A 116349-nucleotide genomic window follows, 5' to 3' on the forward strand; every position below is an offset into this window, starting at 1 on the left:
GTCTCCAGATCGCACTGTATATGGGGTCCACAGATCGCACTGTATATGGGGTCCACAGATCGCACTGTATATGGGGTCTCCAGATTGCACTGTGTATGGGGTCTCTAGATCGCACTGTATATGAGGTCTCCAGATCGCACTGTATATGAGGTCTCCAGATCGTACTGTATATGGGGTCCACAGATCGCACTGTATATGGGGTCTCCAGATCGCACTGTGTATGGGGTCTCCAGATCGCACTGTATATGGGGTCTCCAGATCGCACTGTGTATGGGGTCTCCAGATCGCACTGTGTATGGGGTCTCCAGATCGCACTGTGTTGTGAATTCTGTGGCAGAGCTCCCTCCTGTGGTCACAAGTGGTACTTCGGCTGATTCTCTCTGTGAGCTTCTGTTGGTGGAGGGAAGTGGTACTGCGGCTTCTGAGTTTCCTCCCTCAGGTGATCTGGTGAGGTCGTTAGGTGCTTCTCTACTTAACTCCACCTAATGCTTTGATCCTGGCTTCCTGTCAATGTTCCAGTGTTGGACTTGCTTTTCCCTGGATCATTCCTGTGGCCTGCTGCTCTGCATAGCTAAGTTCTTCTTTGCTATTTGTTTGCTATTTTTTCTGTCCAGCTTGTCTAATTTGTTGCTGGAAGCTCTGGGACGCAAAGGGTGTACCTCCGTGCCGTTAGTTCGGTACGGAGGGTCTTTTTGCCCCCTTTGCGTGGTTTTCTTTAGGGTTTTGTGTAGACCGCAAAGTTGCCTTTTCTATCCTCGCTCTGTTAAGAAAGTCGGGCCTCACTTTGCTGAATCTATTTCATCTCTACGTTTGTCTTTTCATCTTAACTCACAGTCATTATATGTGGGGGGCTGCCTTTTCCTTTGGGGTATTTCTCTGAGGCAAGGTAGGCTTATTTTCTATCTTCAGGCTAGTTAGTTTCTCAGGCTGTGCCGAGTTGCATAGGCAGAGTTAGGCGCAATCCACGGCTGCCTCTAGTGTTGTTTGGAGAGGATTAGGGATTGCGGTCTGCAGAGTTCCCACGTCTCAGAGCTCGTTCTATGATTTTGGGTTATTGTCAGATCACTGTATGTGCTCTGACCGCTATGTCCATTGTGGTACTGAATTGCCTTTCATAACAGTACAGGAAGCCAAAAGTACTAATGATTCTCAATAGAGGGAAAGGAGAAGTTCTGAGACCATTTTTTTTTCTTTGCACTGTGTTTTGCCTTTTTTTTCCCCTAGACATTTGGGTGGTTCAGTACACAGGTGTAGCGATGGACATTAGAAGTCTGTCTTCATTTGTGGATCAGCTCTCGGCAAGAGTACAAAAGATTCAAGACACTATTGATCAGAAAGCTATGTTGGAACCAAGAATTCCTATTCCTGATTTGTTTTTTGGAGATAGAACTAAGTTTTTGAGTTTCAAAAATAATTGTAAATTATTTCTGGCCTTGAGACCTCGCTCCTCTGGTGATCCAGTTCAACATGTTTTGATTGTTATTTCTTTTTTGCGCGGCGATCCTCAGGACTGGGCATTTTCTCTTGCGCCAGGAGATCCTGCATTGAGTAATATCGATGCGTTTTTCCTGGCGTTCGGATTGCTGTACGATGAACCTAATTCAGTGGATCAGGCAGAGAAAAATTTGCTGGCTCTTTGTCAGGGTCAGGATGAGATAGAGGTATATTGTCAGAAATTTAGAAAGTGGTCCGTGCTCACTCTATGGAATGAATCTGCGCTGGCAGCTATGTTCAGAAAGGGTCTCTCTGAAGCCCTTAAGGATGTCATGGTGGGATTTCCTATGCCTGCTGGTTTGAATGAGTCTATGTCTTTGGCCATTCAGATCGGTCGACGCTTGCGTGAGCGTAAATCTGTGCACCATTTGGCGGTATTACCTAAGCTTAAACCTGAGCCTATGCAGTGCGATAGGACTTTGACCAGAGTTGAACGGCAAGAACACAGACGTCTGAATGGGCTGTGTTTCTACTGTGGTGATTCCACTCATGCTATCTCTGATTGTCCTAAGCGCACTAAGCGGTTCGCTAGCTCTGCCACCATTGGTACGGTACAGTCAAAATTTCTTCTGTCCGTTACCTTGATCTGTTCTTTGTCATCGTATTCTGTCATGGCATTTGTGGATTCAGGCGCTGCCCTGAATTTGATGGACTTGGATTATGCTAAGCGTTGTGGGTTTTTCTTGGAGCCCTTGCAGTGTCCTATTCCATTGAGAGGAATTGATGCTACGCCTTTGGCCAAGAATAAGCCTCAATACTGGACCCAGCTGACCATGTGCATGGCTCCTGCACATCAGGAGGTTATTCGCTTTCTGGTGTTGCATAATCTGCATGATGTGGTCGTGTTGGGGTTGCCATGGCTACAAGCCCACAATCCAGTATTAGATTGGAAATCCATGTCGGTGTCCAGCTGGGGTTGTCAGGGGGTACATGGTGATGTTCCATTTCTGTCAATTTCGTCATCCACCCCTTCTGAGGTTCCAGAGTTCTTGTCTGATTACCGGGATGTATTTGATGAGCCCAAGTCCGATGCCCTACCTCCGCACAGGGATTGTGATTGTGCTATCAATTTGATTCCTGGTAGTAAATTCCCAAAAGGTCGACTGTTTAATTTATCCGTGCCTGAGCACGCCGCTATGCGCAGTTATGTGAAGGAATCCCTGGAGAAGGGACATATTCGCCCGTCATCGTCACCATTAGGAGCAGGGTTCTTTTTTGTAGCCAAGAAGGATGGTTCGCTGAGACCTTGTATAGATTACCGCCTTCTAAATAAGATCACGGTTAAATTTCAGTACCCCTTGCCATTGTTATCTGATTTGTTTGCTCGGATTAAGGGGGCTAGTTGGTTCACCAAGATAGATCTTCGTGGTGCGTATAATCTGGTGCGAATCAGGCGAGGAGATGAATGGAAAACTGCATTTAATACGCCCGATGGTCATTTTGAGTATCTAGTGATGCCATTCGGACTTGCCAATGCTCCATCAGTGTTTCAGTCCTTTATGCATGACATCTTCCGAGAGTACCTGGATAAATTCCTGATTGTGTACTTGGATGACATTTTGGTCTTCTCGGATGATTGGGAGTCTCATGTGAAGCAGGTCAGAACAGTTTTTCAGGTCCTGCGTGCTAATTCTTTGTTTGTGAAGGGATCAAAGTGTCTCTTTGGTGTGCAGAAGGTTTCATTTTTGGGGTTCATCTTTTCCCCTTCTACTATCGAGATGGATCCTGTTAAGGTCCAAGCCATCCATGATTGGACTCAGCCGACATCTCTGAAAAGTCTGCAAAAGTTCCTGGGCTTTGCTAATTTTTATCGTCGCTTCATCTGCAATTTTTCTAGTATTGCCAAACCATTGACCGATTTGACCAAGAAGGGTGCTGATTTGGTCAATTGGTCTTCTGCTGCTGTGGAAGCTTTTCAAGAGTTGAAGCGTCGTTTTTCTTCTGCCCCTGTGTTGTGTCAACCAGATGTTTCGCTTCTGTTCCAGGTCGAGGTTGATGCTTCTGAGATTGGAGCAGGGGCTGTTTTGTCGCAGAGAGGTTCTGATTGCTCAGTGATGAAACCATGCGCTTTTTTTTCCAGGAAGTTTTCGCCTGCTGAGCAAAATTATGATGTGGGCAACCGAGAGTTGCTGGCCATGAAGTGGGCATTCGAGGAGTGGCGTCATTGGCTTAAAGGAGCTAAGCATCGCGTGGTGGTATTGACTGATCATAAAAACTTGACTTATCTTGAGTCTGCTAAGCGGTTGAATCCTAGACAGGCTCGTTAGTCGCTGTTTTTTGCCCGTTTTGACTTTGTGATTTCGTACCTTCCGGGCTCTAAAAATGTGAAGGCGGATGCTCTGTCTAGGAGTTTTGTGCCCGACTCTCCGGATTTGTCTGAGACGGCGGGTATCCTCAAGGAAGGAGTAATTGTGTCTGCCATCTCCCCTGATTTGCGGCGGGTGCTGCAAAAATTTCAGGCTAATAAACCTGATCGTTGTCCAGCGGAGAGACTGTTTGTCCCTGATAGGTGGACGAATAAAGTTATCTCTGAGGTTCATTGTTCGGTGTTGGCTGGTCATCCTGGAATCTTTGGTACCAGAGAGTTAGTGGCTAGATCCTTTTGGTGGCCGTCTCTGTCGCGGGATGTGCGTGCTTTTGTGCAGTCCTGTGGGATTTGTGCTCGGGCTAAGCCCTGCTGTTCTCGTGCCAGTGGGTTGCTTTTGCCCTTGCCGGTCCCGAAGAGGCCTTGGACACATATCTCTATGGATTTTATTTCTGATCTTCCCGTTTCTCAAAAGATGTCAGTCATTTGAGTGGTCTGTGATCGCTTTTCTAAGATGGTCCATCTGGTACCCTTGTCTAAATTGCCTTCCTCCTCTGATTTGGTGCCATTGTTCTTCCAGCATGTGGTTCGTTTACATGGCATTCTAGAGAATATCGTTTCTGACAGAGGTTCCCAGTTTGTTTCAAGGTTTTGGCGAGCCTTTTGTGGTAGGATGGGCATTGACTTGTCTTTTTCCTCGGCTTTCCATCCTCAGACTAATGGCCAGACCGAACGAACCAATCAGACCTTGGAAACATATCTGAGATGCTTTGTTTCTGCCGATCAGGATGACTGGGTGTCCTTTTTGCCTTTGGCTGAGTTCGCCCTTAATAATCGGGCCAGCTCGGCTACCTTGGTTTCGCCATTTTTCTGCAATTCTGGGTTCCATCCTCGTTTCTCTTCAGGACAGGTTGAGTCTTCGGACTGTCCTGGTGTGGATACTGTGGTGGACAGGTTGCAGCAGATTTGGACTCATGTAGTGGACAATTTGACCTTGTCCCAGGAGAAGGCTCAACGTTTCGCTAATCGCAGACGCCGTAAGGGTCCCCGACTTCGTGTTGGGGATCTGGTTTGGTTATCTTCTCGTCATATTCCTATGAAGGTTTCCTCTCCTAAGTTTAAACCTTGTTTCATTGGTCCGTATAGGATTTCTGAGGTTCTTAATCCTGTGTCTTTTCGTCTGACCCTTCCAGATTTTTTTTCCATGCATAACGTATTCCATAGGTCATTGTTGCGGAGATACGTGGCACCTATGGTTCCATCTGTTGATCCTCCTGCCCCGGTTTTGGTGGAGGGGGAATTGGAGTATATTGTGGAGAAGATTTTGGATTCTCGTGTTTCTAGACGGAAACTCCAGTATCTGGTTAAATGGAAGGGTTAATGTGAATTCTGTGGCTGAATTCACTCCTGTGGTCACAAGTGGTACTGCAGCTTCTGAGCTTCCTCCCTCAGGTGTTCTGGTGAGCTCGTTGGCTGCTTTGTTATTTAACTCCGCCTGATTCTGTCTTCCTTGCTCCTTGTCAATGTTCCAGTGTTGGATCTGAGCTTCTGGATCTTTCCTGTGGCCTGCTGCTCTGCTTAGATAAGTGTTTTTTTGCTTTTGTTGCTACTTTTTCTGTCCAGCTTGTCTATTCGTTTTGCTGGAAGCTCTGAGACGCAAAGGGTGTACCGCCGTGCCGTTAGTTCGGCACGGTGGGTCTTTTTGCCCCCTTTGCGTGGTTTTTTGCTTTAGGGTTTTTTGTAGACTGCAAAGTTCTCTTTGCTATCCTCGCTCTATCTAGAATATCGGGCCTCACTTTGCTGAATCTATTTCATCCCTACGTTTGTCTTTTCTTCTTGCTAACAGTCATTATATGTGGGGGGCTGCCTTTTCCTTTGGGGTATTTCTCTGAGGCAAGTCAGGCTTGTTTTTCTACCTTCAGGCTAGTCAGCTCCTCAGGCTGTGCCGAGTTGCATAGGTAGTGTCAGGCGCAATCCACAGCTGCCTTTAGTTGTGCTTAGGATAGGTTCAGGTATTGCGGTCTACAGAGATTCCACGTCTCAGAGCTCGTTCTATTGTTTTTGGGTTATTGTCAGATCACTGTATGTGCTCTGATTGCTGGCACACTGTGTCACTGGGTTGCCTACATAACAGTACAAGGAGCCAACCTAATGATTCTCAATAGAGGGAAAAAAGAAGTTCTGACATCATTTATTTTTCTCAGCTCTGTGTTCAGTCTTTTTTTTCCCCTAGACATTTGGGTGTTTCAGGACACAGGTGTGGACATGTATATTCAGGGTCTGTGCTCTTCAATGGATAATCTCGTTACAAATGTACAAAGGATTCAAGATACTATTGATCAGAAATCTATGTTAGAACCAAGAATTCCTATTCCTGATTTGTTTTTTGGTGATAGAACTAAGTTTCTTAATTTCAAAAATAATTGTAAGCTATTTCTGGCCTTGAAACCTCATTCTTCTGGTAATCCTATTCAACAGGTTTTGATTATTATTTCTTTTTTGCGCGGCGACCCTCAGGACTGGGCATTTTCTCTTGCGCCAGGAGACCCTGCATTGAGTAATGTCAATGCGTTTTTCCTGGCGCTCGGATTACTTTACGATGAGCCTAATTCAGTGGATCAGGCTGAGAAAAATTTGCTGGCTTTGTGCCAGGGTCAGGATGATATAGAAGTATATTGTCAGAAATTTAGGAAGTGGTCAGTACTCACTCTGTGGAATTAATCTGCGCTGGCAGCTTTGTTCAGAAAGGGTCTCTCTGAGGCTCTTAAGGATGTCATGGTGGGTTTTCCTATGCCTGCTGGTTTGAATGAGTCTATGTCTTTGGCCATTCAGATCGGTCGACGCTTGCGCGAGCGTAAATCTGTGCACCATTTGGCGGTATTGTCTAAGATTAAACCTGAGCCTATGCAGTGCGATAGGACTATGACCAGAGTTGAACGGCAAGAACACAGACGTCTGAATGGTCTGTTTCTACTGTGGTGATTCCACTCATGCTATTTCTGATTGTCCTAAGCGCACTAAGTGGTTCGATAGGTCTGCCGTCATTGGTACTGTACAATCCAAATTCCTTCTGTCCATTACCTTGATATGCTCTTTGTCATCGTATTCTGTCATGGCGTTTGTGGATTCAGGCGCTGCCCTGAATCTGATGGATTTGGATTATGCTAAACGTTGTGGGTTTTTCTTGGAGCCTTTGCGGTGTCCTATTCCGTTGAGAGGAATTGATGCTACACCTTTGGCCAAGAATAAACCTCAGTACTGGACCCAGCTGACCATGTGCATGACTCCTGCACATCAGGAAGTTATTCGCTTTCTGGTGCTACATAATCTGCATGATGTGGTCGTGTTGGGGTTGCCATGGCTGCAAACCCATAATCCAGTATTGGATTGGAACTCTATGTCGGTATCCAGCTGGGGTTGTCAGGGGGTACATGGTGATGTTCCATTTTTGTCTATTTCGTCATCCACTCCTTCTGAGGTCCCAGAGTTCTTGTCTGATTATCAGGATGTATTTGAAGAGCCCAAGTCCGATGCCCTACCTCCGCATAGGGATTGTGATTGTGCTATCAATTTGATTCCTGGTAGTAAATTCCCTAAAGGTCGACTGTTTAATTTATCCGTGCCTGAACACGCCGCTATGCGCAGTTATGTGAAGGAATCCCTGGAGAAGGGACATATTCGCCCATCGTCATCACCACTGGGAGCAGGGTTCTTTTTTGTAGCCAAGAAGGATGGTTCGCTGAGACCGTGTATTGATTACCGCCTTCTTAATAAGATCACGGTTAAATTTCAGTATCCCTTGCCATTGTTATCTGACTTGTTTGCTCGGATTAAGGGGGCTAGTTGGTTCACTAAGATAGATCTTCGTGGTGCGTATAATCTGGTGAGAATCAGGCAAGGAGATGAATGGAAAACTGCATTTAATACGCCCGAGGGTCATTTTGAGTATCTAGTGATGCCGTTCGGACTTGCCAATGCTCCATCTGTGTTTCAGTCTTTTATGCATGACATCTTCCGTGAGTATCTGGACAAATTCCTGATTGTTTACTTGGATGACATTTTGATCTTCTCAGATGATTGGGACTCTCATGTGAAGCAGGTCAGAATGGTTTTCCAGGTCCTGCGTGCTAATTCTTTGTTTGTGAAGGGATCAAAGTGTCTCTTCGGTGTGCAGAAAGTTTCATTTTTGGGGTTCATCTTTTCCCCTTCTACTATCGAGATGGATCCGGTTAAGGTCCAAGCCATCCAGGATTGGACTCAGCCGACATCTCTGAAAAGTCTGCAAAAATTCCTGGGCTTTGCTAATTTTTATCGTCGCTTCATCTGTAATTTTTCTAGCATTGCCAAACCCTTGACCGATTTGACCAAGAAGGGTGCTGATTTGGTTAATTGGTCTTCTGCTGCTGTGGAAGCTTTTCAGGAGTTGAAGCATCGTTTTTGTTCTGCCCCTGTGTTGTGTCAACCTGATGTTTCTCTTCCGTTCCAGGTCGAGGTTGATGCTTCTGAGATTGGAGCAGGGGCGGCTTTGTCACAGAGAGGTTCTGGTTGCTCAGTGTTGAAACCATGTGCTTTCTTTTCCAGGAAGTTTTCGGCTGCTGAGCGTAATTATGATGTGGGCAACCGAGAGTTGCTGGCCATGAAGTGGGCATTCGAGGAATGGCGTCATTGGCTTGAAGGAGCTAAGCATCGCGTGGTGGTATTGACTGATCATAAGAACCTTACTTATCTCGAGTCTGCCAAGCGCTTGAATCCTAGACAGGCCCGTTGGTCGTTATTTTTTGCCCGCTTCGATTTTGTGATTTCGTACCTTCCGGGCTCTAAAAATGTGAAGGCGGATGCTCTGTCTAGGAGTTTTGTGCCCGACTCTCCGGGTTCATCTGAGCCGGCGAGTATCCTCAAGGAAGGAGTCATTGTGTCTGCCATCTCCCCTGATTTGCGGCGAGTGTTGCAAAAATTTCAGGCGAATAAACCTGATCGTTGTCCGGCGGAGAAACTGTTCGTCCCTGATAGGTGGACTAGTAAAGTTATCTCTGAACTTCATTGTTCGGTGTTGGCTGGTCATCCTGGAATCTTTGGTACCAGAGAGTTAGTGGCTAGATCCTTCTGGTGGCCATCTCTGTCACGGGATGTACGTACTTTTGTGCAGTCCTGTGGGATTTGTGCTAGGGCTAAGCCCTGCTGTTCACGTGCCAGTGGGTTGCTTTTGCCCTTGCCGGTCCCAAAGAGGCCTTGGACACATATTTCGATGGATTTCATTTCTGACCTTCCCGTTTCTCAAAAGATGTCAGTCATTTGGGTGGTCTGTGATCGCTTTTCTAAAATGGTCCATCTGGTGCCCTTGGTTAAATTGCCTTCCTCCTCTGATTTGGTGCCTTTGTTCTTCCAGCATGTGGTTCGTTTGCATGGCATTCCTGAGAATATTGTTTCTGACAGAGGTTCCCAGTTTGTTTCAAGGTTTGGCGAGCCTTTTGTGGTAGGATGGGCATTGACCTATCTTTTTCCTCGGCTTTCCATCCTCAGACTAATGGCCAGACCGAACGAACCAATCAGACCTTGGAAACATATCTGAGATGTTTTGTTTCTGCAGACCAGGATGATTGGGTGTCCTTTTTGCCGTTGGCTGAGTTCGCCCTTAATAATCGGGCCAGCTCGGCTACCTTGGTCTCTCCATTTTTCTGCAATTCTGGGTTCCATCCTCGTTTCTCTTCAGGACAGGTTGAGTCTTCGGACTGTCCTGGTGTGGATTCTGTGGTGGACAGGTTGCAGCAGATCTGGACTCAGGTAGTGGACAATTTGACCTTGTCCCAGGAGAAGGCTCAGCTTTTCGCTAATCGCAGACGCCGTGTGGGTCCCCGACTTCGTGTTGGGGATCTGGTTTGGTTATCTTCTCGTCATATTCCTATGAAGGTTTCCTCTCCTAAATTTAAACCTCGTTTTATTGGTCCGTATAGGATTTCTGAGATTCTCAATCCTGTGTCTTTTCGTCTGACTCTCCCAGACTCCTTTTCCATACATAATGTATTCCATAGGTCGTTGTTGCGGAGATACGTGGCACCTATGGTTCCATCTGTTGAGCCTCCTGCCCCGGTTTTGGTGGAGGGGGAATTGGAGTATATTGTGGAGAAAATTTTGGATTCTCGTGTTTCTAGACGGAAACTCCAGTATCTGGTTAAATGGAAGGGTTATGCTCAGGAAGATAATTCCTGGGTTTTTGCCTCTGATGTCCATGCTCCAGATCTTGTTCGTGCCTTTCATGTGGCTCATCCTGGTCGGCCTGGGGGCTCTGGTGAGGGTTCGGTGACCCCTCCTCAAGGGGTGGATACTGTTGTGAATTCTGTGGCTGAATTCACTCCTGTGGTCACAAGTGGTACTGCAGCTTCTGAGCTTCCTCCCTCAGGTGTTCTGGTGAGCTCGTTGGCTGCTTTGTTATTTAACTCCGCCTGATTCTGTCTTCCTTGCTCCTTGTCAATGTTCCAGTGTTGGATCTGAGCTTCTGGATCTTTCCTGTGGCCTGCTGCTCTGCTTAGATAAGTGTTTTTTTGCTTTTGTTGCTACTTTTTCTGTCCAGCTTGTCTATTCGTTTTGCTGGAAGCTCTGAGACGCAAAGGGTGTACCGCCGTGCCGTTAGTTCGGCACGGTGGGTCTTTTTGCCCCCTTTGCGTGGTTTTTTGCTTTAGGGTTTTTTGTAGACTGCAAAGTTCTCTTTGCTATCCTCGCTCTATCTAGAATATCGGGCCTCACTTTGCTGAATCTATTTCATCCCTACGTTTGTCTTTTCTTCTTGCTAACAGTCATTATATGTGGGGGGCTGCCTTTTCCTTTGGGGTATTTCTCTGAGGCAAGTCAGGCTTGTTTTTCTACCTTCAGGCTAGTCAGCTCCTCAGGCTGTGCCGAGTTGCATAGGTAGTGTCAGGTGCAATCCACAGCTGCCTTTAGTTGTGCTTAGGATAGGTTCAGGTATTGCGGTCTACAGAGATTCCACGTCTCAGAGCTCGTTCTATTGTTTTTGGGTTATTGTCAGATCACTGTATGTGCTCTGATTGCTGGCACACTGTGTCACTGGATTGCCTACATAACAGGTTATGCTCAGGAGGATAATTCCTGGGTTTTTGCCTCTGATGTCCATGCTCCCGATCTTGTTCGTGCCTTTCATGTGGCTCATCCTGGTCGGCCTGGGGGCTCTGGTGAGGGTTCATGACCCCTCCTCAAGGGGGGGGTACTGTTGTGAATTCTGTGGCAGAGCTCCCTCCTGTGGTCACAAGTGGTACTTCGGCTGATTCTCTCTGTGAGCTTCTGTTGGTGGAGGGAAGTGGTACTGCGGCTTCTGAGTTTCCTCCCTCAGGTGATCTGGTGAGGTCGTTAGGTGCTTCTCTACTTAACTCCACCTAATGCTTTGATCCTGGCGTCCTGTCAATGTTCCAGTGTTGGACTTGCTTTTCCCTGGATCATTCCTGTGGCCTGCTGCTCTGCATAGCTAAGTTCTTCTTTGCTATTTGTTTGCTATTTTTTCTGTCCAGCTTGTCTAATTTGTTGCTGGAAGCTCTGGGACGCAAAGGGTGTACCTCCGTGCCGTTAGTTCGGTACGGAGGGTCTTTTTGCCCCCTTTGCGTGGTTTTCTTTAGGGTTTTGTGTAGACCGCAAAGTTGCCTTTTCTATCCTCGCTCTGTTAAGAAAGTCGGGCCTCACTTTGCTGAATCTATTTCATCTCTACGTTTGTCTTTTCATCTTAACTCACAGTCATTATATGTGGGGGGCTGCCTTTTCCTTTGGGGTATTTCTCTGAGGCAAGGTAGGCTTATTTTCTATCTTCAGGCTAGTTAGTTTCTCAGGCTGTGCCGAGTTGCATAAGCAGAGTTAGGCGCAATCCACGGCTGCCTCTAGTGTTGTTTGGAGAGGATTAGGGATTGCGGTCTGCAGAGTTCCCACGTCTCAGAGCTCGTTCTATGATTTTGGGTTATTGTCAGATCACTGTATGTGCTCTGACCGCTATGTCCATTATGGTACTGAATTGCCTTTCATAACAGCACTGTATATGAGGTCTCCAGATCGTACTGTATATGAGGTCTCCAGATCGCACTGTATATGAGGTCTCCAGATCGCACTGTATATGGGGTCTCCAGATCGCACTGTATATGGGGTCTCCAGGTCGTACTGTATATGAGGTCTCCAGATCGCACTGTATATGGGGTCTCCAGATCGCACTGTATATGGGGTCTCCAGATCGCACTGTATATGGGGTCTCCAGATCGCACTGTATATGGGGTCTCCAGATCGCACTGTATATGTTGTCTCCAGATCGCACTGTATATGGGGTCTCCAGATCGCACTGTATATGGGGTCTCCAGATCGCACTGTATATGGGGTCTCCAGATCGTACTGTATATGGGGTCTCCAGATCGCACTGTATATGGGGTCTCCAGATCGCACTGTATATTAGGGTCCACAGATCGCACTGTATATGGGGTCTCCAGATCGCACTGTATATGGGGTCTCCAGATCGCACTGTATATGGGGTCTCCAGGTCGCACTGTATATGGGGTCTCCAGGTCGCACTGTATATGGGGTCTCCAGATTGCACTGTATATGGGGTCTCCAGGTCGCACTGTATATGGGGTCTCCAGATCGCACTGTGTGTGGTGTCTCCAGTCTGTATTACGCTGTAGTGTGACCCCGACCTTAGGGTGTGATGAATTCGGCAGATAGACTGCGCTCGGCAGCACAACCCCACAGGATCATTTGAAGATTATGTCTCCTATAGATGTGAATAAGCTGCCATCGTTCCGTACCGCTCCTCTCCATCATGATCCTCCATGGGAGGTGAAGTTATGTACAAAGTGAGATAGCAAGAAAAATCTTTACTGTAGCCAAAAGTGTAGACAATATTATGTACAATGGTTTATTGAAGATTCATTCAGCAGCTTTATTGCAAATTAATTCTTGCGCCTTTTTCTCTTATCATCAAAGCTTCTCTCGATACCTTTCCTATTACACAAGGCCTGCGGATCTTCTCTGTGAAGCATCCAGCAGTGGTCTCCCATGTTCACGTTACATGTACCTAGATATCGTCGTTCCATCTCCTTGATATCCTGATGAGATCTTTCTCCTTGCTCTTCGCTACCAGCGCCAGGGTTTTCAGGAAAGTAGTCCAAATTGGAATGTCAAAAATCTATCTTCAAATTCATCTGACAACTCAAGGCTTTGAAACGTTTCTGCATTCTATACACCCCATTTTTGAATTGCAAATATTTAATTCATTTATAGGTGTACCACATACACCTTAATTCTTGATCAATAGAGGTACGTTCTAGTATTGACCAGTGAGACTTTTATTTCTACTTTAACTTCCACTTTCCCCAACTCTTTCTACACAAGACACTATAAACATGAACCTTAAAATCATGACATACAATATTAAAGGACTCAACAGTCCTAGGAAAAGATTTTCCCTATGGAGAGAACTTGAAAACTCTAAAACAGACATAATATGTGTCCAAGAGACCAAATTTAAAAATGAAGACCGCCCAAAATTTGAACACAAAAATTTCCCACATATATACCAATCTAACAATTCAAAAAAGAAAGCAGGGGTAATGACAATAATAAAAAACTCGATCCCATTTGAATTTATTGAAGAAGTCAAGGACAATAACGGCAGATACCACATCTTAATTTGCCGTATTAACAACATAACCTGTACAATCGCCAACATCTATGCTCCTAATAAAAAACAAAAAACATTTCTAAATAAATTCATTAAAAAATTCGACCAAGGGATGCCCCCTGTCCCCCCTGCTATTTAATTTGGCATTAGACCCGCTATTGAAAACATTGCAGAATGAAGTGGTTTTTGAAGGGGTTAAGGTGGGAACAAATTTTGTTAAACTCTCAGCATTTGCAGACGACATTCTTTTATTCATCGCCAATCCAGCCCAAGCAGTTCCGGCCATTATGAGAATTTTGAGTGATTTTGGCTCGTGCTCGGGCTTTAAAGTTAACTATAGTAAATCAGAGGCCCTGGCAATTTTTAGAACTGGAAGGTTACATGATCCAATGTTCCCATTTCACTGGAGTCAAGGGTCAATTAAATACTTGGGGATTTGGCTGACAGCAGATATATCTAATTTGTATACAGTTAATTATAAACCACTGATAGCTTCAATAACTAGTCTCCTACACTCATGGAAACACTTCACATTATCATTCACAGGCAGGTGCCACTTGATCAAAATGATAATTTTCCCTAAACTTCTCTATGCCTTTCAGACCCTGCCCCTTTTGCTGTCTAGGACGGATCTTAATTTGCTTAACTCTAGGTTTCGAAAATTTATTTGGGGCATGGGGGGCAGGACGCGTATCGGCCTTACTAAATTACAAGCGATAAAGAAAGACGGAGGTGTAAATTTCCCGGACATAGGCAGGTACAACCTAGCTGCTAACTTCAGATTCGCCATGGATTGGATAAGGGGTATCTCTCATTTTGCTAACGTGAGTCTAGAACAACAGATGTGCCCATATATCTCGCTGGCGGCACTGATACATTTGAGAGGGGAGGAGATCCCGGCGGAATTACAAGAATACCCAACACTCTGGCAGACAGTGCTGACTTGGAGACGATGTAGGAGACTTTGCGGGTTGAGTGCTGGGATTTCCCCTTTTCAGCCCTTCCTTAAGAACCCAGGTTTTTTGGGGGGTAAAGCTCCGCCATTTTATACTCAGTTGGCGACTCAGGGGTGCAGACAGGCAATAGATATGCTAGATCTTAACTTTTCTATATCTTCTTTTGAATCAGCCTCGCTCCGTTTTCCATTGTTTGATAACAAACCCTTTCTGTTTCTTCAGGCGCGTAGTCTGGTTCAGAAATGCCTTCCTGCAGGGGGGGTGGAGGGTGGGAAGACTAATCTGGATTGTTTTATTAAAAATACGAGGTCCCAACCGTCATCAATAAGTTCTATTTACTCAGTAATAAGAAGGAAATGGTCGTGGGATGGTCAGACTACAGGGGCCGCAAAATGGTCTGGAGATCTTACAGGTTACCAAGCAGGAGATTTTCTTGAAGCAACTATGATACAGAGAAAATTTATTACATACAGCAGCTATACTGACATGGCTCTTCTGATTTTACATAGAGCCTACGTCACTCCATACTTACAAGCTAGAATGACTCCCTCAAACGTGTACTTGTGCTCAAAGTGTAAGCTGCGTAACACTGACATTTTTCATCATCTGTGGGGTTGCTCAAAGATTCGAGATCTATGGGCCAATGTGCATTCTGAGCTACAGAGGTTGTGCGGGATTAGCTTTACACTCACGCCGCAATGGGCCATTTTTAACATTATAGACGATACAAATCAGAAATGGCCTAAACACATTAAGGCAACTTTAGTGATCTGGGCCTCGGCCACTAGAAAAAGCATATTACAGCATTGGCTGAACCCGGTGGCCCCACCGCTTTCTCTTATATACACAAAAATCAATTTCTTGTTTAAAATGGAGTGGTTAGAGGCTCAGTCTAACAAAGAGAGGTTATCGGGTAAGTTTCTGAGTACATGGTCTCTTTTTATTCCCTCACTTCCTCCGGAAACCAAGGAGAAACTCCGTACTCAATTTGAAAACACGCAATGGTACCTACTACAACGGATTGGTGGTCGTTCACCAATTACATAATTTTGTTGTAAAAGATGTGCACACAAAAGTTTAAAAGTTTAAAGGGTGGGCTAAGGGTGGGTTCACAGGGAAAGAAATATGGTTGTATTTAATATTACTGTTTTGATTGTCTTATACTATGTTGAAAAACTCAATAAACAGATTTATAAAAAAAAAAAAAAAAAAAAAAAAAAAAAAATTCGACCAAAACAAAAAAGGTATACCCATTATACTGGGAGACTTTAACTCCACCCCAGACCACCTCCTTGACTCTTCTTCCAAAAAGAGACCACAAACAGGAGATCCCAACCCTTGGCTGTTCCAGAATGAGCTCTACGATACATTTCGATGTATCAACGCCTCTTCCATTGAATACTCCTAATTCTCAGAGACTCATCAATCAGCGTCCAGAATAGACCTAATCATCACCGACGTCTTTACTTTGGCGAGGTTTACAAATATTTATATAAAAGACAGAACAATTTCAGATCATTCCCCGGTGGTTGGAGAGCTCGTTCTGGGACCCCCAATAAACAACAAAACTCTGTGGAAATGTAACTCTAATATAATCAACAACACCATACATAAATCCTCAATAGAATCCTCGATTAAACTGTACTTTAAAGAAAATTGTTCTGACTCCACTAACCCCATCATTAGATGGTGTGCCCACAAGGCAGTGATTAGAGGTTTGCTGATCCAGATTTCTTCCACAAAAAAGAAAGAAAAAAGAGCGGAAACAGAAAGAATCCAAACTCTTCTAAAAAATAAAATTAATGAACAAATTGCACTCCCCTCCCCTTCTTCTACGTTACAGTCTGAAATATCGAAATTGACACAAGACCTCAAATTACTATTATTCTCCCCTTATGAAGCAGCAGTCAAAAACTCTAAATATAAACTGTATACATCTTTAAACAAGCCCACTAAATTTATGTGCAATCGCAATAAAAAAAGAAGGCTCCATAACAGAATTGACAAAATAAAAACTTCAAAAGGAACAACACTATCCCACCCCCAAGACATAGTAAATGAATTTGCAAAATTTTACGAGAAGCTATATAACATCAACCCCCCCAAAAAAACCTCCCAACTCCACCAAGATGCCATAACCTCATTCCTTTCTTCAATCAACCTCCCAAAAATAACAACCGAAGACAAGTCAATCCTATCAGCTCCCTTTGATTTAGAGGAGATAGAGGATTGTATTAAGCAACTAAAGCCATCAAAATCCCCAGGTCCCGATGGCTTTGGCAACGATTATTATAGAACTTTCTACAAAACTCTCTCCCCCATCTCTTGCAATCATTTAACATGGCCTCATCCTTGGGCACCTTCCCGACTGAAATGCTCGAAGCTTCTATTGTTTTAATTCCCAAGCTCAAAGATAACCCTGAAGACATTGCCAATTTTAGACCCATTTCCTTAATCAATTGCGACATCAAAATATATGCCAAAATTCTAGCTAATAGGCTTAATCTGATACTTCCCACCTTAATAAATAATGACCAGATCGGGTTTGTCGTGGGTCGCCACGCTTCAGACGGTACCAGGAGAATCATCAACGCCATCAAAATAGCTAATCAAACAAAACAAAGCACCCTGATTGTCTCTCTAGACGCAGAAAAAGCTTTTGACCATCTGGAGTGGGGCTTCCTACGACAGACCCTGATCAAATTTGGGTTTGATAATTCCTTTATTACTACAATTATGGCACTCTACTCCAACCCTAGAGCAAAAATCGTTGCTAACAATCATGTATCTCCCTCCTTCGCTATAACAAATGGTACAAGGCAGGGATGTCCCTTATCCCCACTCCTTTTTATCTTAGCCATGGAGCCCCTTGCACAAATGGTCAGACAAAATAATAACCTCAAGGGATTGGAAACCCCCTCTCGCCAATACAAACTAAGTATGTTTGCTGATGACATCATTCTCACCCTAACAGACCCTATCAACTCCATGTCAGAACTTCACAAGATATTGGATTCTTTCTCAAATGTCTCCCATTTCAAAATTAACGCAACAAAATCAAAAATCCTACCCTTAAATGTAGATGAAGAGCAAATTAAAAAGATTAAAGCTTTTCCCCCCATTACCTGGGCTAATAAAGAACTTACCTATTTAGGGATTAAGATCACTAAAAATCTAAACAACATAGTAACAAATAATATTAATTACTTAATTAAAACTATCAATAATGACACTACCACCTTTGGGCATAAATTCATCTCCTGGTGGGGCAAAGTCCTCACAATAAAAATCTTTATGCTACCTAAGATTCTATACATTCTGAGCGCCATTCCTCTTCCCATTTCGGTATCATACCTTACATCTCTCCAAACCATCATTAATAAATTTATTTGGAATAATAAAAAACCCAGGACACCCTCAAGTATCACTTACAAAAAAAGAGCATACGGGGGCTTGGGGATTCCCAATATAGCTGCCCATTATTATACATCCTTGATAAAACAAAGCAGATTCTGGCTAACAGTATCAAAACCCCCAGCGTGGTTAGATATGGAGACCCTTCTAAATAAAAACAACCACCCCAAAGATTTAATTATAAAAACACTAACTGGTCATCAACTCAACTCAGTGACTCACCCAATATTCCAGGCCACCATACATGCTTGGGAAAAATTGTCCAGATCAAGAAAGGGAACATCCAACAAATCTATCTTGGTTAAAATTCCTCTCTCCACTATTTCTACATGTAACAATATTACACTTCCAACTCTATGGGAAGAAAGGGGAATTGCGAGATTGACGGTAGCTCTTTCATAAAATTTAGCAACCTAAAAGAGAAGTTTAGACTCCCGTCATCGACGTTTTTACAATTTGTAATGTTAAAAGAACAAGTCATAAAGTTTCTCCAGAAGGGTCCTAAATTCTCCGAAGCATCCTTAAACTTAGTAAGTAACACGGAACACGGAGTCTTTTGGAGTCACAAATATATTTCTGACTGGTTTAATCATGATTGGGAAATGCCTAAACACCCCTATATACGCAAGTGGGAAAGGGAACTGCAGTCTACCTTTACCAGAGAAGATTGGGAGGACGCTCTGTCTTCCACATATGATTCCACGTTATCTATGTCTCTTCAAGAATGTCATTTCAAAGTAAATACCCGCTGGTACTATACTCCAGCAAGATTATAGAAAAAACGCAATAGCACTCACCAATCAGTGGCAATTCAAACGTCCTTTATTAGAACATGCAGCAAATCATCTTCACGGTTCAATAGTTTTCATCCTCACCACACCAAGGGTTCTTTGCCATATAGCCAGCTGTTGAGAACACGGCGAGTAAATAACACGCAAGAAGGCTATGAACGCCAGTCTAAGGAACTTTGTGGGAGGTTTCGTGACAGAGGTTACCCAGAGGAGCTATTGAGGTCCGCAGTAAAACGGGTTGAGATGTTATCACCGGATAGTAAGGGGAGGCGACCTGATGCTTCCGGACAACGGTTTACTTTCTGCTTTCAATACGGCCCATTAGATAGGGAAATAAGAGCGTCTATTCGCAGACATTGGCACGTACTGGAGAGAGATAGGGATCTTACAGGGAGGACCATAGGGGGCCCTTTAGTATCTAATAGACGAAGTGCACGTATTAGAGATTCGCTAGTACATAATCGGATCACGAAAGAAAGATCTACATGGCTGGAACGTGCCGCACCTTTGGGTAACTACCGCTGTGGCCACTGTCGGTTCTGCCAGTTTCATATGCAGGGTCCAACGGTACATATTGGCCCCATTATGCATCAAGTGCGGCACTTCATCTCATGCAAAACGCAGCATGTGGTTTATGTGGTCTTCTGTCCCTGCAGGAGGTTCTACATTGGTAAGACGATCCGCTGCCTATATGTACGCTTCCGTGAACATTTTAAATCTATTGAAACCGGGAAAGGTGTCCCGAGATTAATTGAGCATACAAGAGAAGAACACCAGGGTAACCCAGAGGTGTTAATGTTTGCGGGCCTTGAAAGAGTTAATCTACCGGCGCAGGGTGGTGATCTGCACAAAATCTTACTGAGGCAAGAAACTAAATGGATCATACCGACAGGAGCCACTGGCTCAGCAGGTCTCAATGATCGTGTTGACATGTCTGTTTTTTTATAGAACGCTAACGTTGTTTTTGCGTATATTTGTTCTATATTGATCGTCATCCTAGATTGATCCCCATCTTGTACTCTTGTGGTTGTAAGTAATTATTCTGTTTTGTACAGGTTTATTCAGTAAGTATTTGTAAGCCGTATACATATTTCTCTGCTTTTTTTTTTTTTTTCTCTGAGTCAGGTGAATTCAGGTGTGGATTCCTTTGTATGTCTTGGAATAGAGGACATAATTAGTATTCTGGATAGATTGGTCTATTATAATTGGCTACCGTTCTTATTCTATATTGCTGTGTGTCTTATCTAGGCGTCACTTCCTCCTGGACACAGACCCGTGGAAGCGCTTGGTATTAGCGCGAAACGATCGTCGTCGTCTTGCCTGTCGCACTCCTACTTTCTCTCCCTCCCTTGAACCGTGAAGATGATTTGCTGCATGTTCTAATAAAGGACGTTTGAATTGCCACTGATTGGTGAGTGCTATTGCGTTTTTTCTATTTTTTTATTTACATGGACACTTTGTTTCACGCAAGCACCGCCTTTCACCTGATCGGACTACCTTTTGTTGGGAAACTCTCCACATTGAGTTTATAATCTCTGCAAAGTCGAGCTGTGCCGCTCACTTTTTTTCTTTTTTTTTTTTTTTTTTTTTTTTTTCTTTTTCTGGTCCAGCAAGATTAGCTCATATTAACCAAGATGGATCTGCCTCCTGTTGGAGAAAATGTGGCATTAAAGGGGACCTCCTTCACATGTTTTGGCATTGCCCAAAACTAAAACCTCTCTGGACACAAATATCTACCCTTATTGACAAAATTTATGGCAAACCACTAAATTTAACTCCCCATATAGCTTTGCTTTCCCTGGGCCTCGAGGACCTTAGTCTAGATAAAAGGAATATGATTGTACAAATACTACTGGTAGTAAAAAACAGCATAGCTTTTAACTGGAAACATCATCTCCCTCCTTCATTTTCAGACATAATAGAACAACTGTCTCTCCATAGGACATATGAATTATCCTTCGCCCTAGCGAATAACCAACTGGTGAAATATACAAATAAGTGGTCTCACTGGGACAATATATATCCATAACATCTATTCTCATAGATATATATCTAATATACGTACCTTAAAAATTGTTGTATAAAGTTTACTTTATTTTTGTACATTTTAGTTTATTTTTACTGTATATCTATAAAGTGATATAAAGCGTTTATAATATCCAAAATTGATATTGAAGCAAAATAAAGCTTTATAGAGAATGATTAAATATAAAAATATTATATGGTATGTTATGTTACATATCGGCAAAAATGCCTATAAAAATGAGTCATGTTTTGTTACGAAAACGAAAATATTGGAATGTACTTTTTCTGTACTTTTTCTATATCTTTAAAACGATATGAAGCGTTTGATACGCCTAAAATTGTTAATGAAACAATACAAAGTCTTATAGACACCCATTATATGTCAAATGTCTATTATAATATGGAATATTATATGTTATATGTTACCTAATGACAAACAATGCCTTCAAACTTGAATCTTGTTATGTTGCTAAAATGAAAATAAAAACATTGGGAAAAGAAACGTTTCTGCATGTTCTCCACGATGGACCTAAATTTTGGATCTTTGTTGTTACCTAGAAATTTCTTCATGACTTCTTTAAAAGAATCCCAAGCCTTTTTTCAACAGTTTTCATTTTTGTTTCAAACACTGTGTCCTTCATGAGCTTCCCAATATCCGGACCCACAAAAATGCCTTCCTTCAGTTTTGCTTCAGAAAGTCACTGGAACTTGGTACACAGGTACCTAAAAGTCTCTCCTTGTTTCGGTAGAGCTTTCACAAACTGCTTCATCAGTCCAAGCATAATGTGGAGTGGTGGCTGGAGAGCTTTATTGGAACCAACTAAGCTTTCCATAATTATATTTTTGAGATGTTCTCGTTGGCCAACTTTTTTGGCTCCATTGATGAGTCCTCTCCCGGCTGTCCCAGTCACACAAAAAGCATGGGTACTTTGTGTATCCTCCTTGCTGAGAGAGAACTTTCAGATCACCACATATTGACCATCCTTGATCTCTTGGTAGTTAAGTTTCTTGAGACTAAAGCCTAAATTCTCTTAGCTTTCCTTCAGGCGCACAGATAGCCCTACAGGCACTGACACAGGCTTGCTGCCATTGTGCAGTAGCACAGCTTTCAGACTTTTTTTGGAGGAATCACTAAAGAGTCTCCACTTGCTTACACTTACACTTTTATTGAGAAATATATCAAATTAACATAAAGACTCAATATTTCCAGCACTGACCCTTAAGGTACCTTCACACTCAGCGATGCTGCAGTGATACCGACAACGATGTCGATCGCTGCAGCGTTGCTGTTTGGTCGCTGGAGATCTGTCACACAGACCGCTCTCCAGCGACCAACGATGCCGGTAACCAGGGTAAACATCGGGTAACTAAGCGCAGGGCCGCGCTTAGTAATCCGATGTTTACCCTGGTTACCAGCGTATAAGTAAAAAAAACAAACACTACATACTTACCTACCGCTGTCTGTCCCCGTCGCTGTGCTTTCCTGCACTGACTGAGCACAGCGGCCGTAAAGCAGAGTGGTGACGTCACCGCTCTGCTTTCCGGCTGGCCGGCACTCACAGCGAGTGCAGAGAAGCAAAGCGCCGGGGACAGACAGCGGTAGGTAAGTATGTAGTGTTTGTTTTCTTTACTTTTACGCTGGTAACCAGGGTAAACATCGGATTACTAAGCGCGGCCCTGCGCTTAGTAACCCGATGTTTACCCTGGTTACCAGTGAAGACATCGCTGAATCGGCGTCACACACGCCGATTCAGCGATGTCTGCGGGGAGTCCAGCGACGAAATAAAGTTCTGGACTTTCTGCTCCGACCAACGATGGCACAGCAGGGGCCTGATCGCTGCTGCGTGTCAAACTGAACGATATCGCTAGCCAGGACGCTGCAACGTCACGGATCGCTATCATTATCGTTCAGTGTGAAGGTACCTTTACTTTTCAAGACTTCTTCCCTTCACCCTGGCAGCTGTATATCAGCCTCTGACTCAGATCCATTCCTGACTAGTGGCAACTCTTGACTGGTGACAGATCAGTCCTTGGAGTTTATATCAATTTCTGAGGTGTTGTTCCTCCACCTGCTTTCTGAGGATTGTCCGCAGGTTCTCTATCTGATCGAGATCTGGGGATCCTGGTCTTGGACCCAACACTTCAATGTTTTGTTCACTGAGTCACTTGGTTATCACTTTTGCCTTATGAAATCTGGAAAATGCACGCATATTGGAGCACTGTAAATACTGAGTCTTCACATAAACTTAACCCCTTCCCGACCTATGACGCCACGTAGGCGTCATGAAAGTCGGTGCCAATCCGACCCATGACGCCTATGTGGCGTCATGGAAAGATCGCGTCCCTGCAGATCCGGTGAAAGGGTTAACTCCCATTTCACCCGATCTGCAGGGACAGGGGGAGTGGTAGTTTAGCCCGGGGGGGGGGTGGCTTCACCCCCTCGTGGCTACAATTGCTCTGATTGGCTGTTGAAAGTGAAACTGCCAATCAGAGCAATTTGTAATATTTCACCTACTATAACTGGTGAAATATTACAATCCAGCCATGGCTGATGCTGCAATATCATCGGCCATGGCTGGAAATACTAATGTGCCCCCACCCCACCGATCGCCTTCCCAGCCCCCCGATCTGGCCGGTACACTGCTCCGGCTCCCCTCCGTGCTCTTGTCCGCTCACCCCCGTGCTCCAATCACCCCCCCGTGCTCCAATCACCCCCCCTGCACTCCGATCCACCCCCCGTGCTCCGTTCCACCCCCCCGTGCTCCATTCCAGCCCCCCTGTGCTCCGTTCCACGCCCCCCGTGCTCCGTTCCACACCTGCCGCGCTCCGATTCCCCCCCCATGCTCCGATCCCCCCCCCCCGTGCTCCCCCCCACCCCATCATACTTACCGATCCTGCCGGGCTCCGTCCGTCTTCTCCCTGGACGCCGCCATCTTCCAAAATGGCGGGCGCATGCGCAGTGCGCCCGCCGAATCTGCCGGCCGGCAGATTCGCTCCAAAGTGCATTTTGATCACTGAGATAGATTATATCTCAGTGATCAAAATAAAAAAAATAATAAATGACCCCCCCCCCCTTTGTCACCCCCATAGGTAGGGACAATAAAAAAATATAGAAATTTTTAATTTTCCACTAATGTTAGAATAGGGTTAGGGGTAGGGTTAGGGGTAGGGGTGTTGTGATAGGCAATTCAGTATCACAATGGACATAGCGGTCAGAGCACATACAGTGATCTGACAATAACCCAAAGTAATAGAACGAGCTCTGAGACGTGGGAACTCTGCAGACCGCAATCCCTAATCCTCTCCAAACAACACTAGAGGCAGCCGTGGATTGCGCCTAACTCTACCTATGCAACTCGGCACAGCCTGAGAAACTAACTAGCCTGAAGATAGAAAATAAGCCTACCTTGCCTCAGAGAAATACCCCAAAGGAAAAGGCAGCCCCCCACATATAATGACTGTGAGTTAAGATGAAAAGACAAACGTAGGGATGAAACAGATTCAGCAAAGTGAGGCCCGACTTTCTTAACAGAGCGAGGATAGGAAAGATAACTTTGCGGTCTACACAAAACCCTAAAGAAAACCACGCAAAGGGGGCAAAAAGACCCTCCGTACCGAACTAACGGCACGGAGGTACACCCTTTGCGTCCCAGAGCTTCCAGCAAAACAATTAGACAAGCTGGACAGAAAAAATAGCAAACAAATAGCAAAGAAGAACTTAGCTATGCAGAGCAGCAGGCCACAGGAATGATCCAGGGAAAAACAAGTCCAACACTGGAACATTGACAGGAAGCATGGATCAAAGCATTAGGTGGAGTTAAGTAGAGAAGCACCTAACGACCTCACCAGATCACCTGAGGGAGGAAACTCAGAAGCCGCAGTACCACTTTCCTCCACAAACGGAAGCTCCCAGAGAGAATCAGCCGAAGTACCACTCGTGACCACAGGAGGGAGCTCTGCTACAGAATTCACAACATAGGGGTAGGGTTAGGGCTAGGGTTAGGGCTAGGGTTAGGGTTTCGGTATGTGCACACGTATTCTGTTCCTCTGTGGATTTTTCCGCTGCGGATTTGATAAATCCGCAGTGCTAAACTGCTGCGGATTTATGGCGGATTTACCGCGTTTTTTTCTGCGCATTTCACTGCGGTTTTACAATTGTGATTTTCTATTGGAGCAGTTGTAAAACCGCTGCGAAATCCGCACAAAGAAGTGACATGCTGCGGAATGTAAACCGCTGCGTTTCCGTGCAGTTTTTCCGCAGCACGTGTACAGCGATTTTTGTTTCCCGTAGGTTTACATTGAACTGTAAACTCATGAGAAACTGCTGCGGATCCGCAGCGTTTTCCGCAGCGTGTGCACATACCTTTAGAATTAGGCTATGTGCACACGGTGCGGATTTGGCTGCGGATCCGCAGCAGTGTTCCATCAGGTTTACAGTACCATGTAAACATATGAAAAACCAAATCCGCTGTGCCCATGGTGCGGAAAATACCACGCGGAAACGCTGCGTTGTACTTTCCGCAGCATGTCAATTCTTTGTGCGGATTCCGCAGCGTTTTACACCTGTTCCTCAATAGGAATCTGCAGGTGAAATCCGCACAAAAAACACTGGAAATCCGCGGAAAATTCGCAGGTAAAACGCAGTGCCTTTTACCCGCGGATTTTTCAAAAATGATGCTGAAAAATCTCACACGAATCCGCAACGTGGGCACATAGCCTTAGGGTTAGGGTTGGAATTAGGGTTGTGGTTAGGGGTGTGATTAGGGTTATGGCTACAGTTGGGATTAGGGTTAGGGGTGTGGGGGGGTTAGGGTTGGAATTAGGGTTGTGGTTAGGGTTGTGATTAGGGTTATAGCTACAGTTGGGATTCGGGTTAGGGGTGTGGGGGGGTTAGTGTTGGAGTTAGAATTGAGGGGTTACCACTGTTTAGGCACATCAGGGGTCTCCAAACGCAACATGGCGCCACCATTGATTGCAGCCAATCTCGTATTCAAAAAGTCAAATGGTACTCCCTCACTTCCGAGCCCTGACGTGTGCCCAAACAGTGGTTTACCCCCACATATGGGGTACCAGCATACTCAGGATAAACTGCGCAACAATTACTGGGGTCCAATTTCTCCTGTTACCCTTGTGAATCTAAAAAAATGCTTGCTAAAACATCATTTTTTAGGAAAGAAAAATGATTTTTTATTTTCACGGCTCTGCGTTGTAAACGTCTGTGAAGCACTTGGGGGTTCAAAGTGCTCACCACATATCTAGATAAGTTCCTTGGGGGGTCTAGTTTCTAAAATGGGGTCACTTGTGGGGGGTTTCTACTGTTTAGGCACACCAGGGGCTCTGCAAACGCAACGTGACGGCCGCAGACCATTCCATCAAAGTCTGCATTTCAAAAGTCACTACTTCCCTTCTGAGCCCCGACGTGTGCCCAAACAGTGGTTTACCCCCACACATGGGGTATCCGCGTACTCAGGAGAAACTGGACAACAACTTTTGGGGTCCAATTTCTCCTGTAACCCTTGGGAAAATAAAAAATTCTGGGCTAAATAATTATTTTTGAGGAAAGAAAACGTATTTATTATTTTCACGGCTCTGCATTATAAACTTCTATGAAGCACTTGGGGGTTCAAAGTGCTCACCACACATCTAGATAAGTTCCTTTCGGGGTCTAGTTTCCAAAATGGGGTCACTTGTGGGGGGTTTCTACTGTTTAGGCACATCAGGGGCTCTGCAAACGCAACGTGACGCCCGCAGAGCATTCCATCAAAGTCTGCATTTCAAAACGTCACTACTTCAATTCCGAGCCCCGGCATGTGCCCAAACAGTAGTTTACCCCCACATATGGGGTATCACCGTACTCAGGAGAAACTGGACAACAAATATTGGGGTCAAATTTCTCCTGTTACCCTTGGGAAAATTAAAAAATTCTGGGCTAAATAATTATTTTTGAGGAAAGAAAACGTATTTATTATTTTCACGGCTCTGCATTATAAACTTCTATGAAGCACTTGGGGGTTCAAAGTGCTCACCACACATCTAGATAAGTTCCTTTCGGGGTCTAGTTTCAAAAATGGGGTCACTTGTGGGGGGTTTCTACTGTTAAAGGGAACCTGTCACCTGAATTTGGCGGGACTGGTTTTGGGTCATATGGGCGGAGTTTTCGGGTGTTTGATTCACCCTTTGCTTACCCGCTGGCTGCATGATGGCTGCAATATTGGATTGAAGTTCATTCTACGTCCTCCATAGTACACGCTTGCGCAAGGCAAGATTGCCTTGTGCAGGCATGTACTACGGAGGACAGAGAATGAACTTCAATCCAATATTGCGGCCAGCATGCAGCCAGCGGGTAAGGAAAAGGTGAATCAAACACCCGAAAACTCCACCCATATGACCCAAAACCAGTCCCGCCAAATTCAGGTGACAGGTTCCCTTTAAGCCACATCAGGGGCTCTGCAAACGCAACGTGACGCCCACAGAGCTTTCCATCAAAGTCTGCATTTCAAAACGTCACTACTTCACTTCCGAGCCCCGGCATGTGCCCAAACAGTGGTTTTCCCCCACATATGGGGTATCAGCGTACTCAGGAGAAACTGGACAACAACTTTTGGGGTCAAATTTCTCCTGTTACCCTTGGGAAAATAAAAAATTGCAGGCTAAAAGATCATTTTTGAGAAAATAATTTTTATTTTTTATTTTCATGGCTCTGCGTTATAAACTTCTGTGAAGCACTTGGGGGTTCAAAGTCCTCACCACACATCTAGATTAGTTCCTTTGGGGGACTAGTTTCCAAAATGGGGTCATTTCTGGGGGATCTCCAATGTTTAGGCACACAGGGGCTCTCCAAACGTGACATGGTGTCCGCTAATGATTGGAGCTAATTTTCCATTTAAAAAGCCAAATGGCGTGCCATCCCTTCCGAGCCCTGCCGTGCGCCCAAACAGTGGTTTACCCCCACATATGGGGTTTCAGCGTACTCAGGACAAACTGGACAACAATATTTGGGGTCCAATTTCTCCTATTATCCTTGGCAAAATAGGAAATTCCAGGCTAAAAAATCATTTTTGAGGAAAGAAAAATTATTTTTTATTTTCATGGCTCTGCGTTATAAACTTCTGTGAAGCACCTGGGGGTTTAAAGTGCTCAATATGCATCTAGATAAGTTCCTTTGGGGGTGTAGTTTCCAAAATGGGGTCACTTGTGGGGGAGCTCCAATGTTTAGGCACACGGGCTCTCCAAACGCGACATGGTGTCCGCTAACAATTGGAGCTACAGTTAGGGCCAGAAATATTTGGACAGTGACACAAGTTTTGTTATTTTAGCTGTTTACAAAAACATGTTCAGAAATACAATTATATATATAATATGGGCTGAAAGTGCACACTCCCAGCTGCAATATGATAGTTTCCACATCCAAATCGGAGAAAGGGTTTAGGAATCATAGCTCTGTAATGCATAGCGTCCTCTTTTTCAAGGGACCAAAAGTAATTGGACAATGGACTCTAAGGGCTGCAATTAACTCTGAAGGCGTCTCCCTCGTTAACCTGTAATCAATGAAGTAGTTAAAAGGTCAGGGGTGGATTCCAGGTGTGTGGTTTTGCATTTGGAAGCTGTTGCTGTGAGCAGACAACATGCGGTCAAAGGAACTCTCAATTGAGGTGAAGCAGAACATCCTGAGGCTGAAAAAAAAGAAAAAATCCATCAGAGAGATAGCAGACATGCTTGGAGTAGCAAAATCAACAGTTGGGTACATTCTGAGAAAAAAGGAATTGACTGGTGAGCTTGGGAACTCAAAAAGGCCTGGGCGTCCACGGATGACAACAGTGGTGGATGATCGCCGCATACTTAATTTGGTGAAGAAGAACCCGTTCACAACATCAACTGAAGTCCAGAACACTCTCAGTGAAGTAGGTGTATCTGTCTCTAAGTCAACAGTAAAGAGAAGACTCCATGACAGTAAATACAAAGGGTTCACATCTAGATGCAAACCATTCATCAATACCAAAAATAGACAGGCCAGAGTTAAATTTGCAGAAAAACACCTCAAGAAGCCAGCTCAGTTCTGGAAAAGTATTCTATGGACAGATGAGACAAAGATCAACCTGTACCAGAATGATGGGAAGAAAAAAGTTTGGAGAAGAAAGGGAACGGCACATGATCCAAGGCACACCACATCCTCTGTAAAACATGGTGGAGGCAACGTGATGGCATGGGCATGCATGGCTTTCAATGGCACTGGGTCACTTGTGTTTATTGATGACATAAGAGCAGACAAGAGTAGCCGGATGAATTCTGAAGTGTACCGGGATATACTTTCAGCCCAGATTCAGCCAAATGCTGCAAAGTTGATTGGACGGCGCTTCATAGTACAGATGGACAATGACCCCAAGCATACAGCCAAAGCTACCCAGGAGTTCATGAGTGCCAAAAAGTGGAACATTCTGCAATGGCAAAGTCAATCTCCAGATCTAAACCCAATTGAGCATGCATTTCACTTGCTCAAATCCAGACTTAAGACGGAAAGACCCACAAACAAGCAAGACCTGAAGGCTGCGGCTGTAAAGCCCTGGCAAAGCATTAAGAAGGAGGAAACCCAGCGTTTGGTGATGTCCATGGGTTCCAGACTTAAGGCAGTGATTGCCTCCAAAGGATTTGCAACAAAATATTGAAAATAAAAATATTTTGTTTGGGTTATGTTTATTTGTCCAATTACTTTTGACCTCCTAAAATGTGGAGTGTTTGTAAAGAAATGTGTACAATTCCTACATTTTCTATCAGATATTTTTGTTCAACCCTTCAAATTAAACGTTACAATCTGCACTTGAATTCTGTTGTAGAGGTTTCATTTCAAATCCAATGTGGTGGCATGCAGAGCCCAACTCGCGAAAATTGTGTCACTGTCCAAATATTTCTGGCCCTAACTGTAATTTTCCATTCAAAAAGTCAAATGGCGCGCCTTCCCTTCCAAGCCCTGCCGAGTGCCCAAACAGTGGTTTACCCCCACATATGAGGTATCGGCGTACTCGGGAGAAATTGCCCAACAAATTTTATGATCCATTTTATCCTACTGCCCATGTGAAAATGAAAAAATTGAGGCGAAAAGAATTTTTTTGTGAAAAAAAAGTACTTTTTCATTTTTACAGATCAATTTGTGAAGCACCTGAGGGTTTAAAGTGCTCACTAGGCATCTAAATAAGTTCCTTGGGGGGTCTAGTTTCCAAAATGGGGTCACTTGTGGGGGAGCGCCAATGTTTAGGCACACAGGAGCTCTCCAAACGCGACATGGTGTCCGCTAACGATGGAAATAATTTTTCATTCAAAAAGTCAAATGGCGCTCCTTCCCTTCCGAGCCTTACCATGTGCCCAAACAGTGGTTTACCCCCACATGTGAGGTATTGGTGTACTCAGGAGAAATTGCCCAACACATTTTAGGATCCATTTTATCCTGTTGCCCATGTGAAAATGAAAAAATTGAGGCTAAAAGAATTTTTTTGTGAAAAAAAGTACTTTTTCATTTTTACGGATCAATTTGTGAAGCACCTGGGGGTTCAAAGTGCTCACTATGCATCTAGATAAGTTCCTTGGGGCGTCTAGTTTCCAAAATGGGGTCACTTGTGGGGGAGCTTCAATTTTTAGGCACACGGGGGCTCTCCAAACGTGACATGGTGTCCGCTAAAAAGTGGAGCCAATTTTTGATTCAAAAAGTCAAATGGCGCTCCTTCCCTTCCGAGCCCTGCCGTGCGCCCAAACAGTGGTTTACCCCTACATGTGAGGTATCAGCGTACTCAGGACAAATTGGACAACAACTTTCGTGGTTCAGTTTCTCCTTTTACCATTGGGAAAATAAAAAAATTGTTGCTAAAATATAATTTTTGTGACTAAAAAGTTAAATGTTCATTTTTTCCTTCCATGTTGCTTCTGCTGCTGTGAAGCACCTGAAGGGTTAATAAACTTCTTGAATGTGGTTTTGTGCACCTTGAGGGGTGCAGTTTTTAGAATGGTATCACTTTTGGGTATTTTCAGCCATATAGACCCCTCAAACTGACTTCAAATGTGAGGTGGTCCCTAAAAAAAATGGTTTTGTAAATTTCGTTGTAAAAATGACAAATCGCTGGTCAAATTTTAACCCTTATAACTTCCTAACAAAAAAAAATTTTGTTTCCAAAATTGTGCTGATGTAAAGTAAACATGTGGGAAATGTTATTTATTAACTATTTTGTGTCACATATCTCTCTGGTTTAACAGAATAAAAATTCAAAATGTGAAAATTGCAAAATTTTCACCAAATTTCCGTTTTTATCACAAATAAACACAGAATTTATTGACCTAAATTTACCACTAACATGAAGCCCAATATGTCACGAAAAAACAATCTCAGAACCGCTAGGATCCGTTGAAGAGTTCCTGAGTTATTACCTCATAAAGGGACACTGGTCAGAATTGCAAAAAACGGCAAGGTCTTTAAGGTCAAAATAGGCTGGGTCATGAAGGGGTTAAAGGGACACTGTCACCTGAATTTGGAGGGAACAATCTTCAGCCACGGAGGCGGAGTTTTTGGGTGTTTGATTCACCCTTTCCTTACCCGCTGGCTGCAATATTGGATTGAAGTTCATTCTCTGTCCTCCATAGTACACGCCTGCGCAGCCAGCATGCAGCCAGCGGGTAAGGAAAGGGTGAATCAAACACCCAAAAACTCCGCCTCCGTGGCTGAAGATTGTTCCCTCCAAATTCAGGTGACAGTATCCCTTTAATATTATGCATTACTTATATAGTGCTATCATATTCCGCAGCACTTTACAGACATTATCATCGCTGTCTCCAAAAGGGTTTGCAATCTACAGTTCCTATCAGTATGTCTTTGGAATTTGGGAAGAAACCGGAGAACCTGGAAGAAACCCACGCAAACACGGGGAGAACATACAAACTCCTGACAGATGTTGTGCTTGGTGGGATTTGAACCCAGGACCCCAGCGCTGCAAAACAAGTGTGAGGTGATCAGGAATTTGCTGCTGACCGTCACCTACCATTAACCGTTTGCATGTTGCTGACCATCACCTACCATTAACCGTTTGCATGCTGCTGACCATCACCTACCATTAACCGTTTGCATGCTGCTGACCATCACCTACCATTAACCGTTTGCATGTGCTGTCCGTCGCCTACCATTAAGGCCCCTTTCACATATCAGTTTTTTTGCCGTCAGTCACAATCCGTTGGCTCGACGGATCCATCGCAGATTGTGAAAAACTGATGCGACAGATCCATTTTTTGGATGGATCCGACTAGGGGGGGGGGGGCTGGCTAATTAGATCGGAGCATGCTCACTTAAAAAAAACGGAATCTGTCGCCGGATTCTGTCATTTGAAGGATCCAGCGCCATAGGCTCCCATTCTAGCAAACGACGGATGGCGACGGATCCGTCGCTGTACGTTTTTTCGATGTACACAAAAAATGTTACTTTGTCCGTTGTCTCCGGCCGGCGGACAAACAATTTTCGACGGATTTGGACCCGTTTTTTTTTTCAAAATTCGATGGATTGCGACTGATAGCAAAACACTGATGTGTGAAAGGGGCCTAAGCGGTTGCGTGCCGCTGACCGTCACCTGCCATTAACCATTTGCATGCCGCTGATGTCACCTACCATTAACCGTTTGCATGTGCTGACTGTCACCTACCATTAACCATTTACATGCCGCTGTCACCTGCCTTTAACCGTTTGCATGCCGCTGACTGTCGCCTACCGTTAACAGTTTGAATGACGCTGACCGTCCTGTTGTGAGTTCTGTTTTTGGGCTCCCTCTGGTGGTTACTGATGGTACTGGGTGATTTGTGTTCTGCTGTCTCTGGTGTCCACCTGTTCTATTAGGATTTGGGAGTTTCCTATTTAACCGGGCCTTCTTGTCATTTCCTGGCCGGCTATCAAGGTTATCAGAGTGTTTTGTTACCTCAGCTTCTGGCCTCAGTAATCTTCAGGACAAGCTAAGTTTTTGATTTTCTTGTTCCACGTTTGCTTTATTTTTGTCTTGTCCAGCTTGCATTGACGTGTTTCTTTGCTGCTGGTTGCTCTAGCGGGCTGTAATTGCTCCTCATGTTCCATGAGTTGGAACATGAGTTCAAGTAATTACAGGATGGTTTTTTGAAGGGTTTTTTGCTGACCGCACAGTTTACTTTTGTATCCTCTGCTATCTAGTTTTAGCGGGCCTCATTTTGCTGAATCTGTTTTCATACTGTGTATGTGCCTTCCTCTCATTTCACCGTCATTATATGTGGGGGGCTGCTATTTCTGTGGGGAGTTTCTCTGGAGGCAAGAGAGGTCTGTGTTTCTTCTAATAGGGGAAGTTAGATCTTCGGCTGGTGCGAGACGTCTAGGATCAACGTAGGCACGTTCCCCGGCTATTGTTATTTGTGTGTTCAGGTTTAGGGTCGCGGTCAGCTCAGGTTCCATCACCCTAGAGCTCGTTGGTGCTTGTCCTTTTGTGATTCCCTGCCATTGGAATCATGACACCGTCCCCTACCATTAACTGTTTGCATGCCGCTGACTACCACCTACCATTAACCGTTTGCATGTGCTGACCGTCACCTACCCATTTACATGTCACTGACTGTCACCTACCGTTTAGGCTAGGTTCACACTGCCTTATGGTGGTCCGTTAAACGGACTACGTTACACCGCGGTATAACGTAGTTCGTTAACGCCGCCATTGAAAGCAATGTCGGACGCATCGCTAGCACACGCCCACAATGGGCGTGCGCTAGGGATGTGCCGTCATTGAGTGACGGACCCTGAGACGCGGGCTGCAGCGTTTCTGGGTCCGTCACTGCTAGCGCAGATAGAGCTAGCAGATGCTCTATCTGAGGTAGCGCGATGCAAACGTCGGCACTTGCGTTACAGCAGCCCGTTAGCGTATGTGCTGAACGGGCTGCTGCTAACGCAGTGTGAACCTAGCCTAACCGTTTGCAAGCAGCTGACTGTCGCCTACCGTTAACAGTTTGAATGACGCTGACCGTCACTTACCATTAACTTTTTGCATGCTGCTGACGTCACCCACCATTAACCGTTTGCATGCCGCTGACCGTCACCTGCCATTAATCGTTTGCATGTCGCTGACAGTCACCTACCATTAACTGTTTGCATGCCGCTGACCGTCACCTACCATTAACTGTTTGCATGCCGCTGACCGTCACCTACCATTGACCGTTTGCATGCCGCTGACCATCACCTACCATTAACTGTTTGCATGCCGCTGACCGTCACCTACCATTGACCGTTTGCATGCCGCTGACCGTCACCTACCATTAACTGTTTGCATGCCGCTGACCGTCACCTACCATTGACCATTTGCATGCCGCTGACCATCACCTACCATTAACTGTTTGCATGCCGCTGACCGTCACCTACCATTGACCGTTTGCATGCCGCTGACCGTCACCTACCATTGACCGTTTGCATGTCGCTGACCGTCACCTACCATTAACTGCATACCGCTGACCGTCAACTACCATTAACCGTTTGCAGGCCGCTGACCGTCACCTACCATTAACTGCATACCGCTGACCGTCAACTACCATTAACCGTTTGCAGGCCGCTGACCGTCACCTACCATTAACTGCATGCCGCCGACCATCACCTACCATTAACCTTTTGCATGCCGCTGACCATCGCCTACCATTAACCGTTTGCATGCCGCTGACTGTCACCTACCATTAACCGTTTGCAGGCCGCTGACCATCACCTACCATCAACCGATTGCATGTAATTTGCAGCTGCTGTTCTATTATATTAGTGTACAATTGACAGTATTATTGCCTGCAGTACTAATCACCGGCCACAGGAGGCCACTGTTTCCCCTGGAATTGCTTGATGATTAATTAAACTGGTTTGTGCAGGAGACCGTTAATCAGTTCTGTGAGTTGGCAGAGACTGGTGTTATGTTATATGGACTCCATTCTGCTGGTGTGAACTGTACTTCGGACAGATCCCCAGGTCAGGGAGCATTGCGGGCACTTGGGAGCAGGTGCCTGACAGGATGGGGTTGGTTTGGTGGCCATCTTAGGAGAGTGAGGTGAGAGAAGGAAGACGCGTGACATCTCTGTCATGCGCCGTCCGCCGAGCCGAAATCCCCAGGATCTGATAGCTGCGGTACCACGCAACGATTAGAAACTCATCAACCTTTGGTCAAACAGCCGTCATCCAGACGGGCTCATCTCTGCAACGTACTGGTCGGTAAGTCCTGAGCTCAGGCCCACCGCAAGGATTACGGTGAGAGTGTGCACACACATAGTTTGGCGCTAAACTCAGACAAGCAGGTACAGGCACTTGAATGCATCCGTGCCCATCAACGTCAGCTGGCTGAACTACTAGTGACTTACAAAGACTACAGCATTAAAGGGGATCTACCGAAGTACACAGAGGTGATCCGAGCAGCCGCCTACTACGCTCACAAGATCCTTAAAGTGAATACAATTGTGTATAAGGCCAGTCTCACACGTCCAGATAATTCCGGTACCGGAAAAATCGGTACCGGAATTATCCGTGTCCGTGAGCTCACGTAGGCCATCCGTGTGTGGACTGGGTACCACGCCGAGCGTGCAGGAGACAGCGCTAGAGATAAGCGCTGTCCCCTGCATCTGGTGCTGAAGCCGCCATTCATATCTTCTCTCCAGCAGTGTTCGCTGGATAGAAGATATGAAAAATCTTTTTTTTCTTTTTCTTTTTGTGTTTAAAATAAAGATCCCTGTCCCCACCCCCCTCCCACCCACTGTGCGCCCCCACCGCTGTTAATAAAATACTCACCCAGCTCCCTCGCAGCGTCCTGTCCTCGCCGCAGCTTCTCCTGTATGAGCGGTCACGTGGTGCCGCTAATTACAGTAATGAATATGCGGCTCCACCCCTATGGGAGGTGGAACCGCATATTCATCACTGTAATCGGCGGCACCACGTGACCGCTCATACAGGAGAAGCTGCAGCGAGGACAGGACGCTGCGAGGGAGCCGGGTGAGTATTTTATTAACAGCGGGGGGTGGGGACAGGGATCTTTATTTTAAACACACACACAAAAAAAGATTTTTCATATCTTCTATCCAGCGAACGCTGCTGGAAAGAAGATATGAATGGTGGCTTCAGCACCACGTTGGGGGGACAGCGCTTACTGTAGCGCTGCCTCCTGCACGGCACACGGACAGCGTCTGTGTGCGGTACGTGTTTTACACGGACGCATTGACTTTAATGGGTCCGTGTAATCTGTGCGCTCCCACGAACACTGACATGTCTCCGTGCTTTGCACACGGACACACGGTCCATGAAAACACGCTGACGTGCAGAGACACATTGATTTCAATGTGTCTACGTGAGTCAGTGTCTCCGGTACGTGAGGAAACTGTCACCTCACGTACCGGAGACACTGACGTGTGAAACCGGCCTAACTCAGTAGCTGGGGTCTTCCTAGTGGGTTTAGAATCATCTTGTTAAACAGCTTCCTTATGGTCAGTTACTTCCCTTGCCCATACCATCTGCTCCCTCGCAGCATATGCTATGGATTTCATCACTGACCTGCCAGTATCGGCCACCTTCATCTGGGTGGTTGTCAATTAATTCTCCAAAATGGCTCGCTTCAATCTACTACCTGGTCTTCCATCTGCGCCACAGCTGGCAAAATAATTTATTATACATATTTTCTGCCTCAATTCTCTACCGCTCCACATTGTCTCAGAGGCGTCCAGTTTATCTCACGTTTCTGGAGGGCCACCTGTAAGCTACTGAATGTTACTTTGGATTTCTCATTTACCTACCATCCTCAGTCCAATGGCCAGGTGGAGCGGGTCAATCAGATCCTGACTAATTTCCTCCGGAACTTTGTTAATGCCCACCACAGTGACTGGGCCGAAATCTTGCCTTGGGTCGAATTCTCATACAATAACAATGTAAGTGAATCTTCTGCTAAATCTCCGTTTTTCGTGGTCTATGGTCAACATCCCAATACCCCGTTACCTGTGTGTACCACGTCCGATATTCCTCGTCAAGAATTTTTCCGGAATCTGGGAGGACACCAAGCCTTCCTTATTAAAATCCTCCAACTGGATGAAAGACACTTGGACAAGTGACGTCTGGATTCCCCTCTAGGAATAAGGTCTGGCTGTCGCCCAAGTATGTACATCCCAAAGTACTGTCATATAAATTGGGGCCTCGCTTCATTGGTCCCTTTGAGGTGTTGATACAAATTAATACGGTAGCCTACAAACTAAAACTCCTGGCCACCAAGAGGGTAAAAGGAAAAACCATTTTCTTGTGGATTGGAAGGGCTTTGGTCTTGGGAGCCCAGGGAGAACATCCGTGTCCCTCTCCTCCTGAAGACATTTCTTGCGGGCTTGAAAAAGAGAGGGCGTTAAGGCAGGGGAACTTTAGCGCCAGTGTCTGTGCCTTCTGCCACCCTCCCCCTGCAGGGATGCCAGCTTGCTCACCACTGCGGCCCCCATCCCGCACTATCTGCTCCTTCCGAGTCTGCGGCTGCCTTGGGTGCGCTCCCTATGTGCAGATCCCTGGTCACCGTGCGCACTCATTCTCTCTTAGATGGACTGCCTACATCCTCCTAAAGTGTCCTCAGCCAATAGCTGGAGGACACTTGCTGTTTAAGGCACCTCCTCCAGTATGGCGGTGCCTGAGCAATGTTGTTTGTATGTTCTAACACACTTGCCAGATCACAGGTCCCAGTATTTATATTCGGTATACCAGTCCAGTACTACAGTGGTGTCTGACAGCCTGCCTGTCTATCAGCCGTGCCTTCCTGTACTTGCCTACCAGGATATCTGTTTCATTGAAGCAAAATCGACTGGGGGCAATGAAAAAACACAGCAGTGCCAGGGAACACTGTTCAGACTATCAGCTTCCTGACATGACTTCCATCCCACCCTGTGTGCCCCATGCAGATGAGTGGGCTGCACAGGTGGAAGGGAGGGGGGTCCGCTTATCATATAGTCACATTTCTAGGCGGACGACCGACCACTCATTGCACACAGCTCCCTCAAACGCACTTCCTGGCAACAGTCTAGGTGAGATTTTTGGGGTGAAGCCAAACGGAAAGAGTGTGACCATATGTGGGTAGCTTTATGGAGTGCTACTTTACCTGTCAGAAACATTAACCCCTGACCATTATATGACAATGCAGATCATTAAAAGATAAGTTAGTCGATCCCTTTAAAATCCCAAAGTGCTGCTTCACCAGCGAGAAATAAAATCTTGAAGTTGTCTGGAAGTGCACTGGGGCATGACGATGCACTTCCAGCTTCTTAGTCTGCAGTGTTTGTGAACTAACAGCACCCTCCTCTGGCTGCTTGACAGGTCAGTGGTCCATCTACCCGAGGTTATGACCTGTCAATCATCCAGGGGAGAGTGCTGCTCGTTCCGGAATAAAGCAGAGACTAAGGAGCTGTAAGTGCATCGTCATGCCCTAATGCAGCTCAAGAAAATGTGATTTCTCGCTGCTGAAGAAGCACTTTGGAGTCATAAGGGGATCAACTAACTTATCTTTTAAAGGGCGACACAGTCATATTAATTGTTTGGGAGAGTACAATTTTCTGACAGTTCTGGTGAATTGGGTAATATCACTCTGTTCCTCCACTCTGCAAACACAAGTTGTGAAACTGGACTGTTCATTTTATCATTTATTGGAGTTTACTGGTCCTCGACCCCTAGTATAAATACACAGCACCAAACCCTCAGCGAGGCTCAGATCCCAGGAGGAGAAGGACGCAGAAAGACGACGGGCACAAGATGTTACCTCTATTGCTCCTCAGCCAAATAGCACGTAAGTAACGGAGAACTCGGGATAATAAATGGGATTTACAGACGGAGCAGGTTAGAGCAGACGTCCATCGAGTGAGTAGTTCCTGGGTAACAATCCATACTGTATCCAGAAGTATCAGGTGTTATTTATTGATGGACATTTTACAACTGCAGCTCCCCTATAAAGAGGAACGCTCCACCTGCAGATCTCCGAACAGTCAAGTTATAGAAGAATCCACAAAATCCAGCACAGAGATCTTACAGTAACTAAACTTTGCGCTTTCTTGGCAGAAGGTTTTTCTTGACAGGATGGTGATGATGTCTTGTAAAATGTCATCATATGAAATAGACAAATCTGACTAGTGTGAATATAACCGGACAGGTAATCTGTCAGCCCAAACTAACAGGATAATCATTGCACCTTCAGTATTCAGCGGAGCAATGACATACAGTGATGGAGCCGTGCTCTCACTGTCTTACTGCAAACATGGGAATTATCTCTCCGAGCATTATTATTATTTGATTACAATTCAATTTCTGCAGAATGGAGGCAACGATCACTGGTTTAAAACCGGGGGCACACGAGTATATGTTCTCTCATGAGAAACGCTCGGCTCCATTATGCTAATGACACTCTGCTCAATCCGAGTGTGATCCGATTCTCCCGAATCTCAGCATAGGTGCGGAGAAGACAGAAATTAATTTCAGACAGCACTCAGAGCTGCACTCACTATTCTGCTGGTGCAGTGTTGTGAATTCTGTGGCAGAACTCCCTCCTGTGGTCACAAGTGGTACTTCGGCTTATTCTCTCTGTGAGCTTCTGTTGGTGGAGGGAAGTGGTACTGCTGCTTCTGAGTTTCCTCCCTCAGGTGATCTGGTGAGGTCGTTAGGTGCTTCTCTATTTAACTCCACCTAATGCTTTGATCCTGACTTCCTGTCAATGTTCCAGTGTTGGACTTGCTTTTCCCTGGATCATTCCTGTGGCCTGCTGCTCTGCATAGCTAAGTTCTTCTTTGCTATTTGTTTGCTATTTTTTCTGTCCAGCTTGTCTATTTTGTTGCTGGAAGCTCTGGGACGCAAAGGGTGTACCTCCGTGCCGTTAGTTCGGTACGGAGGGTCTTTTTGCCCCCTTTGCGTGGTTTTCTTTAGGGTTTTGTGTAGACCGCAAAGTTATCTTTTCTATCCTCGCTCTGTTAAGAAAGTCGGGCCTCACTTTGCTGAATCTATTTCATCTCTACGTTTGTCTTTTCATCTTAACTCACAGTCATTATATGTGGGGGGCTGCCTTTTCCTTTGGGGTATTTCTCTGAGGCAAGGTAGGCTTATTTTCTATCTTCAGGCTAGTTAGTTTCTCAGGCTGTGCCGAGTTGCATAGGCAGAGTTAGGCGCAATCCACGGCTGCCTCTAGTGTTGTTTGGAGAGGATTAGGGATTGCGGTCTGCAGAGTTCCCACGTCTCAGAGCTTGTTCTATGATTTTGGGTTATTGTCAGATCACTGTATGTGCTCTGACCGCTATGTACATTGTGGTACTGAATTGCCTTTCATAACAGTGCAGTCACTGTGCACATACATTACATTACTGATCCTGAGTTACATCATGTATTATACTCCAGAGCTGCACTCACTATTCTGCTGGTGCAGTCACTGTACACATACATTACTGATCCTGAGTTACATTATGTATTATACCCCAGAGCTGCACTCACTATTCTGCTGGTGCAGTCACTGTGTACATGCAGTACATTACTAATCCTGAGTTACCTCCTATATTATACCCCAGAGCTGCACTCACTATTCTGCTGGTGCAGTCACTGTGTACATACATTACATTACTGATCCTGAATTATATCCAATATTATACTCCAGATCTGCACTCACTATTCTGCTGGTGCAGTCACTGTGTACATACATTACATTACTGATCCTGAGTTACATCCTGTATTATACTCCAGAGCTGCACTCACTATTCTGCTGGTGCAGTCACTGTGTACATACATTACATTACTGATCCTGAATTATATCCAGTATTATACTCCCAGAGCTGCACTCACTATTCTGCTGGTGCAGTCACTGTGTACATACATTACTGATCCTGTGTTACATCCTGTATTATACCCCAGAGCTGCACTCACTATTCTGCTGGTGCAGTCACTGTGTACATACATTACATTACTGTCCCGAGTTACATCCTGTATTATACTCCAGATCTGCACTCACTATTCTGCTGGTGCAGTCACTGTGTACATACATTACATTACTGATCCTGAATTATATCCAGTATTATACTCCCAGAGCTGCACTCACTATTCTGCTGGTGCAGTCACTGTGTACATACATTACATTACTGATCCTGAGTTACATCCTGTATTATACTCCAGAGCTGCACTCACTATTCTGCTGGTGCAGTCACTGTGTACATACATTACATTACTGATCCTGAGTTACATCCTGTATTATACTCCAGAGCTGCACTCACTATTCTGCTGGTGCAGTCACTGTGTACATACATTACATTACTGATCCTGAGTTACATCCTGTATTATACTCCAGAGCTGCACTCACTATTCTGCTGGTGCAGTCACTGTGTACATACATTACATTACTGATCCTGAATTATATCCAGTATTATACTCCCAGAGCTGCACTCACTATTCTGCTGGTGCAGTCACTGTGTACATACATTACATTACTGATCCTGAGTTACATCCTGTATTATACTCCAGAGCTGCACTCACTATTCTGCTGGTGCAGTCACTGTGTACATACATTACATTACTGATCCTGAATTATATCCAGTATTATACCCCAGATCTGCACTCACTATTCTGCTGGTGCAGTCACTGTGTACATACATTACATTACTGATCCGAGTTACATCCTGTATTATACTCCAGAGCTGCACTCACTATTCTGCTGGTGCAGTCACTGTGTACATACATTACATTACTGATCCTGAGTTACATCCTGTATTATTCCCCAGAGCTGCACTCACTATTCTGCTGGTGCAGTCTCTGTGTACATACATTACATTACTGATCCTGTATTGATCCTGCATTTTACTCCAGAGCTGCACTCACTATTCTGCTGGTGCAGTCACTGTGTACATACATTACATTACTGATCCTGAGTTACATCCTGTATTATACCCCAGAGCTGCACTCACTATTCTGCTGGTGCAGTCTCTGTGTACATACATTACATTACTGATCCTGAGTTACATCCTGTATTATTCCCCAGAGCTGCACTCACTATTCTGCTGGTGCAGTCACTGTGTACATACATTACATTACTCATCCTGAGTTACATCCTGTATTATACTCCAGAGCTGCACTCACTATTCTGCTGGTGCAGTCACTGTGTACATACATTACATTACTGATCCTGAGTTACATCCTGTATTATACCCCAGAGCTGCACTCACTATTCTGCTGGTGCAGTCACTGTGCACATACATTACATTACTGATCCTGAGTTACATCCTGTATTATACTCCAGAGCTGCACTCACTATTCTGCTGGTGCAGTCACTGTCTACATACATTACATTACTGATCCTGAGTTATGACATATGCACCACTTCACTTTCTCCACTTATGCTGCACTTACAGTCTTTAAAGTGCCCATGTCTGCAGGATTGTGCCCAGTAACCTACACACAGTGTCAGGTCGGCACCGTTATGCTGATTACAATGATACCAGGTGATGAAATCCGTCTTGTGGTTGTTGTGTAATCTTTATTTTCAGTTAATGATATGCCCGTGCTCTGGGGCAGCCTGTGGGGGGCTGATTAGGTATTCATAATGCAGCCTGCTGACAGGTCACTGATCCCTCACTGACCGCCCCCTAGTTTACATAATGAATAATATATATATAATTAAACCCTTCCTTCATTGTAATCAGTATAACAGCGCCGACCTGACACTGTTTGTAGTTACTGTGCACAATTCTTCTGACAGGGGCACTTTAATGGCTATTAGAAACCGTCAACAAGTTTGTTGTCAGACAGTGCCTTAACGACTGAGGCTATAAAAGGGCTCATGCACTTGACCGTGTTTTTTGTCCAAGTGCGACCCAAGAAAACATCGGATTTCAGTTGAACTAATGTTATTCTATGGGGCCGTGCACATGTCTGATTTTTTTAGTCAGACTGAGTCGTGCCGTCGAAAAGATGGCAGCATGCTCTAGTTTGTTCAGATATTCGGATCGCACACAGTCAGACGGTGGAAACCATCAGACTGCACTCAGATTTCATCTGAATTCCACGGACTGATAGAATGGAGACGATAGAGACATTGTTTTCTCCTCCTTCTCATTCCAGAGAATCTGATCAAAATCTGATCAGTGTCATGGCTCCCGGGTATTATTGCTGCGGGGAGAGCTGCACACAGCAGAAAGGGAGCTGAGCAAAACGTCGGGTTACTAACCAGGTTACAAACAGAACCTGAACCATGTGACAGAGTGGGAGGTGGTTATGGGTGGAGCCAGACGTGGGGGTGCAGAGGAAACGATACACACAGGAGAATAGTCAAACAAGCTAAGACCAGAGCCAGGAGAGCACGAGGTATTAAAGGGGTGAGACGGGTTTGTCAGAAGAGAAGCCAGAGGTCAGAAACCCAAAAGAACGAACAAGCAGAGTAAAGCACGGAGAGCAAGGAACACAATTGCAAACCGAGCAGACACTTCAGGGGGTCATTCACACAGACTAGAATGACGGAAATCCTAGTCTGGAGTGGGTATAAATACCCCTCTCAGATCGAAAAAGGAGGCCAGCAACATTAACCCTGAGAGAACAGGACAATAACCGCATCCTAACCATGACAATCAGAGTGTGATTTGCGTAATGGACCCAATTTTCTCGTAAGAGAAACTGTGCGCTCGTGTGACCCTCGCCTACAACAGTTGTTTTGTTTCTGTGCAGTGACTGTGTAAAGACAACACTTCTGTGGACACATCAAGCTCTGCAGAGACATTGAGACACCTGAGTGAGTGTAGAATGATGAATGCCCGCTCTGAAGTATAATACTGGCTGTGAGACTGCAACAGGTGTTGTCATGTAAATTGTGCAAAACATGGCTTCCCCATAATCTGCTTATACTGTTCTCTCCCAGGTTGTATCTGCTGCGCTCTGAACACATTTTCTGCTTTCACACTGTCACATTTTGCTTTTAGTGTCTATTGCGGCCTCTTCATGTGATCTTGGTAAAATAGCCATTGCTGGAGGTAAATATGATCTGACCGATGGGGCGAATGTTGGCAGTACGGTGGAGTACAGCTGCCCTGGAGGAAGGTACCCGCACCCGTCCCGATCGCGGGATTGCCTCTACACTGGTCGGTGGTCGGATGAGAATGTGAAGGCACAATGTAGAGGTAACTGAGTATAGGCGTCTGCCGAAAACTAACAAGGAAACTGGATGCGGAATTCAGCACCAGCAATCCGAGACTGCACCCATGGATTTCTGCTTGGAATTGTATTTAATCTGAACGTTAATTTATTTTTTATTAAAAAAAAAGCAGGCATGTTTGGCTAAAAATCATGTTCACAACAGGGCTTTATTAACATTTTATGCATCATTTAGCATCTACAGCCTCTATGTACCACTGTACATAGCAGGCTGCAGTATGAGTCTACAGCAAATCTGTCAGTGAGCTGGTTCTGATGGCAAAGTTAATTGAGCTGAACATTGATTTGGTCATAAATCAGCTCATGTAGTTCACCAAAAGAGCGATAAGAGTTACAGGCCCTGCCGACAAGATGAACTAATCGACTCATTCACTGGGAACGCATTCTGCAGCCAGCTATGTACAGTGATGCATAGAGGATGGAGAAGACAAAAACGTGAATGAAACCCAGTTGGAAAAATTCTCTTTTTTTCTTTTGCACTAAAGAATGATCCCCTGGTACCCATATACAGTATATTACTTGTATGTGCTATTTGCTGCTGTTACCCTTACAGACGTGCAGTGCCCCAGACCACTCATCTTTGAAAATGGAGATTTTTATCCATGGAAAGTGAAATACTTGGTGGGAGATGTCCTGCGCTTCGAGTGCTGGGGAGGATATCAAATTTTTGGACATGGAAACAGCACCTGTCAGGCAAATGGAAAATGGAGCGGTGAAAATGCAAAATGTGACAATCAAGGTACAAAAATAAAATGTTAAATATACAATAAATAAAAATAACACTGGACCTACATTATATTCTGACCCACCGAGACGGCGCCAATTCTACTACTGTTATATATATTCTCTGTAGTAATATTATTGTATATCTTTATACTTCCCATTAACTCCAATAATAACATTCTGGCTGCTTGCAGCCACCACTAGGGGGAGCAAACTGCACATGGATGTATGCAGCAAGTATCGATCGCTCTGAGAGCTGTGAGAATGTGCAGGCAGTGGGCTCCCCCTAGTGGTGGCAATGGCTATAGACAAGTCTATAGAAAAAGTGCAAATTGGTAAAAAAAAAAAAATGTAAAAAATAAACCTATATGTAAAAATTAATATTGGGTTGCTTGCTATAAAAAAATTCAAAAGGTTAGCATTTCAACAACCCCTTATGGGTCGCTGGAAACCAGAAACCCAATTAGAAAATTGGCACTAATTAGTGGACATTATATAGAATTTTAAAATTGTGATATATACTGAAACTCAGATGCAAATTCTCCCACAAAAAATGGATTTTTTTTATATTGTTGAGGTTTTTATTGATACTATTTGGTGGTATCTGTAGTTAATTGATTAACTTCTTTCATTTTGAGCAAGGAAATGCAGAAAACACACATGTAAATGTAGGCATTTTTTAATTTATTTTTTGCTGTTTGTAGTGCAGTAGGAAGAGCAAATTAACTTTATTCTATAGCCATAGATTCACATGGCACAACTCAGAATAGATCCCATCGACCACCTCTTAACTGTCAGCAACGCGCGTCGGTGCCCTGTTTTTGAGATAGATGTAGGTCCCATTGGTGGTCCGGCATCTGCTGTACATTTGTGGAATAGCCATGGGATATGCTATAGATCTATAAGGGAATATCCCTTTAATGCATGGCCAGGTAATGGGACTAGTCACTAGTCCTATATTATGTTCCAACACAATTCTTTTTCGTTTCTCTATTTATCTTTTCTTTTGTTTTCCATACTTTTTTCCCTGCACAGAGGGCGACTGTCCAAATCCAGGGGTTCCTATCGGGGGCACAAAAGTAGGGTCTTCCTACAAGATTGGAGACAAAGTGACGTATAAATGCCAGATGGGGCTGCAGATGTTCGGCTCTAAGGAGAGAGTGTGTGTGGAGAACAAGCGCTGGTCCGGAGCAGAACCGTCCTGCAGATGTAAGATCATCAATCTAATTTGTGAGAGTGGTCGGAGATGAGATTTAATGTTACTCCATATATCTAGAGGCGAAGAGAGGTTCAGCTCTGGGGGGGACACATCTGAGTGGCCCCTAACCGGTAACGCTGATAACAACTATGGTGGCGCACTGACATTACCGCCATATAGTGGCAGATACCACTGCAGAACCTACAAGTGATTACAGCACAGTTATAGATGGTGACTTACCGCTGATGTTCCTTCTTATGGAGTCGTTCACTTTTTCCGTTTTTTCCATCCGGCCCAGACCGACATGACGACTTCTCCACCCAGGACTCAGCTGTAGATATTACAACACAGACACATCTGACTTCTCACATTTACAGCACCGTCTCCATCTATCCACAACCTGCACAAACTCCTCATCCTGCTGATACCCCAATACTGAGTTACTGCTGGTGGTACAATGACAGCGCTCCTTACTGCCCCACATAGTAATAATGCCTCCTTTGTGCCCTCTGGATGGTAAAATTGCCCCCTAGAATATATTAATGTCCAGTACAAGGGCCCTAGAAAACAGTGTCCACAGCTCCTCTATACACAGTATGGTGGGCTCACAGCTCCTCTGTACACAGTATGGTGGGCTCACAGCTCCTCTGTACACAGTATGGTGGGCCGACAGCTCCTCTGTACACAGTATGGTGGGCCCACAGCTCCTCTATACAGAGTTTGGTGGGCCCACAGCTCCTCTATACAAATGGTGGAACCACAGCTCCTCTATGCACATTATGATGGGCCCACAGCTCCTCTATACAAATGGTGGGCCCACAGCTCCCCTATGCACAGTATGATGGGCCCACAGCTCCCCTATGCACAGTATGATGGGCCCACAGCTCCTCTGTACACAGTGTGGTGGGCCCACAGCTCCTCTATACAAATGGTGGCCCCACAGCTCCTCTATACACATTATGGTGGGCCCACAGCTCCTCTATACAAATGGTGGGCCCACAGCTCCCCTATGCACAGTATGATGGGCCCACAGCTCCCCTATACACAGTATGATGGGCCCACAGCTTCCCTATACACAGTATGATGGGCCCACAGCTCCTCTGTACACAGTATGATGGGCCCACAGCTTCCCTATACACAGTATGATGGGCCCACAGCTCTTCTATACACAGTATGATGGGCCCACAGCTCCTCTATATACATTATGGTGGGCCCACAGCTCCTCTATACACAGTATGATGGGCCCACAGCTCCTCTATACACAGTATGATGGGCCCACAGCTCCCCTATACACAGTATGATGGGCCCACAGCTTCCCTATACACAGTATGATGGGCCCACAGCTCCTCTGTACACAGTATGATGGGCCCACAGCTTCCCTATACACAGTATGATGGGCCCACAGCTCTTCTATACACAGTATGATGGGCCCACAGCTCCTCTATATACATTATGGTGGGCCCACAGCTCCTCTATACACAGTATGATGGGCCCACAGCTCCTCTGTACACAGTATGATGGGCCCACAGCTCCTCTGTACACAGTATGGTGGGCCCACAGCTCCTCTATACACAGTATTATGGGCCCACAGCTCCTCTATACACAGTATGGTGGGCCCACAGCTCCTCTATACAAATGGTGGGCCCACAGCTCCCCTATGCACAGTATGATGGGCCCACAGCTCCTCTGTACACAGTATGATGGGCCCACAGCTCATCTATACACAGTATGATGGTCCCACAGCTCCTCTGTACACAGTATGGTGGGCCCACAGCTCCTCTATACAAATGGTGGGCCCACAGCTCCCCTATGCACAGTATGATGGGCCCACAGCTCCTCTGTACACAGTATGATGGGCCCACAGCTTCTCTATACACAGTATGATGGGCCCACAGCTCCTCTGTACACAGTATGATGGGCCCACAGCTTCCCTATACACAGTATGATGGGCCCACAGCTCCTCTGTACACAGTATGATGGGCCCACAGCTTCCCTATACACAGTATGATAGGCCCACAGCTCCCTTATACACAGTATTATGGGCCCACAGCTCCTCTATACACAGTATGATGGGCCCGCAGCTCCTCTATACACAGTATGATGGGCCCACAGCTCCCCTATACACAGTATGATGGGCCCTCAGCTCCTCTATACACAGTATGATGTACCCACAGCTCCTCTATACACAGTATGATGGGCCCACAGCTCCTCTATACACAGTATGATGGGCCCACAGCTCCTCTGTACACAGTATGATGGGCCCACAGCTCCTCTGTACACAGTATGATGGGCCCACAGCTTCCCTATACACAGTATGATGGGCCCACAGCTTCCCTATACACAGTATGATGGGCCCACAGCTCCTCTGTACACAGTATGGTGGGCCCACAGCTCCTCTGTACACAGTATGATGGGCCCACAGCTCCTCTGTACACAGTATGATGGGCCCTCAGCTCCTCTGTACACAGTATGATGGGCCCACAGCTCCTCTGTACACAGTATGATGGGCCCACAGCTCCTCTGTACACAGTATGGTGGGCCCACAGCTCCTCTATACAAATGGTGGGCCCACAGCTCCCCTATGCACAGTATGATGGGCCCACAGCTCCTCTGTACACAGTATGATGGGCCCACAGCTTCTCTATACACAGTATGATGGGCCCACAGCTCCTCTGTACACAGTATGATGGGCCCACAGCTTCCCTATACACAGTATGATGGGCCCACAGCTCCTCTGTACACAGTATGATGGGCCCACAGCTTCCCTATACACAGTATGATAGGCCCACAGCTCCCTTATACACAGTATTATGGGCCCACAGCTCCTCTATACACAGTATGATGGGCCCGCAGCTCCTCTATACACAGTATGATGGGCCCACAGCTCCCCTATACACAGTATGATGGGCCCTCAGCTCCTCTATACACAGTATGATGTACCCACAGCTCCTCTATACACAGTATGATGGGCCCACAGCTCCTCTATACACAGTATGATGGGCCCACAGCTCCTCTGTACACAGTATGATGGGCCCACAGCTTCCCTATACACAGTATGATGGGCCCACAGCTCCTCTGTACACAGTATGATGGGCCCACAGCTTCCCTATACACAGTATGATGGGCCCACAGCTTCCCTATACACAGTATGATGGGCCCACAGCTCCTCTGTACACAGTATGGTGGGCCCACAGCTCCTCTATACACAGTATGATGGGCCCACAGCTCCTCTGTACACAGTATGGTGGGCCCACAGCTCCTCTGTACACAGTATGATGGGCCCACAGCTCCTCTGTACACAGTATGATGGGCCCACAGCTCCTCTATACACAGTATGATGGGCCCACAGCTCCCCTATACACAGTATGATGGGCCCACAGCTCCTCTGTACACAGTATGGTGGGCCCACAGCTCCTCTATACACAGTATGATGGGCCCACAGCTCCTCTGTACACAGTATGATGGGCCCACAGCTCCTCTGTACACAGTATGATGGGCCCACAGCTCCTCTGTACACAGTATGATGGGCCCACAGCTCCTCTGTACACAGTATGGTGGGCCCACAGCTCCTCTGTACACAGTATGGTGGGCCCACAGCTCCTCTGTACACAGTATGGTGGGCCCACAGCTCCTCTGTACACAGTATGATGGGCCCACAGCTCCTCTGTACACAGTATGATGGGCCCACAGCTCCTCTGTACACAGTATGGTGGGCCCACAGCTCCTCTGTACACAGTATGATGGCCCACAGCTCCTCTGTACACAGTATGATGGGCCCACAGCTTCCCTATACACAGTATGATGGGCCCACAGCTCCTCTATACACAGTATGATGGGCCCACAGCTCCCCTATACACAGTATGATGGGCCCACAGCTCCCCTATACACAGTATGATGGGCCCACAGCTCCCCTATACACAGTATGATGGGCCCACAGCTCCTCTGTACACAGTATGATGGCCCACAGCTCCTCTGTACACAGTATGATGGGCCCACAGCTTCCCTATACACAGTATGATGGGCCCACAGCTCCTCTGTACACAGTATGATGGGCCCACAGCTCCCCTATACACAGTATGATGGGCCCACAGCTCCTCTGTACACAGTATGATGGGCCCACAGCTCCTCTATACACAGTGCATGGAGACTGTTATAAAGATGAATAACTTCGAAAAAGTTAATACATAATTACATTTCCAAAAAAAATTACTCTATGAAAAAAAAATACCTTTTTTTATTATGATGTATATAATGCTCCTATGCTGACCTGACTACATATAAACCCTGTGTAATGTCATCCTGAGGTCATGTATTACTCCACAACCTATTCCTCCTCACTTCTTGCCTGTAAGGAGTAACACATGACTGCACAAGCTGTGTGGAGTCTGCAATCATGGAGACACGTAGATCTGCTTAGGAGATGCATACACACTGTGGTAGGATCTAAATGAAAATTTGTTGCAAAATTTTCCCTGACTTCTGAGGACTTTTAATATAGAAAATCAAAGATACAGTCATGGCCAAAAGTGTTGACACTCTTGAATTTTTTTTCCAGAAAATGAACTATTTCTCCCAGAACATTATCACAATTCCCCATGTTTTGTTATTGGAACAACACACAAAAAAAAACAGAGAAAGAAATGCAAATTGGACATAATTTGACAATAAACCCCAAAAATGGGCCGTACAAAATTATTGGCACCCTCAACTTAATATTTGGTTGCACCATTTAGAATAAATACTGTAATCAATCGCTTCCTATAACAATCAATACGCTCCTTACACCTCTCAGCTAGAATTTCGCACCACTCTTCTTTTACAAACTGCTCCAGCTCTCTCATATTTGATGGCGCCTTCTCCCAACAACAAAAACTGTAAGATCTCTCCACAGGTGGTCAATGGGATTTAGACCCAAACTCATTACTGGCCACCTCAGAACTCTCCAGGGCTTTGTTTCCATCCATTTCTGAGTGCTCCTTGAAGTATGTTTGGGGTAATTGTCCTGCTGGAAGACCCATGACTTAGGATACAAACCCAGTTTTCCGACACTGTGCATTATGATGCCACCCAAAATCCTTTGGTAATTTTCAGATTTCATGAATCCTTGCACACAGTCAAGGCATCCAGTGCCAGAGGCAGCAAAAACAACTCCAAAACATCTTGGAACCTCCACCATATTTGACTGTAGGTACTGTGTTCTTTTCTTTGTAGGCCTAATTCCATTTTCATTAAACAGGAGAATGATGTGCTTTAACAAAAACCTCTGTCTTGGTCTCATCTGTCTAAACGACGCTGTCCCAGAAGGATTTTGGCTTTATCACGTACATTTTGGCAAACTGTAGTCTATCTTTTTTTATGTCTCTGTGTCAGCAGTAGGGCCCTCCAGAGTCTCCTGCCAAAGCATTTCATTTCATTCAAGTGTCAGAGAGTTTACACTGACACTGATGTGCCCTGAGCCTCCAGGACAGCTTGAATTTCTTTAACAGCCATTTCGTTCCTCATGTGCTTTGATGGGTCCTATGCTACGGAGGAACGGACAGAGAGCTTATACAGGTAACAAAGGATCCTTGATTATGTTGCTTGCACACCGTGGATAAAGGCACATCAAGATCTCTGGAGATGGACTTGAAACCTTCAGAATGTTGATATTTTTCAACAATTTTGGATGTCAAATCCTCAGATAGTTCTCTTCTCCTCTTTCTGTTTTCCATGTATAGTGTGGCACACACAGACACACAATGCAAAGATTAAGTCAACTTCTCCCCTTTTTATCTGGTTTCAGGTGTGATTTTCATATTGCCCACACTTGTTACTTTCCACAGGTGAATTTGAACGAGCATCACATGCTTGAAACAATGTTGTTTACTTTGAATTTTGGAAAGGTCCCAACAATTTTGTCAAGCCCATTTTTGGGGTTGTGTGTGAAAATTATGTCCAATTTTCCTTTGTTTTGTTTTTTTTAGTGTTGTTCCAATACACACAAAGGAAATAAACATGTGTATAACAAAACGTGTAACTGCAATAATTTTCTGGGAGAAATACTTTATTTTCTGGAAAAAATGTCAATGGTGTCAACACTTTCAGCCATGACTGTTTGTGCCTGCTTGCAAAATGTGAAAAGTAGGGAAAGAAAACTGTGGGCAGAATATGGTTTCCTCTGTCCTTAATATTTCAGGTTGATATTCTATATACAGGCTGAATAATAAAAAAGTGTCTTTTTTTCTCAGAAACAGTGCCACGCATGTATAAAGGCTAAGTCCGGTACTACAGTTGATACCCCAATTACCTGAAGCGAGCATTGCTGCAATAGCAAATATAGCTTATAAAAATAAATAGTGCTGTTTATAAGGAAAAAAGGGACCATTATTGTAATCTGATACAAACCCTTTAAGTAAGAGATCCCTGCTTATTGATTAAAAGGAACTAGTCATGTCCTCAAATGCTATTAATCTGCAGATATAGGGTTTAGATGCAGGTAAATAGCGATACAATACAGTCTGGCCGCTTTACTTGAAAGTGCGGCTACTGGGAGAAAATAAACTTTATCCTCCTGGATGCCGCCGGCTTTCAGTTATAGAGGTGTGTATCGCTGCTCAGTACTCAGCAAGTTGCAGCTGTAAGCACATCCAGGTGCTATGATTGACAGCTCGCTCTGCATCTTTTCTATGTAGAGCCAACTGTCAATCAAGGCGTAGTTACAGTCACAACTCGCTGTGTACTGATCGGTGACTGAAACTGCCCCAGGCATGCCTCTATAACTGAAAGCCAGCGGATTCTTGGAGGATAACGTTAATTTTATCAAAGTAGCCGCGCTTTCAGTAAGGTGGCCGGACTCCATGGTATTGCTATTTACCTGCAGATGATTAACCCTATATCTGCAGGTAAATAACGTTTGGGAACGTGATTGGTTCCCTTTAAAGTGACTGATGCGTCTCTTTCCTCCGCAGACTGGTATACATTTGATACCCCTGAGGAAGTGGCGGAGACTTTCTCTTCCTCCCTTTCTGAAACTATCGAATCGTCCGACTTGGATAAAGTAGAAGGTAGGAGAACAGTACGTGACACGAACTGTACAATGCAGGATACCTATGTTATAGCGGGCGGTGGACAAGCATCATAGCTTTATGACTAGGTAGAGCTGACACTTTCTCACCGAGCTTTGAAAACACAGACTGGCGCTAAACCAAAAATTATTTTCCTGTGAAGTTCCGATCATTAACTTGCCCAGTGCTCAGCAATGACATAGACAGTCAGATAAGCAGAGCAAACAGGGCCGGGGGCAGGGTCCAGGATAACCTTGGGGTTGGGCTTCCTAGGAATAGAGTGTTGATATTTGGATAGCGGGCGTTATGGCAGAAGTAGATGAGATTTCCTGACAAGAGCCGATGACTTGGACATAAAACGAAGATTATGTCGCAAATCATCAATTTTTTTTAAGTCACTTTTATTTTTTGCTCTAAATGTTTCAGAATTCACATGAGTGTTTTGTGCAAAATCAAAGCCGTGTTTTTTGTTTTTGTCTTTTACCTTTCTTTGCGCCTTTTTAGAACATAAAACCTTTTAAAATTTCGTGCGTGAGTCTTACAACTGCGCCAAAATAAAATGACACCGGCTTCGTACTCCCCTACAGAACTAACGGACAATGGCACAAAATTTTTCAAAAGTTGGAAATAATAAATTAGATTAAAACTAGTGATGAGCGAATACACTCGTTACTCCAGATTTCCGAGCACGCTCCGGTGACCTCCGAGTATTTTTTAGTGCTCGGAGTTTCAGTTTTCTTCGCCGCAGCTGAATGATTTACAGCTATTAGCCAGCATAAGTACATGTGGGGGTTGCCTGGTTGTTAGGAAATCCCCACATGTAATCAAGCTGGCTAACAGATGTAAATCATTCAGCTGAGGTGAGGAAAACTAAATCTCCGAGCACTAAAAAATACTCGGAGGACCCCTGAGCGTGCTCGAGAAATCTTGAGTTATAAGTTTATTCGCTCATCATTAGTTAAAACATCTGGATAAGGAAAATCACGGTTCTGGTGCCGAACAAATAAAGTGAACTTAAAAAAAAAAAAAGGCACAAAGAATATGGTAAAAACATAAAAGTTAACAATACGACATAAAGGTAATGTATTAAAGGGATTGTCCAAAATCAGAAAAACGGAGCAGTTTTCCATCTTTTGCCATAGGCTGTGTCGGGTACAGTGGCTTAGCTGCACTGACGTGAATGTACAACCTGTGGACAGGTGTGGCGCTGTTTCTGGAAGACAGCAGACGTTTTTTTCTACTTCTCTATGATACTTTCTAAGTATAAATAATTTTTATACTGTATTGTAGACAAAGCTGTACAGATCTGAAAGTACAGGTCAACCCTCCTCCATGAAAAGAACAAAATAACCCCTGCTTGCCCCATCAAAACAGTCCCATAAAGACACTTCCTTAACGAGAACGCCATGGAAATTTGTGAAAATAGACCAGTGTGATAGAAGGGGCTGTTCCTCAACAAACTTTTGTAAATGGAATCTGGAGATATAACCTCTCCTTTCCCAGTTCCAAAAGAACAAGGGGCCTTCTTTTCACCAAGTCTCCAGGAGTTGTTGGAAGAAGCCATGTCGAGGGCATTGATTCTTATTTTCTGGTCTAAATAACGCCAGAAATGACCCATGTAAAGTGGATTGTGGAGGATCGGTCTACTGAGCATGTGTGACCACCGGTACTGGACGCATATAGTGGACTTTCAGAGAGGGAATCACAGAACAGTAGGGCGCGCCATGACACATATGTACCAGTAATACCTCGATTTGCTAGAATCTTGTTTCTTAAAGATGGTTCTAATTAAACAGTTGATGAGGAAGCAATGGGAATGATTAAAAACTTCACAAATCAGGAGCCGTATTCTGTCCTGGCTCTGGGTCCCCCATCCGTCGCTCACATTAGGCTACTTTCACACTAGCGTCGGACGCGGCCTGTCGCAGTGCGTCGGGCCGAGGTTCCGACGCTAGCAGTGAATGCGCCGCACAACGGAGGCAGCGGATGCATTTTTCCTGCGCATCCGCTGCCCCATTGTAAGGTGCGGGGAGGTGGGGGGAGAGTTCCGGCCGCGAATGCGCGGTCGGAAAAAGCGGTCCGTCGGCAGCAAAAAACGTTACATGTAACGTTTTTTGCTCCCGGCGGTCTGCCACAACACGGCGCAACCGTCGCACGACGGTTGCGACGTGTGTCAATGCATTGCAATGCGTCGCTAATGGTAATCTATGGGGCAAAAACGCATCCTGCAAACAACTTTGCAGGATGCGTTTTTTCCCATAAACGACGCATTGCGACGTATTGCAAAAAACGCTAGTGTGAAAGTAGCCTAAGATGGATATACATATCCTAATACCTTTAGTGGTAAATTTTCTCTCCTTCTTCCCATAGGGGAGGCTGATCGGAAAATACGAGTACAAAAAGGAGGCCTCGTGAACATCTTCATTATCTTAGACACCTCTAGAAGTGTCGGACCAAGAAGCTTTGAAACAGCGAAGGAAATCAGTGAAGTGTTCATAGAGAAGGTCCGGAGAATATAAGTAGTAGACAAGCGATGGCCGATCCCTCTTAGGGTGTAGTGCAGGACTCGCCTTATGTTAGACTTTGCTTACTGTCTGTCATAGGCTTTAGATTGTTAAAATATAAAAGAAACAATTAGGGACAGACTCCATAGATGTATATCACATGCCAGGAGGGAGAGTGTGGACCAGGCCCCGGTCTGAGCCTCCGCCATGCAGGGCAGGTGTCGGAATCAGTGAATGATCCAAACACCTTAGATTCTGCCGTTACGGCCGGGGTCACACTAGACCGTAATGCGGCCGAGTGCAATGCGATAAAAAATCGCATTGCACTCGGACCCATGTTACCATATGGGGCCGCTCCCAGCAGCCGACTTTTTGTCGGCCGTTTTCCTCGGTCCGAGACACTCGCAGCATGCTGCGCTGCGATTGTCACAGACCGAGGAAAACTCTCGGCTCACTCGCACCCATATAAGCCTATGGGTGCGAGTGAGACAGCGCACACCACTCCGATATCATCCGAGTGATGTGCGCTATAAGCGGACCCCAGCAATGGAGGAGATGGAGAAATTCATTTCTCCGCCTCCTCCGCAGCTGTGCTCCGATCCTCCCTGTGCGAGAGAATCGGAGCACAGACGCATGACACTCGGCTCCTGCTCTGCTGCAAGCAGGAGCCGAGTATCATTAGCATATTGCATCCAATGCTCTTGCATCGGATGCAATACGCCAGTGTGACCCCGGCCTACTAGTGACAATGTCATCTAAGGCCTCTTTCACACTTCCGTCTTTCTTTTTCCGTCACAATACGTCGTTTTATGAAAAAAATGGATCCAGCAAATTTTTCTGCTGGATCCGTTTTTTTCTCATAGACTTGTATTAGCGACGGATTGTGATGGATGGCCACACGTTTCATCCGTCGTGCACTGGATCCGTCGGAAAATTGCTGTCCGTCGGAAAATTGCTGTCCGTCGGGCGGGGACAACGCACAGAGGAACTTTTTTTCTGTACGTCGGAAAATCGCTCAGCGATCCATCGCTGACTGTCAAAAGCAGGAATCCAGCGACGGATGCCGTCTTTTGAAACTGAGCATCCGCGGAAGAATTTCCAGTCAGGCATATTCTCTCTCATTCGCTCTTTCTCTCTTTTTACTATTGATAAGTTATAATGTTAAAAATAATTAAAAAAAAATAAAAAATCGCAATATTCTTACCTTCCGGCGTCCCACACAGCGTTACCGATGCTCGCGGCAACTGGCGTTCCCATTAATGCATTGCGAAATGACCCGATGACGTTGCGGTCGGTCTCGCGAGACCGCTATGTCATCAGAGGTCATTGTCACGCAAGGCATTACTGGGAACGAGAGCATTGGGAACGCTGTGCGGGACGCCGGAAGGTAAGAATATTGCGATTTTTTTTTTTTTATTATTATTATTTTTAACATGGGTTGTGTTGTGTATGCGTTTTTCGCAGCGGATACACAACAGGTGCACATAGCCTCGACGGATCCGTCAGAAAAACGGGCCCAGTGCACCCGTATTTTTACAATCTGCACAGGATCCGTCTTTGCAACATTTTGATGGATCTTGTGCAGATTGTAAAAAATGGAAGTGTGAAAGAGTCCTAAGCGGGTAGCAAAAAAATTTCCGGCTAAGTCATAGTTTTAGGCTCTCTGTTCTTGGACTCTAGAATTGCCCAACAAATCAATAGGCAGATATATTGACGTGTTATATGATAAAGGGATAGATGTCGGTGTGTGCAGCCTACTCTGTACATCCATCAGGACAGCAATCACAGTTGTAATATACCTGGACATAATGAGTCAGATTACTGTTTGCAGTGCGTTCATTTTTATAGAAGATGTATTTGACCTGTTATGGTTCTGATCTGATGAATAGGGGCAGTATACGTAACTCGTTGTCTCTTACAGATATCCAGCTTTGATTTTACCCCTCGCTATGCTGTCATCTCATATGCTTCCTATGTAAAACCCATTGTGCTGCTGTCTGATGATGACAGTACGGACCCTGACGCCGTCATCGAGAAGATTAAAGCATTTAAGTACGCAGGTAATGGAGATGACGTTGCTTTCCCAATAATTTTACTAACTATATGCAATCACATGGCCAATCACAATTAAGAACTAATAGAATACAATATAGAGGACTATAGGAGGGGTTCTCCATTGTAGAAAACCCATCTCCAAATACCCTAATTTGGAGCAGTGACTTAGTAGAGGATATACCCGTGATTGGGATCCTCCTCTCCCAATCGCAGAGTTAAAAGGAAGCGTCTCACACTTTGGATGACCGGTCCGGTTATGCATTACACACACATCCCGTTATATGGAGGAGTACTGTAACTGTGTAATTCTTACTTTCCCCTGTGGCGGCGCTGCTGAGAAACTGAACATATATTGACAGGTCTCTGCAGTTTGCAGTCGATTGACTCATTCCACTTTGTGGTCAGCTTATTGTGAAGAGACCCATTTAAAAAAAAAGGGGTTGTCCAAAATGGAGAACCAGATTAATAATTCCTCTGGTCATTCTTATAACCCTTCTACTGCTGAAGACACAAAACAGTTAGGAAAGGACATATCACTCTCATATTGAATTAATTGTGACTGAGAGAAACTAATTATAGCTGGGGGAAAGAAAAAATTAATCATAGCTAGGAAGTGAGAAATCGCTGACACTTCCATCTCAATTGAAGTAAGGGCCTCCTGCAGTGACCAGGTAATTACATCAGGGAGATTTGCTTGGAAAAATGACATCAAGTCTGAGATTTGTTTAGGCAGAGGCGGAGAAGTACGCTTCCACACCAAAGACCTTCCTCTGATCTGATGAATCTGTAGACTTTTTGGAGCTAGTGGTCAGTGATGAATATTGGGATTTGCATCAATCCCATATTTAGGGGAAATATATTTTCGGTGTCATAGCGAAAGGATGAATATAATGTTTCACTCACATCACTGTAGAGCAATTCTAACACCTCCAACTTAAGAACGTTTTGATGGATAGTGCTGTCCAGGCCATGTTTAATCTCTATAGACAGATAAAATCATTATAAGAAACATGACAATATCTACCACCTGGGACCTCCAGGGGCTAACATATCCTGTAAGTTGGCGATCTCATGGAATTCTGAAGGACCTAGCAGATCCCACAACCAGTTCTCATGTGAGCTCACCAGGGCGGGGGAGTGGGGAATGTGGGAGTAGCATTGAGCTAGTAAAAATGAAAGTTTGGGTCACTGTCTTTGTCTTTCTGGAAGGCATATTTCGCTATGACTGTGGTCCATTTTCCCAATCACAGTGCTTCACTCCGTAAAGATAAGAGCCATTCCTGTAGCATCAGGTTTAGTCATTCTCTTTCGCTATTCCTTTTCAGAGATGAGCGAATATATTCATAAAACGATCGGCAAACATAAATTCGGCACAAATATGGTACATTTTGATTCATAATCGGTAACACGAGCATTTTTCTTAAAATCGGAAAAAGTCGGTAACATTCGGGAAAAGTGCAGGAAAATAATTGCGTTGCCACTAAAGTATTTTAAAATATCATGGGCTAAATAAAATAGCTCTTTATTCACGGACAGTGGTGTGCTGCTTCCTTTTTTGGACTAGTACATAGATAATAGATAGATAGATTACAATAAAAGCTGGCAATTCATGTGCCACGTACAGTATAATCACAGTGTGACAGGTTAGAATAGAATAGATATATACACATAGAATACATAGATATATAGATGTCAGTGACACACACATATATATGTATTTATATTACATATATAGAGAGATACAAGAAAAGCCAGCAATTCATTTGCCGTGTTCTGTAAAATCACTGCAGGAGCCGGCAGGATAGAAGAGATGGATTACATACAGTAAATACAAATAGAATAGGTAGATATACAGATGTCAGTGACAAATACCATTAGTACGCTGTGTGCAGCTTACTGTACATATATTTAATAAATAAAAGATTATTTTTCTGCAAAAAAATATCTCGGGCTCCCGCGTAATTTTCTTAACCAGCAGAGGGAAAGCCGACCGCTGGGGGTCCATGTTTATAGCTTTGGAAGGGGGTAATACCCATGGAACTTCCCAGGCTATTAATATCAGCTCACAGCTGTGTATTTAGCCTTTACTGGTTATTAAAAAATGATGTGGGGGTCCCCCTATAATTTATAACCAGCAAAGACTATGCAGACAGCTGCAGGCTGATATTAATAGCCTAGGAAGGGGCCATGGATACTGCCATCCCCAGGCTAAGAACCTCATCTCTCAGCCACCCCAGAAATGGCTTTAAGATGTGCCAATTCTGGCACTTAGCCTCACTTTTCCCACTTGCTTTGTAGCGGTGGCAAGTGTTATGATAGTTGGGGGGTTAATGTCACCTTTGTATTGTCAGGTGACATCAAGCCCCGAGGTTGGTAATGGAGAGGCGTCAATAAGACGCCCCCAATACTAACCCCATAGTCATTGTCCATCAGCTGACACCAGTGACTGGAGGTATTATACCTCCGATCACAGCTGAGCGCTCACGCTTTCTTTTGACAGAATGTGAACCGTGGTGTTATGACCTGGTGGTCAGGACAATAATGGACCTGGTGGTTAAGAGCACACGGAATGACCTGATAGTTACTGATAATATAGGACGAGCTCTGGGACGTGGGAACTCTGCTGACCGCAATCCCTAATCCTATCACACACACTAGAAATAGCCGTGGATTGCTCCTAACGCTCCCTATGCAACTCGGCACAGCCTAAGGAACTAGCTAGCCCTGAAGATAGAAAAATAAAGCCTACCTTGCCTCACAGAAATTCCCCAAAGAAAAAGGCAGCCCCCCACATATAATGACTGTGAGTAAAGATGAAAATACAAACACAGAGATGAAATAGATTTAGCAAAGTGAGGCCCGACTTAATGAACAGACTGAGGATAGGAAAGGTAGCTTTGCGGTCAGCACAAAAACCTACAAAAAGACCACGCAGAGGGCGCAAAAAGACCCTCCGCACCGACTCACGGTGCGGAGGCGCTCCCTCTGCGTCCCAGAGCTTCCAGCAAGCAAGACAACAATCAAAATAGCAAGCTGGACAGAAAAACAGCAAACCAAAGAAAAACAAGCAGGAACTTCGCTTCTGCTGGGAAGACAGGTCACAAGAACGATCCAGGAGTGAACTAGACCAATACTGGAACATTGACAGGTGGCATGGAGCAATGATCTAAGTGGAGTTAAATAGAGCAGCCAGCTAACGAATTAACCTCGTCACCTGTGGAAGGAACCTCAGAAGCCGCAGCCCCACTCACAACCACCAGAGGAAGCCCATGGACAGAACCAGCCGAAGTACCATTCATGACCACAGGAGGGAGCTTGACAACAGAATTCACAACACCGTGGCTCTTTGACTGGCGGGGATGATTTCACCGCCGATCATAAGCGCTACGTTGGTGTTTCCCACACTGTCACGTTGTATATGTTTCGACTATATTCATGAGCCGGACTGAATATTGAAATATTCGCTCATCTCTAATCTCTATTCCTTTTTTTGTCATTTTATATACTGTATTGTTTTGATCCCATGTTGTATCATCTTTGTATATTTTTTATAAACACTGCCTACCTTTCTGTATTAAATATATCAAACTTACGGTAATAGTTCTGTTCCTTTTGCTCTGTAAATCGCACCCCAGAAGCCATACGCTACCTGTAATGAGTGTCCAATCGTACTGTATAAATGATTGGTGGTGGCAGATATAAATGGTTCCTTTTTTTGGTATTGTGGAGCTGGCAGTGACTGTACCAGGGTACTTATGTACAGTACAGACCAAAAGTTTGGACGCACCTTCTCATTTAAAGATTTTTCTGTGTTTTCATGACTATGAAAATTGTACATTCACACTGAAGGCATCAAAACTATGAATTAACACATGTGGAATTATATACTTAATTTCAGTTGTTTCACACTTTTTTGTTATGTCTTATATTCTAGGTTCTTCAAAGTAGTAGTATATAATTCCACATGTGTTAATTCATAGTTTTGATGCCTTCAGTGTGAATGTACAATTTTCATAGTCATGAAAATACAGAAAAAATCTTTATATGAGGTGTGTCCAAACTTTTGGTCTGTACTGCATATACAGTTGTGCTCAAAAGTTTACATACACTGGCAGAATTTTTGCTTTCTTGGCCTTTTTTAAGAGAATATGAAAGATAACGCCAAAACTTTTTTTCCACTCATGGTTAGTGTTTGGGTGAAGCTATGTATTGTCAAACTACTGTGGTTTCTCTTTTTAAATCATAATGACAACCCAAAACATCCAAATGACCCTGATCAAAAGTTCACATACCACATTTCTTAAAACCGTGTACTGCCCCCTCCAACATCAACGACAGCTTGAAGTCTTTTGTGGAAGTTATGCATGAGGTTCTTTATTTTCTCAGATGGTAAACCTGCACATTCTTCTTGTTAAAAAGCCTCCAGTTCCTGTAAATTCCTGGGCTGTCTAGCATGAACTGGGAGCTTGAGATCTCCCCAGAGAGGCTCAATGATATTGAGGTCAGGAGACTGAGATGGCCACTCCAGAACCTTCACTTTGTTCTGCTGTAGCCAATGACAGGTCGACTTGGCCTTGTGTTTTGGATCGTTGTCATGTTGGAACATCCAAGTACGTCCCATGCGCAGATTATGGTCTGATGATTCCAAATTTGCCTGCAGTATTTGCTGATAACGTGCTGCATTCATCTTTCCTTCAACTTTGACCAAGTTTCCTGTGCCTTTGCAGCTCACACATCCCCAAAGCATCAGCGATCCACCTCCATGCTTTACAGTAGGAATGGTGCTTCTTTCATCATAGGCCTTGTTGACCTCTCTTCAAAAGTAGCGTATATGGTTGTGGCCAAAAAGTTCAATTTTGGTCTCATCACTCCAAATTACCTTGTTCCGGAAGTTTTGAGGCTTGTCTCTGTGCTGTTTTGCATATTGTAGGCGGGATACTTTGTGGCATTTGCGCAGTAATGGCTTTCTTCTGGCGACTCGACCATGCAGCCATGCATTTTTCTTCCAGTACCTCTGCAGCGCCCCAGAGACCTGGTCGTTGCAGTATGACATTCTGCCACTAAGGGGAGTGATGGTACATCTGATGGCACTGAAGGAATTCTCCTGACCAGGTATCACCAGCACACATTACACTTCACACTCCGGCCACTAGGGGGAGCAAAAGGCTTTATTTACTGGGCCCCTCCTCACACTGGTAAAACTAGGGGTTGGATAGAAAGTTAGTTAGAAGCTGACTGGGTTGGATTCAGGCAACACCCCGTGGCAGGGGGTGTTGCAGGGAGAAGGCACAGGGGGGTCCCTGTCAGGCGTGGGAACCTGGCAGGTGCCTAGCGAACAGAACAGAACGTAACGGAGCCGCGCCTGCACACCCTGTGGCGGTATCCAGGAGAGAGACACGAAGGGAAGAATATTGTGGAACCGTGTAAACGAGATCAAGCACAAAGGAGAGCCAGTAGGAGTCGTGCCGTGAGACAGAGGCAACATCTTACTGAGGCGCGTAGCCGGTGGCCGGAACACCGCGGGAGTAACTGACTTCAGGCCTTACTTCGAACTCCGCAGGACAGTTAATTTTAGGTTGGCTGTCTACCTTACTACACCTACGAAGACATAGGGGGCAACACGTGGAGAGGGGCGTCTCTAGGGTCCCGGAAGAGCTCCGAGCCTTCCCGTCATACGGGTGGCGTCCTAGCCATAATATACCTGGGTGACGTTAGAAACTAGTAACATCTGGAACCAAAGAACGAGAGAGAGAGAGAGAAAGCTGTAGAGAACGAACGAACGAGAACAGCAGTTGTGAGAACTATTCCGAATGCTCAGCAGAGTAGGACTACAACACACAGGCGCTAGTGGTAGGCACTGATTTCCACCTGCAAAGGGAACTCTGGATGTGCCTTCGGACCGGCCGGTCTCAGACAGCCCTGTTGACAGTGCCCTGGATTGAGGATCCTGAAACCTTCAGTAAAAGGTAAAGAAACTGCAGCCCTGTGTCTTCGTTATTCCTCGCGCTACGCACCATCACCATTTTATTGGACACCCCTTAGCAGGGTCACGGACCGGGTCTAGCCACCGTGACAACCCCGGACCGGGTAACCCGTGGCCCTGTGTCTGGGGGCGCTCCACTTCCTTATTGTGTATCTTGAAACAATCACACCACTAGTTTTCAGAGAGTCCTGTATTTCAGCTGATGTTATTTGTGGGTTTTTCTTTGCATCCGAACAATTATCCTGGCGGTTGTGGACGACATTTTTGTTGGTCTACCTGACCGTGGTTTTGCTTTTACAGAGTCCCTGATTTTCCATTTGTTAATCACAGTTTGAACGCTGCTGATTGGCATTATCAATTCCTTGGATATCTTTTTGTATCCCTTTCCTGTTTTATATAGTTCAACTACCTTTTATTGTAGATCCATTGACAATTCTTTTCCTTTCCCCGTGACTCACAATCCAGAAACGTCAGTGGCTGGATGAAAGATGCAAGAGTCTGTCTGGATCCCAGAAACTCACTTTGCTATTATGCACACACTGATTACAAGCAAACATGTCACAGGTGAGGATATTACCTTTAGTAGCGATTCAAACCCATTTTTGTCAATTTCTGTGCATGTAATCAGGCCACAATCACCAGGGCATATTAACTTTTGATCAGGGTCATTTGGATGTTTTGGGTTGTCATTATGATTTAGAAAGAGAAAGCACAGTACTTTGACAATAAGTGGCTTCACCCAACCACTAACCATGAGTGGAGAAAAAGTTTTGGTGTTGTCATTCATATTCTCTAAAAAAAAGGCCAAGAAAGCAAAAAACTATGCCCGGGTATGTAAACTTTTGAGCACAACTGTATATATTCCATGCTTTTGGAATGGAGGTATATATACCATACATTTACTGTGATCTCCCCGATAACTGGCCTAGTAGTGGAAGCAGCCACGGCTTTGTCCATCACTCATCAGTCAATTGCGTAATTGTCCTTACGATTTGAGGCTGCGGCGTTTCGTTCCCCTGACAAGTGGTGGCAGCGGTGGGTTCAGTGTGATCTCTCCGGTCATCTGTGGAAAAGTGGTAACAGTGGAGGGATCTGTGTCGCCCCGCTGCTGATATCCTCGACACTGATCATCTAACTTATTTATTTTATAGCTCATGGAGCGCACACAGGAACAAATACTCGCGGTGGTCTAAAAGAAGCTTTCCAAATGTTGTCTCTGGATTATATGACAGATCCTAAAAAGTTCCAGGAAACAAGAAATGTAATCCTGCTGATGACAGATGGCAAGTATCAGTCACAGATATTTTGGTTATTCCTCAAAACCTTAGCCAGTTCTTAATTCTTGTCCTCTTCAACTGCATCTTCTTCCTCCGTCAGTTCATCATCCTCCCCACCATATCCTGTGATCAATGCTCACCCCCCACAGACCGCTTTAACCTCTCACCCCCATAGCTGGTGCTTCACACTCACCCCCACAGTTGGTGCTTCACACTCACCTCCACAGCTGGTGCTTCACACTCACCCCCACAGCTGGTGCTTCACACTCACCCCCACAGCTGGTGCTTCACACTCACCCCCACAGCTGGGGCTTCACACTCACCCCCACAGCTGGTGCTTCACACTCACCCCCACAGCTGGTGCTTCACACTCACCTCCACAGCTGGGGCTTCACACTCACCCCCACAGCTGGTGCTTCACACTCACCCCCACAGCTGGGGCTTCACACTCACCCCCACAGCTGGTGCTTCACACTCACCCCCACAGCTGGTGCTTCACACTCGCCCCCACAGCTGGTGCTTCCCACTCACCCCCACAGCTGGTGCTTCACACTCACCTCCACAGCTGGTGCTTCACACTCACCCCCACAGCTGGTGCTTCCCACTCACCTCCACAGCTGGGGCTTCCCACTCACCTCCACAGCTGGTGCTTCACACTCACCCCCACAGCTGGGGCTTCACACTCACCCCCACAGCTGGTGCTTCCCACTCACCCCCACAGCTGGGGCTTCACACTCACCCCCACAGCTGGGGCTTCACACTCACCTCCACAGCTGGGGCTTCACACTCACCTCCACAGCTGGTGCTTCACACTCACCCCCACAGCTGGGGCTTCACACTCACCCCCACAGCTGGGGCTACACACTCACCTCCACAGCTGGGGCTTCACACTCACCCCCACAGCTGGTGCTTCCCACTCACCTCCACAGCTGGTGCTTCACATTCACCCCACAGCTGGGGCTTCACACTCACCCCCACAGCTGGGGCTTCACACTCACCCCCACAGCTGGTGCTTCACACTCACCCCCACAGCTGGTGCTTCACACTCACCCCCACAGCTGGGGCTTCACACTCACCCCCACAGCTGGGGCTTCACACTCACCCCCACAGCTGAGGCTTCACACTCACCTCCACAGCTGGTGCTTCACACTCACCCCCACAGCTGGGGCTTCACACTCACCCCCACAGCTGGTGCTTCACACTCACCCCCACAGCTGGTGCTTCACACTCACCCCCACAGTTGGTGCTTCACACTCACCTCCACAGCTGGGGCTTCACACTCACCCCCACAGCTGGGGCTTCCCACTCACCCCCACAGTTGGTGCTTCACACTCACCCCCACAGCTGGTGTTTCACACTCACCCCCACAGAGCGCCTTAACCTCTCACCCCCACAGCTGGTGCTTCCCACTCACCCCCACAGCTGGTGCTTCACACTCACCCCCACAGCTGGTGCTTCACACTCACCCCCACAGCTGGGGCTTCCCACTCACCCCCACAGCTGGTGCTTCACACTCACCCCCACAGCTGGTGCTTCACACTCACCCCCACAGTTGGTGCTTCACACTCACCTCCACAGCTGGTGCTTCACACTCACCCCCACAGTTGGGGCTTCACACTCACCCCCACAGCTGGGGCTTCACACTCACCCCCACAGCTGGGGCTTCACACTCACCCCCACAGCTGGGGCTTCCCACTCACCCCCACAGCTGGTGCTTCACACTCACCCCCACAGCTGGTGCTTCACACTCACCCCCACAGTTGGTGCTTCACACTCACCTCCACAGCTGGGGCTTCACACTCACCTCCACAGCTGGTGCTTCACACTCACCCCCACAGCTGGGGCTTCCCACTCACCCCCACAGCTGGGGCTTCACACTCACCCCCACAGCTGGTGCTTCACACTCACCCCCACAGCTGGTGCTTCACACTCACCCCCACAGCTGGGGCTTCACACTCACCCCCACAGCTGGTGCTTCCCACTCACCCCCACAGCTGGTGCTTCACACTCACCTCCACAGCTGGTGCTTCACACTCACCCCCACAGCTGGTGCTTCCCACTCACCTCCACAGCTGGGGCTTCCCACTCACCTCCACAGCTGGGGCTTCACACTCACCCCCACAGCTGGTGCTTCCCACTCACCTCCACAGCTGGGGTTTCACACTCACCCCCACAGCTGGTGCTTCACACTCACCCCCACAGCTGGTGCTTCCCACTCACCTCCACAGCTGGGGTTTCACACTCACCCCCACAGCTGGTGCTTCACACTCACCCCCACAGCTGGTGCTTCACACTCACCCCCACAGCTGGTGCTTCACACTCACCCCCACAGCTGGTGCTTCCCACTCACCTCCACAGCTGGTGCTTCACACTCACCCCACAGCTGGGGTTTCACACTCACCCCCACAGCTGGTGCTTCACACTCACCCCCACAGCTGGGGCTTCACACTCACCTCCACAGCTGGGGCTTCACACTCACCCCCACAGCTGGTGCTTCCCACTCACCTCCACAGCTGGTGCTTCACACTCACCCCCACAGCTGGTGCTTCCCACTCACCTCCACAGCTGGTGCTTCACACTCACCCCCACAGCTGGTGCTTCCCACTGACCCCCACAGCTGGGGCTTCACACTCACCCCCACAGTTGGTGCTTCACACTCACCTCCACAGCTGGTGCTTCACACTCACCCCACAGCTGGTGCTTCACACTCACCTCCACAGCTGGTGCTTCACACTCACCTCCACAGCTGGTGCTTCACACTCACCTCCACAGCTGGTGCTTCACACTCACCCCCACAGCTGGTGCTTCACACTCACCCCCACAGCTGGTGCTTCACACTCACCCCCACAGCTGGTGCTTCACACTCACCCCCACAGCTGGTGCTTCACACTCACCCCCACAGCTGGTGCTTCACACTCACCCCCACAGCTGGGGCTTCACACTCACCCCCACAGCTGGGGCTTCACACTCACCTCCACAGCTGGTGCTTCACACTCACCCCCACAGCTGGGGCTTCACACTCACCCCCACAGCTGGGGCTTCACACTCACCCCCACAGCTGGTGCTTCACACTCACCCCCACAGTTGGTGCTTCACACTCACCTCCACAGCTGGGGCTTCACACTCACCCCCACAGCTGGGGCTTCCCACTCACCCCCACAGTTGGTGCTTCACACTCACCCCCACAGCTGGTGCTTCACACTCACCCCCACAGAGCGCCTTAACCTCTCACCCCCACAGCTGGGGCTTCCCACTCACCCCCACAGCTGGTGCTTCACACTCACCCCCACAGCTGGTGCTTCACACTCACCCCCACAGTTGGTGCTTCACACTCACCTCCACAGCTGGTGCTTCACACTCACCCCCACAGCTGGTGCTTCACACTCACCCCCCACAGCTGGTGCTTCACACTCACCCCCACAGCTGGGGCTTCACACTCACCCCCACAGTTGGTGCTTCACACTCACCTCCACAGCTGGTGCTTCACACTCACCCCACAGCTGGTGCTTCACACTCACCTCCACAGCTGGTGCTTCACACTCACCCCCACAGCTGGTGCTTCACACTCACCTCCACAGCTGGTGCTTCACACTCACCCCCACAGCTGGTGCTTCACACTCACCCCCACAGCTGGTGCTTCACACTCACCCCCACAGCTGGTGCTTCACACTCACCCCCACAGCTGGTGCTTCACACTCACCCCCACAGCTGGTGCTTCACACTCACCCCCACAGCTGGTGCTTCACACTCACCCCCACAGCTGGGGCTTCACACTCACCCCCACAGCTGGGGCTTCACACTCACCTCCACAGCTGGTGCTTCACACTCACCCCCACAGCTGGTGCTTCACACTCACCCCCACAGTTGGTGCTTCACACTCACCTCCACAGCTGGGGCTTCACACTCACCCCCACAGCTGGGGCTTCCCACTCACCCCCACAGTTGGTGCTTCACACTCACCCCCACAGCTGGTGCTTCACACTCACCCCCACAGAGCGCCTTAACCTCTCACCCCCACAGCTGGGGCTTCCCACTCACCCCCACAGCTGGTGCTTCACACTCACCCCCACAGCTGGTGCTTCACACTCACCCCCACAGTTGGTGCTTCACACTCACCTCCACAGCTGGTGCTTCACACTCACCCCCACAGCTGGTGCTTCACACTCACCCCCCACAGCTGGTGCTTCACACTCACCCCCACAGCTGGGGCTTCACACTCACCCCCACAGCTGGGGCTTCACACTCACCCCCACAGCTGGTGCTTCACACTCACCCCCACAGCTGGTGCTTCACACTCACCCCCACAGCTGGTGCTTCACACTCACCCCCACAGCTGGTGCTTCACACTCACCCCCACAGCTGGTGCTTCACACTCACCCCACAGCTGGTGCTTCCCACTCACCCCCACAGCTGGGGCTTCCCACTCACCCCCACAGCTGGTGCTTCACACTCACCCCCACAGCTGGTGCTTCACACTCACCCCCACAGTTGGTGCTTCACACTCACCTCCACAGCTGGTGCTTCACACTCACCCCCACAGCTGGTGCTTCACACTCACCCCCCACAGCTGGTGCTTCCCACTCACCCCCACAGCTGGGGCTTCACACTCACCTCCACAGCTGGGGCTTCACACTCACCTCCACAGCTGGTGCTTCACACTCACCCCCACAGTTGGTGCTTCACACTCACCCCCACAGTTGGTGCTTCACACTCACCCCCACAGCTGGGGCTTCACACTCACCCCCACAGCTGGGGCTTCACACTCACCCCCACAGCTGGGGCTTCACACTCACCCCCACAGCTGGTGCTTCACACTCACCCCCACAGTTGGTGCTTCACACTCACCCCCACAGCTGGTGCTTCACACTCACCCCCACAGCTGGTGCTTCACACTCACCCCCACAGTTGGTGCTTCACACTCACCTCCACAGCTGGTGCTTCACACTCACCCCCACAGCTGGTGCTTCACACTCACCCCCACAGCTGGTGCTTCACACTCACCCCCACAGCTGGTGCTTCACACTCACCCCCACAGTTGGTGCTTCACACTCACCCCCACAGTTGGTGCTTCACACTCACCCCCACAGCTGGGGCTTCACACTCACCCCCACAGCTGGGGCTTCACACTCACCCCCACAGCTGGGGCTTCACACTCACCCCCACAGCTGGGGCTTCACACTCACCCCCACAGCTGGGGCTTCACACTCACCCCCACAGCTGGGGCTTCACACTCACCAGAGAAAAGAAAAAAAAAAAAGTTGAATTCCAGCTCCTTAAAACATGACGTTTATTGTATCCAAATAAAAAATCCAAATGTCCATGGTGTGCAACCTCCCACCGGTAAGTGCCTGGGATGACAGAGATAAACGGCTACGCGTTTCGATCGGAGTGATCTTTATCAAAGCCATACCTGGATCAGGCAGCTTCTCCTACTTATAAGGAGGCTCACCCAACCAGATCATTCATTTGAGTCACATGGCAATTTGACAGGTCCTTTCATCTAAAATCATTGTTCTATATGTAACAACATAACAAAAATAAAGGATTAAAATCACATTCAGCAATAATGTAACATAACTTCATGTCTTTTATTCAATCCTGTTGGGACACAGGTGTTCAATTGGAAAATCCAATATGCTTCTCGTGTGAGAAGCCGGCGTCTAATGTCACCACCCCGACTAGGGGTATTAACCCGTTCTATGCCCTGAACCTGAAGAGTGACAGTGCTGCGTGCATGGTGCCTAACAAAATGTTTGGATGCTGCTGATATATTCCTGTCATTATTCTGAGTGTTACCTATGTCATATAAGTGTTCCCTAATGCGTGTTTTCAATTTTCTGGACGTACAGCCCACATACGACAGGTTACACTCTATACATTTGATTTTGTATACCACATTGCAAGAATTACAATTGATGTACTGCTTTATATCAAATTTGATAGTTTCATCCGCATTATAAAATGTCTTTTCAATACTGGCGAATTTACATGTGCTACAATTTCGTGTGCCACACCTGAAAAATCCTGGATAATTTAACCAGGTTCTGATGGATTTATTTTTGGAGCAGAACAAGCTAGGGGCTATTTTATTACCAATGGTCGGGGCTCTTCTCGACACCACATTAATGCCAGAGTTTAGTATGTTATACAGCTGCGGATCTTCATATAAAATAGGTAAATATCTGTTGACAATATCTCTAATTCTAGCGAACTGCGGGCTATATTGAAAGCATATGTATGGCTTTTGTTCCATTTGTAAATTTCTATGCTTTTGTGCTGTAACTAGTTCTTTACGATCTTTTCCTGCTACTATTTTTTTGGCCCGATTAATTGTCCATTGAGGGTATTGTCGATATGTTAATTTATTTGCTATTTGCTCGATTTCACCCTTGAGATCTTTTTCTGAGCTGCAATTCCTTTTAATCCTGGTGAACTCACCCACCGGAATTGATTTAATTGTATGCCTGCTATGGCTGCTTTTGAGAAAAATACCCACAACCGTATACTCAGCAGAATTCTTGGAGGAGTGGAATTCTATTCTAAGCAAATGTTCGAAGGATTTGATGAATCTTATTATTAAACACGAGGAGGACAAATTGAAAAATATACAGCAGGAAATAGATGAAGTAAATCTTCTTTTGAATGATTATAAAACAGGTGCACAGTTTGATGCACTTATGACACAAACCAAAGAAAAAATAATGGGTTTGGAGGAACAAATCATGGATCGGAAAAAAAGAAAATTTACTAGAGACTCTGACGATTATGCGACTAATAAAGTGTATGATTGGGGTAACTGGACTAATATAAATAAAACCCCGAAATCGATACTGAAGTATAGTCAATCTCGCCATAAACGAAAAAACGCTAAGAGCAAAGAAAAATCGCATGTATATTTCACTTCGTCAGACCCTGACTCATCAGACAATCAGGCCAGTGCGTCAGACATTTCCCTGAATGAAAACAGAGTATACACCCCAAGAAATAACTACCGCCAGCCAAAAAACGCAGCAGGCGGGGGGGGAGAAAACACAAACGACGGGGGAATGACTACACGCAACAAGAAACTGCACAAAAGATAAATGAATATACGAATGTACTTAACCTGTCATCCAGAAGTTTATCATCAGAACAGGTCCAAGTTTTATCCTTGGGATTAAATTTTGTTCCTGACCAGGATTTTGACCTATTTGCAACAATTATGGACACTAATAAATTTATCCGCAACCTGACCATCAGAAAACATTTTTATCAGGAGCAAAATACTGAAGAGGAATTAAGTCAGGAAGGATCTGTAGCACCACCTATGGTGGATAATGAGTACTCACAGATGGACTTCAAAGAACAAGTAGCACTAATTGCGCTACAAGATCTCAGCTCAGATACATTGCTGGATAGTGATCGGGTGCATGTTTCCAAGAATTTTACTACAAAAAATCCCTACTATTATCCAATCCAGGCCAGATCTGAGTGTATGGACAAATTTCAAGAAAACATAGAAAGGGAACTCAGACAATTAAACAAGGAAATAAAAACTAATAATAAATACAACCCTAAGAATATATCTATAAAAAAACGTAACGCTATAAGAGAGCTACAAAATATGCCAGATCTTACAATTAAAATGTCAGATAAGGGAGGGGTGGTAGTGGTATTGGACACAGTGGACTATCAGAAAAAAATGCTGGAACTATTATCTGATCAAATCACGTATAAGAAACTAACAAATAATCCCTCACAAGAAATTATTAAAAAGAGAGATGTCATTATCAAGGAGGGATTCGATCTGGGGGTATTAACTAAAACACAAATGGAATATCTAATAGTTGAATGTCCAGTCACTCCTATAATATATGGGGTCCCTAAAATACACAAAAAAGAGGGGATTCCCCCAATGCGACCCATAGTATCTGGAATCGGGTCCTGCAATGAAAGACTCTGTCAATGGGTAGACTCTCTCCTCCAGCCACTTGTAAAACGTTCCCCTGGATATATAAAAGACTCTAAGGAGGTATTACGTATTTTTGATGGTAAGATATGGCAAAAAAATTATTCCTGGCTCTGCTGCGACGTTATATCTTTATATACATGCATCCCGCACGATCTAGCAATAAGAGCGATCCAATATCACCTTGTCAAATTCAGTCAGTATTCTGAGGATTTGATTGAATATCTGCTGATGGTAATACATTTTTTGCTCACTAGTAACTTTTTTGCATTTGATAATCAATTTTATATGCAGCAAGCTGGAGTGGCCATGGGTGCGAAATACTCTCCCTCCCTTGCTAATTTGGTTATGTCCTTTTGGGAGATGGAGTGCGTTTTTTCCGTGAACAATCCGTATTTGGAATATGTGGCGTGGTATGGCAGATACATTGATGATACGCTCATGATATGGGAGGGTGATGTGTCTGCCATACCGCGCTTCATGGAGTACCTGAATCAGAATGAGTACAATATTAGATTTACGCATAGGGCAGATAGCAAAAGTATATCATTTCTAGATCTGGAGCTCACGGGGCAAATAGATTCAAATATCGTCACCAGAACACATCACAAGCCAGTGAGGGGTAACACAATACTGCATGCCAAAAGCAGCCATAGCAGGCATACAATTAAATCAATTCCGGTGGGTGAGTTCACCAGGATTAAAAGGAATTGCAGCTCAGAAAAAGATCTCAAGGGTGAAATCGAGCAAATAGCAAATAAATTAACATATCGACAATACCCTCAATGGACAATTAATCGGGCCAAAAAAATAGTAGCAGGAAAAGATCGTAAAGAACTAGTTACAGCACAAAAGCATAGAAATTTACAAATGGAACAAAAGCCATACATATGCTTTCAATATAGCCCGCAGTTCGCTAGAATTAGAGATATTGTCAACAGATATTTACCTATTTTATATGAAGATCCGCAGCTGTATAACATACTAAACTCTGGCATTAATGTGGTGTCGAGAAGAGCCCCGACCATTGGTAATAAAATAGCCCCTAGCTTGTTCTGCTCCAAAAATAAATCCATCAGAACCTGGTTAAATTATCCAGGATTTTTCAGGTGTGGCACACGAAATTGTAGCACATGTAAATTCGCCAGTATTGAAAAGACATTTTATAATGCGGATGAAACTATCAAATTTGATATAAAGCAGTACATCAATTGTAATTCTTGCAATGTGGTATACAAAATCAAATGTATAGAGTGTAACCTGTCGTATGTGGGCTGTACATCCAGAAAATTGAAAACACGCATTAGGGAACACTTATATGACATAGGTAACACTCAGAATAATGACAGGAATATATCAGCAGCATCCAAACATTTTGTTAGGCACCATGCACGCAGCACTGTCACTCTTCAGGTTCAGGGCATAGAACGGGTTAATACCCCTAGTCGGGGTGGTGACATTAGACGCCGGCTTCTCACACGAGAAGCATATTGGATTTTCCAATTGAACACCTGTGTCCCAACAGGATTGAATAAAAGACATGAAGTTATGTTACATTATTGCTGAATGTGATTTTAATCCTTTATTTTTATTATGTTGTTACATATAGAACAATGATTTTAGATGAAAGGACCTGTCAAATTGCCATGTGACTCAAATGAATGATCTGGTTGGGTGAGCCTCCTTATAAGTAGGAGAAGCTGCCTGATCCAGGTATGGCTTTGATAAAGATCACTCCGATCGAAACGCGTAGCCGTTTATCTCTGTCATCCCAGGCACTTACCGGTGGGAGGTTGCACACCATGGACATTTGGATTTTTTATTTGGATACAATAAACGTCATGTTTTAAGGAGCTGGAATTCAACTTTTTTTTTTTTCTTTTCTCTGATGATTGGATCGTCTTCCTGCAGCGGAGTTCCGTGCACCTGCGGTGATTTACCGGTGAGCTGGCTACAAACTCCTTTTCTCTTTGTGACTTCACACTCACCCCCACAGCTGGTGCTTCACACTCACCCCCACAGCTAGTGCTTCACACTCACCCCCACAGCTGGTGCTTCACACTCACCCCCACAGCTGGGGCTTCACACTCACCCCCACAGCTGGTGCTTCACACTCACCCCCACAGTTGGTGCTTCACACTCACCCCCACAGCTGGTGCTTCACACTCACCTCCACAGCTGGTGCTTCACACTCACCTCCACAGCTGGTGCTTCACACTCACCTCCACAGCTGGTGCTTCACACTCACCTCCACAGCTGGTGCTTCACACTCACCCCCACAGCTGGGGCTTCCCACTCACCCCCACAGCTGGTGCTTTACACTCACCCCCACAGCTAGTGCTTTACACTCACCCCCACAGTTGGTGCTTCACACTCACCCCCACAGCTGGTGCTTCACACTCACCCCCACAGCTGGTGCTTCACACTCACCCCCACAGCTGGGGCTTCACACTCACCCCCACAGCTGGGGCTTCACACTCACCCCCACAGCTGGGGCTTCACACTCACCTCCACAGCTGGTGCTTCACACTCACCCCCACAGCTGGTGCTTCACACTCACCCCCACAGCTGGTGCTTCACACTCACCCCCACAGCTGGTGCTTCACACTCACCCCCACAGCTGGGGCTTCACACTCACCCCCACAGCTGGGGCTTCACACTCACCCCCACAGCTGGGGCTTCACACTCACCCCCACAGCTGGGGCTTCCCACTCACCCCCACAGCTGGTGCTTCACATTCACCCCACAGCTGGGGCTTCACACTCACCCCCACAGCTGGTGCTTCACACTCACCCCCACAGCTGGTGCTTCACACTCACCTCCACAGCTGGTGCTTCACATTCACCCCACAGCTGGGGCTTCACACTCACCCCCACAGCTGGTGCTTCACATTCACCCCACAGCTGGGGCTTCCCACTCACCCCCACAGCTGGGGCTTCCCACTCACCCCCAACAGCTGGTGCTTCACATTCACCCCACAGCTGGGGCTTCACACTCACCCCCACAGCTGGTGCTACACACTCACCCCCACAGCTGGTGCTTCACATTCACCCCACAGCTAGGGCTTCCCACTCACCCCCACAGCTGGTGCTTCACACTCACCCCCACAGCTGGTGCTTCACATTCACCCCACAGCTGGGGCTTCACACTCTCCCCCACAGCTGGTGCTACACACTCCCCTCCACAGCTGGTGCTTCACACTCACCCCCACAGCTGGTGCTTCACACTCACCCCCACAGCTGGTGCTTCACACTCACCCCCACAGCTGGTGCTTCACACTCACCTCCACAGCTGGTGCTTCACACTCACCCCCACAGCTGGTGCTTCACACTCACCCCCACAGCTGGTGCTTCACACTCACCCCCACAGCTTTTGCTTCACACTCACCCCCACAGCTGGTGCTTCACACTCACCCCCACAGCTGGTGCTTCACACTCACCCCCACAGCTGGTGCTTCACACTCACCTCCACAGCTGGTGCTTCACACTCACCTCCACAGCTGGTGCTTCACACTCACCTCCACAGCTGGTGCTTCACACTCACCCCCACAGCTGGGGCTTCACATTCACCCCACAGCTGGGGCTTCCCACTCACCCCCACAGCTGGTGCTTCACATTCACCCCACAGCTGGGGCTTCCCACTCACCCCCACAGCTGGTGCTTCACATTCACCCCACAGCTGGGGCTTCACACTCACCCCCACAGCTGGGGCTTCACACTCACCCCCACAGCTGGGGCTTCACACTCACCCCCACAGCTGGGGCTTCACACTCACCCCCACAGCTGGGGCTTCACACTCACCCCCACAGCTGGTGCTTCACATTCACCCCACAGCTGGGGCTTCCCACTCACCCCCACAGCTGGGGCTTCACACTCACCCCCACAGCTGGGGCTTCACACTCACCCCACAGCTGGGGCTTCACACTCACCCCCACAGCTGGTGCTTCACACTCACCCCCACAGCTGGGGCTTCACACTCACCCCCACAGCTGGGGCTTCACACTCACCCCCACAGCTGGGGCTTCACACTCACCCCCACAGCTGGGGCTTCACACTCACCTCCACAGCTGGTGCTTCACACTCACCCCCACAGCTGGTGCTTCACACTCACCCCCACAGCTGGTGCTTCACACTCACCTCCACAGCTGGTGCTTCACACTCACCCCCACAGCTGGTGCTTCACACTCACCCCCACAGCTGGTGCTTCACATTCACCCCACAGCTGGTGCTTCACACTCACCCCCACAGCTGGGGCTTCACACTCACCCCCACAGCTGGTGCTTCACACTCACCCCCACAGCTGGTGCTTCACACTCACCCCCACAGCTGGGGCTTCACACTCACCCCCACAGCTGGGGCTTCACACTCACCCCCACAGCCGGTGCTTCACACTCACCCCCACAGCCGGTGCTTCACACTCACCCCCACAGCTGGGGCTTCACACTCACCCCCACAGCTGGGGCTTCACACTCACCCCCACAGCCGGTGCTTCACACTCACCCCCACAGCCGGTGCTTCACACTCACCCCCACAGCTGGTGCTTCACACTCACCCCCACAGCTGGTGCTTCACACTCACCCCCACAGCTGGTGCTTCACACTCACCCCCACAGCTGGTGCTTCACACTTACCCCCACAGTTGGTGCTTCACATTCACCCCCACAGCTGGTGCTTCACATTCACCCCCACAGCTGGTGCTTCACACTCACCCCCACAGCTGGTGCTTCACACTCACCTCCACAGCTGGGGCTTCACACTCACCCCCACAGCTGGTGCTTCACACTCACCCCCACAGCTGGTGCTTCACACTTACCCCCACAGTTGGTGCTTCACACTCACCCCCACAGCTGGTGCTTCACATTCACCCCCACAGCTGGTGCTTCACACTCACCCCCACAGCTGGTGCTTCACACTCACCTCCACAGCTGGGGCTTCACACTCACCCCCACAGCTGGTGCTTCACACTCACCCCCACAGCTGGTGCTTCACACTCACCCCCACAGCTGGTGCTTCACACTCACCCCCACAGCTGGTGCTTCACACTCACCCCCACAGCTGGTGCTTCACACTCACCCCCACAGCTGGTGCTTCACACTCACCCCCACAGCTGGGGCTTCACACTCACCCCCACAGCTGGGGCTTCACACTCACCTCCACAGCTGGTGCTTCACATTCACCCCCACAGCTGGTGCTTCACACTCACCCCCACAGCTGGTGCTTCACACTCACCCCCACAGCTGGGGCTTCACACTCACCCCCACAGCTGGGGCTTCACACTCACCCCCACAGCTGGTGCTTCACATTCACCCCCACAGCCGGTGCTTCACACTCACCCCCACAGCTGGGGCTTCACACTCACCCCCACAGCCGGTGCTTTGTGTAACCACTAACACATTCATTCTTGTGCCCTCTTCACAACAATTGTCTTTCCCCTCCTTAGGAAAGTATAATATGGGAGGGAACCCTATTGTGGAGATGAAGAGGATCAGAGAAATTCTGAACATCACGAAGGACCGCAATCGGGAAGATTTCCTGGGTATGCTATGTATATAGTTGTGATATAAATCTGCATTATTACAATCGACTCCTACAATGAGATAAAGGTTGGACCACTTTAATTTTTTTATTCAGTGGCGACTATTATACTGTAGGTCCTACAATGTAGTAATAAGGTTGGGTGATCAGTTGTCAGAGACAGACAGGAGCCCGAGGAAAACTTGGTTTGCTCATTGAAGTTTCTGGGAGAGGCTGGACCATTGATACCTTACTATTTGGTGACAGCGTAGCTTATCTATCATAAGTGTGTAGGGCGCAACTTGCTGATTTTGTATTGCAGCAAAATTGCTTCCAAATAATCACCGCACTGCATGAACATTCACGGTTCGCAAAATGTGTATTTTTTATATATTTGTAATATCTGCAGGTGAGAAAAAGTGCTTATATTTAGATGGAGACCTTCCTCTGCTCTAGCATTACCTCTCTGCAGTCGCCCCAATTTTTGTTGACTGACTGCAGCAGTGATGTCACGACTACAGTCATAGTGTCACAATACTGGCTCCTTCCCTGTCCCTAAAGCTAGGAGGACCCTAGGCTATCCCTGTACCCCAGATTACTCCTGAAGGTGGAGATTCTGGCGTTTCGTATGTTTCTATGCTCCTATATGCAAACTGATATGTTTCCTCCCCCACCCAGGGAGGTATGGAAGTGTATAGGCTAATACAAACCGGACAGACAGGGGAAACAGACAGGGATAAAAGAAAACTACAATCATAAAAATAAGCTCACAAAACAAAAGAGTGGAAATCAATTGGAACAGAAGGAGGGGTAAACCAAATGGAAGTGTATTAGCAAAAACACACAATACCAAATCCACGCAGATATCTCCTGTAAACTATACAAATTGACTGCTACTAATTCAGAACCCTCCTTCACCAATAAACCAGGAAAATGTAACTATAACCAGAAATTCCCTAGTGCCAGCAGCGAGCATATATACCTGAGAGGAGTGACCAACACAGAACAGCTGAGACCATTCAGGCCGGAAAGCTCCAGGAGATAGACAGAACTGATTTAATCCTTGCAATAAAAAGGAAAATCTGCACTGCTAGTAGGAAGGTGAAGCAAATCTAATACGTGCAGGGGTTTGTGTAAGCGGACACTGCAATCTTCTGGCCCATCTCTGTCGTGATATCCCTGTGACACACAGGCTGCAGCCAAGTAAACTCCATAATCCAGATAGCTCTCTTATAAGACCTCATTCAGACATGTACAAGCTCTGGCTGTGTTTTTCATGGACAGAAAACGTACCCATTATCGTCTATGGGGCTGTTCGCATGTCCATGTTTTTTTTTTTTCTCCCCCAAAATCATGTCTGCAAAAAAAAATCATGTAAATGTCCTTTTTTAACCTGAGTCACAGATAAAAATCACCCCTACAAGCTTATTGGTCCATGATAATCACAAACAGCAAACATTGAAATCTGTGCGCTGTCCATTTTTAACATTTTAATAGGACATTGGTGTAAATCGCTGATTTTTTTTTTTCATGTATGGAAAAATAACTGTCACCCGAATTCAGCCTAAGGGCTTGTTCAGATGTACGCTTGCTGTCTATGTTAAAATGGGATATCCCGCGGACCCATGTTATTGAATAAGGCTCTTCAGAGGAGTTTTTTCATATGAACAGAATGTCCATGTGACCGAAAAAAAATAAAAAATCTCTGTATGCGTTATTCTCTCTTGTATTACTGATGATACTCGCCTCTTCAGGTATTTGGGTTCCCAAAAAAAAGAAATCGGATCCCATATGTGTGTTCCCTATTTTCAACTTTACAGATACTTTGTGGCCCCATCACAAGTATACAATTATTTTTTTGTGCCTCAATATATTTGTAATTGTGCCCAAATACATTAGCAATGCCCCCTTTCAGTAGAATTGTTCAGCTTTTCTGCCCCCATAAAGTAACAGCATACAACTTTTATTGCTCAATATAGTTGGAACATCCCACCCTGTGGCCCCATCCATTTGGCACTCCCTACAACAACAATGTCCCCCATTGTGGCCTTCATAACCTAACAATGTCCTTGATTGTGGGCACCATACCCTAACAATGTCTCCCATGGTGCTCCCATATCCTCAATATAGCCTCCAAAGTAGTCCTTTTCAGCTACGTTGACCTACATAGTCAGTGCAATGCAGTGACGTTATTGCACCACCTGTGATTGTCCACCGAACTTCAAATTTTGCTGCTGGCCTTTGATAAGCCTTTGGCTTGCGTGGGTACTATGAGGAAGGGAGCCAGAAGCTTCCTGCTCAGCAATGGTTTTCAACTGGAAGTCCGTCTGAGGACAAACATCCAGCTGACAAAAACTCAGGCTATCGGTGAACCTCCTATGCTCCGGGCCTTCTGCGACAACGATTGTTATTCCCCATGATTCACGTATTTTTGGTTTATTTTGTAAGCTGTATCTTAGACATTGGAAGAGTTGATACTACTATCGATGTCTTTAGTAGAAGTTGAAATTCCACCCCCCAAAGTAAATTCCCGTATTCATACGATGAAAATATATTAATATAATTCATCTTCTCAACATTTCACGTTATTCCATATTTAATTACTTTGTTCTCGTTTATAGATGTTTATGTCTTCGGCATTGGTAAAGACATAAATGAAAATGGAATCAATGACATTGCCTCCAAGAAAGACGCTGAGAAGCATGTTTTCAAGATGGAAAATGTAAATGATATGAAGAGGGCCTTTGACGTGATGTTAGGTGAGAACATTTACCGTACATTTCTTTCTTCTGGATTGTTATAATGTCATTACCACAGGCCGGAATGGGCAGTAAAAAGCTTTGCAGTCCAGTCCTCTGGAAGATGATCTTTCCTTCTGTGCCAAGCATCCTGGGCTCCTCTTGCACTTCCTAGACCCTGCGATTTTTCTAGGCTTTACATGGAAAGCCCCTGAGGCATCCAGTATGCAAAACTGAGGTTGCCATGAACAGAAATGAAGACTGTGAAGCCCTGTGAACCCAGTCTACCTGTTGACATGTTTGCCACCTCTTCTGATTACTAGGTGGCAATCTGCTACAACAGTGACATTGCACTGGGCCTATTAAACAGAAGAGGCACCTGGGATGTCAAGTTTTGTGGTGTGGTCAACTCTAGAAGACCGCCCTGATCAGGCTGCCATAGAAGACCGGACAGGGTGCCAGACAAGGGCAGCTTGAATCTTTCTGGCCTTCTCTACTAATATAGCAACCCTCCGCCCTGGCACTGAAAAGCAAATCCAGCATACAGTTGTCATCTGTAGTGACCCAACCTGGTTTCTTTCGTTTACCTGTCATTCTAGTCCAGCTGCATCCGAGATGTAGACCTCCACGGGTAGCAGTGATTTTTAACAGTCACGACAAGAAGGCAGGGAAGACATTGTTCAGACTTACCACTTTTCTCCCCATGGCGCTACAGTGGCCATCTTGGATGCAGTAGGACAGGAGCACTGGTCCCAATGAAGGACATAGCATGTGACAAACACAGGACACCTGGTCGAGTGAAGGTACACTACAAATGTATAGTCACTGTTCAGTGCCAAGGCGGAGGAAAACTTTACTAAGTGTTTTGGTAAATTCAGAGATTTCTAGACTTGTTCCAGAGACAGAGCAAGTCCAGATCTCATCGGTTAGATGGTGGCACCAACACTGTTTTTACCTCATGAATTATAATCTTGTCACATGTGTCTGGATTAAACCTTGCTTTCAGATGATACAGAAGTTCTTCATATGTGTGGACTTTCCAAAGAACGACTTTCAGATGATGAGGGCCTTGGCCCTAATGAGGACCTAGAAGAAATGTTTCCTTGGATAGCTAAAATTACCATCACAGTAAGTCTATATGTACTCGGTGTCACAAAGCCATACATGGTGTAAGAAATCTCAAGACATGCTAGAAGAAGAGATGTAATGTCAGCAAGTCATAGGTGAGAATTCTGTACAATGGCCACATCATACAGATCCAAAGTTACAGATGAACTGTGTTTAAGATCTTAGAAGAACACTTCTGTCTGGTGCAAGTAAGCTGCCAGAAAGCCACAATTATCTAATAAAGCGTTTAACTGACTGGTTTGCTGTGGGTACTGTAGGGTTTCACACTCTCTGGTAGACATGAGGTAGCGTTCACACAGGCAATGCAGTTTTGGTCCAAATACATGCAGTTTTTATTGCTTTCCACAGGTTGTACAGCACCAAAACAAACTCATAAACAAATGGCGCTATAATAATAAATAATAATAAAGCTAAATCCCTAGTCTTGTCCAGACGCTAACTAAACCAGATTCAAAAAAAGAAAAAATATTTTCAGCTCACCCAACAGGGATCTACAAGTGATACAGACATCCGAGCAGGGAAAACGTCCAGCCCAGGACGTGGTAGAAGCACAAAAAGTTCGGTAATCCAGCTCCAGGAAAAAGGGAAAATTCTAATGTATAAAATCCAATAAACTTTATTGAAACAAATCCATAAAATTGTCGATCCCAATAAGTGGCTAGACATAGGATCACATATCCGCCCTCACTGAACGCGTTTCGAACAGTGACGTGCTCTTAGTCTTCAGCTGGAGCTGGATTACCGAACTTTTTGCGCTAACTAAACCACACAGACCTTGGCTACTCGTATACGGCTGAGCTAGTCCCAATCCGGTCAAACACTACGACCAATGTCTACAGCAACCAGTGATAATTGCAGTTTGGTGCACATGACCTGTGCAGAATTTCTAAGAGATTCTAGCCTGTCTTTCCCTTCAGCTCCAACACAAATCACGTCTGCTCAGCCTCCCCAGCAGACTGACTTAGATGGTCACCCAGCCTGGTCATACGCAGAGCTTAGCCAGGTGTATCAGAGTCTGTACCAGGTGTATCAGTCTCTGTAGAGCTAGGATTTACCCCTAGCCTACCTGGCATTGCTATAGCACTTTAGAGCAAAACATGCCAAGTTAACGATAATTCGTACAATTAAATTTACTTGCACCTTGAACTCATCCTAAAGAGAGAAGATCGAATTCAATTATTAATGCTATGAGAAGGTGTCAACACTTGCGCTACTTTTTTGTCTTTAGTTATCATAAAATCTGTCTTAAGAATACCACCCGCGTTATTTTTCACTTTTGAGTGGAATTAAAAGTCGACAATTTTATCGTAAATGTGGCGTTCACCATAATTTGTAACTTTTCTATGCACGATACTGATAAATTCACTCTATAAGGTGCTAGTGCCATAGGACTGTAAAAATGAAATGCCAGCGACAGGTTCTGCTTATTATATACTCACGGACGGTGATATGCACCGCACTTTTTGTACGTTTTTTTTTATTGTTACTTTTAGCGTCCAGGGTCTCAAGAGACATGTAAAGGATCCATTGTGAGCAAATCTTTTGTCTTGACGGCTGCTCACTGCTTCCGCCTGGATGAATTGCTCCATACTGTCAGCGTCAGAGTTGGAGGTAAGTTCTCCCACCAATTTAACTGAAGCCCCAGCCGTGGTCCTACCACAACCTCCAACGGGGGACTCTAGCAGAGGCATGGGCACCAGGGAGCCAATTCCACAAATGTGAGAACTACGTATGTTCTTCCTTTTATCTATTGTAGGTAAGGTCTACAAAGCGAAGGAACTCCACCATCATAGTGACTACAACCCACTTGGCAAAAAGGACAAGGGCGTGGAGAAATCCCTTGATTACGATATGGCTCTCATTGAACTAGATACAAAAATTGAGTTTTCCAGTAAAATCAGGTAAATTTTATTTTTGCTCTTGTTTAAATAGAAGATAAACTTTTCATGAAAAAGTGAAGCAAATGTCGAGTCTCTATGACTTGCCCTATTGTAGGGCACCAGAACCAGTATTACTTTGGGGGGCACTGTAGTTTTGTCTGTTAAGGAGACATTTAGACCTGTATTATGTGGCACGGTGGCTTGCATGCATAAATTGGGAATCATCTTGGATATATCATACATAAATATGATTTGCAGCTATTTAGCATATAATTAGTTATGCAGATTCTTGTTAAGTCGCTGCATTGTTACTGTTTTGCTCCTGGTGGTGGAAAAATCTTTTTCTTCCTGAATGCTACAAAATACAACCTGTTCTCACTAGAGATAAGTGAGCATTGTCACTCGAAGAAAGCAATTCCCAACACTCGCATGCTCATTTTGATTAACGAGTATTATGGGAGTCAATGGGAACACAAGATTTTTTATTTTTTTTTTACACACCCTACAAAGAGTTCTCGAGGGCAGTGAAAATGTCTAAATGGATGGGAACAGTGCTGACTGGAAGGAGAAGTTGGCCTTGCATTTTTGGTTGATTTGAGGAGAGTGAATATTGAAAAACGCAGGGCAAAAACAAAGAGAATTGACATGCACCAGATTATTTTCTGCACCAAATCTGAAAGTTAAACATACTTAACATGTGCTTGACACTTCAGGTTTCTCATTCACTATGCTGGCATCAGGTTTTGTCATAAATCCACGCCAGCGTTTTGCACAGAGGATTGGGAAGCATCTAGCACAGGGGAAGAGGCAGTGGTGTCACCCGATGGCACAAATCAGGGACCCAGGCGTTCTGCCCACTGAGTCAGGTAGTTAGATGACACGTGCCTGATCATGCTGGTGGTAGTTATGTTCTTAGTGGTCAGGTCCCTGCTGATCTTTTCATGGCGCAGCTTGCAAATGGCAGTTTTGTTTGTCTCAGAACTCTCTTTAAAAAAGTCTCAGACTAGAGTACACCTAAAGGTGCCGTCACACTGAACGATATCGCTAGCGATCCGTGACGTTGCAGCGTCCTGGCTAGCGATATCGTTCAGTTTGACAGGCAGCAGCGATCAGGATCCTGCTGTGATGTTGTTGGTCGCTGCAGAAAGTCCAGCACTTTATTTCATCGCTGAACTCCCTGCAGACATCGCTGAATCGGCGTGTGTGACACCGATCCAGCGATGTCTTCACTTGTAACCAGGGTAAACATCGGGTTACTAAGCGCAGGGCTGCGCTTAGTAACCCGATGTTTACCCTGGTTACCAGAGTAAAAGTTAAAAAAAAAACACTACATACTTACATTCCGCTGTCTGTCCCCGGCGCTGTGCTTTCCTGCACTGGCTGTGAGCGCCGGCCAGCCGGAAAGCACAGCGGTGACGTCACCGCTCTGCTTTCCGGCCGCTGTGCTCACAGTCAGTGCAGGAAAGCACAGCGCCGAGGACAGACAGCGGACAGGTGTTCGGTTGGAAAGCTTCAGAAGTGGTGTACCGTGCCTCCCTGCAAAGTATTTTATTGATTATTGATTACATTCAAGTTGGAAATTCAAACATTTAGTAAAGTCAATCTTGACAAGTATTAAGCTCGCTAAGTCTTATTTCAGAATGAGCTTGTTCAAAGTTATATAGTAGTTGAGTAAAAACTTACAGAAATTATCTGTAACGTTTAAATACTATATGGGTACTTCTAAACGAAGTGTAAGCAAGTAAAATGGGAAGCTATATATGAAGTATCCTCTTTTAGGAGCACATGTGATCTAGTGAGAAAGTAGAGGGGGCGAGAGACAGTAGAGTAGGATAGGGAAGGGGGGGTAGGTTGAAGGGGATCTGACTCCACATTCCATAGGTCTTATTTAAAATATCAAGACTACAGGTCATGGTCATATATAGCGTCTTCTCAAGAGAAACTACGTTTATTTTTAATAAAAGTAAAAAATTGGTCATCTGCAGCAACCAAAATGGATTTTGAGAGTTTACTCCACCATAATGTAACAGAAAGAACGCAAAAGTGTATGACTTTTTAATTTACTGAGATAATGACTATTGGGTTTTCATTGTCTGTAAGCCATAATCATCAACATTAACAGAAATAAACATGTGAAATAGATCACTCTGTGTGTAATGACTCTATATAATATATGAGTTTCACTTTTTGTATTGAAGAACTGAAATAAATTAACTTTTTGATGATATTTTAATTTTGTGAGAAGCCCCTGTAGTTGGGGAGGGGGATGTCCGTGGTCAAGACTGGCGGTTAAGCCAAGAAAGTTATCAAACAGTCTAGGGTGAGACCAGAAGAAGGAAGCAAAAAGCGAAAAGTAGGTCACACATATCAGAACAGATGATTTTAAACAAACACAAATAAAGAGCTATATTCCAACTTCCTGTATGGGAAGAAAAAAATGACAGTGGTCAGTCCATGATAGGATGGTCTCTATGGATTGAGACCATCATTATTCTATGACCTTACTCCAAGGAATATATCTGTAAATGAACAGCATTATATTCAGTAGTCTAAATGACCAGGTCTGATCAACCAATAAATATAGTCATACAAAGAACTGATAATCATAAATGGAATAAAACAGTCACAACCTCATCTATTTTATGTTCATCTTGTCATAAACAAGACCATGTTCACAATGCTCCTGTTACCAGCCTAAAAGAGTCTTGGTGTTAGCCCTAAGGGTCCCTAACAAATAAAGCTGACTCTGACCAATCCCAGAGACATGTGCACTGACAAGGGCAATCCAAAGCTGACCCTGACAAGGGCAATCCAAAGCTGACCCTGACAAGGGCAATCCAAAGCTGACCCTGACAAGGGCAATCCAAAGCTGACCCTGACAAGGGCAATCCAAAGCTGAGCCTGACAAGGGCAATCCAAAGCTGACCCTGACAAGGGCAATCCAAAGCTGACCCTGACAAGGGCAATCCAAAGCTGAGCCTGACAAGGGCAATCCAAAGCTGACCCTGACAAGGTCAATCCAAAGCTGAGCCTGACAAGGGCAATCCAAAGCTGAGCCTGACAAGGGCAATCCAAAGCTGAGCCTGACAAGGGCAATCCAAAGCTGACCCTGACAAGGGCAATCCAAAGCTGAGCCTGACAAGGGCAATCCAAAGCTGACCCTGACAAGGGCAATCCAAAGCTGACCCTGACAAGGGCAATCCAAAGCTGACCCTGACAAGGGCAATCCAAAGCTGAGCCTGACAAGGGCAATCCAAAGCTGACCCTGACAAGGGCAATCCAAAGCTGAACCTGACAAGAGCAATCCAAAGCTGACCCTCAAGTACTGAGTGGCACTGGACTGTCCCTATGTGCCTTCCGATGCCTTTCCTCGTTTAAGATTCATCAGGGAAGAAGGCACTCATTGTCTCATCAAGAAATACAAGGCTGACTTAATCCCTGATGGTTTTATTTACAGTGGGTACGGAAAGTATTCAGACCCCTTTAAATTTTTCACTCTTTGTTTCATTGCAGCCATTTTGTAAATTCAAAAACGTAAATATTTTCACATTTATGTACACTCTGCACCCCATCTTGACTGAAAAAAAGCAGGAATGTAGAAATGCTGTCCATTTCCTTGTGATCCTCCTTGAGATGGTTCTACTCCTTCATCGGAGTCCATCTGTGTTTAATTAAACTGATAGGACTTGGTTTGGAAAGGCACACACCTGTCTATATAAGACCTCACAGCTCACAGTGCATGTCAGACCAAATGAGGATCATGAGGTCAAAGGAACTGGCCAAGGAGCTCAGAGACAGAATTGTGGCAAGGTACAGACCTGGCCAAGGTTACAAAAGAATTTCTGCAATACTCAAGGGTCCTAAGAGCACAGTGGCCTCCATAATCCTTAAATGGAAGAAGTTTGGGACTACCAGAAGTCTTCCTAGACCTGGCCGTCCTGCCAAACTGAGCAATCGTGGGAGAAGAGCCTTGGTGAGAGAGGTAAAGAAGAACCCCAAGATCACTGTGGCCGAGCTCCAGAGATGCAGTAGGGAGATGGGAGAAAGTTCCACAAAGTCAACTATCACTGCAGCCCTCCACCAGTCGTGCCTTTATGGCAGAGTGGCCCGACGGAAGACTCTCCTCAGTGCAAGACATATGAAAACCCACATAGAGTTTGCTAAAACACACATGAAGGGCTCCCAGACTATGATAAATAAGATTTTCTGGTCTGATGAGACGAAGATAGACCTTTTTGGTGATAATTCTAAGCGGTGGAGAAAACCAGACACTGCTCATCGCCTGCCCAATACAATCCCAAAAGTGAAACATGGTGGTGGCAGCATCATGCTATGGGAGTGCTTATCAGCTGCAGGGACAGGACGACTGGTTGTCATTGAAGCAAACATGAATGCGGCCAAGTACTGAGATATCCTGGATGAAAACCTCTTCCAGAGTGCTCTGTACCTCAGACTTGGCCGAAGGTTCACCTTCCAATAAGACAATGACCCTAAGCACACATCTAAATTAACAGTGGAGTGGCTTCAGAACAACTCTGTGACCATTCTTGACCGGCCCAGCCAGAGCCCTGACCTAAACCCAATTGAGCATCTCTGGAGAGACCTGAAAATGGCTGTTCACTCTCCAGCGTTCACCATCCAACCTGATAGGACTGGAGAGGATCTGCAAGGAATAACGGCAGAGGATCCCCAAATCCATCATTCCCAAGAAGCCTCATGGCTGTACTAGCTCAAAAGGTGCTTCTACTCAATACTGAGCAAAGGGGCTGAATACTTATGACCATGTGATAGTTCAGTTTTTCTTTTTAAATAAATTTGCAAAAATTACTACATTTCTGTTTTTTTTTTCAGTCAAGATGCACATTAATGAGAAAAAATGAACTTTTTTGAATTTACCAAATTGCTGCAATGAAACAGAGTGAAAAATGTAAAGGAGTCTGAATACTTTCCGTACCCACTAAATATGTAAATCTCCTGGCTTGAAAGCCTGATGCCACTATTTATGCACATTCCCAGGATGGAATGATAGCCTTGTATTTCTTGATAAAACGATGAGTACCTTCTCCTCTGATGAATCTGAAACTAGGAAACACGTCGGGAGGCACATAGGGACAGTCTAGGGCCACTCAGTACTTGAGGGTCAGCTGTGGACTACTCTTTTCAGGGCGAGAGAGTCTGGGTCAGCTTAATTCTTTATGGATCCTTAGGGCTATCATGAGGACCCATTGAGGCTGGTTTCAGGAGCAATGTGAACATGGACCAGTTTATGACTACTCCAATTGCATCATAAAATGGGTGAGGTTGCTCCTTTTTTATTTTATGATTATCAGTTCTTTTTATGACTATATTTATTGGTTGAACGGACCTTGTCATTTAGACTGCTGAATATAGTACTGTTATAGTACTGTTCATTAACAGATATATTCTGTAACGCTATTGTCGGCACCTCTGAATGTTTCTCCTTCTCCCTCCATATAGGGATGCAGGCATACTCACCACCCCGACCACGCTGCGTGGTCCCCGTCATTCTCCCTGTCTCCTGGTGTTGTGCGCACCGCAGTTCCCGCAGTTGTGCATGTACGAGTGCTCCCCTGCTCTTCAAGGGGCAGAACACACACTTAGTTAAATGACCCCAGCCAATAGGTGGGAGGCACTTTGTATAAGAGTACTCCTGCAAGATGGCTCTCAGTCAATAGTTGGGAGGCATCTTGCTTATATGGCACCCTCCCCAATAGGGAGGTGCCAAGCAACCAAGTTTCATCAGGTAGTGTGGTAGTCTACTGATGCGTTGGGAGGTCCCATGGTCCTGATGTGGCCAGTGTCCTGAACCTGAAGTCTCTGGTCCTTGTGTGGCCAGTCTTGAGCCCGTAGTCCCTGGTCCTAGTGCGGCCAGCGCCTGAACTTTGTCCCCCGGTCCATGTGCGTCCAGTCTCTGAATCTGTATTCAAGACTCTTGTGTCTGTTCGTTTGCCTAACCATGTATTCCATTTATCTGGACTGCTACACCCAGTCTCCAAATCAGCCCTGTCCATATCCGTGTTAGTAACCACTCTGCAGAGGATCCAGAACCTGGTAGTCTGAACGGAGCCCGAGTCCTACAGCTGCGGCAGTACCGGTGACTGCCTAGGAGCGGTACCTGGTAGCTACCTGTAACTCAAGCCTTACTCCACCATCAGGCGCTCCAGTGAATACCAGGTAGCCGCTTAGCTACGCCCATCCTAGGTAAGTCCGGCTCCATGGCACAGTGGTGCTAAGAGCTAACCATGGGTGGTCTCAGTGTTGAGCATGGGCCGGCTCAGTGCTTAGCATGGGCTGATGAAGAGCTGAACATCCCATCCAACAGGAAAAAAAGCCCACCCCTGTGTTGAGATGTAACATTACATATCAGTTAACGTGCTCCCCAGAGTGCTGAGATCCTGAGCTCCGTCCAGTCAGCGGCGTCCGCAGGAATGGAGAGAGAGGATCTGACGGTACAGGAGAACAGCAATGGCATGGGATCAGGCGAGTACCATCACAGCAGTCTGGTGGATGGGATAAAGACAGTGCCACACTAACAGGAACTACAGAAGCCCTAAGGATTGAGACTTTTCTTATTGGGGCTGGAGTTTATTTGGATAAAGTGTGACTGAATAGAATTATTTAGACATCAGGAATAACCTCGCTCGTTCTTCCCGCAGACCTATCTGTCTCCCATGTACAACCGGGGCATCCTGGGCTTTAAAGCAGCGAGGGAAATCTGTCACGTGCAGCGATCATGGTGAGTGTCGGAGGGAAGGATCCTATATGGTGGGATTGTGGACTTTCAACTATAAACATAATTTTGTATTTTTTCGTTATCTTGATTCTTTGCTGACTAATTGCAGATTGTAACTTTATAGGCAGCAAAGATTATTTCTCGTGATACAGAGCTCCAAATCTTCAGCTGTCACTCACTTAACCCATAAAGTATAATATTCCGTCTGTCTATAGAGACCACTAGGGGGAGCTCAGGAGCTTACAGAAGACATTTATATGAGAGCTGTTGTATAAATCTGTCTTCAATCAGCTCCACCTAGTGGTGGAGGTCTGGAGATGAAATCACACTTGTGAACGGAAATATGGAAAATGTAAGAGTTTGTGAGCTCATATCATTTTATATTTCGTAGAGAAGACATTGCTCTCGTCAGAATTGGTGAAGGCCATGTTTGTTGCAGAGGAAACTGATAGAGCGCTTGAGCGGAAGGATGTGATCATAAAGCGAGGGAGTAAGGTAAGGAGAACGAATAATGAGAAAAAAGATTTTTTTTAGACAGATTAACCAAGGACATAAAACTGCCGTATGCCCACACCTTAATGTCCTTATTGTGGCGAAAGCCCCGGATCACTTTGTGGGGGGTTCCTAGTAGATCGGGCAACTTGTACATTGAATGACACCATTCGCTTTACCATACAATGTAATTAAGAACAAAAATAAAATTCAAGTGCTGCGAAATGGTGGGAAAAAGCTGAATTCCACCATTGTATTTTGGATTTTATTTTTACAGTGTTTGGTGTGCAGCAGAAATGACCTGGAAATCTGATTCTCTAGGCCAGTACGATTAAGGCGATACCAAATATGCATACGTTTATTTGCTATTTAAGTGGTAAAAAAAAAATCAGAACTGTGCAGAAAAAGAAACAATTGGCTTTGTGTCACCATTTACAACTCTTAACCGTTTATACAGTGGGGAAATAAGTATTTGATCCCTTGCTGATTTTGTAAGTTTGCCCCCTGACAAAGACACGAACAGTCTATAATTTTAAGGGAAGGTTAATTTTAACATTAAGAGATAGAAAATCAACAATCCCCTATCAATCATTAAGAGTTCTCGCTCCTACAGACCAGTTAGACGCTCCTAATCACGTCATTACCTGCATTAAAGACAGGCACAGTAGTCAGATGTTTTTGTAGCTGATGATGAGGTTTGCGCACATGTCAGGAGGAATTTTGGTCCACTCCTCTTTGCAGATAATCTCTAAATCATTAAGATTTTGAGGCTGTCGCTTGGCAACTCGGAGCTTCAACTCCCTCCATAAGTTTTCTATGGGACTAAGGTCTGGAGACTGGCTAGTCCACTACATGACCTTCATGTGCTTCTTTTTGAGTCACTCCTTTGTTGCCTTGGCTGTATGTTTTGGGTCATTGTCTTGCTGGAAGACCCAGCCATGACCCATTTTTAATGACCTGGCGGAGGGAAAGAGGTTGTCACTCAAGATTTTATGGTACGTGGCTCCATCCATTCTCCAATTGATACTGTGAAGTAGTCATGTGCCCTTAGCAGAGAAACACCCCCAAAACATAATGTTTCCACCTCCATGCTTGACAGTGGGGATGGTGTTCTTTGTGTCATAGACAGCACTTTTCTTCCTCCAAACACAGTGAGTTGAGCTAATGCCAAAGACCTGAATTTTTGTCTTATCTGACCACAGCACCTTCTCCCAATCACTCACAGAATCATCCAGGTGTTCATTGGTAAACTTCAGATGGGCCTGCACATGTGTCTTCTTGAGCAGGGGACCTTGCAGAACTGCGGGATTTTAAACCTTTACGGCGTAATGTGTTACCAATGGTTTTCTTGGTGACTGGTCCCAGCTATCTTGACATCTTTAACAAGTTCCACCTGTGTAGTTTTAGGCTGATCTCTCACCTTCCTCATGATCAAGGATACCCCACGAGGTGAGATTTTGCATGGTGCCCCAGATCGATGTCGATTGACAGTCATTTTGTATTTCTTCCATTTTCTTATTATTGCACCAACAGTTGTCTCCTTCTCACCCAGCATCTTACTTACGATTTTGTAGCCCATTTCAGCTTTGTGCAGGTCGATGATCTTGTCCCTGACATCTTTAGAAATCTCTTTGGTCTTGCCCATGTTGTCTGACTATGTAAGACAGTTGTCTTTAATGCAGGTAACGAGTTGATTAGGAGCGTCTAACTGGTCTGTAGGAGCCAGAACTCTTAAGGCCGGGATCACACACAGCGAGATACGCCCGAGTCTCGCAGGTTAAAACCAAGCTCTGGCATCGGCACTCCAGAGCAGAGCGTGCGGCTGCATAGCAATACATGGAGCCGCACGCTCCGCTCCGGAGTGCCGGTGCCAGAGCTTGGCTTTAACCTGCGAGACTCGGCCGTATCTCGCTGTAATGTGACTCCGGCCTTAATGGCTGGTAGGGGATGAAATACTTATTTCTCAGTGCAAAATTGCAAATAAATTTATATAATTTATACAATGTGATTTTCTGAATTTTATTTTTGATTTTATATCTCTCAATGTTAAAATTAACCTACCCTTAAAATTATAGACTGTTCATGTCTTTGTCAGTGGGCAAACTTACAAAAATAGGCAAGGGATCAAATACTTATTTCACCCACTGTATATTTTTTCCATGAAGCTTTATCAAGGTTTGTTTTTTTTTTATGGTGTTTTGCACTTTGTAGTTTATTGGTATCATTTTGGGGTACACTCGATATTTTAATCACTTTTTATTGCATTTTGGGGTTATGGCGCAGTGATAAAAAAAAAAAATAGCATTTTGATTTTTCGTTCTTCATAGCTTTCACCTTATAGGTTATATAGTTTTATATTTTGTTATATATTTTATTAATGCGACAATGTTGAATATGTTTATTTTTTTTTCTTTATTTTTGAAAATGGAGAAATATGTGAATTTTTTTAATGACTTTTTGTTATTACTTTTACCCCCCATTAGGGACTTGTACTTGTTTAAAAGCTTGAACTATGTAGTGTAATACTTCAGCACTGCAGCATGGAGTGAAAAGCGTGTTTATGACTGGGGCACAGGAGTACCAAGAGGGCAGTGCGAGGCCTCTAACTTTCCTATAGCTGCCATTGCAAATTATGTGCCCCCTGTCATGGTGTCTGAGGGGGGGGGAAATATTACTCTAATTGAGCTACGATTCCCGCATATTGGGAGGAAGTTGAAGACGCCGGACAGGAAGTAGTTTGCATAAGCTCAGAATTTCTCTTTTAAAGGGAACCTGTCACTAGGTTTTTCCCCTTATAAAGTATGTCTACCACCATTAGGGTATTTTTTTACAGCATACTGGACTGCTGAATATATGTCTCCAATCCCGTTCTGCAGATCCCAAAACAGAGCTCACAGACATTGCGGTCCGGTCTGATGGTCGTCTCTGGCCTTGATCCAGCGCCTCCTCTCTTCTTAACGATCGCCATCCTCCCTCATGTGGATGACGTAGGACTCATCATCCACTTGAAGCAGGACAGCGATCATAAGAAGAGAGGAGGCGCCAGATCAAGGCCAGAGACGACCATCAGACCGGACCGCACCGTCTGTGAGTGTAATAAAAGGTCTTATTTGGGATCCTCTGACCTGGATTTCTGGCCATAATGGTGGTGGGCATACTTTATATGGGGAAAACATGGTGATAAGTTCACCTTTTAAACCTCTCATATCTCACGAATAGAGAAAGATTAAAAACATAGCACCCAAAATTCACCATTTGCGATTTTTTTTTTTCCATTGTTGGTTTTGAGCCAAAGTCATGAAAATGACGCACGTGGTTCACGAACTTTGTTCAAAATCAATAGCGCTCCTTCTTTCTGACTTTTCAGCGTAAAAACGTTGCAAGAAATTTGCACAAAAATTCCAGACGTACATAAAATCACCTTCTTGGAAGGGACTGGAGGACATTTGCAGAAAAATTTAGCAACTTTTTAAAAAAAATCGCAATTCATGAATGAGACGAAAATCTCTGGAAAACCCAAACATCGCCTACAATGGTGTGAACATATAAAGAAAAAAACAGCAGCAACAGGCAAACGCATAAAATATACTTTAAAAAGGAAGAAATTAAAGAAAGATTAAGGTGCAAATGAAAAACATGTGAAAAATGCCAAAAATTAGACAGGAAAAGCTCAAGTTTGATAATGAATTTGGCCCATATCCGCTTGGCTGCTGACTACAGTGGCCTAAATTTCATAATTAAAATATTTACAGGACATTTGGTTCTGTATCAGAAAAACTGAGGGCTGACAGGTATAAAACTAAAATGAATCAGAACGGAATTTTGGACCTAAAAATAACAAAATAGCAAAAGATGGAGATGAGAATTACGGAACATTGACAACCTCCCTTCTACTCCACAGAGGCTCGCCTGTCTAGCTGACACCAAAAAGCTAGAAACATTCAAGGATATTCCAGACATTAAAGACATTGTGACCGACAATTTCTTATGTACAGGTGGAGTAGACCCTCAGGTGGATCCACAAACCTGCAAAGGTAAATCATATCAACTTTCCATGTGTTCGTTGGCGCTTCCCACCAGTAATCCATGCGTGTAGCTGTCAAAGGCCGTCTGAACCCTTGTGCATATACACAGTCACCCTGCTAAGTGTCAGTCCATCCAGAGGGACAACTTTGGAAATGACTTCAGAGCTGGGATGAGTAGGCCGAGTAGGCAGCTGCCTAAGCCTCCATGGAACAGAAGTTAGAGAATTAGAAAAAAAATTAACAGTATGTCGAAGCAGTCTTTCACGAGTGACAGGTCTATTGTAAGCAATGTAGGGGGAAGTGGCTAATCAAATTATTATAATAGCGCCTTTAATCCAAGAGCGCATTACATACGAAAACAGGGTTAATAGTGTATAACAATCAGATATCAATACATAACAAGGTAAAAAAGTGCAAAAAAACATGGCTAAAAGCCCCCATTCACACTAAACTACCATTGGCTGACAGTCGAAAGTATACGGGCGTCCCCAACTCAACCCTTGACAAATGATGTCGGGAGAGAGAAGGATCCGGTATGTCTAATTTATGATGGCCGTTCCTCTTATTCTTTGTCAGATAAGCCACCGCCAGAGGAGTCTGTCTCATAGAGAACCCAAGGGTCAAGCATTCCTCGGGAGGACTCAGGAGCAAAGCTTTTGGCCAAATAATTTGCCGAAAGATAATTACAATTCAGCCGACTGCTATCCTTTGTGTGTGGGGGGTTAAGTAAGTGACAGAGGGCTACAATGGGAGAGAAGACCCTGCCGGCAACTAAGGCTTTACAATCTACAGGGGAAGGGTTCAGAAGGTGTGGAGCAAGAGGTGCTGACATACCAGTGCAGCGGTTGAAGGTCTTTTGAAGTTTATATTTGTTCTTGAAAATGGAGATATTTAAATTGAATTTAAAGGCTTGGGAGAGACTGATTGGTTGGCGAAGCAAATTACATAGCAATGGAGAAACACAGGGGAAATCATTGAGACAATATGTGTGATGCAGGTGAAAGGAGAGAAGGAGGAGGTCTTGTGTGGACCAGAGAGGACATTTGAGGAAGTATCAAGATTCAGAGATGCTTGGAGGCCATGAAGGGGACTGGAGATTACATGCTGGCTGGTATCAGTAGATTAGGTCGGAAATCTATGAAAGCAACATGGAGAGGTTGGAAATTACAGGTAGGAAGGTATGGGGAAATTAGGTCAGAGATGCATGGAGTGGACCTTAGATTACATGTTGGGAGGTATCAATAGATTAGGTCGGAGATGTATGGAAGTGATATGGAGTGGTTGGAATTTACAGGTAGGAAGGTATCAGCAGATTAGGTCAGAGATACATGGAGGCAGGTACAGACTGGGGATGAAATTCAGCCCTGGCATTTGAAATCACACAGGCCCATGGTGTCCCCGTCCCCAAGAACCAGATGGGATATATTACTAATATTACCCTGGATGGAGGAAAGGAAGATTTACTACAAGACCAATATTTCTAATTATACCCACGGCATGCTGAGGTAAGTGACGGAGTGACCGGCTTTGTTCTCCATCACAACTATGGGTATCTTGAGAACATTGATTCTGTTAACAACGTAGCACACAAGGCAGCCCACCACCAGACCGGTCCTTCTGGCATTTGCCAGAATTGCCAAATGGCCAGTCCGGCCCTGCATGGAGGGTACATGGAGGCGACCATAGAGTATTTGTGGGGAGGAAATGTCTGGAGGGGCAGGCGATTGTATGCTGAGGTAATGGGAGATAGATTGGAGATATATGGAGGGGATAAGTTGTGGACTGAAGATTAGATGTGGGAGGTATAGGGAGATGGGTCGGATGTAAATGTAGGAGACTGGAGATTATATGTGTGGAGGTATTTGGACATAGGTTGGTGATGTATGGAGGGGTGGAGATTACATGTGGGGCAATATTGGGAGATAGGCTGGTGATACATGGAGGGGACACATTGTGTACACTGAAGATTACAGTTTGAGTGGGGAGGTATTGAGAGATAGCATGGGGACGTATGGATGGCACCAGAGATTATGTGGGGAGGTATTGGGAAATGAGTTGGAGATGGATGGAGGGGACAGGTTGTGGACTGAAGATTATATGTGGAGAGATAGATTGGAGATGTATGTAGGGGCCATGGAGGGGGATTAGGTTTGGGATGTATTGAGAGAGGACAGGGATGTATGAAGGGGACCAGAGATTATGTGGGGAGCTATTGGAAGATAGGTTAGAGATGTGTGGAGGGTACATGTTGTGAACTGAAGATTACATGTAGGGAGATATGGGGAGATAGGTCGCAGATGTATGTAGGGGACCGGAGATTACATGTGAAGGTATCAGGATGTTGGATCAGAGATGCACAGAGGGTAAATGTTGTGGAATTACTTATGAGGATGTCACAAGAAATTAGTTTGGTTATGTATGGAGGGGACAGATTATGGATGACCTCATCATAAGTTAGTAGTCACATTTTAAACAGAATTCTCTGTTTATTAGGTGGGCATTAAAGGGATTGTCAGAGAGGAGAGGCGGAGGAGTATAAAAGAACTAGGTGGATAATTCAAGTAGCAGAGTTAAAGATAGATTAGAGGAGCACAAGAGCACAGACCATATAAAGATCAGATACCTGTGATTCTGAATATGAGTGACCAATGTCAACCTTAGGTAGAGCTGGGCCTTCTAACGCCATTTGGACTCCTTGACCTCTGAATGTTTGTGGAGAACTGAAGAATAGTGGGCCATTATTGGGATGAGACCTGGTATAAATTTACAGTATGACGAGCTCTGAAATGCTCCATCTGAGTCTCCTTCACTTATTATTTCAGGTGATGGTGGAGGTCCTCTAATTGTGCCCTACAAACAACGTTACTTTCAAGTAAGTGGTGTAAAGTTGGGTCAGTTATCCACATTGCTCCAAAAATATGCCATGTTGTTCTTTTGGAAAACACACAATTCCCTACATCTATGTCCTGGTGGTCTACGGAGAGGAAGCCCCAAGCACAGGTTGGATGCCTCTTTCTTTTCCTTGAGATTCCTCTCTTTAGAGACCTAACATCTTAGTAAACAAGTGAGGGAGAATCCACCTGAAGGTTCCTGCCTCCCTTCTGTCTACCAGTGATAGAGGGTGAGTTAATAAGTCACCAGTGTTTATGTGGCACTTGTGCCTCCCAGGGTCTACACAACCACTGGGCTGCAACCTCTTTCTGGAATCTTCTCTTGAACGTAGCAAAGCTATGCACATTGGGTACACCACCACCGCTTGCCTTGGAACTAGAGAGCGGACTCTGAAAGGTCATGTCTAAAGTCTGCAATTAGGGTTACCACCACAATTATTTTGGGTTACACTTTACCTTTCCAGCAACACACAATTAAACTTTACAGTTACAAGTGTTACTCCACACCCCCTGGTTGACATTACAATGGATACTACTCACTCTTTGTATTTTTTTTATTGTCTTCTGTAAGGTGTGCACTAACATCTCTACTCCTTCACCATTTAGGTGGGCATTATTAGCTGGGGGACAATGAACAGCTGTAAAGGACCTAAACGATATCCTGGTCCGGTGCCAATGCTGTCTCGTGACTTCCATACCGATGTGTTCCACATGATGGACTGGCTGAAGTATAACTTGAAGGAAGATTTGGAATTCCTAAACTAAAGTTTCCAGGCGATGGAGCCGTACACATAACAGTTGGACGCGCTTAAAAAAAAAAGCCTGGGGAATTAAAAATAATGCACAGCAAAATTGGCACTAAATTAAAAAGCAATAAGTCATCATTTCTACAAATGCAATAAATGCAGCACCGGAAATTCATAACAATTACTTGTAGAATTTACCTTTGTACTGATCCTGTTCCCATATTATGGCTGAAGTTCCTCATTACAAACCCAAACCAGTAGAAATGGGTAAATACAGTAAAATTAAGAATATTGTAAAATGTATCCTCATTCATAATTACTTGTGCAAATTTTATAATTGAATATTAAAGTGTACCCTGAAATCTGATTAGCTACCCTTGTTGTCTGATATGATATTCATAAAATCATAGAATGTTAGAGTTGGAAGGAACCTCCAGGGTCATTGTGTCCGACCACCTGCTCAATGCAGGAGTCACTAAACCATCTCAGACAGATGTCTGTCCAGCCTCCGTTTGAAGACTTCCATTGAAGGAGAACTCACAACCTCTCGTGGCAGCCTGTTCCACTCATTGATCACCCTCAAAAAGTTTTTTCTAATATCTAAACTGTATCTTCTCGCTCTCCGTTTTATTCCATTGCTTCTCATGTTTCCATGTGCAAATGAGAATAACCATCACTCGGAAACTCAGGAAATTCGTGCAGCTCTTGCCACTGGCAAGAGAGCACTGACCTGGACCGTGGACCGGAGGTTGCACAAAACGATCTACTTGTCTCTAGTTATCAGACTCATTTAGTGTCCAACACCTGGCACCTCCACAGGAAAACGGTTAGCAGGTCCTGCTGTGGATGGATGTACACAGTGTACAAAGCCGAAACACCCCAGGACCGTACACTACGTAGTAGCCATTCTCTGTAAATCAGATAACATTCCCTTCCAGAGAACGGCCACTACGGAGTGTATGGTGCTGTGGTGTTCTGGCTCAGTATGATGTTGATGTCTTCCAGTCATGATTTGTCTTTGCAAAACTGTCCACTCAGATTACTGTGATCTTGAAAAGAACAGATTCCATATAAGTGAACCCTGAATAAAAAATGTCCTATGATGCAGCCATGGGATCACGTTTAGGCAACACAAGCGTCTCACAGTAGTACGAGCAACATGCAGCCTGGAGTTGTCGTGATGATAAACGACTCCCTCTAGTCTTCATGTCAGGTGCAATAACAGCTCCGTGTTACATTGATTTGGTGGTGGAAACAGTGGTGCTGCCATTTCTCCAAAGTGTCTCAAGAGCCATTTTTCAACACAATGCCAGATATATGGATAAGGTCATAATATGTGAGATATCTAGGACTGCGTTTTCACCGATCCCAAGAATGGAGAGGTAGCTGAGCATGTGTTCCTCCTCTCCATTCATTCTGCATGCAACTACTAGAGATAGCCAAGTGCTGTACTTGAGTATTTCCATCAGAATCATACAGAATGAATGGAGAGGACATTCACATTCTTGACCATCACTTCATTCAGATGGGGCATTATGATGTTCCCACGAATGGTGGAGGTCCCTGCGGTTGGACCCCCTGTGAATGGGAAGTTACTGATAGTGGATGAGCGGATTAATTAGGGAAAGATCAAGCTTGAGTCGAATTTCCTGGAATTCTCGGTGTAACGGGGTCTACCAATCTGGGGTACCTTTTTCAGTACCACCCCGTGTTTCAGGAGGTCCACTCTGCTTTGGCTGGAGTCTAAATGAAGGATGCTGGCTGGAATTCCTTCATTACATGGGCGCATATAAAAGATCACTGCTTCTCCACGTATTTCCAGTCTGACCACACTTTACTCACAGGACACAGAATATATCACACAGATACAGAGGGAAGGCCAATAGAAAAGCGGCAGACCAGACATACATTACAATAGCCGCAGGTGGCCGGAGCCTGCTGATATTTACTGTTGGAATTACAAAGGTGGGGGGGGGGGGCGGACAAAAGGGGAATATCGTGTCCCTCCCCTCTGCCCAGGGGCGCAGCCTGTGGGCTGATGCATTAGGGATATGCATCTCACATGGAACCTATTGTACATACATATAACTGCACAACATATTCTGGGTGCTGAGTGGTTCCGTAACACGTTACATGGCTCCCCTTTTCAGCGACGCGATCGGCATACACAGTCTGATCCTTAACGGATCGGTTTGGGGATGACCGAAGTTTATGGGGTTGGTACAAGTTCCGTTTGTCGACTTAGTCCATCGGCGTTACCGTTTTGTTTGCCAGGTCTGTAGTGGATGGTGAAGTCCAGAGATTGTAAGGCTAAACTCCACCGCAGCAATCTGGCGTTGTCTCCGGAGACCCGATTAAGCCAGACTAGGGGATTATGGTCCGTTAGGAGGGAAAACTGTCGTCCATACAAATATGGTTGCAACTTTTTGAGTGCCCATACTCAGGGGTGGATTATCAGAGGGTCAATATGGGCGGTAGCCAAGGGCCCAGTGGTCTGGGGGGGCCCTCGCTACCGCACAGATTGACCCTCCGCTAATTGTCTGAATGCCCGCCGGCATTTGTGTGCCCCGCCGGACCCGGTGGGCAGAGAGAGGGGGCCCGCATCGGGCCCCTTCTCATCTGCTCACCGGGCCCTTTCCGGCGCTGCGGCGTTTTCCTATTGACGTGCGGCGTCAGTCGCCGGCGAGTGTGCGCTGCTGAAGGGAGCTCACCGCCTGGAGCGCGGACAGGTGAGGAGACTGTTTTTTTTTTTTTTATCAGTTAACGGTGGACACACTGGGGGGCAATGCTGGAGGACATACTGGGGGGCAATGCTGGAGGACACACTGGGGCAATGCTGGAGACAGTGGGGCAGATTGCTGGAGACACTGGGGCAGATTGTTGGAGACAGTGGGGCAATGCTGGAGACAGTGGGGCAATGCTGGAGACAGTGGGGCAATGCTGGAGACAGTGGGGCAGATTGCTGGAGACACTGGGGCAGATTACTGGAGACACTGGGGCAGATTGCTGGAGACAGTGGGGCAATGCTGGAGACAGTGGGGCAATGCTGGAGACAGTGGGGCAATGCTGGAGACAATGGGGCAATGCTGGAGACAGTGGGGCAGATTGCTGGAGGACACACTGGGGGCAATGCTGGAGACAGTGGGGCAGATTACTGGAGACAGTGGGGCAGATTGCTGGAGACAGTGGGGCAGATTGCTGGAGACAGTGGGGCAATACTGGAGACGGTGGGGCAATGCTGGAGACAGTGGGGCAGATTGCTGGAGGACACACTGGGGGCAATGCTGGAGACAGTGGGGCAGATTGCTGGTGACAGTGGGGCAGATTGCTGGAGACAGTGGGGCAGATTGCTGGACAGTGGGGCAGATTGCTGGAGACAGTGGGGCAATGCTGGAGACAGTGGGGCAATGCTGGAGACAGTGGGGCAATGCTGGAGACAGTGGGGCAGATTACTGGAGACAGTGGGGCAGATTGCTGGAGACAGTGGGGCAGATTGCTGGAGACAGTGGGGCAATGCTGGAGACAGTGGGGCAGATTGCTGGAGACAGTGGGGCAGATTGCTGGAGACAGTGGGGCAGATTGCTGGAGACAGTGGGGGCAATGCTGGAGACAGTGGGGCAATGCTGGAGACAGTGGGGCAATGCTGGAGACAGTGGGGTAGATTGCTGGAGACAGTGGGGCAGATTGCTGGAGACAGTGGGGCAATGCTGGAGACAGTGGGGCAATGCTGGAGACAGTGGGGCAGATTGCTGGAGGACACACTGGGGGTAATGCTGGAGACACTGGGGCAGATTGCTGGAGACACTGGGGCAGATTGCTGGAGACAGTGGGGCAATGCTGGAGACAGTGGGGCAGATTGCTGGAGGACACACTGGGGGCAATGCTGGAGACAGTGGGGCAGATTGCTGGAGACAGTGGGGCAGATTGCTGGAGACACTGGGGGTAATATGCTGGACACACTGGGGCAGATTGCTGGATACACTGTCTGGGGGCAATATGCTGGACATACTGGGGCAGATTGCTGGACACACTGGGGGTAATATGCTGGACACACTGGGGGTAATATGCTGGAGACACTGGGGCAGATTGCTGGAGACAGTGGGGCAATGCTGGAGACAGTGGGGCAATGCTGGAGACAGTGGGGCAATGCTGGAGACAATTGGGCAATGCTGGAGACAGTGGGGCAGATTGCTGGAGGACACACTGGGGGCAATGCTGGAGACAGTGGGGCAGATTACTGGAGACAGTGGGGCAGATTGCTGGAGACAGTGGGGCAGATTGCTGGAGACAGTGGGGCAATACTGGAGACGGTGGGGCAATGCTGGAGACAGTGGGGCAGATTGCTGGAGGACACACTGGGGGCAATGCTGGAGACAGTGGGGCAGATTGCTGGTGACAGTGGGGCAGATTGCTGGAGACAGTGGGGCAGATTGCTGGACAGTGGGGCAGATTGCTGGAGACAGTGGGGCAATGCTGGAGACAGTGGGGCAATGCTGGAGACAGTGGGGCAATGCTGGAGACAGTGGGGCAGATTACTGGAGACAGTGGGGCAGATTGCTGGAGACAGTGGGGCAGATTGCTGGAGACAGTGGGGCAGATTGCTGGAGACAGTGGGGCAGATTGCTGGAGACAGTGGGGCAGATTGCTGGAGACAGTGGGGGCAATGCTGGAGACAGTGGGGCAATGCTGGAGACAGTGGGGCAATGCTGGAGACAGTGGGGTAGATTGCTGGAGACAGTGGGGCAGATTGCTGGAGACAGTGGGGCAATGCTGGAGACAGTGGGGCAATGCTGGAGACAGTGGGGCAGATTGCTGGAGGACACACTGGGGGTAATGCTGGAGACACTGGGGCAGATTGCTGGAGACACTGGGGCAGATTGCTGGAGACAGTGGGGCAATGCTGGAGACAGTGGGGCAGATTGCTGGAGGACACACTGGGGGCAATGCTGGAGACAGTGGGGCAGATTGCTGGAGACAGTGGGGCAGATTGCTGGAGACACTGGGGGTAATATGCTGGACACACTGGGGCAGATTGCTGGATACACTGTCTGGGGGCAATATGCTGGACATACTGGGGCAGATTGCTGGACACACTGGGGGTAATATGCTGGACACACTGGGGGTAATATGCTGGACACACTGGGGGCAGGACTGGAGGCATGGGCAGAATGGAGACACGGGGTAGAATGAAAGACATGGGGCAGGATTGGATCATGGGGCAGGATGGATACGATGGAGACAGATGGGGCAGGATGGGGAGATCATATGGTGTAGAATGGATACTCATGAGTGCAGGATGGGAGAACATATGGCTGGAGCCAGGAATGAGACACACGGGGCCAGGATGGGGAATATTATTACCATAGGGGCTAATTAAGGGATATTATTACTGCAGTGATGTATTTATTTTATTTTTTGAGTGTACTGTTTTAAATGGGGAGGGGGGGGCGGTCCTGTTACTGTGCAGAGTGACACTATATCGCCTTTTTTTCTTCATGTGGTGTAATTTAGAAGTTGTGAAAAATTAAGTAATGTGTTCTGCAAGCGGAGCTCGAGATAACTGTTACTTCCTGCAGAAACGAGTCCTGGCTGGAAGAAATGATGGCGGTCTGTGCTGGATGAAAGATGAAGGACTTCACCTAGAGACGTCACTGGTGAGTCAGTGTTACTTATACACTGACACTATACACTGTATACTATATACAGAGCTCCTGTGTACAATGTCACCAGTGATCACTGTATTACCTCTACACAGACACTGCATACTAAGTACAGATCTCCTGTGAATACTGGCACTTATGGTGATAGTATTGTGTTTTGTTTTTTTATTACTGATCAGTATTGTAGTATTCAGTCACTATATGGTGGTAATATGTGGTCTGGAAATGGTGTTGTGGTATTTGTCCCTTGTATGTGCTATTTGGTCACCAAGTGGTAATATGTGGTCTTGACATGGTGCGGTGGTATTTGTTCCTTGTATGTGATATTATTCGATCACTGTGGTTGTAATTTGTGGTCTGGTCATGGTGCGGTGGTATTTGTTCCTTGTATGTGATATTATTCGATCACTGTGGTTGTAATTTGTGGTCTGGTCATGGTGTGGTGGTATTTGTTCCTTGTATGTGATATTATTCGATCACTGTGGTTGTAATTTGTGGTCTGGTCATGGCGCGGTGGTATTTGTTTCTTGTATGTGATATTATTGGTCAAGATATACCTAAATTGTATTGCAGATTTTAACAAATATTTAATAGGTTACAGTAGAGTAGGGCCCGGCCCTTTTTCTGGAATAATCTGGTTCGGGTATATCATGACCCCCGTCACATGACCCCCGTCACATGACCCCCGTCACATGACCGGGGGGGCCCACAGTGTGTGAACAGCCCGGGGCCCTGGCTACCCTTAATCCACCCCTGCCCATACTACTGCCAGGCACTCCTTCTCGATGACCGCATAGCTTACTTCACGGGGCAGTGGTTTCCGACTCAGGTAAGCTACAGGGTGTTCTTGGCCGTCCGGCCCGACTTGGCTCAGTACTGCCCCCAATCCAAACAAAGAAGCGTCTGTGTGAACAAGGAAACGTTTAGTTGGATGCGGCCAATACAGGGGTATTGGTGAGGGCATCCTTTAGTTGGCGGAAGGCTTCCTCACACTCTGGGGTCCTTACGGGTCAGATCAGTGAGGGGCTTGGCTACGCTGCTGTAATTGGGAACAAATTTCCTGTAATACCCCGCTGTCCCTAGAAACGCCATGACCTGGGTTTTAGTGCGTGGGGTGGGCCATTTGGCTATGGCCTCAATCTTGGCTGGTTCTGGTCGCTGTTTCCCACTTCCCACCCAATGCGCTAAATACTGAACCTCTGCTTTGCCCACGTGACACTTGTTTGGGTTCAGGGTGATTCCGGCCTGGTGGATCCTGTCCAATACTGTCTCTAGGTGATTTAGATGCTCTTCCCATGTCACACTGTAGATGGCGATGTTGTCCAGGTAGGCACAAGCATAGTCCTGGAGACCATCCAGAAGCCGGTCAGCCAGCCTTTGGAAGGTCGCCGGGGCATTCTTCATCCCGAATGGCATAACTCGAAAATAGAATAAGCCGAACGGGGTGACAAATGCCGACTTGGGGATAGCGTCAGGACTAAGGGGAATCTGACAGTAGCCTTTGCATAGATCGATGGTGGTCAAATACTTTGCCCCCGCCAGCCGGTCTAACAACCCATCCACACGCGACATGGGATATGCATCCGTCACCGTTTTCTCATTGAGCTTACGATGGTCTACACAAAACCGTGTAGTCCCATCCTTCTTAGGCACTAACACTAGGGGGGATGCCCAGGGACTATCTGACTCTTCAATGACCCCTAAACGCAACATCTCTTGTATCTCTTGTCGCATCCCCTCTCGTACAGACTCAGGGACGCGGAAGGGGTTTTGTCGCAGGGGGGTCTGATCCTGGGTCTCAACCTTGTGTTGTGCCAGGCGAGTGTACCCTGGTCTCCCCGAAAACATCCTCTGTCGCTGCCTCAACAACTCCTCCGCCTGCTGTCTCTCCCGGGGGCCTAGGTCTTCACCCAAGTGTACCTGGTCCCATGTTTTAGAATGAGTCCTTTCCCCTAAGACATCCGACAAGGGAAGTCCGGCTAAATCCTCTGCTTCAGATGCACAGATGGCCACTACCTCTTCAGGGCGCTCCCGGTAGGGCTTCAGCATATTCACGTGGAACATGCGGATAACCCTGGGGTCGTCAGAATCGGCGACATTATAGGTTGTGTCGGCTATTTTCCCCACTACCTGGTAGGGCCCCTGCCATGCAGCTTGGAACTTGTTCTGCTTAGTGGACTCTAACACCAGGACCTTCTGCCCTATTTCCAAGGTGCGCTCTCTAGCCCTCCGATCGTACCATATGCGCTGGCGCCGCTGGGTCGCCTGCATGTTCTCACGTACAGCCTGGGTCAGCTCCTGTAGGCGGTCCCGGAATTCCAGCACAGAGGGTACAATAGGTACCCCTTCTATGAGGCCCTCCCCTTCCCAGTGTTCTAGCACTAAGTCTAGGGGTCCCCTTACCCGTCTCCCGTATACCAGCTCGAACGGGGAGAACCCCGTGGATTCTTGGGGCACCTCCCGATAGGCAAACAGGAGGTGTGGCAAGAATTTCTCCCAGTCCCTATACGTCCTGGTAAAAGTCCCAATGAGCTGTTTTAATGTCCCGTTAAAGCGTTCACATAACCCATTGGTTTGCAGGTGGTACGGGGCGCTTCTAATGGACTTTACGCCGCACAGCTTCCACAGTTGGTTGGTCACCTCTGCTGCAAACTGAGTACCCTGGTCCGAGATAATCTCCCGGGGAAATCCAACCCGTGAGAAAACCCGGAGCACGGCAGCCTCCACCGTCTCTGCCAGTATGTTAGGTAACGCAACCGCCTCTGGATACCGTGTGGCATAATCTACCATTGTCAATATATACCTTTTCCCTGATGGACTGGGTTTGGCTAACGGCCCTATCAGAACAACCGCTACTCGGCTAAATGGTTCCTCCACAATGGGGAGGGGGCGTAATTTGGCCTTGCATCGATCCTCCCTCTTGCCAATGCGCTGGCAACTGTCACAGGTCTGGCAGTACTGACAAACATCATAGGTTACCCACGGCCAAAAGAAGTTTTGTGTCAGACGATACCTGGTGCGACTGACACCGAAGTGCCCGGCCAAGGGTATGTCATGAGAGATTCGCAGTAACTCCTGCCTATACTTCTTGGGAACTACCAGCTGTCGTTTTATAGTGGGGCTCGTCCCTGAGTGGTGCTGCTATGTGATCCGGTAGAGGAGTCCCTGCTTCCATACAAACTGTTCCCCTTCCAGTACCCCTCTCCCCTCCTGTGCCTTCCCACGATATCCCTCCAATGAAGGATCCTCAAGTAACTCCCTCTTAAATTCATCTGGGGTAGCCCAAGAAATGTCTGGCTATGGGAATACGTGTAGGGCTGGGATGTCTTACCTGGGCCTCCTCTGAGTGTGATTCCGCCTCCGCAGCTCGAGCTTGTCTCCGGGTGGTCACAGGATATGTCTCAGCCAGAGGGGCAACCGAGAATGCAGACAACATGGGCCCCAAGTAATTTCCCAGCAAGACGTCTGCAGGCAAATCCTCCATCAAGCTGACCTCAACAAGGCCATCCCCGACTCCCCAGTTCAGGTGAATCCTGGCAGTGGGAAGTCGATGTATAGCTCCCCCCTGCTACATGGACTGCCACTGTCCGGTCCGTCTTCTCTTGGTCCCGGACGAGATGAGGCTTCACAAGGGTCAAAGTTGCCCCGGAATCTCTTAGTCCCTGCATACGTTTCCCATTAACCCACATGACCTGTCGATGTTGTTGTCGATTATCTGCCCGGGCTGCCTGCACGGGGTCTACTTCATGCAGCACTTCCTCCATCTCTTCCACTCCTTGGTTAGTCGTAGCCCCCAATGCCGGGTCAGCTTCGCCTTGGTAGCAGTGTACAGCAGCCCGGCTGAAGGTAGCTGTTCCCGCCTTTGGCCACTGGGTATGCTGACGGCAGGTGTGGCATCGCGCCCCAGGGGGACCGTGGTAGGCCGGGTTTCTAGCTGGTCCCCCTACAATCTTCGGTGGTTTGGGGCCCTCCAGGTCCATGGGCAGGCCCCTAGTGACCATCTTTGATCTGGACAACTGCGGCCTCCTGGCATCATGATGTTCATTGGCCAGACAAGCGGCTTCCTCAAGAGTCGTTGGCCGCCTGTCCCGAAGCCATTCCTGTGTCTCAGGGGTTAGTCCATTAAAGAATGGTTCTAACAAGAAGAGCTGGAGGACGTCCTCCTTAGTGGTTGCTTGGCTCCCTTGTACCCACTGTAGCAGTGACCGCCGTAATTTACAGGCCCATTCAGCATGGGTATCGGTTACGCGTTTTATAAGTCCGCGGAACTTTTGGCGGCATGCCTCTGGTGTCAGCGCATACCGGGCCAAGATCACTTCTTTGATCTGCTCATAGTCCATACAGTCCTCATCGGGTACCATGCGATAGGCGTCCGCTGCCCGGCCTGTCAGCTTGCTGGCCAGAATCTGAACCCGTTCTTCCGGCTTCTCTTGATGAAGGGCACACTGCTGCTCAAAGTCCTGCAGAAAGCCATGAATGTCTTCCTCTGCCTCCCCCAACTGTCGGAAGGCATTATACTGGATCTTTTTGTGGCTTACTGTTGAAGGTACCTGGTCGAAGGCCAGAGCTCCCCCTGCTCACTGACTCTCCTCTCTCCGCTCTGCGATCTCCATCTTGGCCAGCTCCACTTTGGTCCGCTCTGCCATCTCCATCTTGGCTAGCTCTATCCTGGTCCGCTCGGCCATCTTTTCCTTCAGATCAGTACGCACATCAGCCATCACCTCTCGTATGATCTCTACTGCAGGGTTTGGGCCATAGAACGCCAGTCTGTTCTTTACCTCCCTCTAGAATTCAGTCTCCTCCACGTTCACATTGGGGGGCGCTGCACTGTCGTGTTCCATGATGGCTGCTATCAAATCCGCTTTTGTTTTGTTGCTGGCGATCAACCCTCGGGCTTCCACCAGATCTTTTAATGTAGTCCTCTTTAACTTCTGGTAGTTGTTTTCCATTCATTCCTTTCCTCCTGTAGAAGGGGTATCATATCCCGCTGTCTGCCACCAGTGTAACGGGGTCTACCAATCTGGGGTACCTCTTTCAGTACCACCCCGTGTTTCCGGAGGTCCACTCTGCTTTGGCTGGAGTCTGAATGAGGGACGCTGGCTGGAATTCCTTCATTACATGGGCGCATATAAAAGATCACTGCTTCTCCACGTATTTCCAGTCTGACCACACTTTACTCACAGGACACAGAATACATCACACAGATACACAGGGCAGGCCAATAGAAAAGCGGCAGGCCAGACATACATTACAATAGCCGCAGGTGGCCAGAGCCTGCCGATATTTACTGTGGGAATTACAAAGGTGGGGGGGTGTTGTGAATTCTGTGGCAGAGCTCCCTCCTGTGGTCACAAGTGGTACTTCGGCTGATTCTCTCTGTGAGCTTCTGTTGGTGGAGGGAAGTGGTACTGCGGCTTCTGAGTTTCCTCCCTCAGGTGATCTGGTGAGGTCGTTAGGTGCTTCTCTACTTAACTCCACCTAATGCTTTGATCCTGGCTTCCTGTCAATGTTCCAGTGTTGGACTTGCTTTTCCCTGGATCATTCCTGTGGCCTGCTGCTCTGCATAGCTAAGTTCTTCTTTGCTATTTGTTTGCTATTTTTTCTGTCCAGCTTGTCTAATTTGTTGCTGGAAGCTCTGGGAAGCAAAGGGTGTACCTCCGTGCCGTTAGTTTGGTACGGAGGGTCTTTTTGCCCCCTTTGCGTGGTGTTCTTTAGGGTTTTGTGTAGACCGCAAAGTTACCTTTTCTATCCTCGATCTGTTAAGAAAGTCGGGCCTCACTTTGCTGAATCTATTTCATCTCTACGTTTGTCTTTTCATCTTAACTCACAGTCATTATATGTGGGGGGCTGCCTTTTCCTTTGGGGTATTTCTCTGAGGCAAGGTAGGCTTATTTTCTATCTTCAGGCTAGTTAGTTTCTCAGGCTGTGCCGAGTTGCATAGGCAGAGTTAGGCGCAATCCACGGCTGCCTCTAGTGTTGTTTGGAGAGGATTAGGGATTGCGGTCTGCAGAGTTCCCACGTCTCAGAGCTCGTTCTATGATTTTGGGTTATTGTCAGATCACTGTATGTGCTCTGACCGCTATGTCCATTGTAGTACTGAATTGCCTTTCATAACAGTACAGGAAGCCCAAAGTACTAATGATTCTCAATAGAGGGAAAAAAGAAGTTCTGAGACCATTTTTTTTTCTTTGCACTGTGTTTTGCCTTTTTTTTCCCCTAGACATTTGGGTGGTTCAGTACACAGGTGTAGCGATGGACATTAGAAGTCTGTCTTCATTTGTGGATCAGCTCTCGGCAAGAGTACAAAAGATTCAAGACACTATTGATCAGAAAGCTATGTTGGAACCAAGAATTCCTATTCCTGATTTGTTTTTTGGAGATAGAACTAAGTTTCTGAGTTTCAAAAATAATTGTAAATTATTTCTGGCCTTGAAACCTCGCTCCTCTGGTGATCCAGTTCAACAGGTTTTGATTGTTATTTCTTTTTTGCGCGGCGACCCTCAGGACTGGGCATTTTCTCTTGCGCCAGGAGATCCTGCATTGAGTAATATCGATGCGTTTTACCTGGCGCTCGGATTGCTGTACGATGAACCTAATTCAGTGGATCAGGCAGAGAAAAATTTGCTGGCTCTTTGTCAGGGTCAGGATGAGATAGAGGTATATTGTCAGAAATTTAGAAAGTGGTCCGTGCTCACTCAATGGAATGAATCTGCGCTGGCAGCTATGTTCAGAAAGGGTCTCTCTGAAGCCCTTAAGGATGTCATGGTGGGATTTCCTATGCCTGCTGGTTTGAATGAGTCTATGTCTTTGGCCATTCAGATCGGTCGACGCTTGCGTGAGCGTAAATCTGTGCACCATTTGGCGGTATTTCCTGAGCTTAAACCTGAGCCTATGCAGTGCGATAGGACTTTGACCAGAGTTAAACGGCAAGAACACAGACGTCTGAATGGGCTGTGTTTCTACTGTGGTGATTCCACTCATGCTATCTCTGATTGTCCTAAGCGCACTAAGCGGTTCGCTAGGTCTGCCACCATTGGTACGGTACAGTCAAAATTTCTTCTGTCCGTTACCTTGATCTGCTCTTTGTCATCGTATTCTGTCATGGCATTTGTGGATTCAGGCGCTGCCCTGAATTTGATGGACTTGGAGTATGCTAAGCGTTGTGGGTTTCTCTTAGAGCCCTTGCAGTGTCCTATTCCATTGAGAGGAATTGATGCCACGCCTTTGGCCAAGAATAAGCCTCAATACTGGACCCAGCTGACCATGTGCATGGCTCCTGCACATCAGGAGGTTATTCGCTTTCTGGTGTTGCATAATCTGCATGATGTGGTCGTGTTGGGGTTGCCATGGCTACAAGCCCATAATCCAGTATTAGATTGGAAATCCATGTCGGTGTCCAGCTGGGGTTGTCAGGGGGTACATGGCGATGTTCCATTTCTGACAATTTCGTCATCCACCCCTTCTGAGGTTCCAGAGTTCTTGTCTGATTACCGGGATGTATTTGATGAGCCCAAGTCCGATGCCCTACCTCCGCATAGGGATTGTGATTGTGCTATCAATTTGATTCCTGGTAGTAAATTCCCAAAAGGTCGACTGTTTAATTTATCCGTGCCTGAGCACGCCGCTATGCGCAGTTATGTGAAGGAATCCCTGGAGAAGGGGCATATTCGCCCGTCATCGTCTCCATTAGGAGCAGGGTTCTTTTTTGTAGCCAAGAAGGATGGTTCGCTGAGACCTTGTATAGATTACCGCCTTCTAAATAAGGTCACGGTTAAATTTCAGTACCCCTTGCCATTGTTATCTGATTTGTTTGCTCGGATTAAGGGGGCTAGTTGGTTCACCAAGATAGATCTTCGTGGTGCGTATAATCTGGTGCGAATCAGGCGAGGAGATGAATGGAAAACTGCATTTAATATGCCCGAGGGTCATTTTGAGTATCTAGTGATGCCATTCGGACTTGCCAATGCTCCATCAGTGTTTCAGTCCTTTATGCATGACATCTTCCGAGAGTACCTGGATAAATTCCTGATTGTGTACTTGGATGACATTTTGATCTTCTCGGATGATTGGGAGTCTCATGTGAAGCAGGTCAGAACAGTTTTTCAGGTTCTGCATGCTAATTCTTTGTTTGTGAAGGGATCAAAGTGTCTCTTTGGTGTGCAGAAGGTTTCATTTTTGGGGTTCATCTTTTCCCCTTCTACTATCGAGATGGATCCTGTTAAGGTCCAAGCCATCCATGATTGGACTCAGCCGACATCTCTGAAAAGTCTGCAAAAGTTCCTGGGCTTTGCTAATTTTTATCGTCGCTTCATCTGCAATTTTTCTAGTATTGCCAAACCATTGACCGATTTGACCAAGAAGGGTGCTGATTTGGTCAATTGGTCTTCTGCTGCTGTGGAAGCTTTTCAAGAGTTGAAGCGTCATTTTTCTTCTGCCCCTGTGTTGTGTCAACCAGATGTTTCTCTTCCGTTCCAGGTCGAGGTTGATGCTTCTGAGATTGGAGCAGGGGCTGTTTTGTCGCAGAGAGGTTCTGATTGCTCAGTGATGAAACCATTCGCTTTTTTTTCCAGGAAGTTTTCGCCTGCTGAGCGAAATTATGATGTGGGCAACCGAGAGTTGCTGGCCATGAAGTGGGCATTCGAGGAGTGGCGTCATTGGCTTGAAGGAGCTAAGCATCGCGTGGTGGTATTGACTGATCATAAGAACTTGACTTATCTTGAGTCTGCTAAGCGGTTGAATCCTAGACAGGCTCGTTGGTCGCTGTTTTTTGCCCGTTTTGACTTTGTGATTTCGTACCTTCCGGGCTCTAAAAATGTGAAGGTCTAGGAGTTTTGTGCCCGACTCTCCGGGTTTGTCTGAGCCGGCGGGTATCCTCAAGGAAGGAGTAATTGTGTCTGCCATCTCCCCTGATTTGCGGCGGGTGCTGCAAAAATTTCAGGCTAATAAACCTGATCGTTGTCCAGCGGAGAGACTGTTTGTCCCTGATAGGTGGACCAATAAAGTTATCTCTGAGGTTCATTGTTCGGTGTTGGCTGGTCATCCTGGAATCTTTGGTACCAGAGAGTTGGTGGCTAGATCCTTTTGGTGGCCGTCTCTGTCACGGGATGTGCGTGTTTTTGTGCAGTCCTGTGGGATTTGTGCTCGGGCTAAGCCCTGCTGTTCTTGTGCCAGTGGGTTGCTTTTGCCCTTGCCGGTCCCGAAGAGGCCTTGGACACATATCTCTATGGATTTTATTTCTGATCTTCCCGTTTCTCAAAAGATGTCAGTCATTTGGGTGGTCTGTGATCGCTTTTCTAAGATGGTCCATCTGGTACCCTTGTCTAAATTGCCTTCCTCCTCTGATTTGGTGCCATTGTTCTTCCAGCATGTGGTTCGTTTACATGGCATTCCAGAGAATATCGTTTCTGACAGAGGTTCCCAGTTTGTTTCAAGGTTTTGGCGAGCCTTTTGTGGTAAGATGGGCATTGACTTGTCTTTTTCCTCGGCTTTCCATCCTCAGACTAATGGCCAGACCGAACGAACCAATCAGACCTTGGAAACATATCTGAGATGCTTTGTTTCTGCCGATCAGGATGACTGGGTGTCCTTTTTGCCTTTGGCTGAGTTCGCCCTTAATAATCGGTCCAGCTCGGCTAAGTTGGTTTCGCCATTTTTCTGCAATTCTGGGTTCCATCCTCGTTTCTCTTCAGGACAGGTTGAGTCTTCGGACTGTCCTGGTGTGGATACTGTGGTGGACAGGTTGCAGCAGATTTGGACTCATGTGGTGGACAATTTGACCTTGTCCCAGGAGAAGGCTCAACGTTTCGCTAATCGCAGACGCCGTATGGGTCCCCTACTTCGTGTTGGGGATCTGGTTTGGTTGTCTTCTCGTCATATTCCTATGAAGGTTTCCTCTCCTAAGTTTAAACCTCGTTTCATTGGTCCGTATAGGATTTCTGAGGTTCTTAATCCTGTGTCTTTTCGTCTGACCCTTCCAGATTCTTTTTTCATACATAACGTATTCCATAGGTCATTGTTGCGGAGATACGTGGCACCTATGGTTCCATCTGTTGATCCTCCTGCCCCGGTTTTGGTGGAGGGGGAATTGGAGTATATTGTGGAGAAGATTTTGGATTCTCGTGTTTCTAGACGGAAACTCCAGTATCTGGTTAAATGGAAGGGTTATGCTCAGGAAGATAATTCCTGGGTTTTTGCCTCTGATGTCCATGCTCCCGATCTTGTTCGTGCCTTTCATGCGGCTCATCCTGGTCGGCCTGGGGGCTCTGGTGAGGGTTCGGTGACCCCTCCTCAAGGGGGGGGTACTGTTGTGAATTCTGTGGCAGAGCTCCCTCCTGTGGTCACAAGTGGTACTTCGGCTGATTCTCTCTGTGAGCTTCTGTTGGTGGAGGGAAGTTGTACTGCGGCTTCTGAGTTTCCTCCCTCAGGTGATCTGGTGAGGTCGTTAGGTGCTTCTCTACTTAACTCCACCTAATGCTTTGATCCTGGCTTCCTGTCAATGTTCCAGTGTTGGACTTGCTTTTCCCTGGATCATTCCTGTGGCCTGCTGCTCTGCATAGCTAAGTTCTTCTTTGCTATTTGTTTGCTATTTTTTCTGTCCAGCTTGTCTAATTTGTTGCTGGAATCTCTGGGACGCAAAGGGTGTACCTCCGTGCCGTTAGTTCGGTACGGAGGGTCTTTTTGCCCCCTTTGCGTGGTGTTCTTTAGGGTTTTGTGTAGACCGCAAAGTTACCTTTTCTATCCTCGATCTGTTAAGAAAGTCGGGCCTCACTTTGCTGAATCTATTTCATCTCTACGTTTGTCTTTTCATCTTAACTCACAGTCATTATATGTGGGGGGCTGCCTTTTCCTTTGGGGTATTTCTCTGAGGCAAGGTAGGCTTATTTTCTATCTTCAGGCTAGTTAGTTTCTCAGGCTGTGCCGAGTTGCATAGGCAGAGTTAGGCGCAATCCACGGCTGCCTCTAGTGTTGTTTGGAGAGGATTAGGGATTGCGGTCTGCAGAGTTCCCACGTCTCAGAGCTCGTTCTATGATTTTGGGTTATTGTCAGATCACTGTATGTGCTCTGACCGCTATGTCCATTGTAGTACTGAATTGCCTTTCATAACAGGGGGGCGGACAAAAGGGGAATATTGTGTCCCCTCTGCCCAGGGGCGCAGCCTGTGGGCTGATGGATTAGGGACATGCATCTCACATGGAACCTATTATACATACATATAACTGCACAACATATTCTGGGTGCTGAGTGGTTCCGTAACACGTAACACTCGGTTTCACTCGAATGATAAAATTTTGAGATTCGATTTATTGTTTCACAAAAAGCTTGCACAGAAACATTTCCCACACTGCTGAAGCAACAGAGAGTGGGCAAATGTCATTCTGTGTTGCCGTGCAGCTTTTCCTATAATCCTGCTATGACATATCTATGACATATGCCAGATTATCCTAACTGGTACAGTGGTGGTCAGTTTCTGGGCCATCAAATATCAATAGTTCCCAGTAGAGCACGGTTTGTACGTACAGCAGAGTTGTTTTCCATCACCGGAGTCACGGGGTAAGTCTCTCTCTTCTGTAGAGTGTAAGCTCTTATTGTCAACAAGGTCATATGATCATATAATGTTGGAGTTGAAAGGGACCTCCAGGATCATCGCGTCCAACCCCCTGCTCAATGCAGGATTCACTAAACCATCTTAGACAGATGTCTGTCCAGCCTCTGTTTGAAGACTTCCATTGAAGGAGAACTCACCGCCTCTTGTGGTGGGCCTGTTCCAGTCATTGATCACCCTCACTGGCAAAACATTTTTTTCTAATATCTAATCTGTATCTTCTCCCTTTCACCTTCATTCCATTGCTTCTCATGTTTCCATGTGCAAAGGGAATAATGATGATCCCTCTCCACTGTGACAGCCCTTCAGATATTTGTAGACAGCTATTAAGTCTCCTCTTAGCCTTCTTTTTTGCAAGCTAAACATTCCCA

The 116349-nt window shown here is 46.4% G+C and overlaps 1 protein-coding gene across 3 annotated transcripts; it reads left to right on the top strand.

Moving 5' to 3' along the window:
• The first annotated feature begins 38296 nt into the window (after positions 1 to 38296).
• Positions 38297 to 99083, top strand: LOC138661589 (complement factor B-like). 3 transcript variants are annotated; one of them, XR_011317946.1, is made up of 19 exons: positions 38365 to 38441; positions 43588 to 43785; positions 44373 to 44558; positions 45578 to 45751; positions 52688 to 52783; positions 55154 to 55287; positions 57209 to 57347; positions 64477 to 64608; positions 77989 to 78084; positions 80684 to 80821; positions 81807 to 81928; positions 83422 to 83539; positions 83685 to 83829; positions 90486 to 90565; positions 90954 to 91057; positions 94956 to 95088; positions 96465 to 96584; positions 97902 to 97951; positions 98577 to 99081. XR_011317946.1 is itself a non-coding variant. In XM_069746405.1 (18 exons), the coding sequence occupies exons 1-18, from the start codon at positions 38408 to 38410 to the stop codon at positions 98733 to 98735; spliced, it is 2238 nt and encodes a 745-aa protein (XP_069602506.1). In that variant the 5' UTR covers positions 38297 to 38407; the 3' UTR covers positions 98736 to 99082. The 3 variants fall into 3 exon arrangements, 1 of the variants encoding a protein (XP_069602506.1); XM_069746405.1 differs by lacking the exon at positions 96465 to 96584 and having other exon boundaries at positions 38297 to 38441; positions 98577 to 99082; XR_011317947.1 differs by lacking the exon at positions 96465 to 96584 and having other exon boundaries at positions 95050 to 95088; positions 98577 to 99083.
• The last annotated feature ends 17266 nt before the right edge of the window (positions 99084 to 116349 follow it).

Source organism: Ranitomeya imitator, chromosome 2 (assembly GCF_032444005.1).
Source record: "Ranitomeya imitator isolate aRanImi1 chromosome 2, aRanImi1.pri, whole genome shotgun sequence".
In the NCBI taxonomy this organism is placed as follows: domain Eukaryota; kingdom Metazoa; phylum Chordata; class Amphibia; order Anura; family Dendrobatidae; genus Ranitomeya; species Ranitomeya imitator.

Bases quoted from the DNA above. Each gene is read 5' to 3' on its own strand.
- LOC138661589 (XM_069746405.1), top strand. From the start codon at position 38,408: ATGTTACCTCTATTGCTCCTCAGCCAAATAGCAC. The intron at 78,085-80,683 runs GTATGCTATGTA...TCTCGTTTATAG, and splicing joins CAATCGGGAAGATTTCCTGG to ATGTTTATGTCTTCGGCATT. The intron at 95,089-97,901 runs GTAAATCATATC...TTATTATTTCAG, and splicing joins GGATCCACAAACCTGCAAAG to GTGATGGTGGAGGTCCTCTA.